We start from the raw sequence: 106,918 nt of genomic DNA, 5'->3' as shown, positions 1-106,918 counted from the left end.
CAAAGCTCCCTTCCTCGTCGTTACTAGAGAAAGGAGAGAGGAGGGTCATGGCAGCTGAGGGAGGGTCTGGTTACAGAGACAATGGTAAATGCCTGGCCTGTTAAATAAGAACCAGGGCAGTGGTGTGCTGCAACAAAGTCAGAACAAGGCATGTGGCAATGGAGGTGAGCACATCATCATCTCATGTGGATACAGGGCATGATGGGGTACAGAGAGTTGTGTTGAGTTGAGCATGAGCTCTTGGTTTGATGTTGCCAAAAGGTCAGATATTTCCAGATCTCAAGAATGAAGCATGGCTGGGCCCCATCACTAATTGAATAGAAGACATACAGGTAAAGCCTAGCTGTTTCAGTCTGTCATGACATAAGTAGGTTATCTTCCTTCAAAGTTGATCCTGAACAGTTTGTTTAGTCTGGTGCTAGTCATTGCTGAGAAGCTGGAGTTATGTGGGAGCAGTCCTGCTGCTTGGAATCGGTATGCCAATGACTTAGCATGGCAGCAGGCAGGGTAGTGAGCCTTTGTTTAGCTTCTCTCATATGACAGGAAAGATCCTGATGCTCTACAGTAGCCATTACATAGGCCTTCAACAGGCATGGTCATTGACCAGTCATTGTACCAAATTGCATCTTTGGGAAGTGCTAGAGCTAGAAAAGCATTCTTTCTTCTGAGAGAACACACAAGTTTGACATAGACAGTATTACTAAAAGAAAAAGTTCCATCTTTCATGGGACATTCCCTCCTCAACCCCAGACCATAAACCAATGAAAATTAAAGTATTTTCTTCAAACTAAGATGTTTTGATTAAGGTATGCCATCTTGATGGCTTAATAGAGTTGTACGTTAGTATTCTTCTGCCCCTATTCTTCTCAGTGGGTTGGGCTGTCTATGTTTCCTATGATGCACCATGGCTACAGTCTTCTGTTATGTTATTGCTTTCTTTTTCCATGAGGAGAGATGATGTCAGACTTTGGAAGATATAACCCAACTAGGGAGAACAGCTGATGGATAAGAATGAGGGCACAAAGCACCCAAACTACAATTACCAAGTGGCAGCATGACAACATTTTCAGATGGAAATGTTTTGGCTTTGGATTTTTGCCAGAAAGTCTAAATTTGCAATGAAATAAACTTGCCCAAGTATAAAACCCTATTCTTCCTTAAGGAAATTCCCATCTTTAGTTTTCATTGCTTTTCATTGTAGATATTATTATTAACTTCTGCTGCCAAGAGTGTGTTTTACCGCTAGTAGAAAGCTGACACATTGCACCTCAGAGCTTCCTGAACTGTGTACGTTCTTATGGAAACCTCTGACTCCCTTCTTATGACAGGCTCTACAGAATTGCTAATCTCATTTCTGGCAGAGGAGCTGTCTCCAGCCCTGACTTACGAGCTCAGGTAGACGGAGAAGAGGTCCTGGGACACCAAATTTTGGCTCATCATGTTGTCAAAGACGGGGGTGGCTCCAGAGGAAGAAATGCTGGGGAAGGCCAGACCCAGGATCCCATCGAAGGGTGAATATTCAAGGAAGGTGCCAGGCTCAGTCTCACTCAAGCCAAAGATCTGGTTGACCACCTGAATGCCTCCGACCTTGTGGGAGAGATGGGGAGGATAAGACACAAGCCATGTCCTGGGAAGAGCTGTCCATGTCCAGTCTATAGCTTAGGCTCCAGAACCAAGAAAGCGTGCCACACTACTACGATACTACCTGTCCTGGGTGTCCACAGCAGTAGAGGGCCTCAGACACAAGTTGTAGGGGTTTTACATGTTAAGGATTTCCATAGTGCTAATGGGTTCATGGGCTGGCTTGACATTTTCCTGGGGAACTTGTAGGACATGGCTGTGAGCGCTGGAGGGACATATGCTCAGCTTCCTGTGCTTCTCAAAGCTACTGTAAGCAACATGGCATATAACTCTTGGGATATGGCTTAGTCACCATATCTGTGTTTTCTTTCATGGGCCATTCACCACAACTCCCTGCTTCTAATGTGCCCTGTGCTTATAAGAGGGAAAAGGGAGCTAAGCAGGCAAAAGCGGGCAAAACACAATGATCCCTGGCTCCCTTTCTCCAACACTCATTCTCTGGCTTCATCCTCTTCTTACCCTTCTCACTCGCTCTCTGCCATTCTTTTTGTTCCACACCTCAGGTGCTCCTCACCTATCCCTATCCTTGGGCAAGGAGCATAAATCCTTCCTTGCAATTTACCTCAACCGTATCGTAGGCCAGGAAGCCGGTCATGCTGCCAGTACCATATTGGATGGAGACACTCTCACTGGTGGCCTGGTAGGTGGAGGAATTCTGTGGGTTGAATTGGTTGTGGTTGCCTGCAAGAAGAGTTGGATGATTATAAACTGGTCCCTCCTGGAACATGTGTTTAGGACAAGGCAGTACTAACTACAGGAAGAACTGGGTGATGAAGGTGTTTCATATTTTCCCACCAAAGGTAGACATGAAAACTTGTGCTCATGATCACACTCTGCTGAATGCTTCTCTGAAATTAGTGAGCTGCCAGCACATTCCACAAGGAGGGAGCCTTCCCTACTGGGCTTTTTGATCTGGATTGGGCCTCTCACTCCTTGCTCTGCTGGGAGGAAGTTTCATCCTCACTACCACATGAGGGAGGTTAATAAATGATGCCTTTTTACCCGCGCCACATAGGAGAGATCACCATGTGTGTGAGTTGCCAGACACCCTCATCTTTACACAAGGACTGACAAAGCCAACACTGCTGCACAGCCTCCCTGTATCACTACCAAATCATCTGATTAAGCTGCAGGCCTCCACCAGGATCTCACACCCTTCACAAAGCAGACAGCCCTGACCCAGGATACATTAGCACTCCCCACATGCTGGCTCACAGAAGTGGGCTTCCCAACATGCCTGGAATGCCCATGGAGAATGCCACATTGGTCTCTCCATCTCACTCATCCTGAAGGACCTTTTTCTTGGGGGGGGGGGGGGGGGGGGGAAGCTGATATCAGTAGTGACAAGTGGGACTCCTCCGACCAGTCATAGTACTGGTCACCCACCTGTCTTTGGGCATGCTGCCTGCCTTACTCTCCTGCCACACCTTATTGGTAAATAATTATGATGTTAATTAAGCAGGAGGCTGCTCTTCAAGCGCCCAGCTGTAATGGGCGGTACATACACGCTTCAACCTCCCCTATGCATGTCCCATGCCTCGCAGATGTTCCCCTGAGTTGTGCTATGCTCCAACTTGAGGCTGAGCCCAACTCAGCTCAGTGTTAAGTCTCTCTCATACACTCCTGTATCAGGCCACACACATACCGCCCCCTCTCAGTGCAGCCTCTTATACTCCCCCTGCTCTCACCACACACACCCCTTCTGAGCCTCTTTCTCCCTGCCCTGCACCCATGAGTGACCCCGGAGGGCCATCAGGCTTAGCTCTTCACTCCTTGGCTAGCCCTGGTGCAGCCTTTTGTGCCTCTCCCGTGACGCTAATCTGAGCGTTGGCTGGGCGATTAGCAGAACAGTGGGCCAACTCCACCCCTATCTCTTACCGGGTAACACACCCCAGCTGATCTCAATATTGGGCTGGTTACTTACCCCTTCATACTTGTGGCCTCCACTCTGCTGCCCCCAATTGGCCTCAGGGCCACTTATGGCCTCAGGCGCCCAAAAGCTTACCTGGACCTTATTGCCCCTTTCTGCCAGGGCCTTGACTCTCACCCCCTACTCTCAGGGCCTTGACTCTCGCTGTGCTTCTCGACCCTTCTTTAAGCTGACTGGGTCTTTCACTCTAACTGGCTCGGGTGTCGTTTGTATGAGTGTGTGTGGCTCCGCTGCTCTCCAGGGTCTTACACCCAAGAGGCTCAGGTGCCTCTTATGGGTGTGCCTGGCCCTACTCTCTTCCAATGTTACTATAACCCACTGGATGGTGGAGGCTGGGGTTTAGGCACCCCAACCCACCTTTCATTGGGGTGGTACTTGGCGTGGCATTTCTTGGGGACTCCCTCACCACAGGGAGTCGCTCCAGGCCACCTTTCCCTTGCAGGGTGCAGTTTACAGTCATGCTCAGGACCAGGAGCCTCCAGCCAAGCCCCATAGCTCCTGCCCTTACCTCCAAGATGTTCCTTGAGCAGCAGCACAGCCGGGTGTTGTTGCTCCCTCAGCCCTGAGAACTGGGCTCTAAAATGGCCACCCTAATAAACCAGCTGGCAGCTCCCTGCTCAAGCTCTTAAAGTGTCAGGCACCTAAGATGCACTGCCATCCACATTCCCCTTTAACATGGTTTCTAAAGAAGGGGGGTTTCCCTGCTGCTTATCCAGCAGGGTCTCTCAGGGCCTGCTACAGCCCTTAAGTGACGAGGACCTCTATGGTGGTCCACCACACCAGTCATAGGCACATAGTCTGGGAGTGAGGCAATCTCTAGACAGACAGGGCAAAACTGCGCTCATTTTCAAAGGATTCCCAGCCTCACTTGGGGATTACACCTGTTTCTGATCTCCACAGGAAACTCTCTTCTAGCTTGTTTCTGGAAAGCCGGCACCCTACTTGTGGGATACCATAATATGGACATGCTTGGGTGGGGAAAAGTCCCACCACTGACCACCTTGACCACCTTGGGCTGAGTTTCTGAAACGGCACCTTGGGTTTCTGATATGGCAAAACCTGTGGGATCACAGTAGAAAGAAACAGCTCTCCAATGGTCTGAGGCAAGAGGCTTTGCAAGTGACTTACTGCAGGCCGGACTGGAGCAGTATACAGAGGGCACCCACAGGTTGGAGGAGCCAGTGTCAAAGAGGACGGAGAACTGCTGGGGTGGGGTGCCGATGGAGATGGTCCCATAGTACTCAATCTGTAAAAGCGGGAGAGGAATATGTTAGTAGGAGGAAAACATTGCCATCCAGGAGTCAGCACCTCATTAGGGATAACCAGGAGTTTCTTCACCACCTGATTTACACTGTCTGGGGGTCTGGGGCAAGAAGCTCTTGCTATGGACAAAGTATATGCTGGCATTTCTCTGGCACTGCAATGTCCAGATCTGTTTCTAGTACTTGGTGACAGTCCAACACCGAGAACCTTAGTCCCCATCAGGCTTCGCCTGTGTGAGTTCATGCTGAGAGTAGGTAAACCCAGCAAACTTGTGGTGTTCTATGCTGAGTGCCTTACTTCTTCCCTTTCTAAATACCATGGGGCACATAGTGCAGGACTGGGCTTGTCCCTGGCTTGGTTGGAAGCACTCTGGTGAGGAAATGGGCTGCAGTAATTTCAGGAGAAGAGGAAGAGATGAAGGGTTTTCAGAAGATTGGGGAGGCTGTACAGAGCAGAGGGATAGCTGAGCAGTTGCAAAGGGGCTTGGGGCATTTTGGAGCTGGACACCAGCAGGCTCAGCGGTTCACAGGAATGGATGGGAGTGAGGTGAATATACCACAGTTTGTCTCCCAAGATGAGAAGTAGACTTATTAAAGCAACTTCCCTGCCAACATGGGGCACTGCCCTAGCCTCCCAGGTGGTGCCTATGGCCAGCAAGAGGGGCTGAATAGTGCAGCCATGCAGCCCTGCCATACTCACGTCCATGTTGTTTGTCATGGGCTCGGTGGCATCCTCACTAATGATGTTGGGAAAGTACTTCGAGGCCAGGTTGCGTGGATGCTTCTTCAGATAATCTTGAAGCTTGCCATGCTCCTTAAGGTTCTGCCTCATGGTTTTCCCTTTCTTCAGGGGGACCCTTAAGATAAAGAACAAGGGAACAGAGAGAAACTGTTCAGTCCCTGACATCCCACTTACCTAGAGAGGACAGAAGGACAGTGACTTGTACAAAGATATACCAAAAGCCTCTGGGGAGTAAGGATCAGAGTCCCCAGTGTCTGGGCCACAACACCATCCTTCCTATAGTACAGTGCTTTGCAAGGCCAAGGGAAATTTCCCAGAGAGAGAGAGGAAGACAGAGAAAAGGTGTTTTATGAGCTCCTGTCTGTATTCCTGCAGAGCTAGGCAGAGAGCTGAGCTCAGCAGCCTACAGGGGGGCTTCCCCATACTCACTTTGTCACCAGACATTGGGACAGTGCCACCAAGCTCAGAAGCAGGAGCCACTTCATGATAAGTCCTTCTGCTCAAACTTCTGGTGAAAGCAAGAAGTGAGTACACTGACCTGCATGCTGCTCCTTATATACCAGTAGGGCAGAGCCTTTCGTATCTCATTAATAGCCATGATAAGATATGCAAACCTTCCCCATAGTTGCTATCTGAAAGTCCTGAAGGGAAAGATTGGGAGAAACAATGAAGTTTATCAGTTTCTATATTCACAGAAATATGATGGCCTTAAAAATGTGACATTGTCCAGTGAGGATTGAGGGGACTTCAAGGGCATTTCCTGCCTAAGCTTAATAAAACTTTTAATAACAACGCGGGAAGCTATTTAAATTATATACCCGTATATACAGGCAGAGCAGAGAATTTGGCATAGAGAATAGAGACAGTCACTTCTCACTCACTGGTGATGAATATAATATAATATGGGGGTCGCCAACCTGTTAGCAACAGCATGCCAAATTAATGTAGCTTGGTCTGATGGTAGGCTATCAGCTTTAACCCTGCCCCTGGCCCTGTTTTTCTTACTGCTCATTGCTGTTGACTGCTGCCCTTCTTCCCCACTACCAATTGCAAGCATTGTCTTCGCTAGATGGGCCAGTTAAAATCTTGTCATAGACCAGATTTGGTCTGCAGGGGTAGTTTGCCATCCCCTGATATAAAATGCATCATTGCTTGTAGGAGCCCTGGTTCTGGGTCACCCCCTATGGTGCAGGGAACTCTACACACAAAGAATAAAAAGATGATTCATGAGCATACAAAAAATCTTGCTTTTACATCTACAGAGGATACCTCAGTGGGTAGAAGAACTGGACCTGGGCCTTTCACAGTGTTCATTAACCTGAGTCCAGCTGTGGAGTGAGGAATGGATTTCATGATGGGTATTGGAACTGGGCTATCAAGATTTTCATCTCTAGATAACTGATCTTAAACTGATCTCTGATCTAGTGAGAAATGAAGGCAGAGAAGGAAGCAGGCCTCCCTTGGTCACAGCAATTGGTTTTTCAAGGAAGGAGACGACAGTGATCTCCACCTGTTTTGCAGTGGCCCAAAGTCACCCAGGTCAAATCTTTTGCCACTAGCTACTTTTTGGAAGCATTGTGCTGGTGGTCCCCACCCTGTTGCTAGTGGGACCATTAAGGATAGGGATGGATGGTGCATTTGAGGAGTGACAAATTGTGACTGCACATGGCAAGTCTGGGAATAAATGACAAAGTGTGATTGGGAGTGAAAAGGTGAAGGTTTGGTTAGCTATGGATGTCATTGCTGAAGGGGAAGGGTGAGGGGCAGTAAAGAAGCTTGCAATAGTGTAAGATTTAATGGGGGAAAAAAGGATGTGGCCCTGGATGGCCCCAATCTGTAGAGTGATTACCTGGACCTGGAGCAGACCATGAGTTCACATTTAAGTGGTATGAACATGTAAGGAGACCTCACAGCTAAGCCCTCATCCCAAAGCCACCATATTCCTGGCAGCCCAGACTCTGCCTGAAATCACAAGGAGAATCATATGAGATTAGATAACAGCATTTAATTTCCATTTAGCTCTATCAGGCTCCTGACCCCATTGTGAAGGGTAAACACTAGCCTTGCAATTTTCTACAAGGCTACAAATGATGTTGTATAAAGTAAAAAAACAACCTTAACAAAGGGGCCTGACACTAGGAGGTTTGACCTTGCTGTGTGATATTGTATGAAAACCTATCTGTTCCAAGAAATTTATCAAATCTGAGCTGGCACCAAGCTATAGAGCCAGCTCTAAATACCACCTTATTTAGCCTACCCTGGTGCCCCCCACATCTCCAGCTGTATGCCTTTACTGTTAGATTTGCTTATGGTAGAATTTATTTTCCATTTCTTATTCATGGTCCCTCAAAAGAATAGGCAAAACTGGTTGCACATTTGAGATGTCTGGGGTCAAGGATATAATTCTGACATTCCTGAGCACCTGGCAGCAGCATAAACTGCAGCACTGTCAGCATTTCTCACAGCTGATCTCTGAATTGCTCTGCCAGTGCCCCTCAGTCTTCACCAACAGCAGGGCTGTCCAACCAGGGTTGCATGCAGCCTACGAGGGTTTAATTTTTTGTCCCCAGACTCCAACTCATCTGCTGCTGCTCCTATTGCTCTGGATGCAACAGCAGCTGGTGTGTCCAGGCTCTCCCCACCCTCCTTCCACTCTGAATTCCTTCTCCTAGCCCCAGGGACAGGGTGGTGCAGCACAGTGCAGTCCACGGTGACAAGGGAGCCTGGAGCTGGGGAGCTGATGGGGAGCCAAGGCATCCACATGAGTAATGCAGCAGATAAGGAAGGAGGGTGGAAGGGAGTGGGGGTGTAGGAGGAGTGCATGCACAGCCTGTGGGGTGTACAGACTCCACCACTTAGAAGTTGAGCAGCCCTGATCTAGAGGATGCCAGATGTACCTCAGCTGTGACCAGCAGCTCCCCTGCTACTCCATTACTCAAGTTTCTCCTAAACAAAGCTAGCAGATCACGATGACTTGTTTTACCCTCTGCAGTGAATTCTGTGCTAGATATAAGCAGTGGTGCTGTGGTGAAGAGATCAAGCCAAAGACCAAATGGGCCATGAAGACCGAACCCCTTTTTTCAGTACCACCCCTTCTAGATCAAAGCAGGAACAGATAGGGAGGTGGTAGGGCTGAAGGACTTCTATGTCCTGGGACCTTACCCTGGTGCTGAATCTACTGAGAGAGCTGTGTCCCTGATGTGTCCCTGATGTGCCCATGTCTAGTTGATGTTATCCACACTATAATTGCCATCTCCACTGTGAACCTGTTAAGACTGAAGATATGAAAATCTGGAGATTCAAATCCCCTTAATTCATGCATTTCATAGTTTGAATATTTGGTTAATTTGCTTGACCCATTTTTGTGACAGGTGGCCAATATCTTCATTGGCAGACCTTAAATCTGACAAGGTTATGCATTCATTAGGAACGCAAGAACTTCCATGCTTTTGGCTAACTCTAATTTGATGTCTCAATAGCTCTTCCAGCTTGCTAGGTCTCCCTCTGTGGTGCCTCCTTCTGGACTGAGTGGCTGAGCAGTGTTGAGCTGGGGAGCCACCTTGCATTTGAGATGCTTGCAGGAAAGCTTTCCATTCTTTCTGGTGTTTCTGTATTCCTTAGGGCCCATTATGTTAAACTGTTAAGCTGTTTCCGGAGACATTATCTCCTTTCTAGAAGTTGGAGAAAGTGTTGCCTCTGCCTCTTCTCTGTCCTTCTATCTGGGATGAAAGTCTCATAAGAGTTTAAGGCCACGTTATATGTTTGGCACCACTACTCTGTGACCATTGATTTCCATAGTTGCTCTGTACTATCTTATGACCATGAGGGGCTGTTAAATTTTATCCATCTTTTTATTTTCCTGCACATCTCTTTGACTTTGGGATCTATCATTACAGGCATTCTGGTTCTCATTTTTTGGATATACACAGCGTTTGCAGGTGACAAATGTTAAACCAAAAGAATGGGAATTTAGCTAGTACACTTTGGGATTGACACAACAACACGGTTGATAAAAACAGAAAGGCAAAAGGCTTTATTTATTACAATATATAATGAGCCCCACCCCATTGTCCAGTATCATTTCACTGTGGAAGCAATAGTATCTCACCCCACAGGCAAAGAGATGGTTCATCCTTACAGCTTCCTCCAAGGCTGGGCACTTAGTTGCAGCTGTTGTGTTCTTGAGTGATTTCTTTTCTCTTACAGCACACATTGTTAGCTATCCTGCTCCCTGTTTTATACCTTTAACTCAAGGCATTCTTTGTTAATCATTTGCTAAATTTAAGTCCAGGGACAAAAGACTTGCATGTCCTTTTCTTCTTAGAAGAAGGCGTTGGCTACCTGGCCCTGGCTTAATCAATGGTCCACCTTTTGTTATTAAAAAGTCCTGGCGGCTGGGGATGGATCTGGAGCAATACTGGAGCTGAAGCCCATCAGGGCTTCTCTGATTTAAAAAAAAATCCCAAATTTTCTGATTTAAAAAAGTAACCCAAAAATCCATATTTTTCCATGATTAAAATGAAACACACGTGTGTGTGTGTGTGTGTGTGTGTGTGTGTGTGTATGCATGTATGTATTAGTGGTGTTTCATTAAAATGTGGATTTTGGTTACTTTTTAAAATCAGAAAATGTGTGATTCTTTTTAATCAGAGAAAACCAGGATCCCTGATGCTAAGAATGCACCACTGATTAAAATCACCACAATGGGGTGCAGGGCTATAATCAGAATGCCAGTAGCAGTTGGAGACCACACAAAAAGAGTTTCTCACCGACAGTGTAGTGTGGCATCTTTTGCTCTATCTAGTAAATGAATGATGGCTTTTACCCACACATTGTACTGTAACAAGAGTGTGTTTTGCAGAAGCTTCAACTTCCTGGACATCTTTACACAGGTCCAGATGACAAATTAACTTTTGTAGCTCATCTGAAGACATCCCTAACTGGGTATCATTTAAATCAGTTTTTACTGAAAATATGAAAACCCTATGTAAAAGATTGTCACTCTAGTGTTTGTCTACCAAAATTAAAATCACAACTATGATTTATACAATGTTACAAAAGTAATTGGAACCCTCATTAAAAAAACAAAACATTTTGTGCATTAAACACCTTACACACAGTTCAAATATATACACACCCTTCCCCAATATCAACAACGGTACTTTGATTAGATTAGTCTCTGTACATGGAACATAGACACTCTGCTTGATCATTGCTCAAGCATACATCTTTATAATAAAAAACATTACCAGGGCATACATAGGCATATTGATCAATTTTTTTCACAGGACTGGAAATTGTTTTATTTCCAGCAGTCCTGTACTTTGATTGCCCATTGAGAGGATATAATAACCATGAGGAAAGTTTGGCTGAGGGTAAGACCTAGGGGCATCAGTGGACTGGCTTTTAGAACTTGCTGTGGCTGATATTTCATAAAGGAAAGACTGAGTGTATTTGTGGTGATGTTAAGTGTTGATGTAATTAACTTTGCCCAGGCAGCAGTTATGTGATTTTTTGATGATTTGGGGTATGTCTTCTTTTAAGGTCTGATTGATCACATCTTTGGCAATAACATATTGCCAGATCTGTGCCTGCACACGTGTACGGGCGGTTGACATGTTTGCCTTCAGCCATAAGATTTCTTTTGCCAGACCAGCACTGTCAGCAGTTAGGGTATTACTTAGGGTGCAGACAGAAGTGACAATTTTCACCTGATCTGGCCACAGAAAGCAGTTTATAGCTGTGACCAAACACAAGTGCACAGCTGCAAACAGCTTTAAAATGGCCAATTGGATGAAAAATCTGACCCTTCATTGCATGAGGTGTCAGATAAAGATGTTTAAAAATTTAGCATCTTTGTAAGCCTGTCACTGTTTTCAGAATGGGAGGGGAGAAAGGGAACAGAGGGAGTTCAGTCTGGGGTTTTTTCAGCCTCGCCTGGAGGATGGGTTAGGTGTATTGGAGCCCTGAGGGTGGGGGGTGGTTTCTAGTTCACCCACCCCACCCTTCAGCACTGGCTGGGGAGTCCCAAGAATGAGCTCTCTCCATTGCCTTTCCCCACTCCCATTCTGAAAACTATGAGCACGGGGAGAGAGCCTGGCTGTTGCTATGGGAATCTGGCTGCAGGCTCCCACCTAGCAGCTATATTCGCCTGCCCCTTGGAACCAACAATGAACTTCTGTTTGGCCTGAGGGACCGTTGTAACTCAGAACGCTTTTCAGCAATCATTCTGAGTTACAGCTGGGAGCCGCACTTCTGTCTGTACCCTCATCAGGCTTTAACTAAGATCTGCCATCTGTAGCTGTAGCTGACTGACTACCTGCTGATCTTCATATAAAGGGATACCAATTTTATACATATGGAGCCCAAAATTCTGAGCGTATTAGCTATTGTTTCAGAGTTAATGGAGCTAAGCACTCCTAAACCAGTCCCTGCAGCTCCAAGAACTGTGTTCAATGATCTTTTCTTTCTTTGCCCTGTGCTAATGAGGACTTTTCCTTTTAACCATTTTCCATCCCTTTTGTAGGGGTCGTGTGAGGCTTAAGCACTGAGACTTTTCTCGTTGAATGATGGCTGAGGACAAGTTCATTGAAATATTAATTACACAAACTATGGGTTGGATCCCCGCATTTTACTGCACATTTTTTTAACCACCACAGGACCCACTGCTATCTTGTGTGCCATCCCTATATTTTAACTAATTGTATTTTTGTCACCCCATTTGGACCCCACAGTTTCCAGATCCCACTATCAGGGCTATTTACTGTAAAAGCTTGTATAATGGTGATGTTGCTCACACTGTAGGTTGCAATATGCCTAGCCCATAGGGTATCAATTCTCCACATCAGGTAAGACTGAGAGGAATTTGTACTTATTATTAGGAACACATTAACCTGACCAGCTGGAATTAAGCTGGGAATTGTGGACTAATTTAGCTTTTAATAATCCAGACATTTTGGAACTGGAAGTAGAGAGAGGTCAAATTTGAATCTCAAGGCTACTATGAGATCAGATGTGTTTCTTGAAGAGTATTCATCTTTTGTGAGGTCTGACATCCAGGACAATGTACTGTATCCATTGCAGAGACCATTTTGGTGGCCATATAAGTGGGCTCCCTCTTTAGCACTCTATCATACACTCCGAAGTCAATGCCTGGAAAATAATTGATAAGCATTAACTTGGAATGGCTGCAGTCTTTATTACATTGTACCATCATTCCTAGGCACCCGGTGTCATTCTATTTGATTATTTAATCAGTGGGCACATCTACACATGTACGTGATCTGGGAGCAGCTTACTCATGAGTAAACTGCTTGAGAGTGTGGTATAAAAAAAAGCAAAGGCCTTAAACTTTGATCGAAAAAAGGTTATAAAGATAAAACAAAAGGCGTTGTGTAAAAGTGTGGGCTGGGAAAAGAGGAAGAATGTCTGGCCTTGTGGTAATCAGTGGTTACTGAGACAGCAAGAAAAGAGTGTTTTGTAATAAAGAAATGAAAATAATGTTTTGTAACTGTTACCGCAACTAGGTTTCTAAAAAATTTCACTGTATGTTCACGTGAATTGTAGGTGGCTGCTAAAAAGGTATATAAGCCTTTTGCTTTAACATTTAGGGAGGGAGCCCCCTCCAAGTGCATGGTGAATCCATGTCACTTTGGGCCCCCCCTACAGCTGTAGCTCTATCCAAATAAAGCTTCTGCTGACCTGATCCAAAAGTTTGCTGCATGTGTTTTCCACGACAAGAGTAAAAGCTCCCGGGCATGCATCTACACACTCAGGGAAGTGGGAGCAGATTTGCTGCTCCTAGCTTCCTGTGGCCCTGCACTGCCTGTGGCCAGCAGCCATCTTCAAAAGGCAGACTCACTCACTGCTCCCTGGCCAGCCACCTTTCTGGCCAGGAGCAGCAGGCAGAACCTAGGAGCAGTATGCAGCAGCCCTCTCACCACAGCCCCTGCCTCCCTGCACCATGGCTGCTTCAGCCCCTGTCTCTGGCAGTGATGCCCAGTGCCCCAGGCTCCTGCTGACCACAGTGCTGGCCCTAGTGGGCCCACACCCACTGAGGCCCTGGGTGAGCTGCACACCTGCCAGTAGGGGCCAGAGCACTGGGTGCAAAAGGCACTGACCAACCACCTCCTCCTGCACTCTCTGCTGTAGCCCACCTGGACAGCCTCCCACAGATTTCCATCCCACCATGCTCCATGCTCACTGTGGCTAGTTCTCCAAAAAACACTTTATTGCCCTCACAGAAAGAGAACCACCCCTTCCCTTTCCCCAAAAAGAGCCTGTCCCCTTCCCTCCCCAGCACCAGAGCCCCTCCACCACCCACCCCACCCACCACCAATAAAACACCCTCTTCCCTGTGTGAACTGTTTACACTGGTGTGCTTGCTTGTGTGCGCCCTGGAGGGGTGAGGGGCCATGGAGTGGGGGCACCTAGGGAGTGAAGCCCAGGGACAGGTAGCCAGCACCCTGGCCTTTAGCCATTTCCCCATGCATATGTATGCTGTCCCAGTGGGTGGGGAGGTTACCCAGGGGCAATGGCAGCTTCTGGTCTCCCAGCACGCACATCTCCCCCTCTGGCAGCCTGTGGCCAGGGCTAGCAGGGCCCATGTACAGTCCTGGTCCTGCTGCAGGCAGGTCCTGCTCTGTGGCAGGGTGAGTGGTGGGGTTGGGACCAGGTGTGGGGGCCTGCTGCTGGGTGGCAGGTGGCTGCCTGAGGGTAGACAGAGCTGTGATTGGAGGTAGTGCAGTGGGTGGCACAAAGGCAACTTCTAGGGCCAGGACAGTGTCCATCACCTGGCAGTCCTCCCCCGTCACTGTTGCAGGGCACTAAGGCGTGCCTGCTCCTTTAAGGGCAGAGGCAGCCTAGGCTGGGGGGCAGGGGGTGCGCTGTAGGCTAGGCAAAGCTCCACAGCTGCAGGTTGCCTGATGGGGTAATTAGCCTGCTCCTGCCAGCGGTCAGCTGACCAGAAGGAGGCAGGGTCTTGGGTACATATAAGCCCAGGGCAGAGGCTGGCAGGGTTCATTCTCTCTGGCAACTGCAAAGAGAAGAAGCTACTGCACAAGAGAGCTATCTGAGACATTTTGCTGCCTGCTTTGCTACCTAAGTGCTGTAAGGCTAAAGGAGTCCATAAGGTACCCAAGGCTAGAAGGCATGCTATACAAGAGGAGAGGTTTGCCTTCTTAAAGGGGCAGAGCATGGTCTCTTTTGGTTATAGTTATGTTTTAGCCCAGTGGCTTATGTTTGTGATATTGTTTGAACTGGTGGTTTGAGATGAGGCTATAAGGGGAGGTGGAGACCCCATTAGTGCCCAGAGTGAGGACACACAATTGCAGAGGATCCAGCACCAGAGGGGTGCAGCTACAGGAGACCAAGAGCCCAGCACTAGAGGGGCACAGCAGACAAAGACCAGGGGCCCGGTGATGAGAGGAGATTGATTAGAGCTAGTGCCTCAAAGCCAGGCCTGACAGAGTGGGTCTAGGCTAGAAGGACTAGCTACATAAAAGGGGCAGAGGCTGAGTAGGCTGAGAACCCAAGAGAGAGAACAATATTCATGTAACACCTGTGAGGCACAGGGCATGATAAAGGGGAGGTTTTGGAGCCATTGAGCCAGTGAGTACTGGTGACATCCAGCAGACTGAGGCCATGCAAAGGCCTGTGGGCAACCTCCCAATTTACTTTATGAGGAAGACGTGGCAGGTGAGACAAAAGGGCACCTTCAGGGCAGAGCTAAGATGTTCTGTACTAGGGGGCTCTGCATTGTCCACCCTCAAATTGGGTGTCATGCATGCACGGGTGCCCATGGACCATAGTAAGTCGGCTGGGCCTGGTAAATTGGCCTGAGCCCCCTGTCCCCACTCACTCCTTAGGAATGAGTTGACCGCTAGGTACTGGCTGGGTGCTGGCTGTAGGCAGCCTGTTTCCCCGACCCTGTTACCAGGCTGGGATAAGCCAAGCTCATCTGGGTTCTTTGCAATACAAGGTAAACCATTATAGATAAAATGTTCTCCTCTCTCACACTGGGCCACCATCCTGCTGCTTCGAGTTGCTCTAGTGTCTTTTCAACCCCAAACTGCCCTTCCCTGTGAGCCATTTCAAGAAACATGAGATATACTAAACGTGCTCCGTTTTGCTTTGCAATCTGTGGACAGCAAGCCTGACTCTACACATCATACCCTTATTGGAGAGCCAGAACTCCCCTTCCTGTATCCCCTCCATAAATCCTGTCTCATCTTTAATTTTCTTTCATAATTAAGCCTGATTGTGGAACTCTGCTTTCTTCTTCTGCTGGTGAGTATGGTTCTCTCCAAGATCCACCTGCTTAACATGCAGAGTGATTCTCATGATCATTCAGCAATCTGTAAATTGGGGGTAGGGGGCTTCTACACATTGCTCTTTACAGAGCTCTACAGACACAGCTACTCCTAGGTCATCCCATACCAATGCTTATCCAACCTCTTGTTCAACATGTCCCATATTGGAAGTTCTACAACTTCCCTAGGCAGTCTATTTCACAGTCTTGCCATTATAACAGTGCAGAGGCTTTTTCTCATATCAGATCTAAACCTATGTTGCTGAAGCTTTTTCTGGCTGATGCCCCACCCCGGATTCACCACTGGATGCATAGGTGGTGCAACCAGCAATGCAACAGGAGTGACAGGCACTGATCAACAAACCCATCTCCCCTTGGGAAGCCCAAATGGCTCCAGACAGAGGAGTGCCTAAGGGTGGGGTAGTGGAACCCCCTTGGTGAAGGGAATGTCCCCAGAAATGCAGATGAGCCAGAATTATGTTGGCCCATGGCATTAAAGGATTGCTACAGCACAATCAACCTGGAGTTTAACACGGAATATGCCTCACACCATTCAATTTAACTAACATACACCAAGGCTAAAGCCCTTGACTTCAGAAGGGCCAACTTCAATGAGCTTAGGAGACTAGTGCGGGAGGCACTGAGGGCCCAGAAGGTAGAGGAGATGGGAGTGCACGAGGGATGGTTGTACCTTAAGGGGGCGATCCTCCAGGCCCAAAGGATAACAGTCCCTGAGAGAAGCAAGTGGGGTAAGAGTGCTCAGAAACCCCCTTGGCTCAGCAAAGGCATTCAGCAATGCCTGAGGACTAAAAGGGTGGCATACAACCAGTGGAAGGGAGGAGCTATCACCAAGGAGGAGTACTTCTCCTCGGCCCGGGAGTGTAGGAGGGCTATTAGGAGGGCCAAGGCAGAGATGGAACTCAGGCTAGCATCCAGGATTAGGGACAACAAAAAGTCCTTTTTCAAGTACATTGGGAGCAAGAAGAGGGCACCAGGCAATGTAGGGCCCCTGCAAGATGCAGATGGTAATCTTGTGGCTACACCAGACAAGAAAGCTGATATTTTTAACAGTTTCTTTGCTTCTGTTTTCTTGAACAGGGGCTGGGATATCCTACCTACCAGAGGTAGGGACAATCTTGGGGATAGCTCTGTCAGGCCTTCAGTCAGTACAGATGTAGTTAGGGATCTTTTGGAAGGCCTAGACATTTTTAAATCTGCAGGTTCAGATGCCCTCCACCCAAGGGTGTTGAGGGAGCTGGCAGGGGTCATCGCGGAGCCCTTGGCCTGGCTGTATGAGCATTCATGGTCATCTGGCCAGGTGCCGGGGGATTGGAAACTGGCTAATGTGGTCCCAATTTTCAAGAAAGGGAGGAAGGAGGACCCAAGTAACTACAGGCCTGTAAGCCTCACCTTGGTGCTTGGGAAGATCTTGGAGAGAATCATCAAGGAGCACATCTGTGGGGGGGCCAGTGGGGGAGATCATGCTCAGGGGCAATCAGCATGGGTTCATCAAAGGCAGGTCCTGCCTGACCAACCTGATTGCCTTTTATGACCAAGTAACTAAATCCTTGGATGATGGTGTCGCCATGGGCGTAGTCTTTCTGGACTTTAAGAAGGCCTTTGACCCTGTCGCTCACCCCATCCTCATCAATAAATTAAGCGACTGTGGCATTGATGCCTACGCAGTTGAATGGGTAAAAAATTGGCTGATGGGGTGCACCCAGAGAGTAGTGGTGGATGGGTTCATAGATTCATAGATTCATAGATGTTAGGGTCAGAAGGGACCTCAATAGATCATCGAGTCCGACCCCCTGCACAAGCAGGAAAGAGTGCTGGGTCTAGATGACCCCAGCTAGATACTCATCCAACCTCCTCTTGAAGACCCCCAGGGTAGGGGAGAGCACCACCTCCCTTGGGAGCCCATTCCAGACCTTGGCCACTCTAACTGTGAAGAAGTTCTTCCTAATGTCCAATCTAAATCTGCTCTCTGCTAGCTTGTGGCCATTGTTTCTTGTAACCCCCGGGGGCACCTTGGTGAATAAATACTCACCAATTCCCTTCTGTGCCCCCGTGATGAACTTATCGGCAGCCACAAGGTCACCTCTCAACCTTCTCTTGCGGAGGCTGAAAAGGTCCAGTTTCTCTAGTCTCTCCTCGTAGGGCTTGGTCTGTAGGCCCTTAACCATATGAGTGGCCCTTCTCTGGACCCTCTCCAGGTTATCCGCATCCTTCTTGAAGTGTGGCGCCCAGAATTGCACGCAGTACTCCAACTGCGGTCTGACCAGCGCCCGATAGAGGGGAAGTATCACCTCCTTGGACCTATTCGTCATGCATCTGCTGATGCACGATAAAGTGCCATTGGCTTTTCTGATGGCTTTATCACACTGCAGACTCATGTTCATCTTGGAGTCCACTAGGACTCCAAGATCCCTTTCCAACTCCAAGATCCCTTTCCTTTACGGTTTGAGTACAACCTTGGGTTGTACTCAAACTGTCAAGATGCGAGCAGTGGGTACCCCAGGGCACGGTCCTTGGGCCCACACTGTTTAACATCTTCATCAGCGACTTGGATGAGGGGGTGGAAAGCACACTGTCCAAATTTGCTGATGACACTAAGATGTGGGGCAAGGTGGACACACTTGAAGGGAGAGAGAGGCTGCAACTAGATTTAGACAGACTACAAAAGTGGGCAGACGAGAATAGGATGGGGTTCAACGTAGACAAATGCAGGGTGCTGCACCTTGGGAGAAGGAATCCACAGCATACATACAGGCTGGGGAGTTCCCCCCTTGAAAGCACAGAGGCGGAAAGGGATCTTGGAGTCATTATTGACTCCAAGATGAACATGAGCCGCCAATGCCAGACCGCAGCCAGCAAGGGCAGCCATACCTTGTCATGCATCCAAAGGTGCATCTCAAGCTGGTCCAGAGAGGTGATACTCCCCCTCTATGAGACTTTGGTCAGACCGCATTTGGAGTACTGCGTCCAGTACTGGGCCCTGCACTTCAAAAGGGATGTGGCCAGCCTGGAGAGGGTTCAGAGGAGGGCCACCCGCTTGGTGAGGGGGCAGCAGGACAGGCCCTATGAGGAGAGACTGAAGGACCTGAACCTGTTCAGCCTCAGCAAGAGGAGGCTGAGGGGAGACCTGGTCGCTCCCTACAAACTCATCAGGGGCGATCAACAGCAAATAGGTAGAGCCCTTTTCTCCCCAGCACCACCTGGGGTGACAAGGAAAAATGGTAATAAGCTGATGGAGAATAGGTTTAGGTCAGAGATCAGAAGGCAATATTTTACAGTTAGGGTGGCCAAAATCTGGAACCAACTTCCCAGGGAAGTGGTCCTCACCCCTACCTTGGGCAAATTGAAGAGGAGGTTGGATGATCACCTGCCTGGAGTCTTGTGAACCCAGCATTGATTCCTGCCTGTGGCAGGGGGTCAGGCTAGAGTATCTGTTCAGATCCCTCCTGACCCTAGCTACTATGAAACTATGAAACATCTAACTTTTATTAATACATTAACTGTTAACTTGATAATATATATATAGAGAGAGAGAGAGAGGAGAGAGAGAGAGAGAGAGAGAGAGAAACACACTTAGTCCAGTGGTCTTACCCAATACCAGATGTTACTCCACCATACAGTCTGATGGCCGGTTAGCTTTCCTGCAAGTAGAGAGTCGTCATCTGTAGGAAGTCTTTTTGGCTGTTGTTCAGTCCAGATGTTATTGGATGACGACACACCCTTAACTTCATTGTTGTCCCCCTTTTATGCTTTTTCTTTAACTTCACTCCTCTCCTAACTCTTCATTTCCAGGTACCATTGACTGGTTTCCCTGTAATCATTATGCTGTTCATGTTTTTATTCTGTCAGCATATTCCTTTGTTCCAACAAACCCATCAAATGCACACATCTTAATTTGGTCATTTACCGGTGTCTTAATTTGGGCATACCCCAGACTCCTAATTTGGTATATTGATCAAAACTGGAAATTCCAAGGGCTCTGCAGTTGGGCATTGTCCAATTGGTCCCCTTTTCTCACCTTTCATTAACATATCCAATCATGTCATCCCTCTGATTTAGTCAGTTACTGCCAAGTTCAGGTAATTTGAGCTAGTAACAAGGCTGATATTTTGATAATGCCAGAACATAAGCTTCCTGTGAAAGCAAACTCAAGACTATAGCTGATAGTGCAGATACAAAATGCAAAAGAAAAGTTCAAATAATAATAATGTAGCAGAAAGTCCCCTTTTCCTCTTGCCTGCATTTGCTTTCCCCTCTTTGGATATGTTTCTCCTCTTTTACCTTTTCTTCCTTCCTCTTTTTTTCACTATAAGATAAGGAATTGTGTTTTAAAGTTTGTATGTGTGTATTTTGTATCTCCCCTTGTATTTTGAAATTTTTATCTATTTGTGTGCCATGGCATTACTCTTGTAGCTTATATTTTATACTATTCACCTTTTAACTAAATGTGTTTAGTTTCAGAAGTAAGTTATACATTGTAACAATGTTAACAAGGGCAGGAATCAAACTGCCACTTCCCTGTATCAGGCAGGCCCCTGAAAGAGTGAGTGAATCAGTGATTGAATGTGTAACACAGTAGCAGGCTTCAGTAACAAGGGTCAGTTAACACCTATGAAAACCACAGATCAACTAAGGGAAGAAATCAATAGGAGACAATGTAGGAACCGGGAATTCTCTAAACTTCACTGATCAAGGGCTAGAAGCCCCGGTCTGAGTTAATCAATGCCGGGGACCAACTTTTGGGGCTGAATATCTCCAGATCGATCGCTCCCAGAGCCCTATTCAAAATTCATCAACGGACTCCCAAACCTGCATGTACATGCAGATGACCCCTGGGGCTGACAGATGCCCTCCAGTAGCCACCGAGGGAGAAGTCCCACGAGGGTCAATGACCCTTGGATTGGGCAAACCTGAAAACTGGGGAGTCACCAAAGTCTGCCAAGGACAGATAAAAAGCAGTGAAAAGTGACCCTCAGTGGCACCCTCTTCTCTTGATCTCCAACTTGACCAGCACACGACCTGTCCAGCCAGAAGGACCAGCCTGCAACCCCTTTCTGGAGGATAACACCACGCTGGAAGACACCTCAACTGGCCATCGACAGCAGACTCCAGCGCCTGTGGGATAGGTATACCCGACTCTTGTAACTCGCTACTGTGTGTGTGCATGTGTGTGTGTGTATGTGTGTGTGTATGGGGACCAGCCCCAAGGTTTATGATATGACTTCATTACAGTGTTTCAATCCACCTAATAAACCAGAATTTTAAGGATCCCATGTTGGACATTTGTAGACAACAATAAGGCTATACAAAAGCTTAAGCAATGGTTAAATAAGGCTGAATATAAAATAAAAGTTCAAATAATACTATAATGCACCACTCAAGCAGGTGCAACTAAAGCTAAATGTGACAAGCTACCCTAACACAATGGCACCCACACTATTGCAATCACACCCATTCAGAAAAGGTGCAGTTATGGACGCAATAAGGCAGGCGCTTCCTTCAACTCAGAGTGGTGTTCTGGTTAGAAGCTGCAGCAGATCTATACCAATCATCTTGACCTTCATATTGCCATTGGAGTCCTATAGTCCCTGCTGAGAGAGAAGGTAGAGGCCCCATGGCAACCCCTTCCTTCTTTGTTTTGCCTAGGCGTATGCATCAAAGGTCTGTGCTCAATGGTTGATCATCCTGGTGAAGGACCTAAGCGTTGGGCAGAGGCTCAGATGTCCAAGCAGCCCTATTTGAAATAATCATTGCTTATTGGAATGTTTGTATTATGTTAACTGGACGTAAACTGAATGAATTTTGGAAAACAGCCATAACTGACAGAAAACTACATCAACTGGGCATTGATATTGCAGTCCTCAATGAGATGAGACTTTCAGAAACTGGATCACTAGATGAAGTAAACTACCACTTCTGCTAGTTTGGGAAACCTGACAATAAACCAAAGATACATAGTGTCAGATTTACTGTTAAGAAGTCTGTTTTCAGTGCATTTACCCCACTGGTATCTATTAATGAGAGGATCATGTGGCAAGATGTGAACATGAACTCAGCAACCCTGACTCTTCTGTCCAACTATGGACCAAAACTTGACTACTCCAAACAGCAAAAAGCTGAGTTCTATTCTCAACTGGAATAAATGATCAAGAATGTCCTTATAAGGAACAGCCTTACTGTTCTCAGTGATTTCAACACCTGTGTGGGAAAGGACTGGGTGCACTGGGGACACATCATTGGCCAACACAGCACAGGTAGCCTCAACAAAAATGGCCAGTCTTTGAGCTTTGTGCCTCTTGTGAGCTGATAGTCTTGAACACCTATTTTGCTGGCAGCAGTTGCAGCAAGGTCACATGGAAGCACCCCCCTGAGGACACTTGCATCAGCTTGACCTCACTTTGATCCATTTCAGAAACATTCACAATGTACTGTATTTTTGATGAATGTATAGTCCTGATTGTGACACTGACCATGCCCCTGTCAGGGCCAAGCTCCAATTATACCCTAAAAAGATCCATAATGCAAAGCAAAAAAGCAAACCTCACCCCAACATCACTAACATGAAGAATGCTGACACTTGTGCAAAGTTTCAAAGTGCTCTTGAGCAGGTTTCTGAAAATGATCAACTTGATTCCCCTGATTCTGACACCTTGTGGGAAAATTTCAAGAACAAGATACTGGCTACTGCCAAGAATGTCTTTGGAACAACAAGGGAAAAACAACCTGCCTGGCTTCGAGTGTCTGAACATCTGCTGCTCCCACTCATAGAAAAGAAAAAGAAAGCTCACCTAACTCTACTTAAACAGCTAACTAAGTCCAGAAATCTCAAGTTCAGAGAGGCTAAGACTGAGGTCCAGAAAGCCACCAGAGAATGTACCCAGAAGTACTAGCAAGACCTGTGCAAAAAGATTCAGGTTTGCTTTGAAAGAGAGGACATTCATGGTAACTTTGATGGAATCAAAGAGGCACTTTGTCTAACTTGTAAAAAGACTGCAAACCTGAAAGTGAAAGATGGTACCATACAGAGTGACAGGCAAGAACAACTTGACTAATGGACTGAGCATTACGAAGAACTCTACTCAAAGGATGCCATTATCTGTGATACAGCCTTAGCTGCCATTTCCCAGCTTTCAGCAATGCAGGAGCTGGACCAAACACCAACTCTCGAAGATATAGGGGAAGTTATCAAAGAGATCGCACCTGGGAAAGCAGCAGGCAAGGCTTAGATACCCCCGGAGCTCCTAAATTCAGGGTGGAGAAAGCTTGTGAGCAACATCTGCACACTTCTCTGTGCCTGCTGGGAAGAAAGCCACATACTCTAGGATTTAAAAGATGCAAAGATAATTACTCTGTGCAAAACCAAAGGGAACAGAGCAGATTGCAACAACTACCGAAGGATATCTGTGCTCAACATGGTCAGCAAGGTGCTTGCAAGGGTCCTGCTGAAAAGTCCTTGCTGAGAGTCTACCCTGAGAGCCAATGTGGATTCAGAGTTGAACACTCCACAACTGACATTTCCTTCACATTGCGTTTGATACAAGAAAAAAGCCATGAACAACAGGCACCTCTGTGTAGCATTTGTTGACCTATAAAAAGCCTTTGACACAATAAGCAGGAATGGCATCTACAAGATCCTGTTGAAAACTGTCTGTCCACAAAAGGTGCTCTCCCTTTTCAAGTAGTTCCATGAGGGAATGAAGGCAACCATCCAGTATGAAAATGAAACATCATCTGAGTTTAGTATCAATACTGGCATGAAGCAAGGCTGTGTTTTAGCACCTACCAGCTTTGGAATTTTTTTCTCTTCCTTCTCAAGTACATGTTTGAAAATGATCAATTTGCTGTACTAATTGAATCAAGGATGGACAGCAGCTTGTACAACATCAGATGATTTCAGAGCAAAAGACATGTCATCCAGCTCACTATTTGAGATCAGCTTTTTGTAGATGACACTGCATTTGTCTCCAACTCCCCTAATGAATTGTAGATCATGATGAACAAGTTCTCTGATGCATGCACCAAGTTTGGCATGGCAATCAGTATCAAGAAAACAGCTGTCATGTCACAGGGCACTAACATTCTACCCAAAATCTACATCAATAATAGATCTCTGGATAGCATAGAACAGTTCTGCCTATCTTGGCTCAATTCTTACCAGTTCACTTAGCCTTGATAGAGAATTTGATGGAAGAATCAGGAAAGCCTCTGTCACCTTTGGCAAATTTAGATCACATGTCTGGAACAACAAGCTGCTAACCCTAACTACAAAGGTGTCCATCTATCAGGCTTGTATCCTCAGTACCCTACTTTATGGCTGCGAAAGCTGGGTCATGTACTCGAAGCAGGAGGGGAGATTGAACAGCTTCCACCTTCACTGTCTCAGAAAAATCTTTGGAGTCATTTGGGACCAACGGACCACCAACAATGAGATCCTTGGGAGGACCTACCTATAGTCTATGCAGACTATACTGGATACTTGCAGGCTTCACTGGCTGGGACATGAGTGCATGTGTCAAGATCATTTACCAAAGGCTGTGTTCTACGGCCAATTCAAGAACTGACCATGATGCAGAGGAAGGCCAAAGCTCCAATGACATGATAAAGCCAAGCAAGGTTTCAAGAAATTCAGCATTCCCACTGACAACTGGGAGAACCTTGCCCACAACCACTCAGTCTGGAAAAGCCAGGTCAAGGCTGGTGTGGTCACCATGGAGAGCCATCAGAGACCCCAGGATGAGGCCTGCAGGTGAGCCAGGAAGCAGAATGTACATCAATCTCCATCAGACAAGTGGACCTGTAGCTTCTGTAGGAAGGCTTGCTGCTTGCACATTGGGCTCTTCTCCTACACCACTGCTAAGCAAACTGACTGACTGTCTTTGCTGTGTTCCCTTTCATCTGTCAAGATGTTGGGTGGCTGTATAGTTGCTTCAAACCACTGTAGCAAGAAAGGAAAGATCTTCTCCCTCTTCTTTATGTTATGGCAGTGTAACAGGGTGATCTGTCCCTTTAAGAGGGATCAGGCAGACTTGTTGAGAGAACTCAGCTGCAGGACATTTGGATAGATAGGGGATGTCAGGCTAGGAGCTATGGAAAGCTCTCAGAAGGGGAAGCAGGTGGAGGAAGAAGCAATGGTGATTTCAACTGCTTGCTGCCAGGAGCCAGAGCCAAAGGGTTCCTCCTTGAATTCCTGGGGTTTGATTTTGTTTGCTGGTGCGTAACTTAAGGACTGTGTTATTTGAAGGACTGGCTGAGGAGCTACTCAGGGACAAAGCCTGCCTGCAAAATCCAGCACACTAGATAATCCACTTATAGCTTACAGGCAGCCCTTCAGATATTTGAATACGGGTATCATGTCCCCTCATAATCACATTTTCTGCAAGCTGAACATGCCAGTTTCCTTCAGCCTCTTCTCATATGGCCCTTAATAATTTCTGTCACCCAACTCTGGACCCTTCCCCACTTCTCCATATCCTTTTTAAAATGTGGAGCCCAAAACTGCACATAATAGATGGGGCCAAACCAGTGCCAAAAGGGGAACTATTGCCTCCCTTGTCTTGTACTTAATGCTTCTGTTGAGGCAGGCCAAAACCATATTCACCTTTTGTGTGGCTGTATCATACTGCAGACTCCTGTTGAGTCTGTGGTCTTTCAAGAGTCCTAGTTCCTTCTCCCTAGTGCTGCCATCCAGCCAGGTGCCACATTTGTCAGCACTGAACTTCATTCTCTTAGCTCCAGCCCAGTTTTCCAATCTGTTGATATCCTTATGAATTGGGCTCTTTTCCTCCAGTATGTATAAGAGAGTGCTTACCTCCAAGGGTGGCCATGGTGCCCCTTCATGGCCATGCTACACCCACCTTTGTACTCTGGCTCCCCAATTTGGTCTTGCCCTCTTGTCTGCCACACTTTGATGTTTAAATTAACATATTATTTTAGGAGGCTGCCTTCAGAGAACTGAAGTTTGAGTCTTCGTGCTTTACTCCACCTTGTTTATTATCAGGCTGCCAGCCTGCTTGATTCTTACACCCTATCCTGAGTTGGACATGGTCTCGTTCTTCTCTGGGGCTGCCTGGCCCTTGCAGGCTTCAGCCCTTCTCCCTAGGCTTTGGCCCCAAGCAGCCAACTAGGCTTGGAACCCTGGTAAGGCCCTGCCTGGGCCTTGGCCCCTTACAACACAGAGTGTCTCCTACGTGCTCCATCTGTGACCTCCTTTAGTTTTGATCACCTTGCACAGGTATTGACCTCCTTGGCCTCAGCCCTGCCTGTGCCTGGTTGTCAGTGCCCTTGGCCTCAGCCTCACCTTTACTACTTTTTTGGATCACTTGTCCCGCTAGACCTTCTCCTTTTGCCAGTTCCAGGTTGCCTTTTGGGGTACCTACCCCTGGCTCAATGATCTGGGCTGCAGCCCAGGTTGGGCATGTCAGGCCCTAGTCCGTAGCCCAAGACACTGGCACGTGCCTTTGGCTTATGCCCCTCTCCTTTTTGCTGGGCCCCCAGGCCGGCCTCACTACAATGGACCCTTGGAACACAGTGAAGAATCCCCAAACTCTAGAGGTACTTTCCTGGCACCCTTTGTAATGGTAGATTCCCTCAGGCATCCATTTGTGGCCTTCTTCTCCCCTTTAAGTCACCCCAAACCTCACAGTAAGCAAACTCAAAACCAAAACATGTAACCTCTCCCCCTGTTCTCTGTTTACAGCTCCCCGCAGAGCTCCTGCACTTGTGGGGAACTGAGTCAAATTGGTCTTCTAGCCTTTGGCTGGTTAGGATATATGTATGGAGCAAGACAAGGGCTATGATGGCATGTGCATTAAAGGGCAGAGGAGTTGTAGTGTGTGGAGGAAGTAGAAAAGGGAATTCTGTTTGCATGAGTGTTGGGAGGGCACACTATAAAATGGCAGGGCTCTAGGCTGCACATGAATAAATGTGTGAAAGGCTGGGGCCACATGCATAGTGTGTGTGTGGGAGTTTATAAGGATAGGAGCCTTGGGATATGTATGTAAAGGCCAGGGTACGTGCGTGTGTGTGTGTGAATGGGCAAGGGCACTCTCTAGTGGTGTTAATGAGATATAAGGAAAGAGGGCTCTGATCTGTGTGGCTGTGTGGGTGATAGGGGTGGACTGTATGTATGCATGTATATGTGTGTAAGAACATTGGGTTCCTGTGTAGAATTGTGTAAGGCCAGGGGGGTCTTCTGTGTGTGTAAGCTCAGGGCCCCAGGGACCTGGGGGAACTCAGCTGATAGGGCTCACACATGGGCGGGGAACTCAGGCAGCCTTGGCTTGGAGACAGGGACTGTACCTGGCCTTCAGCCAGGGACAGCCCAGAGGCCTTTTGCTCCCCAGCCCACCAGCTGTGCTGTGAGAGTTACCTTGCTGAGAACACTGCACAGCATCTCTTAATGCTGGGAAAATGCTGTCAGTGCAGCCAGTTTGTCTTGCTGCTGAGGGGATGAGCAGTCCTGCTTAGCCCTGCAGCCAAAGCTCAGATTTATCAGACCTGACTGCCACTCCCCTGCAACTTCCTGACTGCCACTTCCATCCCAGGAACCCCTGACCCCAGCTCCTTTATAGCAGTGTGCTCCTGGAGACTTTTCCCAATGTGCATCAGTACAAGCGGCAGCTGTTCATTTGAAAGAGTAAGGTTGGTTTTCTGTTTCTATCTTCAAAGATTGCTGTACTATTCCCTGCTCTGGGTAGAAGAGTAGGTAGAATTCCCAACACCACAGGATACCACCTGCATTGACTGCTGCCTGTCTTGGGCTGGGAGAGGCATATAGCTATAGGCATATAGCTGACCCTTCAGTGGGACATGCTTTCCATGGACTCTGTGAATATGTCTACATACCTACTGCCTGGGAAATGACCTGCTTGGTGGCACGGAAGTGGAAAGGGATCTTGGAGTCCTAGTGGACTCCAAGATGAACATGAGTCGTCAGTGTGACGCAGTCATCAGAAAAGCTAATGGCACTTTATCGTGCATCAGCAGATGCATGACGAACAGATCCAAGGAGGTGATACTTCCCCTCTATCGGGCACTGGTCAGATCGCAGTTGGAGTACTGCGTGCAGTTTTGGGCGCCGCACTTCAAGAGGGATGTAGATAACCTGGAGAAGGTCCAGAGAAGGGCCACCTGTATGGTTAAGGGCTTGCAGGCCAAGCCCTATGAGGAGAGACTGGGGCACCTGGACCTCTTCAGCCTCTGCAAGAGAAGGTTGAGAGGCAACCTTGTGGCTCCCTATAAGTTCATCATGGGGGCACAGAAGGGAATTGGTGAGGTTTTACTCACCAAGGCGCCCCTGGGGGTCACAAGAAATAATGGCCACAAGCTAGCAGAGAGCAGATTTAGATTGGACATTAGGAAGAACTTCTTCACAGTTAGAGTGGCCAAGGTCTGGAACGGGCTCCCAAGGGAGGTGGTGCTCTCCCCTACCCTGGGGGTCTTCAAGGGGAGGTTAGATAGGCATCTAGCTGGGGTCATCTAAACCCAGCACTCTTTCCTGCCTATGCAGGGGGTCGGACTTGATGATCTATTGAGGTCCCTTCCGACCCTAACATCTATGAATCTACGAATGTACATTTGATCCAGGACCAGTTTACTGGTCCTAGACAGGCATCTACACATGCAGGGATGTGGCGGCAGATTTGGTGCTCTTAGCAGCAAACTGTTCCCACTTCCTACAGCCTGCAATGGGCTCCTGCTGCCACAAGAGGGAGCTCCAGGCTCTGGATGGGCTGCTAGCAGTTGGCAGCCACCTTTTCAAGGCAGCCCTGCTCTCTGCTCCCTGGCCTGCTGCTTTTCTGGCCAGGAGCAGTGCACAGAGGCCAGGGCCAGCACACAGTGGTCCTCTTGCAATGGCTCTCCAGTGGTCCTCTGTGCCATGGCTGCTCCAGCCCCTGCCTCTGGAAATGATGCTGAGTACCCCAGGCTTCTGCTGACCAAGGTGCTGGCCCTGCTGGCCCCCACTACTGAGGTCGCAGGTGAGTTGCACACCTATCACTGGGGGCCAGGGCACCAGATGCAAGAGGCACTAGCCGACAACCTCCTCCTGCATTCCCCACTGTAGCCCGCTTGGACAGCTGCCCCCAGAACCGCCCCCACCACCCACCCCCAGCACCACGCTCACTGCAGACGGTTCTCTGCAAACCACTCCACTGCCCTCACAACAAGCAGACTCCCTCTCGCCACTCCCTGCCCAACACGAGAGCCCCTCCACCACCCACCCCATCCACCACCCACGAAACACCTTCTTCCCTATGCAAACTACTTACAAGTGAAACATTGTGGTTGTATGCATGCCCTCCCAGGGTGTGTGGCCATGGGATGGTGATGCCTAGGGGGTGGAGCCTGGGGACAGGTGGCCAGCGCCCCAGTACAGTGGTGCGCATACCACAGTGAGCTTGACAGGGGGCGGGATGGGGCTTTCCCATGGGTGACAGTGGCTGCTTCTTCCCTGGAATGGGCGGCTCCCTCTCTGGCAGCTGGTGGCCAGGACCAGCAGGGCTGGCATGGGGTCCTGGTTCTGCTGCAGGCAGTGCCAGCTTCATGAAGCCAAGGTGAACAGCAGATCTGGGCCCAGGTGGGGGACCCGGGGAGGGAGTCAGGGCTATGGAGGTGTCTGCTGCTGGGCAGCAGGAGGCTGTCACGGGGCAGGCTGGACTAGGCAGTGGGCAGTGCAAAGCACAAAGGTGAGTGCCAAGGCCAGGATGGTGTCTAGCACCTGGTGGTCCTCTTTCATAGCTTCCACTTCTCTGGCTATGAGTGCGCCCTGCTCCTGCAGGGCCTCCATGTGCTCCCACTCCAGGGCCAGGAGCTGTTGTCTGAATTCCTGGTCCCACATGTCCTTGGCAGTCATGTTCTTTGCCCACCGTGCATCCTGGCAGGCAATGTCCTCCACCCACCACATCTGTGCATCTGCTGTACAGTCCTTTGTGGCCATTACCAACCAGATCAGGAGAAGGGTCTGGAGCCAGGGAGGGCCCTCCCCACAGTGCAGGGCTTACCATGTAGGTGGGGCTGGTGTGCCTGGTGGCTTTGGTTGGTTCCAGCTGGCGGCGATGGCATGTGGCTCCTGGTGGACTTATTGGATGGTAGGGCACAGTGTGCAGGTGCCCAGGCAGGGCCCACTCCTGGGGAGGAGCTGGCGCTGCTGGTAGCTGGCAGTGACATGGTTGGCTGTGCCTCATGGCTGGGGCTGTGATTGTGCAGCTGTCAGGGCAGGCAGTGGCCTGGGCTCCCCGAGCTGCTGGTGGAGGCTGGGAGCAGGGAGCTCAGTGGGATGGGCTGCTGGTGCCCTGAGGGGCCTTCCCCCAGCAACACTTCACTGCGGTAGTGGTAGGGCTGACTGGGAGCAAATTTGCTCCTGGTTAGCTTCTACATATGTGCTACTGTGCAGTTACTACTTATGAGTAAATTTGCTACTTGAATTTGCAGGTAGCAAATTTTCTCACAAGTAGCAAAGTTTACTGTGCAGTAAGCATGTGCACATGTAGATGTCAACGCTTACTGTGCAGTAAATTACACTGCTTCACATAAAGTGTCTCATGTAGGCTCACCCTGTGAGTTGTTATTTGTGCTATGGATGTACCCAGTGTTCCCACTACATCCCTTGTGCCAGAAGAGATCACCTTGCTGCTAAGAGCCCTTGATCAAAACAGGAAGAAGTGTGGAGGATAAGGGTTATTATCTGTCCCTATTCCACGAATGCACAGGCAGGCTAGAGACACAAGCAGGTGCAGTGAGGTGCTCAAGGCCACCAGAAGAGTTTGTAATAGAGTCAAGACCTGAACCAAGGTGTCTTAAGACTCAGTCCAGTGTCATAGCCCAGGACCAGGAGTGTAAAGACCCCTCCTTCCACAGAAATGTATAATTACGCTTCCAGGCACAGAAAGCCTCATCAGATGAAGGATTTCACTGAGTTTTGGATGCTTTAAGACCGTTAGTATTGGGGTTTTCTCAATGCAGCAGGGACCAGTCATGGGAGACCTTGGCCACCCTGCACTCCATGTCTGATGGGGTGTGGTAATTAGTCTGTAAAGTGACATGAAAATTAAGTCCCAAATTTGTTTCCCAGCTCTAGCAGCCCCTAGTAGCATCAGCTCAAACTGCACTGAATCCACCTCCCACGCCAACCCCCTGATCCAGCTTGTGCCCACCTGTGCACTAGGAGGGGCAATAAAGAATGTATCCTCTCCTAGCCTCAGAGCACCTTCCAGCCCCTTGAGTGCTAGACAGCTGGATGAAGACATGTAAGAATATGTAGATCACTGGAGCCAGGGAGCATCCAATGGGCCCTGGGCTGGTGAGCTGGGAAACTATGTAGCTCAAACCAGAAGCAACTGGCAAGACACTGCACATGTCCTGTTCATGATGAATGGGGCCTTCTGTAGTACAGGGCCATATGGCAAATCTACAACTGTCCTGTGCTTGTTGGATTGTGTTGTGTCAGGAACTAACCCCACCCACAGAATATGGCTGAGAGGCACTGGCAGAGGCCACTGGGGTACAGCAAGACAGGAATAAAAAAGGTAAAGCTACAAGATGGGACTGAGGAGCATAGACAGAACTGTGCATGCATGGAGCCTGGGCTGAAATAACAGAGGAGGATCAATTAAGAAGTAATCCTCACACTGGAAGACAAGGACGTGTATCCCATACTTCTTCAGTAGAGTGCAGGCAGGGACTATATGCAATCTGTTAGAGACCAAAGAGGCATGCCAATGATTTTATACTGCTTTATTCTGTTGCTGTCATTGTTACAGGAGGAAAGGGTGAGTCAGGGGTGTAGAAAAGCTTGGAGACATTGAACTAGCAATAAGGTGCGGGATAGCCTGACTGATAGACTGTGTTGAGGCTCCAGAGAAGTGGAAACTGTACAGGGTCAATACTCTGGCACTTTTCCAAAGGAAAGAATTGTGTGCTCAGGCTATGGGAGCCAAGCCTATCTGGTTGTTAGCTCTGTCGAAGACAGCGTAGTACAGGCGGATGAAGACATCGCCAAGGATCCAGAGCTCTCCAGAATTGGTGGGGATGTCAATACCTTCAAAGCCACTTGCGCAACTGCCTTGTGACTGCATCAGAAAAAAATGCAAGGTGAGCATCGAGCTTGAGATCCACCAACCCCCTGATTTAGCACTCCAGGTGAACTGGATGTGTCTGCACTTGTGCTGTTTCATAAGACATCCATTGGGACTGGGCAATGGCATGGATGGGGGATGTCTAAGGTGAGGCTGGAGGGTGAAGACAATGGTGCTGGTCGGTACAGCCTTTCCTCACCCAACCAGATAGTGTTCCTGGGAGCTGTTACAATAGTTCCATTCTTTCATTACAGTGGGGAGAATGCTTTTATTATGGAGAAGGCATCTCCAGCCTTTCCCAATATACACTTGTGGAGCACAAGGGGGTGACAATGCTTAATCTAGTTTTCCAGCTGGGGTAGTTGTTTGTTTAACACCTATAACATCCCACTAAGCCCTCCACCTTGGTGATGTCATGAGAAAAGAAGCTCTAGGGGCTGACTCTGTCAGCTTCTTTGACATCACCTTCATTCTGGGCTTCCTTGCTTCTGACCCTTTCTCCTTACAAACCCCTCTGTGGGAAAGGCTCAGTGTATCCCTGGCACTTAGGGCAGACCCTGAACTGTATCTCAGTGCTGCTCCTGAAGCCCTATGATATATATTTCCAGGGGGCAGGTACCTGTGTGCTCAGCACAACCATCTGAAGCACAAACCCTCATGAGGAAACCGCAAGGTGGCTTTCTGCATAGGAAACTCACCTCAATGATGTAGGCACTGGCAGGCACAGAGAGCTCAATGCCATTGATGGTGAAGATGATGCTGGGCAGGCTGTCAATGGCACTGCAGCTAATGACGTACTGCAGGGAGGAAGACAATGAACAGAGAAAAGGATAAGTCAATAAAATCCCCTGTGAGTGCCATCAGGCCGAGGGAGGAGGCACAAGGCTAGAAATAGGGTGTGGGTGAGATAGAAGGATCATGGATAATGACCAGATGAAATCACTTCTAAGGAGTGATCCTGGCACCAGAGTCTAAAACCCTCTGTGGCCAGAGCTAATGGACTGGCTTTGTCAGCTCAGAGACAGGAGACTTGTGAGCCACTGACCATGACCTGGCTTTCATCAGAGATGCAGAAGCTTGTCCTCTGCTCACATGGGTGACTCACACAGGATGCTGGAAATGTCAGAGTAAGTGATGAAGGGATGGCATCCTGTGGTCAGGTGCACAGGGAAGCAAATTCCCATAGATCCAGGGGGCTCAGTTACATCTGTGCATAGCAAAGCCCTCTGTCTATATCCACCCCTCCCCACTGCACTAACCTGGCCATTGGAGTCCTGGGTGGCACCGATGGTGCTCTGGATGTTAGAAATGGCACTAGGGGGCCCAGCCAGCAGAGAGGTGCCAGTGTCAATAATAGCCTGGCAGCCAGAGGTACAAGCGACGGCCTGGCCGCCCATGGTGATGCTGCAAGAAAAGAAGTCAGGTGAACACCCCCCACAAGACTTCTGATCTCATGCCCCCTCAGCCTTTAATGAGTCCAGTTGGAGGGAGCTGTCCCTTGGCTCTGTCTGCAAGAACTTTCTCTTGCTTTCTCATCCTAGACTTCTTGCTTTGCTTTTGGCTCTTGCTCCTTGTCCTTCCACATTCTGAGACTGAAAAGGGGTTGCAAGCAGGTGTAGGTGGATTCTGTAACTAGCCTGGACTCTGTCTATTGCTACAGAAATTTGGGCAAATCAGAGTGGGCTCCTTGCGTGAACGAGGTTTGGGTCACTGGCCTACCCTTCTAGCTGGACAGCCTTCTGCCCAGAGACCTTTGCTGCTATGCTTTTTCTGTCTCTCCCCTTGTTTGAGCTCCATACATGGAGCTCCCTCTGTCTCCCAGAAGCAACTCATGCCTATTTACTTGTTGTTTCCAAAAACCCCAGGGGACTCAGTGAGTGGGAAGGACCAAGCGGTGGGAGTTACCTGTCCACAGTGATTTGCCAATAGGTTTCAGCAGACAGAGGAATCCAGTTCAGGCTCCCAGAGTAGTAAGATTGGTCGATGCCTCCGAACATGACAAAGCTCCCTTCCTCATCATTACTAGAGAAAGGTTAGGGGAGAGTCATGCAGTTAAGGGAGGGTCTGGTTACAGAGACAATGGCAAATGCCTGGCCTGTTAAAGAAGAACCAGGGCAGTGGAGTGCTGCAACAAAGTCAGAATAGGGCACTTGACAGTGGAGGTGAGCACATCATCATCTCATGTGAAAACAGGGCATGATGGTAGGGGACAGGGGTGCTGCAGTTGAGGATACATTCTTGCTTTGAGTCATAAAGGAGTAGAGCTAGTAGAGACCGCAAAAGGTCACCTAGTCCACTCCCCTGCCCGAGGCAGGATCATCTGTATTCAAACCATTCTATACAATCCATAATTAAACTCTATATATGATGACTGCCAACCTTGGCACAACACAGACCTAACACCCTAACCTGCCAGGGTTAAAGGAGGGAAATCATGGCAGCCAAAGTCTTGTTTCTATAAAATGTTGTCGTTATGCACTCAAGAGGTCCCAGGCAGAGGGCCACAACCTCACTATAGAGCAGGACAATAACCCCCACAGTTTTTACAAATCTGAGTATGGGGTAAAATTTCTTCCTGACCCCAGATATGGCTATCAATCTGCCTCTGAGCAGACAGGCAAGACCCTTTAGCCAAGAATCTGCAGCTTTGCTCCTAGTAGGAACACTAATGTTGCCCTAAAGTGAGATCTTTCCAGATCTCAAGAGAAAAAGTTGTTGGGCCCCACCACTGATTGAATGGAAGACATGCAACTTTTACAGCCTGTGGTGCTGGTGATATAGTATGTGATCTCCCTCAAAGTTAATCCTGACCAGATGGCTAAGTTTGGTGTTAACCGCTGCAGAGATGCTGGGTTTGATATGGGAGTACTTCTGCCTCTCAGAGTCAGTACATCAGTGACTTAGGATAGCATCAGGCAAGCCTGTGAGGCTTTTCTTTACTGTGGTCACATAAAAGAAATAGACCATGATGCTCTGAATTAACTATTGCATAGACCTTCCACAGGCATGGGGGAATGACCAGTATACTGACCAAATTCCATCCTGGGGAACTGCTAGAGCTAGGGAAGCACTTTCCATGTACATTGTTCTTCTGAGATAACACAGAGTTTTGACATGAACAGTATTACTAGAAGGAAAATGTCCATCTTTCATAGGGCATTCCCTCACCAGCCCCAAATAATAAACCATGGAAAACTATTTTGTCACCAACCTAAGGTGTTTTGATTCAGATATGCCACAATGATGGCTCATTAGAGTTGTATATTCGTTTTTTTCTTCCCCTACCCTTTTCAGTAGGTGGGGCTGACTATTTCCCATTCTGCACCTTAACTACAGTCTCCCATTATGCTATTGCCTTATTTTTCCACGAGGGGAAGTAATGTCACACTTTGGAAGATTTAACCCAACAATGGAGAGCAACTGATACACAAAAATGAGGGTACAAGGCATCCAAACTACAATTACTATGCAGCAGTATGACAGCATTTTCAAATGAAAATGTTTTGGTTTGGAATTTTTTGCCAGAAAGTCTAAATTTGCCACGAAACAAAACTGGCCAGGTCTAAAACTAGATTCTTCCTTAAGGAAACTCCCATCTTTGCTTTTCATTGTAAATATTATTAGTTTGTCATTGTAGGCATTAACTTCCACTGCCAACAGTGTGCTTTGCCCCTATGAGAGGAACTGACACATTCCACCTCAGAGCTGCTTGCATTGTGTACTTTCTGAAGGAAACCTCTGACTTCCTTTTTCTGACAGGATCTACACAATTACAAATCTCACTTCTGGCAGAGAAGCTATCTCCAGTCCTGACTTACGAGCTCAGGTAGACAGAGAAGAGGTCCTGGGACACCAAGTTTTGGCTCATCACGTTGTCAAAGACGGGGGTGGCTCCAGAGGAAGAAATGCTGGGGAAGGCTAGACCCAGGATCCCATCAAAGGGTGCATATTCAAGGAAGGTGCCGGGCTCAGTCTCGCTCACACCGAAGATCTGGTTGACCACCTGAATGCTTCCGACCTTGTGGGAGAGATGGGGAGGATAAGACACAAACCACCTCCTGGGAAGAGCTGTCCATTCCTTATGGGGCCTTGCAAGATGGGGAGTTCTCTGCCTTATCTCAGAAGCTACTATTTCCTCCATTCTGCTCTCCACAAAATAAGTATTTACTGTTTCTTGTTAAGGCAGAGAAGACCTTTCTGTTGTGTGGGTAACTTAAGTGCTCTAATATTCATGCACTTACTTGGATTCTCTTTAATTTGCTTTGGGGGGTGCTCCATGGGCTGTGATCCAAATTTTGGGTCCTTCTGAGCAAGAGACCCCAAGACACAGCTCTGTGAGAATGCAGCTTCAAAAGATTGTGCACCCCTTTCTAATCCTCCCTCAGGTGCTCCCTGTCAGTAGAGTTTATCTCAGCTGGTGTGTGGGACTCACTGCCTCTTTTGTGCTGGAGGCAGAATACCAAAAGCCATATTGGAGGAAAAAGTTAGCACTAGACTGAAATGTGCTAAACATACATGCCCCAGTGTGATTGTAGGATACAGTATCTGCATAAAGCAAATGTTGCAGATGTATAAAGCTGTTTCAGATAAGAACCAGGAGGCTATATAGTGTTGCAGGTTGGAAGAGGACAGGGAACAGAGGGAGGATAGTTAGCAGGGGCTTCAAAACAATGACAAGGACATGGTTCAAAGAACAGTATTCCTGGGAATGGGTGGCAGGGGAGGAGAAAGGAGTTTGAGGCTGTAGAAATGAAAGCAATAGGACACTAGAGCATGACAGCGAGTGGCAGAGACAGAGGGGAGAGACAGCTGATCCCCTGTGTCTGGGAGAATCAGAAGGGGAACTCTATTAACGGCTCTCTTCACTTCATCATATGAGTCTGGATCTGCAAGAGCCCTGAAGGGATCTTGACTTTAAACTTCTTAAAACCAGGAAATATAAATGAAGGTTCAATCCTTAGAAGGAAGAATGAGGGTCTAGTGGGAACTAGGTGGCTTGAGGCACAGTTGGGGAAGCCTCCAGGGGTACAGGATTCTATTTTGCAGCATGGGGCCTGGCCCAGTCTATAGCTCAGGCTCCAGAATCAAGAAAGTGCCAGAGTCTACTAGGATACTGCCTGTGATGGGTGTCCACAGCAGTAGAGGGCACTAGAAATAAGGAGTAGGGGTTTTACATGCTAAGGGGTTTCATAGTCCTAATGGTTTTATGGGCTGGCTTGACATTTTTCTGGGGAACTTGCAGAACATGGGGGCTGCAAAAGCTGGAGGGAAGTGTGCCCATCTTCCTGTATCTTTAAATTTACTGTAACCAACATGGCACACAACTCTTGGGATATGGAATAGTTGCCATGTCTGTGATTTCTTTCCTGGCCCAGTCACCACAACTCCCTGCTCCTAATATGCCCTGTGCTTATGAGGGAAAAGGTAACTAAGTGGGCAAAAGTAGGCAAAACACAATGATCCCTGGCTCTCTTTCTCCAACACTCATTCTCTGGCTTCATCCTGTCCCTACCCTCCCTCTCTCTCTCTGCCATTCTTTTGGTTCCACACCTCAGGTGCTCCTCACCAATCCCTATCCTTGGCTGAGGTACTTAAACCCTTCCTTATCATTTACCTCAACAGTGTCATAGGCCAGGAAACCAGTCATGCTGCCAGTGCCATACTGGATGGAGATGCTTTGGCTGGTGGCCTGGTATGTAGAGGAATCCTGTGGGTTGAATTGATTGTGATTGCCTGCAAGGAGAGAAGAATTGGATGATTACACACTGGTCCCTCCTGGAGCTAAGGACAAGGCAGTGTTAACTGCTGGAAGAACTGGGCGATGAGGGTGTTTAATATTTTGCCACCCAAGGCAGGCATGAAAACGTGTGCTCATGGTTACAGTCTCTGCTGAATGCTGTTCTGGGCACAATACACTGCCAGCACATTCTACAAGAAGGAAGTCTTTTCTATCGGGCTCTTTGATCTGGATTGGGCTTCTCACTCCTTGCTCTGCTGGGAGGAAGTTTCATCCTTGGCACCAAATGAGGCAGGTTTTCTAGTGTTACTGAATGGGGCCTTGTTACCTGCTTCATGTAGGTTGCAGATGGCCCTGTTTTGAGCAGGAGATTGGACTAGATGACCTCCTGAGGTTCCTTCCAACCCTAATTTTCTATGATTCTGTAATTCTATGTCAGAGAGATCACCACATGTGTGAGTTGCCAGGCACCCTCACCATTGCACAAGGGCTGACAAAGTCTAAACTGCTTCACAGGCCCCCTCCATCACTACCAAATCAACTGATCAAGCTGCAGGCCTCCACCAGGATCTCACACCCTTCACAAAGCAGACAGCCCTGACCCAGGATACATCAGCACTCCCCACATGCTGGCTCAAAGAAGTGGGCTTCCCAGCATGCCTGGAATGCCCATGGAGAATGTCATATTGGTCTCTCCCCATCTTACTCATCCTGATGGATCTTTTTTTGGGGGGGTCCAGCTGATATCAGTCATAGGCGCATAGCCTGGGGGTGATCTAGACAGACAGGACAAAACTGCAGCTCATCATCAAAGGATGCCTAGTTTTACTTGAGGATGACACCTGTTTCTGATCTCCACAGGAAACTCTCTTCTAGCTTGTTTCTGGAAAGTCCATGCCCTATAGGATACTGTAATATGGAACATGCTTGCATGGGGAAATGTCCCAGCACGGACCACCTTGGGCTGAGTTGATCTTTGACGTGGCACAGCCTGTGGGAGCACAGTAGAGACAGACAGTTCTCCAGAGGTTTTGCAAGTGACTTACTGCAGGCCGGGCTGGAGCAGTACACAGAGGGCACCCACAGGTTGGAGGAGCCAGTGTCAAAGAGGACGGTGAACTGCTGGGCTGGGGTGCCAATAGAGATGGTCCCATAATACTCCATCTGTAAAAGCAAGAGAGGCATATGTTAGTAGGAGGAAAACATTGCCATCCAGGAGTCATAGCCTCTACAGGGACAACCAGGAGTTTCTTCCCTATCTGATTTCTGCAGAGGCAGAAGAAGATCTTGGAGTCATTATTGATGCCAAAATGAACATGGGCTGACAGTGTGCAGACGCGGTCAGGAAGGCTAACCGTACCTTGTCATGCATCCACAGATGCATCTCGAGCAGGTCCAAGGAGGTGATCCTCCCCCTCTATGCGACACTGGTTAGGCTACAGTTGGAGTACTGCGTCCAGTTCTGGGCGCCGCACTTCAGGAGGGATGTGGACAACATGGAGAGGGTCCAGACGAGGGCCACCTGCATGATCAGGAGTCAGCAGGGCAGGCCATACGAGGAGAGGCTAAGGGACCTGAACCTGTTCAGCCTCCACAAGAGAAGGCTGAGGGGTGGATCTAGTGGCCATTTACAAACTAGTCACGAGGGACCAGCAGGCACTGGGAGAGTCCCTGTTCCCCTGAGCACTACCAGGAGTGACTAGAAATAACGGTCACAAGCTGGCAGAAGGTAGATTTAGACTAAGCATCAGGAGGCGCTACTTTACAGTCAGGGCAGCTAGGATCTGGAACCAACTTCCAAGGGAAGTGGTGATGGCTCCTACCCTGGGGGTCTTTAAGAGGAGGCTAGATGAACACCTTGCTGGGGTCATTTGACCCCAGTACTCTTTCCTGCCATGGCAGGGGGTCAGACTAGATGATCTGCTCAGGTCCCTCCCAGCCCTACCAACTATGAAACTATGATTTACACTGTCTGGGGGTCTAAGGTAAGGAGTTTTTGAAACGGACAAAGTCTGAGCTGCCATTTCTCTGGCACTGCATTGTCCAGATCTGTTTCTAGTAGTTGCTGACAGTCCAACACTGAGAACCTTAGTCCCCATCAGGCTCTGCCTGTGTGAGTGCATGCTGAGAGTAGGTAAACCCAGCAAACTTGTGGGTGTTCTATGCTGAGTGCCTTACTTCTTCCCTTTCTAAATACCATGGGGCACATAGTGCAGGACTGGGCTTGTCCCTGGATTGGTTGGAAGCACTCAGGTGAGGAAATGGGTTAAGGCAACTTCAGAAGTCAAAGAGATGAGGGGTTATCAGAAGATTGGAGAGGCTATACAGAGTCAGGGAGAACTGAACAGTTGCAGGAAGGCTTGTGGCATTTTGGAGTCTGGAGCTGGGCACCAGCAGGCTCAGCGGTTCACAGGAATGGGTGGGAGTAAAGGTGAATGTACCAGAATTTGTCTTCTGAGAAGAGAAGTTGACTGATTCAAGCAACTTCCATGCCAACATGGGATGCTGTCCTAGTCTGCCACTTGCTGCCTATAGCTGGCAAGAGGGGCTGAATAGTGCAGCCATACAGCTTTGCCATACTCACATCCATGTAGTTTGTCATGGGCTCAGTGGCATCCTCACTGATGATGTTGGGAAAATACTTGGAGCCCAGGTTGCGTGGATGATTCTTCAGATAATCTTGAAGCTTGCCATGTTCCTTAAGACTCTGCCTCATGGATTTCCCTTTCCTCAGGGGGACCCTAAAGAACAAGGGAACAGAGAGAAACTGCTCAGTCCCTAACATCCCACTTACCTAGAGAGGACAGAGGGGCAGTGACTTGTACAAAGATATACCAAGAGCCTCTGGGGAGTTGGGATCAGAGTCCCCAGTGTCTGGGGCACAACCTCATCCTTCCTCAAGTACAGTGCTTTGCAAGGCTAAAGGATAATGTCCCATCTACTACCCATTCAAGGATGGATAATAGATCAGAGGGAGAGAGAAGATGTTTTATGAGTTCCTATATTCCTGTAGTGCTGGGCAGAGAGCTGAGCCAGCAGCCCACAGTCACTTCCCCAATACTCACTTTGTCACCAGGCATTGGGACAGCGCCACCAAGCTCAGGAGTAGAAGCCACTTCATGATGCGTCTTCCTGTCCAACCCACTGGTAAAGCAAGGAGTGAGTGCACTGACTTGTGTGCTGCTCCTTATATACCATTATGGCAGAGCCTTTCTTATCTTATTAATAGCTCCGATAAGAAATGAAAACCTTCCCCATAGTTGCTATCAGAAAGTCCGGAAGGGAAACATTGGGAGAAATAATGAAAGTTATCAATTTTCAGCTTCACAGGGCCTGAAAAAAATGGGACACCAGTCAGTGAGGAGGAGGTCAATTTCCTGGATGTTTTCTGTGTATGCTTCATAAAATAAAGCCTCTGCTTAGCTTTAAATAAGAACATGGAAGGCACATAGGTTCTGGAATGGGAGATGGAAATGTTTATATCTCAGTCATTTGTTTTGATTATTTTATTGTATATCATAGAGCATAGGAGCCATACTCTTGTACCAGCACCTGTGGTACAAGGTACTGCACAAACAAGAAATAAAAAGATTATTCACATGCATACAACAAAAATGACATTTATATGTAGAGAGATACCTCAGTGGGATTGGGGAATTGTATCAGGACCCTCCACAATTTCAATACTAATTTCAGTGCAGCTGTGGATTGAAGAATGTGTTTCATGATGGGCATTGGAACTGGACTATCTAGGTTTTCCCTGGTGTTACACTGGACCCAAGTCAGGAGATGTATGAAGGCATAGGACTGGGAATAGAAAGCAGGGTATCCTTTAGTCATAGTAACTGTTTTTTTGAAGTGCAGTAGCTATAATTTTCCCAATTAAATGAAGAAGTCTCTCTCATCTGGCAGTTCCTGGAGTGAATATGTGGGCTGCCTCTTCCCACTCCAAATGAGGGTTAGGGAGGATGATGCTTGAGGACTTGTTTTGGGAGTTATGGTGGATGAGTGAAATGAGACTGCCCTCAATGTTTGAGAGCAGATCATAAGTTTTGGTTTTGAGTGAGAAATCTAAAGGGTTGGTGAGTTATGGAGGTCAGATCTGGAGGGGAAAAGAGATGGAGATTTCCAGCCCTCCTTGGAGAGAGGGGAAGTCATTAGCAATGCGTAGGGGGTGCACACAGGTGCATGTCCACCCCCTGGAAACCCAACACTGCTGGGGGACCCCCCCCCCAGTTGGTGATCTGGTACCCCATCCCAGACTCAGGAGGCACCATTCACCCATGGGGGAAGGTCACCATAAGAAATACTGCATGGACACAAAATGGGCTTGGAATAGATTATGGATTCATATTCCAATGCCATAATTATATGGGGAGGCCCTGATGCTAAACCCTGACCTTGAAGCAATCAAAGTCCTGGCAGGAGATCATCCAATGGATTGGGGCAGTCCAGGTTCAGGCCTGTGTTTGAGAAGCAGCCATTCTGTCTGAAATCACAGGGAGAATCTCATGAGATTAGACAACAGCATTTACTTTCCATTTGGCCAGATCAGATTCCTGACCCCACTAGGATGAGATTTTCTACAAGGCTAAGTATGATGTTATATAAAGTCAAAAACAACCATTATAAAGGGGTCTGGCACTGACCTTGTTATGCTGTGTATTAAAAACTCTTTATTCCTTGAAGTTTATCTGAGCAAAGTGAGCACAGTCATATCTCATCCTGAAAATCACCTTAGTTAGATGTCCTGATACCAAAAATAAATGGATACAGGCATTTGCTGTTAGATTTGAAATGGACAAAGTGTATTTTCCATTCCTTGTTCCAGGTCCTTCAACTGAAAGGGAAGACAAGGTCACGGTTTTGGAGGAGAAAACCCTCAGCTCCCTGCCATTCCAAAATGTAACCTCTTTTTACAAAGTTAGCTGAACATAACTAGTCAAGTTATTCTCTGCAGAGAAATTTGTAGTGGGTATTAGTAATGGTACAATGATAAAACCCCCTACCTGAGAGAAACTCAAGGAGCATCTTGGGGTTGGACTGCAGGGCCCTAGCAGTCAGAGGGTATTATAAAAACTTGTGCTTTTGCTACTACAGCCAGGGGCCTCACATTATCCAACCAGCAATTAGTCTAATAATTTGAATCTGCATTTCAGAATTACTGGCTTGACACAAAGAGCCTTGAAAAGCGTTGTAACCAAGGGAAGTGGCCTGACCTGGCAAGGTTCAGGAACAGGAAGTGGAGTCATTCAGATATTAATTTTATTAATTTCCATCTTGCCATAAGCTGGGGAAAAGGCTGGCTCAAGAACAATGGGATTTCCACAGAGAATCTTCTACCTCTACGCCCTTGGGTTTCATTTAATTCCAGGACACTTCATAGAAAATTAGAGCTGGAAGGGACCTCAGGTCATCTAGTCCAACCCCCTGATTTAAAAAAAAACACCTACCGCCACCCCACAAACCACAACCCAAATTGGGACTAATTATTTCTGAATCTTGAACAGGGTTGACAACTACTTGTACATTTACAAACACTTAAAATGCTTGTCCATAAAAATAATTAAACTGTCTATAAAAAACTAAGAAATCATGAACTTGATTGAAGATCCTTTGTCAGAAGGAGGCTGGATATGAATGCTGATGGACAGATGTAGCAGAGCACTGCTACCTTGTATCTGATCAGAAGTACCGGTTGGCATTCTGCAGGGAGCGCTTCATCAGGACTTCGTGGCCATTGGGAGCCTCCCCTAATTTCTTGGCAGGAGCAGGATATTTTCCCCTAATTTCCCTGAAATTCTTGGCAGGAGCAGGATAAAAAGTTGCAGGGCTGGCTGGCTCTGATAAGCGGCAGGGGGGAAAGCAGCAGCGGGAAAAAGGCCAGCCAGAAGTAAAATGCATGAGAAAACGGGGAACTTTATTTTTTTAAATTGTATTTTTCATTACAATCTGAAATAATCAATAAAAATGTGCCAGATTAGCATCTGGTGTCTTGTTGAATCATTGCAAGAGAAATTCCATGGATTTTCATGGATTTAAGAGTGAACCCAACTGTCACCTGGTGGTGAAATTGTTGGAAAGCAGGGAAAATCCCATTTTCGGCCATAAGTCAGATACATGTTGAAAAATTAATACAATATAAAGACTGTTGTGGAAGAAATTCAGGAGCTAAAAATAAAACATTGGAGGTGATTTAAATGATCATGATAAAAAACCCTAAAGTGATAAAATCAGCTGACAACATGGATCTGCAGATGCGATTTAGCTAGCTTAATGATGATTTTTGTCACATGGACACAAGAAAAGCGCAACATGGACAAGTGCCCTACATACCTCCCCCCACCATCCATATGCTGCCACTGTACCCTACCACCATTGCCTGCCCGTAATGGCTGCTCACTTCCGAAGTAGGCAGGGCTGCTCAACCCTTGGTAGTCTCAGGCACTAGGCAAGACAGGGATGGAGGAGGAAAAAAATTCATTTTCCTAGGTTTCTGGATGGGGCCTCAAGTCAGATTTAGAAAGTTGCTATTAAAAATGTATGAATCCATCCTCTCTTACTAGCATGCAGGGCCTGGCAAAAGGGTTACATTTACATTGTGTAAAACATTTGTCAGTACAAAAAAAAAATCCTTGGGTTGGCAATACTGATCTTGGATATTTTTGTTCTTGTTACTAATTTTTATACTAACTTCCTTTTGCTGTGGCCAGTTCAGCTACTGAGGTAGAGCTGCACTTTGGCATCTGGATTTGCTGCTTCTGATGTTTCTCATTCTCAGCAATAGGATGAAGGTGTGTTGTTTTTGTCCAGCCAGCAGCATCCTGGATGACATTTAAATAACAGATGTTGCTTTGCCTCCTTTGGGACTTAACTTGCTTTCTTTTTGGAACATGATATTTGCTCCTATTGCAATGTGAGAAGCAGTTTGACATTTTACCATTCTGCTTGTTTTATTTTTCTAGCTCTTCTGTCACTGTTTCAAAACTAACTGTTTTGCATCAAGAAGCTGTTAGATATTTGAATTCTTTCTCATGAGTCCCTGAACTGGGGATTCTAGTGAAGCCATTGTGATAGTTTAACAATGCTAAGCATTGTTTGAATACAGTAGGATTTTTTAATTAAATACTTCGTCAGTAACTGAAAATGACATTTTTTCCCTCAAAATGATTGCTTTCAAAGTGACACCACATCACTGTTCTGGATACCTTTGCATTATGATTGTCTCTTTTTTCACGGACAGATCTGGTACCATGTTTATTCTTGCAATCTGTCTTTATCCTAGGAGTACATAATTAGATGAGGTTCAGCCCTCCGGTCATTTATAAAGCAATTTTCACTGGTCTTGAAAACATGCTCTGTTCTTTGGAAAGTCAAGTTCATTTTTTGAACTAACATTGCTTTGCCCTGATTGTCAGCCATACCACAGATAATTCAGTCTCTGAGTGATAAGTTAATGTGGTAACTGTCCACATGTATGTGATCTCATGTTACATAATAGTCAATGGTGTCACATGATGACTTGTTTCTTATAGAGAAAAACATGCCTTTCCCAGGTAACACAGATGCGTGGATCACAATACATTTGTAATAGCTAAATGGCTGTCCAGCAGTTTGCAGGCTCCTTTATACTCCCTCAGTGTAAATCAGGGCTGTCCAACTTGTGACCTGAAAACCACATCTGGCCCACAGGCTCCTGCCTGGCCACCGCTCTCTCCATTGTTCCTGCTGCTGCATTGGCCATGGTGGGTGACTGCCCACTGGTGGTGGTAGGGCATACTCATGCTGCTTGGATGGTACCAGCAGCAGGTGTTGGCATGCCAGTAGTGGTAGATTGGTTCTAGCTGCTTGTGCAGCAACAAAGTAGGGGCTCACACTGCTAGTAGGGTGGCAGGGACAGGTTACTTGCACAGCACTGGAGGGCTTTGGCAGCAGTGAAGAAGGTGCTTATGTTGCCCATGTGTTGGCAAGAGGGGCCTTGCATTGCCTACATGGAAGAGGTCCCAAGAAGCCTGGGCATCATGCAGCCCCCCATGGCACGTGGCCTGCAGTGTGTGGCCCCAAGCCTGAAGTCAAACAGCCCTGATGTGGGTTTTTAGTGTTGCTGGGTCTGGTGCATGCAGCAAGATGGAGTATTTTAAGCTCTGAGCATTTTCACAGTAACATTTGTTTCCACAATAATTTGGAAGGAATGGCAGAAGACGAGACAACAAAACTTTCCTTGGAGACTGACAGTCAAGGACTCCAATTTTTTTATTTCTGCCAGAGCTAATTCCTAACTCAGCATAATAAAGATCCAATAGTTATTCTGAGAATATGTTTCCTGACTCCCATCATATAGACTGGATTGAAGATTATACATATTTTTGTCATACAGCAGAAATTGCCAGGAAGGAGGAAAGGACCTTGGACCCAGTTGTGGGCCAGCTTGCCATTGAGAAAAGAACACCACACTCATCCCTCATCATTCCTATTTTCCCTCCTCTCTCCTATCACACCACCATGTATGCCAGCCCTTTAAAAAAAATTTTGCTCCCCAAATGCATTCTCCTCATGGTCACTTTGCCTGAAGCCCTTTGCCTCAAAAGTGAACTTTCTTGCTGGTTACTTTAATTGATGATAGGACTGGAGCTGCCAGGAAAAAGTCCAGTTGAAGTTGGTTTTACTGTATAATGGCCATGTCTACACAAGACGCTTTAAAGCATCACCATCTAGACTTGCAGGCGCTTACTGCACAGTAGATTAGTCTTCTGTGTAGTAAAGCCAAATAGCATTAATTGCACGTGTAGAGCCTAGAGGTGTGCAGAGAAGCCTGACAAAACAAATGTAAGTCAGCGCAAAACAACTTTTTAGGGTAATCTAGCTTTACAGGGAATCTCTACTCTGGGACCTCTCTAAAAAAAACCCAACAAGAAATGCTGTAAGAGGAGGCTGGTCTCATGGAAGATGCTAGTTGGGAGGTCATCATCCAGCTTTTTAGAAATAGTGGCAAAAGGGTTTAGGCAGGAAAATGGTAGTATGGGGGCAGGGCAAAATTGAAGGTCTCAAGTTTGGGGAATCCTATCTGTGAGTTATTTGTCAGTTGACTGTAACAAAGGGCTCAGTATCCGCTGAGCCCTTTGGATAGGGCAGGATATAAATCTAAGCAATAAATAAATAATGGTCGTCTGTATTTGCCAATTGCTGCCACCAGTGTTTGCTGCAGCTGCACAAACCTCTGATCATAGAGTCAGAGAATTTATGGCTGATGTAATGCTACTGTAAATGATAAACAGTGAAATTTCATCCACGTACCCCTGCATTGATCCTATATTTTGTGTCTGACTAATGCATATATTTCAGAAAGGCACTCAATCTCAACATGAAGACATGCACCACCACTACCTACCTTCCCCTTGCGAGTTCATTCCAGTGGTTTATCACATTCACTGTTGAAAATATCTGCACCTTCTAATCTGAGTTGATCTCATTTCAGGTCCCAGTCATTGGTTTTTGTACTGCCTTTCTCTGCTAAAAAGCCATTTATAGATTCATAGATGAAAGGGGGTAGAAGAAATCTCTCGAGATCATGTCCAGCCTCCCTGCACTTGGGCAGGAAAGACTGCTGGGGTCAGATGACCCCAGCAAGGTGTGTGGCCAGATGTTTTTTGAAGATACCCAGAGTAGGTGATTATACCACCTTCGGGGGGAGTCTATTCCAGACCCTGGACACTCAAGTTGTAAAGAAGTTTTTCCTTATTTTTAATCTAAAGCAATCTTCTAGCAATTTATGACTGTTAGTCCTAGTGTGGCTGAGCCCTGGTGAAGAGATGTTTTCCCAGTTCCTGACGTGGGCCCCTTATATACTTATAGGCTGCCACTAAGTCCCCTCTGAGTCTTCTCTTCTCCAGGCTGAACAGACCCAAGACTCTCAACCTCTCATTGTATGGCCAGTTCTCCATACCTCTAATCATATGCGTGGCCCTCCTTTGGACTCTCTCAATCCTCTCCATTTCCTTCTTGAAGTGTGTTTTGTTTTTATTTATTTTTTTTTTATGTAGCATGCCATATCCCCTTTACCCTTCCTAACCCAGATGCAACAAGTGATTGTAACACTCTAATCATGCAAAACATCCCACCATGTTCCAGGAAGGCTATTATAAAAACATTTCTGTTTATTAATGAGAATTTCCAATTCCTCCTCTTTGGTTACCCAGACTCCTAATGTTAGCAGATAAGCAGCTGACGTTTCTTCTCAAGCTCCGACACTTCACTGCAATTTGTTTATGATGTGCTAGGTTTGAGTTTACCTCCTTGATTTCCTGCCCTTGCATTGCTGAACGCTTTCCTTTTTGACCTATCTTATCTCCAATGAAGATTAGTTCTTTCCCAGTCTCCTGTTATGGCCTTTCATTCTCCCTACTCTCTGGCTGTGCTCCAGGAAGGGCAGGGAAAGATGCTGTTGTAGAGTGAAGCTGATGGAGGAGAGCCTGAGTCAATGTAGAGCTGGCCCAATGTAGGCTGCCCATCCTAAATGTTGTGAGAGTCCCTCATGAATCTCAGTCTTTTCATCTCCTTGCATAAAGGACAGGAAGCACGCCATATATTTACTGGTAGTAAACAGAAGGAAGAGACAGCCCTCAGCCTGACAGTCAGTATTCACAAGCCGTTGATATTAATGAAAATGACAGAACTACTATTTTCACTGAGGAAGCAGCCTTGGTTTCAGACCACAGAAGAGCCACCAGGTCCACCGATGGTAGCACCTGGGAAAATCCCCAGTACAGTATATAATCATAGACTGAAGAAAGCAGCAGATAAGCAACAGCTGTTGATATCATTCAACAGTAAAATCAGTTATCTTTGAAGCAATTATACTAAAAATCAATGGTTCTCAACCAGGGTACTAAGGTACCTTAGGGTAGTCAGATCCTTTGAAGGGTGCCACAAGGCTTGAAAGTGTAAAGAGATAAGTAGATAAGTGCAAGCTTGTCACTGACTAGCCAACCTCTCACCCCCACAGCCTGGCCTCTTCGCAAGGAAGTAATCCAACTTACATTTTAAAAAACTCAGATGCTATTCAAGTCACAAAAGTTATGGAGGGGTGCTTTGCGTTCAAAAAGGTTGTGAACTGCTACTATAAATCAATCATGACCTGCAGCAGGGATTAATAACATGGAACAGCTACCGATGGAATCTATTAAGACTCAATTACAGGGTGAATCAATTATGCCAAAGGCAGTCCAGGGAAATGGAGCTGCCAGCTATCAGCAGAGCCCATCGTACCAAACAGATTGGGAACGGATAAGCCATATCAACAGCCAATTACACAAGTTGCAAATGCAGACTCGGGGGCCGTTTGGGCTCCCAGGGCTTGCAGCCTAGAAAGCAGGGAAAAGACGTCGGCGGTTCAGCACGGCCACAGACAAACGGGCATCCAGGCAGCGCCCGGGGGGGGGGGGAGGGGGCGCTGAGGAGAAGCTGAGCCCATTCACTACTAGAGCGTTACATGCCCCGGCTGCCACCGAGCGCATACACCTGCTCTACAGCCGGCAGGGCCTAGGAAGACACAACGACGTAACTGCTCCAGGGACACATACAGCCTCTCCCCTGCGCGTAATCACGGGGGCAGACAGCCAGGCTCGGGTCGAGAAGGGGCTGCAGCGCAGCATAGCACATAGCCACGCGGCAGGGGCCCGGTGTGGCGGTCTACTGACCCGCCGGGAAGGAGTCCGTGGCGCCTCTCGCCCCCCCACCCCCCGCGGCGAGCGCAAGAGCAGAGCCTGAACAGCCCGCGGCCGCCATCCCACCACGCATGCGCACTCTGTTTGGCAACAACCCCCTCAAGCGCGTTCCGGCGCGACTGAGCTGCCGCTCCCCCCACCCCCGAGACCGCTGGCAGGTACCATCCTGAGCCTCAGCATCATTCCTGCTTCCTTCCCTTCTCCCTTCACGCCCCCCCATCTCCCACACAATGGTAGAGCCGTGCTTCCGGCCAGGGACCGGAACCCGGAAGCGTGGGCGGGAGCGCGGAGCAGCTGCGGAGGTGAGTTTTGGGTGGTGTTTTGATTATCGAGCCGCTATCGTTTAACCCCTTCTCGCGCGGAGTCTCGCGAGAAAAGGGGGGAGGGGGCCGGGCCGCGCCACTCCGGCCCTCTCCTGGCGCTTGGGCGCGGGGTCGCGAGCGACCCGCCCCCGGTGTGCCATGCGCTCCCTCCAGCCCCCCCTCCCGCGTGCTCAGTCCCCCAGGGCGACTCGTGCCAGTGTAGCCGTGGGAGAGCAGGAGCAGTGTGGACAGCCCCCCAGGAATGCCTCCTAAACCAGTGGTTTTCAACCTTTGTTGTACCAGGACCCATTTGTAAACATTGATGGCCAATCCAGGCCCCCTTACTCCCGGCCCACTGCCCCCCGCCAGTGTGTGGAGCGTGGGGACTGTAAGCAGCCCCTGGCAAGCTGGGACTCTGCCAGTCTGTGAGGGAACCTCCCCCACCCCTGGTTTCCCATGTTTTTCTCCTTTAAAAGAAAATCCAGGTTTAAAGTTTATTCCTGACCCTTTTATATATTCTTGTGACCCACTTTTGGGTCACCACCCACGGGTTGAGAAATGCTGCCCGAGACAGGCTTGTAGCGAGTCACGGTGTTGGAGAGTGTGAGTCACACATGTTGGTGCACCCTGTGCTGCCCCTTTCTGGCTGATGCTTGGCAGTCCACGAAGAGCTGTCCTGTGGGTGGGTGACCGGTGTCTGAGCAGCCAGCACAGTTCCTGCGGGTTATTCGTGCCAACACCAGGCAGCATGGGTAACTTGTGCTGGTGTGGCCAGCGCTGGAGACTTGCCCCTATATATCCGTCACAAGCTAATTTGGGTAAATTGGGCAGTGTTGTGCCCCAAGTGTTTGCTGGTATCTAGGGCCTGCAAATGTGGGTGAATTTTGCCACTGTTGTCCCCTTGTGTGGGGAATTTTGCCACCGCTGCCCCTGGTGAGTGTCTAAGGCTAACACAGGGGTGGGTATAATGGCAGATCTGGCAGGTGGTTGGACTCCATCTCCCAGCAGCCCCTGCCCGTGTTGCTGTGGCTGTTTTCTGTGGAGACCCCAGGAGGGGCAGCGCCATGACAACATGGGGCCAGGGTTTCCAAGGAGACCAGCCCCAGCAGCACTGGCAGGGTGCCTGGCTGGGTGGGAAGGTGCTCCTGGACTGGGAGCAGGATCTTACGGCAGTGACTGCATGGTCCGGACTGTGATCCACTGCTTGTGCACCCCTGGCATGTGGGCAGCAGATTGCAGCTCTGCCTCAGCTCTGGACCATGCTGTCACTGCTGCAAGATCTTGGCCCTGGAGCAGGTCCCTGATCAGGTGTGCACCCTGCCAGTGCTGCTGGGGCCGGTCTCCATGGAAACCTTGGCTCTGCACTGCCATATCACCACCCCTCCTTGGGTTTTAATGGAAACTGACTGAAGCATCCTGGGTAGGGGCTGCTGGGAAATGGAGTCCTCCATGGGCCCAATCTGGCCTGTGGGCTGGGCTTTGCCCTGCCCTGGCCCAACAGAACTAATACCACCTCTAAATTAAGACTCACAGCTGTTGCCATGCAGCGCATTGTGCCAGCTTGCCTAGAACCAGCTGTGAGCAAGTTACTCCTAATACACCCATGAGCAGGGGTGACTGGTGTCTCCTAAATTGGCAGGGGGGCACAATTTGTGGGCAGGCCCAGGGGCGGGCTAAAAGCCCCATATCTACTCCTATACTTCTGTGCCATGGCAACACACCGCTGGCCCACGTGGCAAAAAAACTGCCCCGGCCTGAGCGGTGCTGAGTCAGGGGCCAATCTCAGGGGGACACGTGCCCCCCTGTGCCCCCCCTACCAGTTGCCTGTGCCCATGAGTGGGTGACTTGTGCCAGTTCACTTAGTACCATTGAAGACCTGGCTTGTATGTGATCCATGCCAATGTGGATAGTACTGCCTGTATATGCGTGTTCCATGCCAATATGCTTTGTGGGCCTGCCTGCACAGGAAGCCCCGTAATCTCCTTGGTGGTGCCACTGTTACTACTGAATGATTCTCATCAGTCAACAAATAATATCAAAAACCAGTAAAGCTTCTTAGAAGTCAGTTGCACCAGTGAACATCCTTTCAAAACTATCCTGATGTTAGAGTAGCCAGGTTATTGGAATTGCTTCCTTTGCATTAGAGATTGTATTTCCAGCTACCTCAGTTCCCAGTGTTCATTTTGTGAGTCTACCTTATACGGTAAAAAGAGAACTGTGAGTTTATTGCAGAATTTGTGGTATGTTGAAAGCTGGGAGTGAGTGGGGGGAATTTGTCTTCTGGTTTAGCATGGTGATTAACAGATGGATTTGGCTGTGCCCTAGGTGGAGGACAATTATGCAATTATGAACTTTGGCTTGACCTAATATGCTGTTTGCAGAGACCAGTGCAACATCCTCAGTGCCACATCTATGAGATGTTTTATTTGTATCAGATGTAGAAGAGCCAGCAGCAGTTAGGACTTGGTTTAAATCCACATCAGTTATCTTTTTTGGTGTGCGTCTTTTGTCCCACTTTTGGAATGTATCACTCTCTTCTTTCCTGTTTCATTCTTATTCTGCTCACGGGTATTATATATAGTATCTGTCTGACAAAGTGTGACCTTCATACCTAAGAATTGCCAAAAGGTACAAGATAACCAGAGAGAATATTGAATGAGTGATGGAAAACAGAGCTGCAAATGCACTATACCCTGACTTCAGTGGGATCAGTCTTTATTTAGAAAGTTGTCAGTGTTGACTCAAGCTCCTTACATAGAAAAAACTACATGACAGCCTTCATTCATAAAGGCTGTAGCAAAAGATGAAAGAAACTTAGCTACGGCATAAGTAGGAAGAAACTGTATATTGTGAAACTTGATTTATAGAGTTGGAGAGTCAAGGCAGAAAGATATAGAAAGGCTGTTCTAGATGGCAGGAATAGCAGAGAGTGCTCTGCCAATTCATGTATTATCCCAATGCTAGCCGAGTAGAGATATGATCTATTAGATTTTTACAAAGCAGGAATACTGAGCAGGTGTCACAAAAAGGATCTCCAGCCCTCCAGAGCTTGTCATGGGGCACTGCCTCAGCAGGCCCCATGGTGCTACCCACTGCACCATCTCAGCAAATTGGGGGATACCAAACTGGTCTGCCTTCAAACAGCCCATTGCTGCCAGCTCTACATGCTTATGCTCCTCATGCTTCATCATCTCATCCTCATGTTTTGCCCAGATACCAGGTAGTGAGACACCCTCAGCAAGGGTGGGATGAGGGTCCTTGGTTCATAGATTCATAGATGTTAGCGTCAGAAGGGACCTCAATAGATCATCGAGTCCAACCCCCTGCATAGGCAGGAAAGAGTGCTGGGTCTAGATGACCCCAGCTAGATGCGTATCCAGCCTCCTCTTGAAGACCCCCAGGGTAGGGGAGAGCACCACCTCCCTTGGGAGCCCATTCCAGACTTTGGCCACTCTAACTGTGAAGAAGTTCTTCCTAATGTCCAATCTAAATCTGCTCTCTGCTAGCTTGTGGCCATTGTTTCTTGTAACCCCCGGGGGCACCTTGGTAAATAAATACTCACCAATTCCCTTCTGTGCCCCCGTGATGAACTTATAGGCAGCCACAAGGTCGCCTCTCAACCTTCTCTTGCGGAGGCTGAAAAGGTCCAGTTTCTCTAGTCTCTCCTCGTAGGGCTTGGTCTGCAGGCCCTTAACCATACGAGTGGCCCTTCTCTGGACCCTCTCCAGGTTATCCGCATCCCTCTTGAAGTGCGGTGCCCAGAATTGCACACAGTATTCCAACTGCGGTCTGACCAGCGCCCAATAGAGGGGAAGTATCACCTCTTTGGATCTATTCGTCATGCATCTGCTGATGCACGATAAAGTGCCATTAGCTTTTCTGATGGCTTCGTCACACTACCGACTCATGTTCATCTTGGAGTCCACTAGGACTCCAAGATCCCTTTCTGCTTCCGTGCCACCAAGGAGGTCATTTCCTGGGCAGTAGGTATGCTGGACATTTTTCGTCCCTAGGTGCAGCACTTTGCATTTCTCCTTGTTGATGGTGGACAAGTCTTTACTCCACCCTGATCCCACAAGCCACCAAGGACCTCAGCTGGCAGCTCCTGCTTTATGGACACCTCTGACATATGGCCCTTCTGCCAACAGAGGGAGACCCTGGTGCAAACCTGCCTCAAGTGTGCCAGGTTGCAGCCCCTTTTCTGCCTCCTCCAGAACCTCCCACTGAGGTTCTGGCTGCAGTGCTCCCAGCTCCTTTTCTTTCATGCACTCCCTCCCTGTCCATGGCCCCATCAAGCCCTGGGACCTCCTGGTCAGCCTCCTCCTGGCTCTTGCCAAGCTGACCATCTACCAGACCAGGAAGGAGTTTCTGGCTGGGGGGAACCTGGGTGAGTGTGGCACTGTCTTTCTTTCACTCCTTTGCTCACATCTCTGGGTGGAGTTTTACTGGATGGAGTCTACAGTCTCCCTTGGCTTGTTCAGGGAGCAGTGGGTGCTGGCCAGTGTGCTCTGCTCAGTGTGTCCTTTTGGCTCCCTTGTTATTAACCTGTGACCTTATTCCCTTCCCTGTTTTCTTTTTATCTGTCCCCCATATTTAGTTATGTCTTCAGAGGTCTCCCTTTTTAAGGGGGGCTTATAGTGTTTCCTTGTGGGCATAAGGCCAGGCTTTCCTGTGGCATAACAAATAGTCCTGTCTGACAGTGGCAGAAGTTGATACTATAGAGGGAGAGTGCTAAACTGGATATCTCTAAAGTAATCTATTCCCTGTGCCATACCTTCCCTGGCACCCACTATTTATTGGTTTAGAGATGCTAGAGGAAACGTCTCCAGCCATTCACTTCAAGCCCAGTCAACCACGTGTAAAACAGTTACAAAACTATAGTCTTAGGGGGAGCGCTCACTCAATCCAATGAAACATTATGTAATGGGGAACCAGTCAGAGAGCAGTCTCCAGGCCCAATTGCCATCTGCCCCTGGGGTAAAAAGGGCATCTAGACATCCTACTTAGGGAACTATTTACAAGAATTGTTTACAGTAGAGCCTGCCTATACAGTAGAGCCCCCAAAAGTGCATGCAGCAGTCCAGCTTGCCAAACCTTCACTACAGCAGGATCTTGAAGTATGCACGAGAAAGGTGTTTTTTCCCGCTTATAAATGCTTTTGTCCTGACATAGAAAAGTAAGCTCCTTCCATGTATTGTCTCTGAAGTTTGTTGTCAAAAGACGAGTGGCTAGACGCACCCGTTTTGCTTTTCACTTTGTCCTCTCTCCATCTGTATTTGGTTGTCTGAAGTATGACTGAATCCCCCTCACCATCTGGCAGTTTAGTAAAGCCATGTCTTTTAAGTCTGATATGGGATTAATCAATATTACTTTGCTGTGGTCATTTTGCTGCTAGCTTTGGGAACCTTATATTTGCCTGCTTCCTGTCTCCATCCTTAGGAAGTTACATTCCTCAGAGAGAATGGAGTCACTAAGGGATCGGTCTGTGGAAGAGCTCCAGGCGCTGCAGGAGAATTCAGAGGAGACAGAGCGTCTGGCATTGGAGTCGCATGAGGTACACATTGATGTGTGTGTTGGAGCAGGAAATGTGTGTGAATGCAGTTGGGAGGTAGCACCATGCATAAGCTATGGGCTTGGGTCTCCTCTCTCAGGTCCAGGAACTTCAACTGGAAAGGGAAATGGCCCTTGCCACAAACCGGAGCTTGGCAGAGCAGAATCTGGAGTTCCAGCAGCCCCTGGAAACTGGACGTGCAAACCTTTCCGACAGATACCAAGAACTGCAGAAGTTGACTGAAAGGTGCCAAGAAAAAAAGGCACAACTGGGTATGGTTTTTTTTCAGATTTGCATGCATCTGTGTGGCCCAACAGGCTGTAATCAAGACATCTTTCTATTGTCTTGCTTCTCCCCAGGGCTGGGTGTACTGATCAGATTGAGGCACTCTCTGGGAAAGATAAGTGGGCAGTGGGAGGGTGTATTTTCATCTGTGTTCTCCTCCTTGTTTGTGTCCTGGCTGGACCAGAGGTGGTGCTTTTCAAAAGGGTGGAACACAGTGATAGTTAGGGTCTCCCCATGGGTTTCCAGGTTATATGTTCTGAGTTAGGGAAGGTTCCCACCAGGAAGAGAAGGGATTGAACAGAATCACGTGGGAAGGTAACATAGTTTCTACTTCTCTATCTTTCATGTGTCTTGAGTTAAGTCCAGAGCCTGGGGACAGATGACAGGTACCGTTTTTGAAGGAAGTGAAGACATGTAGTGATCTTGTCTAGGTCTGTATGTCACTTTGTGACCATTGCTTCCATTTCTTCCCAGATAAATTCTCGGCAACAATGCAGCCTCAGATTTTATTAGATCTTCTCCAGGTAGAGAGCCAGAAAATCGAAGAGGAGTCTGAGGTGAGCTTAAGAATTAAATATAGTTGACGTGTGGCAGTCCCTTGGAATCTTGAAATCACGCTCCTACCCCTGACCCCTAAGCTAGGGAGCTTCCCCATAGATTCACACCATTGTCCAAACGAGTGGGATTGTACTTCATTTGTTGTTGTCTAGTTTAATAGTTTCCTATGTGATCTAAGCCATGGCTGAGGACATGGGGTCTAAATTTGGGTTGGGGGAGAAGATTGGAAAAGGCAGCACAGGTTTCAAGAGTGTCTTGTGTTCCAGTATGTGGCCGAGAAGTTCCTGGCGGGTGAAGTGCCACTGGAGACATTTCTTGAGCAGTTTTCCTCCATGAGGAAGTTATCACACATGCGCCGTGTCAGAGTGGAAAAACTTCAGGAGATATTGAAGAAGTCAGAAACTTCACAGCCACCATCCAGAGACTCTCAGTTCAACCAGCAGCAGCCTCCTTGTGTAACTTCTGTGCCCGAAAACCAGCAGCAGCCACTACCCTTCCCATCAGGAGCACCATCCTTCCCTTTACCTTATAGTCCAACCCCATGCATGCCTATAGGCCCAACAGCTCATGGAGCTCTCCCTCCTGCTCCTTTCCCTAAGGCACCAGTTTCAGTGGGACTTGTCAGCTCCTCTCAGCCAAGCGCCCAGCCTACATTTCCCTATAAAGCACCTCCAGTTTCTGGTTACCCACCACCTCAGCCTGGAGACTCAGCACCAGGATATTCCAGGCCTCAGACAGGAGACTCCTCTTCAGTTCCAGGATATTCTTGGTCTGCATCCAGAGGTCCACCCCCTACTCCAGTATTCCATCAACCTCAGGCTGGATCAGGGTACCCCCAGTCGCAGTCTCCATATTTTCCATCAGGAGGAGGGAGACCACAGTGCCCATACCCAAACCAGCCACCATTACCTGCTTTTCCAATTTCCACCCAGCCCCCATATCCTGCAGGTCCAAACCCTTCCTTTGGGTACCCACCACCTTCACACCCTCAACATCCTGCTTGGCGTGGATACTAATCAGGACTTGAGGAGAGTTGGCTTTGTCATCCTCTTCTGTGTCACAGACAAAGAAATTGGTCCTTGCTGAGAAACAGGCCCAAGAAGAAAGATCTGTGAATGTCACCCTTAGACCTGTATGTGTGAGTTTTATATGCAGAGGAAGGTGTATTTCTGATGTAATCCCTGCATTAGGCATGAGGTATAAGGCAGAGACACCATAACTTCATCCACAGGCTGCACTTTTTTAGGTTTTGGCTAATGAAATGAAAACCAGCATGTGATGAATGCTCGCTGTCTTTAATGGCCATATATTGATGAGTCAATCCAAGCCATGTTATAAAATACACAGTGGGCCAGATTCTCAGATGGTTTAAGTGAGTAAAACATGCACTGATTTGTACCAGCTGAGGACCTGACCCTGCATACTTTATGCTTGTGTGTGTATGTGTGAGAGAACTTTTTATACCTGTGTGTATAATTTTCTATATATAGAAATATGTAGCAGAGGAATTCTAAAGTTTTACACAGGTGTGTGAGATACAGAGTGAGAACCTCTGACAGTATTTCTGACATGAAACCCTCATTTGTTCCCAGGGCCCTTTCCTGGAAAATAGAACGGCAGTGCCATCCAGGCTCATAAACTGATACATAATTTATCTTTGTCAATGAGAAGCCATTAGCTAGCCTGTTGTGGCAGGTCAGGCCTTAATGTGACCCAGGATTTTTATGTCATTGTAACATAACTCCAAATCTGATTCCACTCAAGCTACTCCCAAACCACTGCAGGACTAAGTTTTCCTTGTTATTGTCTCCATCTGTCTTACTGTATTGGATGTTGCCAGGTTTGTGTAAAACAAAGGGATCTCCAGAGCTTACCATGCTCATCTGATTCAGCTGTGCTTGGCTTATTAATAGGGGAAGGCCTCTCTAGTACTGGCTTCTTTTGCATAGTGTATGAGGCATTCTTAGCACACCACTGTGGGATGTGGATTATTGCATACAGAACAGGAGGGCCCTGCAATATCTCTGGAAACATAACATGTTGAATACTTTTTCTGCCTTGGAGATAAACCAGGATGGCATGATACCTCTGGAGCAGCTGTTAATTTGGAGATGAGGCAGCATGTTCCTTCACCTATGGAAAACTGGGTGATTACTCGTTTTTTGTTGGGAAATATTAGAACACAATACTGTCATCCATTTTTTCCAATTAGCCTTTGATAGGATTCAGTAAAACACCAAGATACACAAGGTTTCCTATATTATCCCTTTTTTTCATTGGTAGTGAACTGCAGGAAGGGGAGCATAGACTGGATAAAGAAGAATCCAGTATTCCTCACACCCCCTTCCCTTCAATATTGACCTGAGGAAACACTGGGCACCAACAGAGAAACTGAAAGATTCTTAATGTAAATGGGTTTTTCTTTGCTCAGCACTTTATCTACCAAATTCTGCTTGGGTGCCTGTAAGTTATTTATAAAGATAGATTACTAATGGACTAGTCCAGGTTGAATGCTCTTGGAATTTGATGGACACAGTTCCATACTTGTGATTAATTATGGTAATAAAACTTGATGAATTGCTTGTGGGGTCATGGCTGTGATTGTTTTGGGAAATGAAATGGCGTATGGTTGATATTTTTATTGATCATGTTTTTGTCAACTCAGCATCTTTACATTTACTTTCCCCTTGACCATGTCAATAAAACCTCTCACATAACCCATCTCACACAACCGTGTTCTCTTTATCATCCTTCCTACCCTTCGGTTTGCATCCTGCCCAAGGGGCCCATTTGTGCAATCCTCTTCCCCATCCTTCAGTATCATCACAGTTATCTTCCCCTTCACTGTGCTGTAATTTCTTTCCTTCGTTTTTCCTTCCTTACAGTCTTCTCACTGCTTGTCTTTTTGTAAGTGACTTGTTCTGATGATAATAGTATTCCCTTCTCTGTTAAATTAGTTTTATCCTCTAAATCTCAATTCCTGTTTTGAGAATCTCAAACCTGCCCTGTATTGAGTCTCTTCTTCAGCTTGAAGGAGTGCATAAATCACTTGCTTTTGTGGAAATGTTGCCTTATACACAAAAAATTGGCTCCCATCACCTCTGTGGTGTTTTGGTCTGTGGTGTTTGGTCTGTTCCATCTGTAGCACAAGCTGTTCTCTTCTATTGCTGCTATGCTGCAGGATATAATCTGATTTTGGTATTGAAAAGTTTTTCTCATGACAATTTCCAGACAGAAAAAGTTCTCCTTATATTTCCCCATTGCTCACTGCTTCTTTAACTTCTGGAAAGAAGCGTCAAATATAGCACGGACTTGTATCTTGTGTCTAAAACAATTTCTATTTAACAAGGGGGGTGGTCTTTATTTCATCATTGTGAGAAGAGAATATCTGGTTATTGCCATTCATTCTGCATATGATATCATAATCCTGCTTGTGGTATGGTCATTATAGACATTTACTGGTGTTACCAGGTAGGGATTATGACTTTAAAAAGTATGCTTGCATTAACTGTGTTTTTTCACACAATGGTTCATTTAATCAGAGGGATGAAAGAAACAGAAGCATCTCTAAAAAAAAAAAAAGAGTTAGTTTTTACGTTAAAGAAAAAATTCTGCAGGGTATCAGTGTATCTTCAGTAGCACCACACTTTGGTGCAGGCATTGAAGTGTGTTGCAACAGGAACTCAAGAGAGGCTCTTAAGCAAATAACATATTTTATCCTTATGGGACCTTGTGTTGTACTCATCACAGTGGTATCCAAATTGAGTAACAATCTCTTTTAGATTAGTAATATTAAAACATGTTTCTGCCCTGAGAACTGAATTTGTAAAAATGATATCTCTAGGAAAGATATGAAATAAGAGAAATAAGCATGGCATTCAACAATACCCTTTTTATAGTCACTTCAGAACCGTGTTATGAGTAAGCTACTTTGCAGTGTGGTCTAAATGCCTCCATCAACACTGGAGATGGGCAAAGCAAGAAATACTGCATATATAGACAAGAGAAGTATTGTTATCTTCATTTTAGAGATGGGGAAACCAAGGTATAAGGAGACTGTGATTCCATAAATCAGAAGAGAGTCATGAACTTGAAGCCAGATATCCTGAATCTCAGTGTCATGCTTTACCAGAAAGCTACACTTTCTCCATTTTTCATAGAGCTGTGTCAATCCTGTTCTGCACTTAGGCACTGTACTTATGAGTGGAAAAAAGGAAACATAACTACTAGGAAAATATTTTATTACAGCTGTTATTATTGCTTATTAAATATCTCAGTCACATTTGTGTTGAACATTATTATCTCCTTGCCACTCTCAACGTATAGCTGCTATATCTCAGTCTTACTTGCGTCTTTACAAACCTGTCTCCTCACCCCCACACATGTTCACTCAAGCTCCATTCATGCACGTTACCACAGGAAAACCACACTCCTGGGCTTCTTCAACCAACCAGACATCTACAGAGTGACAAACACAGCCAACATTCATCATTGCAGCTTCCTAAGTAACACAGTAGACAGTTTATAATTTTTTTCCATGATGCTCATCATCCTGGTATCTGTACCTCACAGACTTTAACACATTTAGCCTCACAACTCCAGGGTGATGGATGTATTATCCTTATTTTAGGGATGGGGAAACACAGAGTCTAAGCAAATCATTCTTGCAGGGGACAGTACTGCTTTCCAACTCAAGTGGAATACCCAGCTCCTCTATCTACCTGCTTGCCTTTAAGCACATCAGCTTAAAATACATACATGTGTATGCCAGTAAGGAAAAAGGAAATGAAACTTTAAGCGATGGATGCTAGATGAATTTGTCACAGGAAGGTGTTCAGATACCATGATAATGGTGGGGTAGTAAAATCTTAAAAGAACTGTATGACCCATTTTTAAAAAGGTATCCATTGTTCCTGAATGCCTCACATTCTGAATGTCTAGCAGGAGCCGCACAGACCTGATTTTCAGAAGTGCTCAGCAACTACCGTACACATATGCTTCAGCTGGCACTGTGAATAAGCAATGTAGTTCAAAGCCAGGCTGCCGGGGTCTTCACCTAGGGCACCCAGAAACAGAGACATGCAAATCTGAGGTCACTATTGGAATGCTGGGTCTAAGTGACTTGCTAAAGGCTACCTGGGAAGTAGTAGGTATCTTGATTCTCCTTGCCCCATCTAGAAAAATGGGGGTGATACTGGGGTCCATATAGATTCCCTCATCTTTTGCCTCTGTGAGTGTAGCAAAAGCCATTATATTTGCATGTAGTAACATGGAAATATTTCCAAGGTGATGAGTGCAGAATTATTTCAGGTATTGTTCTTCTCTTCTCTCAGTTTTTCCATATGCTGGATCCTGCCTCTGTCTACAGGGCAAGAAAATGAATGACAGAAAATCACTCGATATTTTGCCAGAGCTCAAGGAAGTCAGAAAAAGGTGAATACAGCAATTGGCTAAGCCTCTGTGATGTGTTTCACTTCTCACCCTTAGATTACACAGTAACAGGATCAGGGATTGCCCCCATCTGGGGATACAGCATGTGGGCAAGGGAACAGCTTACCTCTCAGAAGGGGGCTATACTCTCCGAGCTGAGTGCAAGTCATAGTCACTGTCAGAGGAGTTGTCTGGAGGGTTGGAAGATCGGATTGCTCCTTCCAGAGCTACAGAAGAAAGAAACTGTCACTTTTTGCTACACAAAATGATGTGTTGCAGGGGGACAGAGTACCCAGCATATAGGACTATACCAGGGCTTCCCAACCCCAGCACATCCGGTCATACAAAATCATAGTAGGTAATAGCTACGTCTTGTGATGAGGTGTTTTTCTCCAATCTTATAACTTTAGTTATTCCACCTTTACAGATGGAAGAAACGGATGGATGCCCAGGGAAGTTAACTGACCTGCCTGAGGCTGCACAACAAGTCAGTGGAAACAGAACACCTGGATAAAGAATTGCTCTATAGACTGATTCCTACTCTGCTGTCTGAGTTATCTAGTCTATTGTTGCAAAGCAGGTGTGACCACCTTCCTTCAGTGGACAGCCACTTCACCCACTGGGGTCCATTTCTCCACCATTCACTGTGGTTGTGTTTCCTTGGCTGGGCCAAGCCCAGTTAGTTGCTTACCTGGATAGGCTGAAAGGTAGGAGTTTTTCTTGGGAGTATGAGAATAGTCATTTTCTTCCCCCTGAGCTCTTTGACCTTCAGACCTCGGCCGGAGGGTGACAGTGCTATTGCGATGGAACGACACTAGATGGCAGCACAACGGAGAATCGTTAATCACGCTACCACAACCGAAACACTTTCAACCACCCCAAAGCATGGAAATAAACTCCTCACCCTTATATGTCAGCCACCTCTACCACTACCTATATACAAACAGGCCAGCCTTTGTGAGTCAACAGTGGGGTTAGTAAGAATTGAACCCAGCCCATACCATGGTAGCAGGCTGCTCTGTACCACCGAAAATAGCACTTGCAACTCAACTTTCCTATCTGAGTCAATAGTGAGCGAGTGATTCCGCATGGTCCTGGGTGGGTTACGGCACCGCAGGAAGTGATAGTGGTGACTCAGTACACATCCCACACCCCAGCATGGAAGTAATATAGCCAAATAGGAAATGATCAGTAGGGGGCATACCCCCCTCTGCATGAAAGCATGAGGGGTGTTTGTTAGGCTGGAATTGCCATCTTTTGGATGAATTATAAAACATCATATGGAGCCCCTAAAATTCCCACACCATTTTATTTGGGGAACAGCTTTCTTCCTGCCCAGACTCCCTGCAGTTACAAGCAGAGAGATCTTTCCCAGCCCCTCCTACAACCTGTTGTGTCATGCTCCTGCTTTCCATTCCAGAGGTGGCTGTTTCAGGGGCTGGTGAATGGCTTTTGGTTGTCCAGTGCTCTGGGAGCCCAGCAGCCTTTTGAAGGGTGACTTCAAAAACATCTTTTGGCCCAGAGCTGTCATTCTTGAGGCCTCAGGCTTACTCTCAGCCTCAAATGCATCTTGTGCCTGGGCTGCTTTTTCACCTTGTAGTCAGTGACACCACCTGAATGAAGGTGATGTGATGGTAGGGCTGAAGGGAAACCTCAGCCTCTGAAGTGGTAACAGGTTGTAAACCACTTCCTATAACCATCAGGCTGCAACTAGCCATTCTGTGACAGAGAGCAGGAGCCATAAGGTCCCATGCACTTGAGATCAAACTGACCGCAGCACCACAGCTACTGTCTTCAGAGGAAGCTGGAGAGGGCGAGGGGGGGATGGAAATGACCGGCTTCCCCTTGCCTCAGGCCTGTGCTTGCTGCTTACCATTTTGGTTTAATCCAGTTGGTCCAATCCATTGGCGCTGCTGTTTCTTGGAGACTGCAAGGAGAAAGGTGGAGAGAAACACTGTAGTTAAATGGACACGGGCCTGTCTATCGTGTTGTAAACACGCCATGGAAGGACACTGTGGGGTTGCAGGGAAGGCCCAGCAGGTCATTGTGTCCCAGGAGTGACCCTACTATGTATTTTCTTCTAGTGCTTTGTTCATTTGATTTCAAATGACTGAAACCAGCAAAATTCCCTTGGGAGACCTTTTCATGGCCTGACAGATCTCTCTCTGTCAAGAAGTCTTCAACCTCAATTTCCCTTTGTTCTGTTATGTGCCCAGTGTTCCTAACGCACAGGCACATGTGCCACACCAACCAAGCCCTCTGTTGCCTCCTGATTAGATGCATCAGGTGCTGGAGATAGTTTGCAGAACAGAGCCTGCCTGGTTCTTTGCATCTTTTCACTGGTTAATCCTCTCAGCAGCAGGATACTGCTGTGCATGACATTGCCCAAGCCAACAGGTCTTCCCCTCTGATTTCCTTTCTTATTCTGCCTGCACCATATGGGCTTACATGATTAGCAATAATTGCTTGTGGTGCCACTGAAGAAAAGAGAAAGGACCAGCTACAATTTCTTCTGAAATACAAAGCCATGGCTGCCAGGAACTGCTGCAAGGGGTCAGTAGGAGAAGAGGGTGTGCATTTCCTGAATCCTCAAAGGAGACACCGTGCAAAACAACAAAGCATCAGCTGCCACCGCCCTTGAAGTGACCAGCCCAGAAGTGAGGGAGTGGGAAAGAGGCAGACAGGAGGAAATGAAAGGGGAAAAGAGTGGCATTATAGGAGGAAGAAAGCATGAGAGAACAGGAGAAAATGGGCAAGATAAAATGAGATCACAATAGAAACTGAGGCTGAAGCTGTTAGGTGGGCTCAGATGTAAGGTAAACAGGCTCTTGGATCTCACAGCCACAGGGACAGTTTGTTACTTACATTTCTTCACTAGTTTCTTGTAGATGAGGGGTCCGCAGATGATCAGGAAGACTACAAAGAGGACCAGAGCCAGCAGGATGCTCATGATGGTTCCTGCTCCCACATCAACTGAAACTGGCTTGAAATCCTGGCCTGAGGAAAAGAAGATGGAGTTACTGTTGATTCTCACCAGTGCATAGAGGAAGTCAATCCACTGCAGGAGGACAGAATCCAGCTCAAACTCCAACCTCTTCTACACCTGGCCCCAAACTCCCTATCTCTATCCACACTCCACATGCCAAGGCTTTTTCCATCTTCTAGTCTTTACCCCAGCATCCACTCAACTAACATCTCCAACCTGCGTTGGATGCAGATCCCACCCGCACCCATCGTGGCTCAGTCAAATTTCTACTCTCCGTCTCCTCAGTACCTTAAGCACCTATGGGTTTTTATCCCATTTGAGTAGCTGGGCCATAGAAAGGGCGTAGTGTGCTGCTGCTTCCAGGCTAACTGGAGTGGCTGTTTTGCATAAGAGGTAGTAGATCCTGGTACCATGTGTTCAACCCCTGTGGACAGCCTGACCACCAAGTCAGAACTAGGGACGTGAAATGTTAAATAGTTAAACTATAATTATACCATTAATGCATTATGGGTAATGTTTAAAACAGACTATGTTGTATGAATTACCGTGTGGTTTACTGGCACTACTTTTCCAGACTACCCTTCCCGGAGGCAGCGTAGCCCGCTTTTGCACACCACCCACCCCTTCCACCAGCAGTTCATGCTGCATAAATCAAAGTGCTGTGGCTGGGGTGCAGGGAGGAGGTGGTGGACCTGAGCTGAGCTAGCCTTCTCCCTGGAGGAGGAGAGGCAGGGAAAGAGAAGTAGGACAGGACACAATGGCTGGCAGAAGGAGATCCGCTTGTTGCCTGCATGTGTCTCACCCTGTGGCAAGCAGAGCTGGCTACTCTGTAGGTATGCGTTATTGGTTAAACAGTTAACTGATATAATTAGAAGAGTTTAAATGACTAATTTTTAAAATGATATTTACATCCCTAGTCAAAATCCTGTTTTCTGATGCAAAGCAGCAAGTGCCGTTCTAAAACGTTTGGCTATCTGTGGGCTTACACACGATTCTGGTTCTGAAGCAGTTCTTGGTCTTTCTTTGGAAGGTGTGACACAGATGGAAGCTCCCCTCCTGACAGTATATTCCCTCCACTTTGTGGTCCTTGACTTCAGCGCTGGATGAGAGGTTCCCACACTGCAGCTCCTTGCAGATCTGTTCTCCTCTACGTTGCCTGTGTTCACTCTTATCACAAAGGACTTCCCACTTCCCCTCATGGAAGACTTCGATGTTCCCATCACAGGGGCTCTGGCCATCTACAAGCCTTTCCATTGCCTTTGGCTGGGAGCCTGAAAAAAAGACAACAGGGACTGGTGAGACCTCATGGTGGGATGATTTCTGAATGACTGTCTAAAGGCAGCCTGGTTCAGTGGGTGTGTCACGCTTTTGCTAATGCCCATTAAATTTAGTACCTCCATTGTGAGGTACTAGAAAAAGGCACATTAGCCTATTTTTATGCACATTAGCAAAAGTGCATGGTTTTTTTATGATGCTTTAATGTTCATTAAAATAAGCTAATGTGCATTCAAGTGTGCATGTAGACACGCCCAGTGTGTATAGGACTCAGGAGACTCAAGTCCAATCCCTATTTATTTTCAGGCAATTCACTTGACCTATTTCACCTGTTATCCTTAGTCTGTCCTGCCTATTTAGGCATAAGCTGTTGGGGGCAGAATTTGTCTCCCACTCAAGAGTCTATACAGTGCCTAGCACAACTGAGCCCTCATATAATCTGTGCTCTTTAGGTGCTACTTTAATACAAATAATAGGAATGGGCAGCCTAATGTTTCATCCTTTTTAGTTAATGTTTTAAATATTACAGCCATGATACCACCCCAGGGACTGCTGCCTTTCACAGGCTTTGGGATCAACTGGCTTTATTCTGCAGCCTTCTATTCTTTTACCCATTCCAGTGACTTTATGGCCTGCTGCTTCCATTGCAGGCTGGGGAACCAGGAGAGCTGGGTTTTAATCTTAACTTACTGCATGACTTGGGGCACCTCACTTTCCAGTTCTGTTCTGTATAACAACGGGAATCATCCTGCCTCACAGAGAAATTATAAGTATTCTTCAAAAACTGCTTGGAGATAATCCACGTAAAGGTATTAGTGACATATAGGGCACATCTACACATGCAATTAATGTGAAGCAATAAACTCTGACACTTATTGCACCAGAGTTTATTGCTCCTGGGCATACAGTTTGAACGTGTGCCTGGGACTGCAGCATGAGCTGGGTTGGAGCAGCCCCAGCTGGGGGGGGGCCCTGGGGGATCAGTTTGTCAGCCCAGGGCTGCTCTACCCTGCTCAACGTGCTGCAGAGTGGATGGCTGGGGCACCAGGATGCTCCAGTGTGGGGCTAGTTGGCAGGCAGCCCCTGCACTAAAGCACCCTCATGCCCCAGCCAACTGCGTCAGTGTCTACACACACACTGCTGTGAAGTAAAAAAGTCTGCAGCAGGATAGTACTTGTATTTAAAGGTACTGTCCTGCTGTGGAGCTAATTAATTTATTCCAGCCTAATAGAGGTGCTCATGTAAATGCATGAAATGTTTACTGCAGAACTAATTAGTCTATTCTGCAGTCAGGGTCTCATGTAGACACACCCACAGAGTATGATTATTAAAGCTGTGCTGTATTATATTGTACTGTATCACAGGAGATGGCAATTCTATGGAACATCATATGGCATTGTATTGCAGAGGATTTGCACTACACTGCATTTCGTCCTGAAGCATATTTCTACAGGATTGCCCTACACTATTTGCAGTGCCAAAGCAGGAAATTTCTCAGGATAAGGAGTGGTTATTACCAAAAATAAAGCATGAAATGTATTTTTTTTTTAAGTTTGAACATAAGCCTAATGTGGGAGGATGCCATTGTACTGAAAAGTAATGGCAATCATGGCACTTTCAGATTGGCAGGAATGAAGGATGAAGGAGAAAATGAAAAGATCAAGGTTAAAACCGATGGCAAGCCAAGGACAGAGGTAAGCATGGACAAAGGAAATAGGATCGTTTTTGAAGGGTTTAATTCAGTTCCTTCCATAATTTACATTCACTCTGTACATACTCTTTACATATATAACTCTGTTCACTATAGCAATAACTGAGCTGCCAGGATGGTTCAGCCTTTCTGGACTAAAGGTTAAAGAAGGAAGAGGAAAGAAGGGAGGAGGGATGTGGGCAGTGGAGTTCCCCAGGGCTCAGTCCTCAGTCCTGTGCTATTCAACTTCTGTATCAGTGACTTGGATGTGGGTGTGGAAAGCACGCTGTCCAAATTCGCTGATGACACCAAGTTGTGGGATGAGGTGAGCATGCTGGAGGGGAGGGACAGAATCTAGCTAGATCTAGACAGGTTACAGAGGTGGGTGGATGAGAATAGGATGGAATTCAGCGCAGACAAGTGCAAGGTGCTGCATCTAGGGAGAAGGAACCAGCAACACACCTATAGGCTGGGGAACACCCTTCTCAACAACACAGTGGCTGAAAGGGATCTTGGAGTCATTGTTGACTTCAGGATGGACATGAGCCACCAATGCGAAGAAGCGGTCAGTAAGGCTAACCACACCTTCTCATGCATCACAAGCAGATCCAGGGAGGTGATCCTTCCCCTCTATGCAGTGCTGGTCAGGCTGCATTTGGAGTACTGCATCCAGTTCTGGGCACTGCACTTCAAGAGAGATGTGACTAACCTTGAGAGGGTCCAGAGGAGGGCCACTCGCATGGTCAGGAGGCAGCAGACCAGGCCCTACAAAGATAGACTAAAGGGCCTGAATCTATTCAGCCTCCACAAGAGAAGACTGAGAGGGGATCTGGTGGCTGTCTATAAACTCACCAGGGGAGACCAGCAGAAAATAGGTGAGGTGTTCTGTTCCCCTGGGCACCACCTGAGATAACAAGGAATAATGGCCACAAATTGATTGAGAGCAGGTTCAGGCTTGATATCAAGAGGCATTACTTTATGGTTAGGGCTGCCAGACTCTGGAATGGGCTCCTAAGGGAGGTGGTGCTCTCCACTATGTTGGGGTTCTTCAAGAGGAGGTTGGATAGATATTTGGCTGGGGTATTATAATCCCAGCACTCGTTCCTACCCAGGGCAGGGGGTCAGACTTGATGATCTGTTCAGGTCCCGTACAACCCTAGAAACTATGAAACTATGAAAGCAAAAGGAACATTACTCCACTGTCCTGAGATCATCTCACTCACCAGAGCAAAAGACGGAGGCTGGCTTTTTGTTCAAAGAGGGTCTGGTTCTGTTGAAACACTCCCAAATAGTGTCCACACTGCAAGGTGTCACCATAGTCCAATGCACAGGTAAATGCTGGCCTCCCGCTTTCAATTCTTCACCTTCATTTAAGGGATCTCTACAGCCCAATTTTGAGCAGATGATCCTGGCTAGCTCTTTCTGGTCTTCTGGACGTGACTCCACTGTTCCCCAGTGACCTTCCTTGTACAGCTCCACAATCCCTGAGCAGGTGAACTTACCCTCTGCCAGCCGCAGTTTGGGAGCGCCTGGAGAAGAACAGAGATGGAAGAGTAACCACAGCATGTAACTTACTAACACCATCGTCATGCCTTTCCACTGCTGTCTTCAGACCCCAGCTGTCAATTGAGAGAAGAAGCCCGGCAGACCCCAGCTGTGCAGATTTGCATGAAGACCTTAGGAGAGGACAAAATCTGGGTTTGCAGTGCAGTGAATCTGCACTGAGAGCAGATTTCCTCCCCACCACCTTCCTCATTACAACATCTCAGCTACACACGACCCATTGGGGATATCAGCTGGGTATGTTCTCCACCTATCATCTGGAGGTGCTGCTCTGTCCCTGTCGAGTAATATAGCTGTCAACCAGAATTTTCATATGTAATTAAAGTGTACATTTAATTGAAAATATCTATCTGTCTGTCTGTCCATTTTATTGGGCATCATTGCAGATATAAGGAGTGACCATAAGACCATCCATTCCTCTTAAAAATCCTGCCACATTGTTTGACTCCATGGCCTCCTGCACTAGCGAGTTTCACTGGTTGTCATCTTTCTTTACAAAGTGTTTGCTTTGATCTGATTCATGTTAATTTCACTCAGGGCTCATCTGATTTCCTGCAGCTTCTTGCCTAACAATCAGCTTCAATTGTGGTAAATTAAAACCGACTCTCTCTGTAGAATGGATGTGAATCCAAACAGGTCATAGGAAACTGGACATATGGAGTTTCTTACCTGTGGGTTCTGGCGTGGGTAGTGATGGAGTTGGTGGTGAAGTATTGATTTTTTCTGGTCCTAAAATGATAAGGATTCACAGAATATTTTAGCAGGGAGAATACCCAGTCTTAGGCAAAAGTTCTAAGTGATAAGGATGGGTCATACTTACTATTGCAAATAACAAACACATACTGATGTTGAGTGCAGTTGGATTTCTGTGGTTTGCAATCTTTCAGAGCATTCGCATTATATGGGCAGGACACAGTAATCGCTGGTCCTGTTCCAGAAACTGAAACATAAACTTTTGAGAACTCATGAGAAGGGAAGCCACAGCCCAGCTGCCTGCAGACCAGTTCATTATTTTTCCTATTCCACAGGCTGGCACAAACTCTCTCCCAGCTGCTTGTATTTTTAAACTCCAGCAGCCCCGAACAATTGTCACCAGTGCCGATGAGTCTCACATCCAGTGCTACTGAGAAAACAAAGATGCGTTAGCCAAAAGCACACTTGTTGGTATCTATCTCTCGTACACACACTCCTTGTTGTCTGCTTCACTTTTTTTGACTTCATCTTCACTGCCAAAAAAGGCATGTTTTTGTACATGTGGATAATGTCCACCAACACCAAGAGTGAAACGTTGACCTTATTTAACTACTCTATGGCAAAAGTGACAGAGCTGTTTTTCCCCTAGGATTTTAGAATAGGATTTTTATTACAGTATGGTTAACACACTGTGACTAAGATGTATTTTGTGCAGTGAGGACAGCCTGTGTGCTCACTCTGTCTCCTTTCTGGCCCTTTTGCTCCAGCCCTATCTGAAATGTCAGAGGTTGTTTTGTGAAATAAAGCAGGAAGGAAATGGAGCTCATTGTGTTTGTTTGTTAGAAATGTGTAGAAGTCAATGAGTGTCTGAGTGTGTATGCACACTTGTGTGGATAGAAGTGTGTCCGTGTGAGTCGAGCCTTGTCCACACTAAGGAAATATTGCTAATTCTCTTTCAGCTCCATGAAATTAGTGACATTGAGAGCCCCAGGGTAAATGGCTTGCCCCACTGCTGCTGGTGTTTGAAGCACCGTGTCCATTACAACTGCCTGTCAAGACATGATGCTAAAAGCCCCCAGAGCAGCTAGCAGTACCAGCAACTTAATAAAAGGGTGGGGTGCAGCTAGGGTAGGAAAATAGCTGCTGCCATAGTGGCAGCTGACTACACTATCACCCTTGCCCCTCTGCCCTCTCAAATAGCCTGTGTTGCTCCATGTGTCCCAACTCCCCCTGGGCACAGGGCTGCCTCACTACACCTCTAAGTGGTATATCTGTGTTAAGGCTCCCAAAACTGCTAACCTCAGTGTAACTGAATTAATAATTGCAAAGGTGGGGAACTTTGGCAAAACTTCCCTTACATAGGCAAAATGTGTGTGCTGTGGGTGGTGCAGGGTGTGTATAGTCATCAGATTCCAGACTCCTTGGCCAATCCCCCACCCCCAAAGATTTCCCAAGTACAAGGAGGCCCTGGGCCCTTTGAGGGCCATGAGTAGGGGTGGATAGACTGGCTAGCTAGGCCTTATTGCAAAATAATCCTGCAGACATCAACATGCCAGGGCCAGGAATCAAACACAAGTCTCCCATATGGTAGCCAAAAGCATTAAGCCTGTTATGTCTGGTGCTGACAAACTAATTAAACTGACGGCTGCCTAATTGGATTTTATTCCACACCAGAGATCAACATGGCCTAAAAGAAGCTTTGACAGATGCACTGACCTGTGGGGATCTTGCCTTCTCCACCATGACCAAAAAGCACTGCAAAGAGAAGAGAACAATGAGGTGGGCAACCATGGCTTTGTATTAAACCTGCTTCTCTCCAGGCAGCTACTGTTGCCCTCTTCCCCCTTGGCATCTGGTTCTCAGTGCTGTTCATGCTGAGATCTGTTTTCTTCCAGAAGTACCTCCACTACACATTCTGTTTTCCTTCTCTGTAACATTTTTAGGGGAGCCTCTATTATTCTCTGATGACAATGTCCGAATGAAGAGTGCACTCTCCAAACAGAGCTGGTTGAGAATCCACGTGACTCAGAAACAAAGGGACTCTAATAGGTCACACCATATCCCTTCTCTTTATTAAGATCAGCACAACTTCATTCCTTACCAGGCCCATGTCAGTTGTCCTAAATGCTGAAGCTGGCAATGATGCCATTTAGCCCTCTGCTCCACTATTATTATTATTTACTGTGATCTTATTACTTAGCAGAATGGTAGGGTGATAGAAGAGTGGTGAAAGCATCTTGCTACATCTACAGAGCTGTGAGCTCAAGCTGTGAGTTGGATGTGTGCCAAGGGCTACCCCCAGCTGACAGCCATACATAGGTACCTGGTCATTCAGGTTGGGAAGTCAAAAGTGGTGGATGTGGTGCCGACCAAGTCACTCCCCTGACTGCCCCTGGCTACAGAAACTGCTGTGCCCTAGCCATACTAGCCTAAGGCTGTTAGGCACAGATGGATCTTTAGATCAATTATTTGTGTGAAAAAAACACCTGGATGCCCCCATAGAGATACATCTTTTAATAGCCTTTGCATACAAGAATAGGTATAAGTATCTGTACATCACAATGATTATTTAGTCTCTGCTAGTGGAGTTGTGCTGTTTCACCTATACCAGTATAGTTCAAATGATGACTCTATTTCACTGAGTACCGTATGGGCATGTCCAGACGAATGCGCACGTGCTTGTTGTGGCGTCTCAAACCAGTTTGAGATGCTGCAAGAGGCACACTAAGAACAAAAAAATGTTCCCTGCACTGCATAATTGCAGCATGGGCTCTAAATTTGATACCTGGATTTCCAGGTATCAAAAAAAAAAACACCCAGAAAAAAGCGGTGCAGGGCATGGTCCTGTAGTGTGTCCTGAGGCAACCGGAGACTGAGTCCACCAGAGACACTCTGGCATCTGACCAGAGCATCTCTATGGTACCCGTGCTGCCCCAGCACTCTGCCTCAGTGTGCTGGGGCAAACAGGAGCAGGGCAAGGCTGTGGGGTGTATGGGTGAGTGTATGGGGGGAGAGGTTGGGTGTGTGTGGAAGTTGGGTGTGTAGGGCTTGTCAGGAGGCTCCCACATGCCTGCCCCCCCCCCCCCCCCCCCGCAACGCACAGGCCCAACCTTCCCCGACCTGGCCTGCCCCACTAGTGTGCCTTTGGACAGGACTGGGATGGCTCCTGCCACCACCTGCAGCTGCTGTCCAAAGATGCGTGCTAGCAGGGCAGGCCAGGCTGGGTTGGGTTGGGCTAGGCCCATTCTCCTTGAGGGTCAGGCTGTGATGCACAGCCACAGGGCTGTGCCTACGGTGGGCCATGACCGCCCTGATGCCCTGATGGCCTGGTTGGCTGCTGCTGCCAGCGCTGGAGGCTGTGCATCGTGGTGGGGGGGAGAGGGCGGGCATGTGGTGGCCCCCCCTTGAATCCCCTCACAAACCCCACATTCCCCCACACGTACCCACATACCCCATACCACCCTCCCACACCCCACATCCCCCCCACACCCACCCACACCCCTTCCCATCCCACTCCTGCAAACCCCACATCCCCCGATGACACCCAGTTTGCCCAGCTGCCAGACAGGATAAGACCTGATGGCAGGAGCTGTGGCTGCAGGGGCAGCTGTCCCCACATCCTAGTTAGTGAAGGGGTCAGGGGAGCTCTGATTTTTCTATGATAAGAAAACCAAAAACAAACATCAAAGCACATAGATATTTAGAATTTATTTTATTAGATAGAGGCACTGGTAGGCTTCCAAATGTTTTAAAATTGTAAATATATCAATAAAACATTACCCAACTGATCTCTCTCTCTCTCTCTCTGTCTCTCTCTGTATGGTTATATATAGATATAGATATATAGAGAGAGAGAGAGAGTGAGTGGTCTTTTGTTTTAATTGTGGAAGAACATGGATTTTGCGGGTTTTTAAAGAGTGAATTTGGGATTTTTTTTATCAGAGAATTTGCAGGTTTAAATAGGGAACACCAGGATTCCTGCTAGTGAGGCAAGTGGCAGGATCCAGGCAGAGGAGCCTGCTCAGGGCCAGGAGGACATGCTTTGACAGTTCAAAGCAGGCCACCACACTGCGGACATCTTCCAGGTGATAGTTGCCCAGATGGCAGGGTGGGGGTATACATGGCAGCAGTGCCACACAAAGGCCAACTGCGCAGCCATGGTCCACTAGCAGCTGGCTCAGAGGTGCAGATGGCTCTGCTACAGTGCCCATGCCACAGCCCAGGTGGCTGTGCGGTCCCCATCCAGGTCTGGCAGGTGTGCGGATATGGGGCTGCAGCGCCAAGGGGGCAGATGCTGTCACAGGTGGCAGCAGGCTGCAGCCAGGCAGCAGCCCCCACTGCCATACTGCTGCAGTGGGTAGAGGGTACAGGGGCCACTGTAGGTCAAGGCTGCTGCTGCAGTCCAGCTGGCATGGGCAGGCTAGTGTCCTCATATGTCAACTGGCTGGGTCTCAGAAGCTCCCAAGAGCAACTAGCCCTGAGCTGCTAGCCAGGGCAGCTTTTTATACTGCTGGAGCCAGCACAGGTACTGGCCCCAGCCCTCAGGTCCCCCTGGCTGCAGATGTGGGAGGAGCTGGGAAGGGTCAGTTTGCCCCAAGTGGCACAACTTGCCCCACAGTGCATGTTCAGGCACGTGTGCTGAGGCAAAAATCTCTGGCACAAATTTGTGCTGCTCCTATTCGAGCTGCTGCAAGCGCACATGCATGGACATTTGGTTCCCTGAGGACAAGTAGCAGCAGTGCACCTTGTGCCGCTGCTACTTTTCCCTGGGGAATGCCCATGCCATGCGCACTTTGGCATGCAGCAAGTTACTCTGGGTGAGGTAACAGAGGCTGGGGCCAGCACTGTGCTGGCCCTAGCAGCCTTACCTGGGGTCCTGCAGCCATGGCGATCTTGCTGGGCACAGCCCGGCTGGCAGCTGCAGCATGGCTCTGCTCCACTTTTCAGCAGTGCATGATGCCTGAGCGTGTGCTACTCCATTTGTAAATTTTTTCTGTGTTTTTTATTTTTACCCCTGGATATCCAGGGGTCAAAAAACACTGCAGAAAAAAATATGGAGCACTGCATGCTTGGGCAGCCGGCTCTTGCAGCACAGAGAACACTGGACCATGCGGTCTATGGTGCTGCCGCATACCGCACAACCACACTTGTCTGGATGTGCTCTATGAGCGCATGGCAAGAGACTGGTTCTGTTCCAAAGAGCCCTCACTATAAACAGACAAGGCAGACAGAGATAGAAGCACAGAGAGTTGACGTGACTGTCAGAGTTGGCAGAGGTAGCTGCTCATATTCTTAGGGCTGAAGATCCTAAGTTCAAATCTCCCTGTTTTCTCCCCACGTGGACCCAGAGATATTAACACCAAAGCAAAATTCCCATTAAAAGGTGAACTTAACTGTAGCTTGCTCAAAAACATTAAATGTGAGATGGCAGCAACATGAGTGCTTTCAGCATATGCTGTCTTGTGGTCAACTGAAAGTAGACCAGGGTACAGAGAAGTTAATTTCCTTCTTAGAGTCGTTCTGTGCTAATTAAGATGGATGGCAGGGCATACAGCGAAGGGCAGGGGAGGGAGGGAGAGGGATTCCTATCTTCAGGGCTTTTAATGGGAAATTATGGGGCTGTCCAGAGGGAGTGGGCAGCAAGACAAAGGAATGGCTTGAAGCCAGTTTGAAGAAAGTCAGCAGGGGCAGGAAAGGGCCTCCAGAAGGCTCTACACCGCTTTGGAGGAGATTGGACTGGCAGAGAAGGACACTGATCCTGATCAATGCATGCTACAAGGAGTGTTCCAAGCATCTCACATGGTCTGATTCACCTGCTGATCAGAGGCTATTTTGATCAAGGGTCAGCAAAAGGCCTATCAAATAGTTTCCTGTTGAAGTCACTAGGGGGATCTACACATGTTGCAGTGCTGGGCCCCTGACTCCAAGTGGGATTGGCTTTTCCAGCCTTCAGTGTAGTTGCTGTCACCAGGCATCAGGATTATAGAGCTAGAAAGGAGTTGGCAATTGTGTTTGTAATGGGGGAATCAGAACAGAACTATGGCCAGCCTGCATCTGGCTGTGCAGGGCCTAGAGGACAAGACCAATGCAAAGACGTGAGGAAGGGGCCACTTTCCCATGCACTTTTCAGATCATGTCACACTTGAGCACTAAACTCTTAGATTTTTTTTAAATGACAGATGAACGAAGTGGCACAGCTCCATCCTAGTCAAGGGACCAGACCCCTAGCTAGAGTGAACCATTATAGCTCCCTTAGAATAGCTGAGGCTATGCTGATTTGTATCAGGTGAAGATCTGGACTATAATCCTTAACATGGGTTTTAAAGAGGTTGTAGCACCTTGGGCTAGCTCTTTGCAATAGTGTGACTTACTATAGAAGAGCTCTGTGAATGGATCTATTTCAAGGAGTAGCAATGATGAAATGATTTGCTTCTTTAGACTTGCTGGCAAAGATTTTCAGTAAGGCTAGTGATTTGGGTTTCTTACAGGAGATGACTTCAAGGGGCTTAATTTTCAGAAAAGTCTGAGAATTTATTGTTTGGAAACCTGATCCCTTTTAAAGTTTTCAGGTTGGTCAACCAAAGATCAAGGCATGCAAAACCACTTCGGGAATCTTGTCCAGTGTGTCCTCTTTGGTAAACTATAAGTCAAGGTACTACCTCAGGGTGGAAATGGCCTTGGTGTCTTCTGCCAAATCAGCCTGGTCTGAGTTAATTAGTCTGACATGCTTGATACTCTGTCTGTGTCAAAACAATACAAAAAAATGGACGCTTTGTCGAAAGTCGAGGGAGAGAGATGAAGACAAAACACATTAGAAGGACCAAATATCAGAACAAGACCTGGAGCACAACATCCAAATTTGATTGTCTTGCTGCAAGAAAGACAGTGCTGAGATAGGAAACATTCAGGAGAACGCAACAAAGATGAGTTAGTTTGTGCGGTACTTCAGATACATAGAGTTCTAAGTAGTTACGTCATTATCTCCATTACCTATAGCAACAACAATGATAATAATATTTATTATTATTACTATACTTCCAAGGGTGGATTCAAAGGGGATGTGGCAATGTGGCCACACCCCCTTTGAATCCACCCTTGGAAGTATAGTAATAATACCTGTGCTGCACATGAGCTCTCGGCATGAGGTCTGGCCACAGCTTCTGTTTTCACAAAACTTTGAAGCCCGGGAGCACTGCTGCTATCGTGCATTTCTTTTTTTCCCCTGCTGCTGAATTCAGTGGGGAGCGAGAGCAAGAAGCAGGGAGAACAGCAGCAGCTTTCACTCCCTGGGCTCCGAAAGCAGGGGCTCCAGCCAGATCCAACCCCATCAACTGGTCAGTTCAGAGCTCACTGTTCATGAGGGGCGCTTGTACACGTGACAATGTCATGATGTACACATGATGAAAATTTCCCTTTGTGTATCTTAATGGCATCGCACATTACATGTACCCGAGTTTTGGGGGTTTAAAATGAGTTTGCATTGTTGAGTTTGCAATGTTGCAGTTGGAATGTTGCAGCCATTCGTCAGCTTGTCCCCCAGCCGCAGGAGAGGTAGGTAGGCTCTGCAGAAAAAAGGATTGGGCCCCTTGCCGTTTCTGCCTTCAGCAGGCTTCTGCGGCTGGTAGCATGCCTGGGGCTGCCAAGGAATGGGCTGGTTTGCCCCTGGGGAAGCGTGGGGATGCAACAGGAGGGTGGCTGGGTTTGTTGGTGGCCAGAGAAGGTGGCTGGGATGGTGCGCATGGCATGGGGCTGCCCAGGCAGGGTACTAGCTGGCCGGGTGCTGCCCCAGCTTGGAGGCACATGATCCAATGCTTCCTCAAGCCCAACTGGGCTTCCAGCACCCCATGCTCTGTCCTCACCACCTTCTCCAGCTGCCAGCACACCCAGCTTGCCCGTGAAACAGTGTAGGGAGGTGGCAGGAGGGTGGCTAGGTGTGCTGGTGGCTGGAGAAGGTAGCAGGGACAGTGCATGGGGCACTGGAAGCCTGTGCAGGCTCAGGGAAGTGTTGTATCGGGTGCCTCCGAGCTGGGGCAGCACCTGGCTAGCTAGCAGCCTGCCCAGGAGGCCCCACACCCTGTGTACTATCCCCACCACTTTCTCCAGCTGCCAGCAAACCCAGATGACCTCCTGCAACCTCTTTGCACTGCCTCAAGGGCAAGCCAGCCTGCTCCTGGGTGGCCCCAGACATCTTACTAGCTGTAGGAACCTGCTGAAGCAGAAGCAGCAAGCGGCCCGATCCTTTTGTTTTTTTTCAACAGAGCCTGTTTACCTCTCCTGCAGCCAGGGGCCAAGATGACAGATTAATAGTGCAGATTAATGGCCTCCTGGCTGCGGGAGAGGTGGGTAGGCTCTGCCAAAAAAAAAAAAAAAAGGATCGGGCCCCTCACCGTTTCTGCCTTCAGCAGGCACCTGCGGCCACCAGGACAATCATGGATATACAGCAATGGGGTAGGTTTCAATTAAAAACTCACCGTTTCAATTTAGGGAGCATATAATGCAGCCTGAAGGATTAAACCTCCATTGCATGTACAAGTGCCCATGGAGGACAGAAGCCCATGCTGATCAGGCAGTGAGTGCAGAGTTCACTGTGCATGGGCAGCACAGCCAAAATGTGTCTAGGGGGGTGGGGAGCCTCCTTACTCCATTCTTGGATCTGCTACTGGTGATTTCAGGAGGAATACAGTCATGAATGCATGTCTAGCTAAGCAAAAACATCCATGAATTTAAAATGTTACCATCTTCCTCAGGAAGTTAGAGGTGTCTATAAATGCTGCTTTCTGGAGGACCCAGGGTCTGATAATAGATCCAATTCCTATTTACACATTACTTTTTTGATATCTCCAGTGCACCACACACTGTTGGTATTATGCTTAGGCTTTTCATGCCACAGGTTTTCTTTAATTTCTGCCCTTACTGATCGTATCTGTCAGTCTTTTCTTGTATTTCCAACAGAACATTCTTATCGAATGGCTAAGTGGTGTTCATAACAAAACACTCTCCCCTCCTGCTTTTTACAATCACGGTACTGGTCTTCCAGAACATGGTTCATGAACACCAATGTCTAAAAAAGTCCCATTATGCGTTCATTCGTTGTAATTTTGTCTGGCTTACGATAGTAATGCTTCCTTCCTATTCACACTCTGTACTTCCTGCAGAGCACCCAACACACAATGCTACCAGCTTTGTTATATTGTACTTTATGCTCATCTCTGATCAAGTTGATAAATCTCCTTATGATATGACTGAGTCTCTGGGCCCTGGCCACCCATCCTGCATTCTGAACTTACATTTTCCTTCAATCTGTCCTTGCTGGAATGTATTTTGTGTGAATAACCTGATCCTGCCTGACTGTAGCTAGATCCTCAGTTTCTCTTTTCAGTCCTCCTTTAGCAAACCACTTAGAATCGGCTACGTTTCCTGAGTTTTTCTACAAAGGTCTCTGGGGAGTTATTTTTACACCCATTGCTGCCTAAGTGTCTCTTGTTGCTGTCTGTCCAGTGACTTACACTCAGTTACAGTTGATTCCTTATTTAGTTTGGAAGCTGATCCAAGATCCAGAGAGTCCATTTTTAGTCTCTCATGTAGTTTGCTGTTGTCTCACACACCCAGTCCATAACATCCTTGAATGCTCTCAGTCCTTTTCTTCCACCCTTCCTGTCAAGCTAGGGATTTTCCACTTTTGAGTTTGTTCTTTACTTTACACTGTGCTACCTTCCTCTTTGTTCTCCTGCTCACTTTCAATTGAAGTGAATCCTTGCCCAATTTAGTACAGCAGCAGAATGATAATAGAGGGAATGGCATGTGTGTTTCTGCCTTAACTATATTTTGTTTATTGAACTTTGCTTTAAAAACTGTTGTTAACCCCAAAGCGCTCTTTCTTCAACGTTTTGCTCAGTTCTTCATCACATACGTTTTCCTTTTGAAGAATTCCTAAATACCTGTAATATCCAATGCTGTTACCTTCTATCACACTGTTTTCCAATTCCGTCCCCTGTGACATTTTATAGTGCCTTCTAGCATCTAAGCTGTGCACACATTTACACCTAATCCTATTCCTTTAACCTTCCCCTCCACGAATTTCTATAGTTTAAAGAAGTTAGTTTTCTGTGATCAGTGCCATAGCAAGGGGGGGTGAGGGGCATCAGGGAGACCGCCCCAGGTGCTGAAGTGAAGGGGCGCCAACAGGCGCTGCCCAATTAGGGTGGGGTGTGGGATGGAGTCGCAAACAGCTTGTCTGGTGAGGGTGTGGGGACAGGGGGAGGGGGACTCCTGCCGCTGTGTGCACTCCTGGGCAAGCATGGGGGGGGAGTGCCCCCCAGATCTGTGTGCAGGGCAAGGGTGGGCTGCTGCTGTGGGTTTTGTCCCAGGTGCCAAACTTCCTTGTCATGGTACTGTCTGTGATTCATGTCATGGTCTGCCGGGCTAGTATGAGGGTTTATGAGCTGGCAATATTTCACCCTAAAGTTGGAGTCAGCTGGATTCTTGGAGGTCTAGTTGGTGTCTCAATATGCAAGATGGTTTCAAGATAACCTTTCTGGAGATAACGGTTACTTTTAGGTTCACGGCATGTACTGGTGCATGTGCAGAACATGGCGGTCCATAAACAGCCAAATCCTGTCTGTTATACCTGATCACTCACAGAGTGATGATCGTGACGATGATTGTCTTTCAAGCCAGACAGGAGTACCAAGACCATCTAATGTAACAGAGGCCATTAAATTTCACCCGAGTTCTGCATTAAGTCCGTATCTTGTGGCTGAACTATCATGCATTTTTAAACCATTCTGGGCCTATTCTATTACTGTTGCTGTTGGGCTTAAAGATACCATGTAGAGATTGAGACCGCATTATGCTATGCATTTTATTCATGCCACATGAGTAGCTATTGCCTCAGAGATTGCCCAACGTGCCTAGAAGATAATTACCCCGTCAACCCACAAAAGCTGTCACTTTATTTATGTTGGTGTAGTCAAAGCAGCACATCCCAACTAGTGTAAACACTGTCATGTCAATATAAAGACACTAATAGCTATATGACTATAATATATAATGATAGTTATATAGATATATATGTATAATAGCCATACTAGTATAGCTATTCCTGTAGGGAGAGTGTAATAACATATATTGATAAGGGGCAGATCTGTGTACTTTGAGATCTACACTGTGTAAAGGCTAGATATTTATGATGTTGCTGATGACGATAAGGCTTCTCTTTCCATCACCCGTGAAATGTATTAGTATTAATGTTAGCATTAACATTGCTATTAGTGTTACTACTGTGTTTAATTGAATACAAGATGACCCCCCAATTAGATTCTATATACGGAAAAAATACATTTGTTATAATTGTTCAGGTATAGAATCTAATTTTTGGAGGTTTGCCTTGAATTTGTCCCTCCCAGTCACTGCTAGAGCAGGGAAAATAAAGTGGGGACAGAGGGGGCAGTCAGGTAGCCCCCTTGCCTTCTGCCCCCCAACTTCTTCTCCCTACAGTCCCTCCCCCCCATATTGTCAGAACCTGCTCTCCCAAAACACATGGAAATGAAGGACAAATTTCAAAATACTGATTTTGAAATAAACATACCTTTACTAATTTGCATATAGACAAATTATGGGAGGCACTCATAGAGTTAGTTCATAAAGAACTGATGCACTTATTGCGCCAGAGTTTATTGCCCTTGGGCATGCCGTTTAAATGTGTGCCCGGGACCGAAGCACATTGAGCCGTATTGGAGCAGCCCCGCCTAGCAGGGGGCCCCAGAGCTCAGCCTGCCAGCCCTAGGCTGCTCCAACCTGGCTCAGCGTGCTGCAGAGAGGATGGGTAGGACATGAGGGAGCTTCAGTGCGGGGCTGCCTGCTTACTGCGGGGCTAGCCATCAGGCAGCCCTTCAATGAAGCACCCTCGTACCCCAGCATCTACATGTGTGCTGCTGTAAAATAAAAAACTCTGTGGCAGGATAGTACTTGTATTTACAAGTACTACCCTCCTTCAGAGTTTATTAGTTTACTCCAGTCCAGTATCATAGCAAGGGGAGGGCAAGTGGAGTGACCACCTCGGGCACCAAAGCGAAGGGGTGACAACAGGCGCTGCCCAGCTGCAGCAGTGTTCAGGATGGAACTGCGAGCGGCTCATTTTGGGGGGCAGGGGGATGGGGAGAGGGTGGCTCCCATCACTGTGTACACTCGTGGGCAAGCATGGGGGGTGTGCCCCCCGGATCTGTGTGTGGGGAGAGAGCAGGCTGCCACTGCGGGCTTTGCCCTGGGCGCCAAACTTCCTTGCCACGGTACTGCTCCAGCTTAATAGCTCTGCACGTATAGACACAAGATGTTTACTGCAGAGCTAATTAGTCAACTCTACAGTAAACGTCTTGTGTAGACATGCCCATTTAAAACTTGTGAAGAAACAGGAATCACTGGAAATGAGAAAGAAAAGCACAGCTCATCTGTGGGACTAAAGAGGAAATCAAAATACATGGGGACTGAGCACAATGAGCATTTTATCTTGTTTAGATGGGTTGTAGTGACCTATCCTTGTGGTAGATTCCCATGAGCATGTTTGCTACCGGGGAGGGTGTTGGAGCTTGCTCCAGCCTTTCCAAGCATTGTCCTGGTATTACAGTACCTCCATGCCCAGTGCTTGTTCCCTCCTAGGGGAGCAATTGCTATTTTTTTTAGGGACACACACACACACACACACACACACACACACGGTTTTCATCAGCATATTTACTGAATATGGCCCATGCATTTTACAGACATGCTTAGTGTTGGCTGCATCTAATCAACTTTATAGTTGGTTTCTGTTACTGAGCACACGTTGCTTCTGGCAGCAGTTTTATGATAGATGATATATTGAATGATGTTTTCTTGTATGCAATTATAAGATGAAGGGCTTTTCCCCCCATGCTGCTGGTGGGGGGGACCTCATCTTAGACTTGATTAAACACAGTAATATTATTACCATATATTATTCTGTAATAACTTTTTACACAACTTCGCTGCATTGGTTAAGATGACTTGGGTATGTGGGGTTACCACTCCCTGAAGATAAAAGCCTTGTTGCATTGTTATTTTTACTGCGTCCATACTTGAGATTGTACTGGTACAGCAATATTGGTAAAAAAAATCACTCCTAACTGCCATAGCTCTGCTTGTTTGCAGCGCAGACATAAACTAGTAAGTTCTTAGGGTAGGGACCATCTCTTTTTTAAGTGAGTGTGTGTACGATGCCTCACACAATACGGCTGTAATCTCCTCTACACAACAGAAGAATCAACAGACAAACAGGTGACCTCGCATGGCAGTGATCATTACTATTCTTATTTATTCTATTAATGCAGCTGTGAAGATTTTGGCGCCTCTTAGGACAGCAATTTTGCTTTGCTTTGTTTGGAGGGGAGGAACGCAATATAATCGCTATTTTCCTTTCGTTAGAATCTGCGAAGGCAACGAGCAGATTTGGTGCCTGGTCTAGAAAATCTTCCTGGTGGGTTTTGCAAGGCTGGCTTAAGGGCATGTTAGAATTAGGCATTAAGAGCTGCTTGCATCACTCATACAAGGAGAGCGCTATAGACTCCCTTGGACACTTCTCGGGGGGACGGCAGAATCTGATCCTAGGCTGAATGACTGCAGCAACAGGATTATTTTTTTAGCCCCGGTGGATAAAAAGCTTGTGCAGGGTGATGCTGAAGCAGTGACCTGTCCCATCCCTCCTCTGTGCCCAGGCCTGCATGGGTTTGATCCCACTTTCTGAGACAGTCTATCCTGGGCCATAAGGAGATTAGAGCTCTAATTGTGTGTTTAAGTATTATGAGGATGGCAAATGGAGGAACATCGTATGGGAAAGTGGCTTGCCTTCCTTAGAGGCCTTGGTTACTGGCTGAGAGTGGGTGGACCAAGGGGCTGCTTGAGTTCAGTTATTTTTATCTAGTCGTACGTCTCCCACCCAAGCCTGCCTTGTCTGCATCAGACAAAATATTTCTTCTATCTTCTCCAGCTGAGGTGTAGCTGGGAGAAGTTTTTTGATTGCCCTGAAATCCTTACTCCATTCCTACTCTGGAAAAATTCCCACTGAAGTCTGTTGGCTACCTCCTGACTAGTGCGGAGCTACAATATTCTGATTCACACTCAATCAATGGAGATTCTACTTCTGCAGGGACTGAATAATGACATATGCGTAACAAGGGTGGGGTGAGCGGGGCAACCCCCCTCGGGTGCTGAAGTGAAAGGGCGCCAACAGGTGCTGCCCAGCCGGGGCAGGGTGCGGGACAGAGCCACATGTGGCTCATTTTTTGTGGGGGGCACAGGGAGGGGGAAAGGGTGGCTCCCGCCGCTGCGCGCACTCCTCGGCAAGCTTGGGAGGATGGTGTACCCCCTGGATCTGTGCATGGGGCGAGGGCGAGCTGCTGCTGTGGGCTTTGCCCCAGGTGCCCAACTTAGTTGTTACAGCACTGTATGTGTTGGTTCTGGAGGGAAGAGATGGAAAAGACTTATTTGTTCACCTCTTGTCCAAGCACCCTTTGGTCTACCTTCTGGGGGCAGGGTAGGATTCATTTCCCAGGTACTACTTTCAGTGATGCCATTCATTAGGCGTATATTAAGCCCTGGCAGCACAATCGGCCCTACCCAAAGAATACAGTAATATGTGCTCCCTTGCCTAAGGCATTTATTATTTGAATTAGACTGGTGGTTGGGACACAATACATTGGTGATGTGAGGAAGAGGAAAGCCAATTTACCTATGGTGCTGTTGTGGACATGGAGTGCCTTGGAGCACTTCATTGATGGAAAGGAATAAGGTGTCTCCCAAAAGCTCTTGAGAAGCATGTTCAAACCTTGCTCTCATTTTATGCCAAAGACAGGTACGTGTGCACCTGGACATTGAGGCTGAGGAGTCAAAGGTAGCTGGACATGACACCGGCCACATCACTGCCCTGCCTGCCACTGGCGACAGAAACTGGCCCATCTTAACTACACTAGCCAGACGGACCCTTAGGCTTGCGACAACCTTTGACCTTACATTGTACTTTGTTAATACTGTGTGTTGGCCTGGCTATGGGGATGGCATTGTCTGTATGAATGTTCAGCCTTATCTGCGTCTCACCAAGGTTAGGCTGGAAGGAGGAGGTGGTTCAAGATGGTTACTTATCAGCCTCCATTTAAGAGCCATGAAGGGTCAAATCCCAGAATAAGAAGTTCAGAAGACAGACTGTCTCCAAGCGTGTGGGACAAGTTTAGCTAGAAGGGGCTGATGTCCGTGCCCCCCACCTCCCCGGTTTCAGCCTCCTAGAAGAACCCTGGCATGACATGGAAAGGATTGCTTTGGGGATGCAGCAACAAATCAGACCAACGCAAGCTCAGACCAACGATCTGTGCGGGAGGCAGGGGGACCCAGGTCTGCCTGGCCAGTCATTATGGGACAGCAGGACTTCAGAAGGAGTTGGTTTCTAACTGTCCTTCAAAGAGGGCCAACATGTTGCTTTATTCAGGAATTCAGCTTTAAATAATTATAGCTGTTCCGGAATAAATCCAGGCATACACAAACCCCAAAGCAGACATACTCAGAGCCTGTTGATCCAAAATCCCTTTCTTTGAGTAGTTCGTTCTAACTGCTAAATAAAATACGCTATGCTACGGCAACAGTCCCCAATCAGGAAGTGACACAGGTGCCTCGAGGTCCTGAGGTATGGCCCTCATGGCAATAAGCAGGGTGGTTTAATTGTGCCCTCCTTTAAGTTGGGGGGGGGAATAATCACGATCCCACCCCGAGACACAAAGGGCAAGAGGTACAAACCCTGATGGATGCACTCAGAGCCCAGAAAGCTGGCCAAGTCACAAAACCCATGCCGAGGGGTTTCTCCTCTCTCATTAGTATGTTCCAAACAGTCTTGTCCTATCCAGTATAAAACAAATCTAGAGAAACTCATTTCACTTTTCCATATCTCAAATTTGGCTTCTGCCCGCTTTCCAAGGCTCACAACATACTGTATAATACTATATTAAACCTTTGTGTTGCAGCGGTTCTGGTTTTGCACTGTGATTGTCTATGTCCCTTCTCTTTACTCAAATGCTGGCCTAAACTGTAACTGTAATACAACAGGGACTCTTGTCCAGCTCAGGGCCCCTGCGATAGGAGCTATAAGGCCTGGTCATTGATTAAGGCCTGTTGTGTTAAGCGCTGTGCAAATAAGAGTTGCTGCCCCAGAGACTCCCAATCTAGGATTTTAAAAGGGTGAAACAGGTCGATAAACAGAGGGACACAGGGAGAAAAGGACAAGGTCTCAGGGAGGATGGGGGCATGGGATAAATCTGCTTCTTGCACCTGCTTCTCAACTGATCTAAATTTGTCGAGTGCCAGTGAAATCAGTGCCAATTTAAATCTGCCCATCAACATTATTACTTCAAAAGTCTATGAACCCAATTATTTCAAAAGGTGCATTGCCGGATAACAGGTTGGTTTCACTGACAGTGCTACACTCATTTTAAAGGCTGCTGTTCTTAACCTATATGGTTTCTTTTGTCCTGGTCTTTTAATCTTTATCTATCTACTGGTAAATCACAAAGCTTATCTGGTTGGCCTATAAATAAGACGTATCATCGCTATCATGGCACGCAACAAAGCAAAGGAGTTGATCGAGTCAATGATTGTTAAGAAGCAGCAAACGTTCTTTAGGCCTAATCCTTAGCAGCAAACAACATGTATGGAGCCAGACAGATTTTTCCCATCTGGGTATCCAGCCCTTTTTCTGGTAGAGCAAAAGCTGCTTTACACCAGCTGGGGAGATCTGCTTTGTTTTTTAATTTTAATTGCTGAACACCAAAGCTATGACAAGGTAGACCTTTTCACTGCCCAGCAGGCAGCTCCATGCCTGTGTCCCACTTCAGAAGAGCATGAAGCCTTGGAGATGAGCGAGTCCTGCACAGGCCCTGTGCAGCATTGCTGAGGGAACTCCAGTAACGAAGTGTGGCTCAGTTCAAGTACTCACCCTGCAACCCCACCAAGACCAATGGGGCGAAGGCCGGATGCTGGACTCCCATCAGGACCGGTCGCTTCCTCTTCCACCCTGGTCTTGAGCCGTGAGTGAGAGGCTGAATGAGAGGGCGTTTGTGGAACGGGAAGGGAAGAGAAGGCCAGGGGGGAGGAGGTAAGGCTAGGAGGAACAGACTGTTTTTCCTCCCTCTGTGGTTTTCTGCGTCATTGTCTCACTCGTTTGAAGCCCAACCTGCTAGCTTCCTCACCGGATCATGTAGACTGTGAGAGCAGTTCAGAGAGCTCACTGTATAATTCGTGCTCATGTCTCTTTGCAGTCAGGGGGTCCCAAGCCCCAGCAAGTGCATTCCTGTAACAGGGACAGAGGGGTGGGGGTGATCACTGGGGGTACTGTAGGATTGGGGGAAGCTTGCTAGGGAGACTAAACTCCCCTCCAAGCTCTGAGGAAGGGTGCCCTTATCAGAGGACTGGGATCAGAGAAGAAGGAGCAGGGCATAATGCAGTCCAAGACTGAATAAATATGGAGGCAGGACCTTCCACTAGGAGACTGCCCCCTTCCCCCCCAGGGCAGGAGCTAAGGTGATCAATGCATACAATGCACAAAGTGAACCTCCACCTGAGACTAACTCCCTCTCAGATCTGAGAGAGGATGGATCTGTGCCCAGCCAGAGTTAGAATCCTATTGAGCCAGGTGTGCCTGTGGGCTCCTATACACGTGCAGCAAGGCTGCTCCAACATACTGGCATTACAGTGCATCTGAGCAGGCTCGATTAATCAAGTGTGCTGGAGTGTGGTAATTACTGGGCTCCAGCAGATTCCAGCATCACGTGTATTAGGGTCATGTGTGATGCTGGAGTAGGGAAGGGCCAGGGGAGATTAAAGAATTAAATAGCCAAGTCTCTGGCTAGTGTAAATCAGCCATGAGTCCTTGGGGGTAGGGTAGAGGGCAGGATGCCCAGCAGGGGTCACTCCACTGGAGCTAATCAACCAGATCCCCAGTAGGGGTAAATCAGGGTCACTCAGTGGGAACCCAGGGGCCGTACACCCAGCTGGTATAAACTGATGTATCCCCAGCCATGGGTCTTGCCCTAGTTGTCAGGGAAGGAGCAGCTGCTGCAGGGATATGATGTGGCTGTTACGTAATGCCTGTCCCTGACAGAAATAGCCCAACATGTTTCAATAATAACCTCCTTTTTACTCTTGTGTGTGCACTTGTGTGTTTTTTTTCTCCCCTTCTATATTTACTCTCTTATCTTTTCCTGTGGTCGCTGTTTGAGGTGAGAAAGTTTTCTGCTTAGTGGCAGGAAATTTGCAACCAAGTGCTCTGTGCAGCAAAAAGCCTTCTGACAAGTGAAGCGTGAGCTGCACCACTGGCTGCATTGCACCCGCGAGCAGCAGAGACTCTCAGCCGGAGGAGGACCCCACAGGTGCGCACAGGAACACCAGCACTGTTATCAGAGCACAGCCGTGCGTCAAGCATGGGCCACGTGCAGCAGCAGTTTAGTTTCATCTAGATAATGGCGCGTCGATCCCCTGCCCTGTGCCTATCAAAATGTCACCGATGCAACACTTTGATTGGCTCCAGGAACCAGCTTTCATGTCATTGTTATACTGAGAAACAAACGTTTCCTGTCTTCCATTCAAGGAAAAAGCTCCCCCTCCCCTCCAACACCCCTCAGTTGAGGGAGTGGGCAGCTCCTGAAAACATTTAAGAAAAACCACATGGAGTCAGGGGGTTGCGTGCACCTGATCTCGGCTATTTGTCTCTAGACAGCTTTTCTGCTGGCATGGATCAGCTCGGGCCCCAAGAAGGAACAAGCTAATTTACACCAGCCAAGGCTTTGGCCCATTGGCTCCAATAAAGCGATGCCCCCTTAACCTCAGCTAGGGACTTGACCCGCTGACGCCCATGAAGCTCTGCTGATTTACAGCCACTGCATGTTCTGGCCTCTGCTTATTTGAATGGATCGATGCTCATCGACACCAGCAGGGGATTTGGCTCCAAGAGCACACTAATGAAGTGCAGCTGGTGGGGAATTGGCTCACAGGCCTTGATGGAGATCAATGCCCATTGACACCCACTGGAGATCTGACCTGGGGGCTCCAATAACATGCTGCCCATTGACACCCCTTGGAAGCCTGGCCCATTGTTTGCAGTGGACAGAAGCTGACTTGCACCAGCTGATGATGTGTCCTCAGTGCCACGCTGGAGAGACCTCCTGGAATGAGGGGAGTGAGTTCACTGTCCATGGCCAGTTCAGCCCTTGGTCACCCTGGGAGAGCTGTCAGCCCCACTGCACAACCAAAGCCCCCTGGGCCCAGTGCTGTTCTTCTCATGGACTTCAGTAGCACGTGGGTCTGCCTCTTCATGCCAGTCAGGGCAACACAGCAGGACTGGGCCTGGAACTGATTCTCCCACCCCAGAGACCTCCGCCTCCATATGTTACACTCCCAGAGGGGCTCTCATAGCTCTGATCTGCACAGAAATGAATAGAAGAGGCTAGTTAATGGGTCCTAATTAATTTGTCAGTAGATTTAGCTCAAGCTAAGGTTGTTTTCTGTCCACCTGGCAGCGCTTCCATGAAGGGGAGAGTTCCCAGTTTATTTCTGGGTGCAAAAGCCCCTGGGAGGGGGTTTCAGCTTCTCTGAGGAACCCTCCCACTGTCTGGAGTGGCAGGAACCTGCACCTCAAATGGGTAAGGGCAGATTTTGATCTTTGGCTGTTTGTGAGTTAACACCCATTTGCTTTCAGCTCTCTCTCCTCACCTCCCTTCACCCTGCTCCTGCTCCTGCCAGTGTCCGCAAGGGCTTTTGAGCTCTTAGCCCTTTATCCTCTCCCCCGTGACATGGGAATTTGGTCATGACAAGCCAGGCTGATTTCATTTGCAGGATCTGGTCCAGTTCCACTTACACGGGCAGGACCTGATTCTGAACTTGGACCTGCTTTTTGTTTCCAAGTGGGATAATATGACAGGGTTTCCTACTCTAGCAGAGGACTGAATCCCATGGCCTAGGGGCCTCCCTCCAGTCTCAGGCTCCTATGAGTTCAGGGGATTAATTTGCACTGACAAAACTGAGAATAAGAAGCAGGCACCTGGGGCCAGACCCTCAGGTAAGGCAGGTCTGCATAACTCCACTAGCTTCATTGCAGCTGCCTTGATTTACTCCAGTGTAATGCCTGGCCCAGGTGGCTGGCATCCAAGGGCAGAGCTCAGCCCCATGCCCTCGAACGCCCTCCCACATTGCTTCATCGTGGTCGCCTTATGTGTCCTGACCTCACCTCGTGCTCCATTCCATTCTGGGAGTTTCCTGCAGTCACAACTATTGACAGGCTAAAGATTTTCCGTGACACAAGAGGAAGTTTTATTTGCAAGGGCCGCGGGTGTGTTGTTGCATGAGTGTCAGTTGGCAAGGTCACGGGCTGGGCTAGGGTGGGGAGCACGGAGAGGGCTCAGTGCGTGGCTGTGCCTGTTGGTTTGAGAGGCACAGCTTCAGGCTCCCGGTGCCCAAGGAGATGGGAAGTGTCCTCCCCCTGGATGGGCTCCAGTGAGGTAAATACCATGGTGAGCTTGTGCTTCTTTGCTCCTTTCTTTTCTTTTTCATCCCTGAGCAAAACAGACCAGGGCTTTGCTGTGCTCCCTTACCTGGGCAAAGCTGGCAGGATGGGGTCTGGCTCTTTGGAGGACTGGTTGGCTTGGCATCTGAGTAGGCTGCGAGGCCTGATCCTGTTGGGGGTGGCAAGAGGTACAATGTGTGCCTGTCTTTCCACACTACAGCCCCACGAGGGAAATCTCAGGTGACCTGGTTTTGGGGTCATCTGCATAGATGCTGGAACAGAGATGCTGAGGGACTGTCCCCATCTAGCACTTCTGACGCCCATTAACCTTTCCTCCCTGCTGGAGAGCAGGCTTTGCTGGATGGGGCTAACTGGGGCTGGGCCGAGGTTTGTCCATGATCTGGCTATTCCCAGCTCCCCTGATGTCTTGCAGGGATGAGGGCAATAGGGAGTACATCACAGCAACCAGGGTGATGCCCAGCCAACTGTGAGGGCTTTGTGGAACTGAAGTGATAGGCTTCACATGCCAGAAGGCCTCTCACCTTTGCTGCAGGGGCCTCAATTCTGCAGAACCTGACTGTGCCTAAGCTTCTCAAGAAGCACAGGGTTTAGTGTGGGGGGATTGAAAAAGCCTCCCCAGCCTGCCTGAGAAAAAAAACTTATTTTGGGTTGCAGCCCTTCAACCACTAGCTCCTACATGTAACCCAGAGAGAGAGTGGCTTCAAGTAGTGAGTACAGCCAAATGAGGAACGTGGGTGGGATTCTGGGGTGCTAGCTGTTGAGCTATTGGTTTCAAAAGTGCTGGCTGGTATCGTAAGGCTGCAGCAGACTCTGTTGTTAGAGTGAAAGGCTGGGGTTTCTTATGCAGCCAGGTGCCTCTTCAGATTTTCAGAAGCCCCCTAAGCAAGTTACGTACCTCACTGCAATGGAGATCGAAACAAGTCACCTTTGTGATTCCCAGCAGTGCACTGTAAATCACCATGGCTGTGGGCAGGGATTTAGAGAGAGCCCTGTGATTCCAAGGTGCAGGACCACAATGGGGCAGGATTAACAGTGATCCAGGAGAACACCATGTATCTGGGTCCATGAAGGCAGTTTTCCTTAAGCCCCCAGGGGATAACTGTTCTTCTGGCGTGGTTTAGTTCACCCGCCGAGGTGTTGGGGCTTAAAGCCCACTTGATGGAAATGGGAGGCTCCTCCCTAGCTTGCTCCTGTGGCCACATGGCTGAGGGCAGGTGAAAATTGGGGTCATCTTGGGCCCAATTTGGATGCTTGGGCCTGCATATAGGATGCCTGCCAAAAGACCTCGGAAATATCTGAAGCCCCTGGTGGGGGTGGAGGATGTTTGCTGGTTGTAGGGCCGCTGATGGTTCTGGACTGACTCATGGATTTGGACTTGATTTAGCTGGGAGCACGAAACATTTCTTTAAAAAAAAAAATCTCTGAGTTCACTGTATCCTTTCTCTTCACCCCAGATAGGTTGTTTCTGCATGGAACTGGCTTAGTTTTAAAAACAAGTAAGCCTAGATGCAAGGCAGGAGCTTTCCTCTATAGAGGCTGGGCTGCCTGGCAGAGACCTGACCGCTACCCAGGGAAGTTCAGCAGAGAGGAAGCCCCTCTTTTCTAAGCCTGAGCAGAAGGAGGTTCCCTCCTGATAAACCTACTGAGTATATTGGGAGCAACCTCTGCCTCTCTCTGACTGGACAGGTCAACGATTGCATGTTCCTTTTGTGCAGTATGCACAACACATGCACCTGTGTGTGAGACAGGACCACCCTGAGCAATGCAGTGCAAACCCCAATCCTCCATAAAATGCATGACATGAGCTCCTGCTCTTGCAGGAGAGCAAAGAAGCCTAGCTGCAAGGTATTATCCCAGGCCAGGAGCTGGGATTTCCTGGATGATGAGACCCTCAAAGACCAACCCTTGAAACCAGAGGTTGGGTCAGATATTTAAAGTGAATTTGGTGCTTTAGGGTGCTGGAAGGAGCCTGATCAGATTTTCAAAAGCTACTGAGCAGTTTAAGCTCCATAGGGAACCAGTGGCTTCTCTGAAATTGGAACCAGTGGCCGCTGTGGTCTTCACCCATTCTCAAGTGCACTTTAAACCTACCACTGCCCTCAGATCTGTTTCTGTAGCTCAACCATATCTGAAAACCCAGACCTGTATCACAGTGCCTCTAGCATACCAGTCAGAGGAAGGCTGCTGTCATGGGTGGCCAGGAGGCTACAAAGTGCTGTGCTCTCCAACACTTACCTTTAGTCCCTCTACATTAAGGAAGTAGCCTTGCAGTCAAATCCATGCCCCTACCTGCCTGCCCTCCCTCCCTCCACCTTCACCTCCACCTCTGTGGTGGCCTGTAATCAGCCTCTACTGCGATAAAAACCCGTAATCCACTTGCAGAAGTAATAGGCAAGAGCGGGGTGGGGAGTAAGTCCAGTTTTGTTGCAGCTATTAAGATCCTTCTTGACCCAGTGGCTAAGTACATACAGTCAAAAAGCCCAAGGCTAAATCGATTCAGTCTTTGCAGGTTAGTCTAAACTGCAGAGATTAAACTGAGAAACAACTGGACATACATTCACTTTTGATTCAGGCAATGCAGCCACATGCCTGCAGTGGCTCAGGCCAGAAGCTGGGGGGGGGAAGGGGGGGTGAGAAGGGTGCTACAGCACAGCTCTCTGGCGCACAGCCAACATGGGTTGTGTGTTCACTTTGTCTTCCTGCTGCCCCTGAGGTCTCTGGGATTTGCAGTCCAGAATCACAACAGCAGGACTCGGCAGGACTGCTCATCACTTCTTCCTGCTTCCATGTGCTTCTGGGATTTGTAGTCCTTAGTCACAGCCATCAGTAAGTTTTTAGCAGGGCAGAGCAGCTCTGTACTCAGGGGAAGGAAAGTTTAACCCACCTCCTGGGCCCCAGATCCCAGTCAGGGTTTGCCTGGGGGGGAGGGGGGGAAGTCCTTGCTCCTCTCCCCACTACCCTCCAGCCCTTCTCTTCTGGAGCAGACAGCACAGTACAGCCCAGGGCTGGAAAGTAGGCTGGGGGACTGTGATTTAACTTGAACCAGGAAGGGGTCTGGGACTAAATTTCATAAACCAGTTTGACCCAAATCGGTTAAGTCTAATAATACATTCAATCAGGTTTATCTTAAACCAGTTTCAGGCATTTTGAAACTGTTTTATGTGCACTGAACTTCTGTTCTGTTACAGATTTAAACCAGGTTCTGATGACTTAAACAAGTTTATGTATAACTTCTGTCCCTAGCCAATGAGACTACAGTGGGGCTGGGAAGGGGGGAGCCATATTTCAAGGGAGTATAAATTGCATGCCAAGGAAATGGGCAAAAATTGAAGGTAAAAGTGAAGAGAGGGCTTCTATGACTACCCCCTTCTCAGACACTTCTGAGCACTGCCTCCCCAGCTGCTGGCTTCTCTCTCAGCCCATTGGCACAGGCATTACACAAGCCTAGAAACCTTCCACTCTCCTGGCCTCGACTAGACTGAGTGGGGTGGGGTCCCAGGCAACACTGTTCAATTTACATCTTGCTAAACCTGATGGAATTAAATCTGTCCCTCAGTGAGCTTGTCTACATGTGAGGTTTAATGTACGTTAGCCTATTTTAATGAGTATTAAAGCATCATAAAAATGCTCTTTAGCCATTGTGCATTAAAATAGACTAATGCACCTTTTTCCAGTATTTCACAGTGGAGGGCACCTATATACGAGCACAGAGGCTGCTCTGATGCACCGGAATTAAAGAGCGTTGAAGCAGACTTGGTTAATTGAGTCTGCTGGAGTGTGGCAATTACCATGTTCCAGCAGCCTCCTGTGTCTCGTGTATCAGCATCCCCACGCTTAAAAATGGAGTTTGACGAGCTTTAGTTCAAGTGCCCCTGCCACCATTTTTTAAGTATGGAGATGCTGATACATGAGATGCAGCGGTGCTTTAATTAGAGCGGCTCTTGGAGCTGCTCTAATTAAAACAGCCCCCCTCCTCCCCCAGAGCACATGTAAAAACACCTGGAGGTACTAAATTGAATGTGCATTACCTAATGCACACTAATGAACATGTAGAAACACCACGTGTGACTTCACTGGTATCAATGACATTACACCAGGGAGCAATTTGGCCTGGGGAACCTAGTGGTGTTTTAATTGTGTTGTTGTTACTATTATTATCATTTGCAGTAGTGTTTAAACAGCTCCAAGCAAATGAGTGCCGTGTGGTGTGGGGCACTGCACATGCACGCACACACAGAGGAGATAAAGGGGGTGTTGAAGAGGTGAAACGACTTGCCCAAGGTCAGCAGGGGTTTCTAGCAGAGCTGGGAAGACCCCTGTCCCACCAGCTCTTGCTCTCTGTAGGCTGAGGCGATTTTTTTGATTCATCTCAGAAAATGAGCTCAGATGTTTTTTGCTCGTGCATGTTGCTCTTGATATACTCTGTCACACACATGCAAACTCCTCATGTACAATCACAAGTGCACACAAAAATGTTGAACGTGCACACATATCCATGCAAAAATTCCTGAAGCGCACACATTCATGCCAACAAGCTCTTCACATGCAAACATAATCATGCATATGAACGCTTTAAGATATATACACTTTTACATGCATGCACTTCTGCACACAGATTCCCCACATATGGTTGTATTCAAATGCACAGGTTCCTCACATGCACATTTATACACACAGACTCATGTACACATATGCACACAAACTCCTCTTTCTCATAGTCACTCCCAAATTTCATAGATACTTATGCACATACATATACACATGCACACATACAGGGACAGATCCTGCTCACACTAGGGTAACTTCACTGACGCTGGTACAATTACTCTTGTTTTGCACCAGTTCAACTGACACCATGATCTCCTCCCTCCTGCGTCTTCTCTACCTCTCTGAAGTTGAAGGAAAATCTTAAAAGTATTTAAATCTTGGGGAAAGAAACAATCTACTAGTTTTCCCCCAGTTTCTGCCTAGAGGTCCAGTGAAGCATTGCTCCCCATTGTAAGCTAGAACTTTAGCTGCAGTAGGATGACAATGTGACTGATGCCACTGTAATGTGCCCTAGTGACTGAACTTTTCTTGGGTTCCTTAGAGGTGGCCTTTCCAGGACAGGGTTGAGACCTAATGGTGCCTTGCACAGACTAGCCGTACCCTGAAGCTGCCCCTTTGCTATACGCAGACAATCCTAGGAAGTTTTGATCCCACACCCTGCAACAGCTTGCAGTCACTGACATTTTTCTTTTTCAATAGGAACCTTTTTTTTGCACAGCATTAAAACTTGCCTGACTCCTGTGGGGCTACATCTCACCCTGCCTGGTTAACCGTGAGGCATATGGCCTCAAAACCCAATGGAACAGATCCTGGTCTAGTGGGAAATGACAGAACTCTTCCAGTTTCATGGAAGCCTCATCAATTTCCATCAAGAGATCTAGCGATCAAGTGGGGCTTGAAAGTAACCTACAGTGGTTATTAAGGTTAGAATAATTGTCTCCCTTTCCTTTACCTCCCTATATTATCTATCAGTCAGTGTAGTGTGTCTGTCTATCTGTCTATCTAGGTTGAATTTATACATAGCCACCCATCCATCCATAACAGCTGGTGAAACCTTCATATTACCAACCCAGATTGCTAGTCTCATCCTTGTTGGTTTGGATAGGGGAATGCCATCAAGAGTATTCCAGGCAGACTGTGCTGCCCAGCAAGTAGAACAAGGACCTGAATAGCAGGATTCTTGGGTTCATTTCCCAGATTTTTCCAGAGATCTATGAGGACTTGGTCCCTGCTCTGAGGAGCTTACAGCCTCAGGAGTAAGAAGTGGACAAGGGGCTGGGGAGAAGGGTCTTGTAAGAATGTCTGCCCATCCATTTAATCTTAGCATGTCCTTGCTAGTCCATCCTTCTTTCCTTCCTCCCTTTCTCATTTTATTCACAAGAAATGTCACCTACCACAGCATCAAAGTAAAACACAAACACAGAACCACAGGCCAGACTCAGCCCAGCCACAAGTGGCAGTATCCCCATGGAAGCCCAGGGGATGGCACGAAAAGGGGAACAAGTCTGCTGGGGGTGGAGATGGAGGCTGTTTGTGCAAATCAATGTAGCTCTGTTGATTTCAGCTGAACTACTGGCATCCATGCCAGCTGAAGGGCTAGCTCATTGACCCCAGTGAAGCAACACGAGTGTAGATCACCATGGGTGTCTCCCACTGACCCCAGCAAAACCATGTCAGTTTACACCAGCTGGGGGATCTATCTCTGCAGACTGGGCCCCACTCCCTCCCCTTGGGAGCTGGGACCCAGCTCAGATCCCTAGCTTGGAGGCCAGGCCCCTGTCCTGCCTCCATCCTGGTGCTCTCATTCAACTGCTCTTATCTCTGTCATCAGTTTCTGTTCTCACAATCAAACACAACACAGCAAACTGAGATGGTTGTGATCCAAACCTCCCCACCTCCCCAGGCACCGTTGGCACCACTGCTCACCTGCTCTGTTATTCCTGTCCTCTGTGCACTTCCCTTTCCCCAGCACTTTCCTCACAGGAGGGAAATATTTAGCAGCAACCCCCGCACCCGCCAAAAAAAAAATCCCTCCAATGAGTCCCCACTCCCTCTGCTGCCTCGAAATTTAGCAGCTGCTGCTGCAGCTAATAAGATCCAGTGGGGTCACCAGGGTGACAGCTGCTCATCAGTCACCCTAGCAACAAATCCTGTCAGCAAAAATCCAGAAGGGCAAAGCAGGTGGCCTGATCCTGCAGGCTAAAGCCCCCTTGGCTGCAGTGAGAGGAACTCGGGGTCTGGTCTCACAGTCCAGATCCCTCTAGTCCTTCCAGTCAGTAGCCTAACTGGGGGTGGGCAAGAGGGGCACATGTCCTGGGCACCAAGTTAAGAGGGGCGCTGCAACTGCCCTCACCCCTGCAGAGGCCATGGCCCAGAAGCAAGAGCAGCCCCATGGCATAGCCATGCTGGGAGCTCCAAAATAGTCCTGGGTGCCATTTCTCCTTGTTATGCCTCTGATCCAGTTCTGCAGACAAGGTGCTCCCGAAGGCCATGACATGGAAAGCTCAGGGCCACCCCACTGGGCTGCCGCTCTCTTGGAGTCAACCCCAGTTTTCCCCAGATGAAGATCAGCCCCTCAAAGCCCAGGGGTTCCCCAGAGAGTGTCTGAGAAGACTTTCTGTCCTCATTCTCCCCGCCGTGACCTCAGCCTTGAGCAAACACCCCCGGGCCTGCTCAGACGCTGCTAGCCATGTAGCCACAGCATTGCAGAACTCGGAGCACTGCAGGGGTTTGTGGGTACATGCTTCGGTCCTGAGCACCCTAGCTAGCTGGTTTAATGATGGCTCTGGAGGATGTTCATGAGCTGCAGCCACTGCTGTAATGGCAGTGTGGACACACCCTGAATCTCACTATCTTGGATTGCCCTTCACCTCCCACCTACAGCTCCAGTACCAAGGACGCGTGCCACTTAAGTCACAAAGCCTTTGCACCCACAAAAATCCCTCTTGACTTGAATGGTGCGTGCAGGCGCCCAGCTCATGCCAGGAAAGGGGCCTTAGGGTGTTATGGTGTTAGAGCACTCTATCCCAGTTCTGGCCTGAGAGCTGCATCTAAGGCTATCACCCAGGGACTGACAAGTGTGTCAGTGATACCTTCCATCCCCCCCACCCCCAAGATTTTTCAGCTGCTTCATGCAGAAGGGGATGCTCCTGTTTTTGCACTCTTTGCAGCAGCAACAGCATTGCCGGAGGAAGTGGCTGGTGACAAACCCAGTCTGCAAAAGGTTCACATAGTGCAGAAGGCTGCAGAAGTGGGGACAGATTTCACCCCCCTCTTCCACCCACCCACCCACTCACTGCTGCTCCCCCCTCCCAGGAGCTCTCTGTGCTGCTCGCAAAAAGTGCTGCTGAGCAGGAGGGCAACGGGACTCAAAGAGATGGGGGAAAACTGAGAGGAGCCTCCTGTCAGTCTCTTAGAGGTGGGGTGGTTCCTGTTCACCTAGCACTTGGTCCACTTAGGGTTAAATTATTTTAGTAGGAGGCAGGGGAGGGGGTGGGGGGGGGATGTATTTGCTGGTGAAAGAAAAAGAGCCAGATCCTTTGCTGGTATGAAGTGGCAAAGCGATGGTGGAGTTGATAGGGTGGGGCTGACAGGCAGTTGTATGCCTGGCAAGGTCCATTTAACACATGACTCCAGTTTTACACCCTAAGCAATGCCCCTGTACACCCACTGACTCCTGCGGGGGTGGGCGCGTTCACACCAGCTGGAAATCTATAAACTGGGCGTTTATAAACTCTTTTGGAAGAAAGATATTACTTCAAGTACTGTCGCTGTGCCCAAACATTTCAAAACACACAGCTGCCTAGTCATGGTGGACCTCTGATACTTCTCTTGCCTGCTGTGGTGTAAATCAGAAGTAGCTGTGTAGTAAATCAGGAGGAGCTCCAACTCCATGTAAAGATGATAAAGCCGGTCTAATCCCAGTGGCCACTTGTGCTTTGGAGGCAACTCCAGTGTAACTCAGGGTAACCTGGAGGATTGCAGTGATTCCAGCTCAGCAGATGAGGGTATGCTCTTGTCAGAGTGTCTTATACCAAGGTAGATCAGACATAAATCCACTTAATGGATCTGATTTTGGACTGAAGCACATTGCGGGAAAGTCAGATTGGTATTACTAAACCTGTTTCAAGTCAGAGGAACTGAAATTACATGCACAAGTAAGGATGTAGGCACACGCTCCTGGAGCAATACAAATTTACCCCAGGCGGAGACTTGATCTGTTGACTTCAGTCTAGATTTATGTCCCTGTAACTGAGATTGTGCCCCAGCTCAAGGGTAAACAATAAGCCACTTGGGCCCACTGATTTCATCTGCATACAGGACCAGGACTTTATATTTAATTTAATGTTGCCTGATTTTCAGGCAGCCTGGTGTGAGCTGTCCACAAGCTGCATGGGTAGGTGATTCTCACTGCTGCTTTCTGGATTTTTGCTGGATTTGGATCCGTTGATCCTACCACTCTGCTGCTGAAACTTTTTGAATTGCTACCAGCAACATTTTGCATTTACTTTGGTTCCAGCTCAGTGGTAAAAATCCCATTAAAGTGGATGGCTATTTTGCCTGAAAGAAAGGGAGGGAGCCTTTTAAAATTAATTTGCTTATTTAGATATTGAAGCTATTGGTCCAGATTAGTAGCAGATGATTTCTTTCTAACAACCTCTTCCGTCATTTTTTTTACCTCTTCTCCTGTTCATTAATTTTCTGCAGACAGATGGTGAAGTTCTCAGAGGTGCCTGTTATTTGGAATCTCATTCAAAAATGTCTTCAGCAATAATTCTCAGCCCGTCAGTCCCTGGTGAAATCTGCATTGCAGCAATTCAAAATGAGTGAAATTTACACTACAAGGCGGCAGCACCTAGGTGAGGGAAATGTATTCCTTTAGTACAATTCTTATACTTCACTTATCGGCTACTTCAACCCTGCAGAAGAATTGTCACAGGGTTTAGTTAGCAATGACATTTTTCACCTGAAAAATTTTCCCAGCGGAAAGTACAGTTTTGCCGGAATCAACATTTTCCGTGGGGAAAAAAAATGTCTGTTTTGAAACAATTTTCATGTGGGAAAATTAAAATCAAAAGATTCATTTTGAATCACCATTTTGAAATGAAGTTAATTGTGCTAATGCAATTCAAACTGAAATTTTTAATTCTGAAATGTTGATTCAACTCAAATTTTGTTTTGACTTAATGTGAAGAATTTTGCTTCAATTTTGCTTCATTTAGTAGGAACAATAAAATTCGGGGAGGTTATTTTCAGTTTGGAGATTTTAGGCCTACACCCTCTTTTCTCTCTCCCTCTCCCCTCCACTCCCACCTTTTTATTTAATTGTTTTTATAATCTCTGATCCCTTTTATTCACTGGGAAGAAAAGCAGGAGGAAAAGGTAACAGTGTAAATGAAAGTGGGGAAAACGCATGTTTTTAAACTTCTCTACACTTCTTTCTTTATTGTTTTCCACCTAAAAATAAATTTGAAAACAAAAATGTGTGAAAATTGTTTTCTTTTCTTAATGTTCACAATATTACAGTTTTTCTTTTTCTTTTTGCAGTGGAAAAATGGTGCAAAAATGAAAAAGGCAAGGACAAAAAAAGAAAATATACCTCAACTTTCAAAACTCAAATGGAACCTAAAATCTTTCAGTGTCCAAAAAATGACATTTTCAGTCAAAATGAACTGAATTGTTTTGATTCAAAAGGTAAATTCCTGCATTAAAACTCTATTTCCCCCAAGAAATTTAAGTGTTTTATTTTTCCTTTGGAACTTTCTGCTTGAAAATTGTTTGGTTTTCTATATAATTACATCCCAACTCAGTCTTTTTAAAAATCTTTTCTAATTGCTAATCTGTCTGTTCAGAATGCATTCTTAACTTCAAACTCCAGAAAGCTTATTTGAGCTATTCGCTGTTTGCATTATTGTTAAGTTGAATATACCATGTAAATATTAGCCCGTTTATAAATATTCACACACCCAAGGTCTAACACTGGAACCTTTGATCACACATTCTAGTTAATGTACATTTATAAATAGTTTATAAAGGGAAATTACATTATTAATAGGTGTAATGAACACGTTACTGATAAGAGAAGCAAGATATAGATGGTTACAAATACATCGTTCCTCTCAATATTGAGGTGATAAGCAGGTCAGTAAGTTATTGTGAGTGAAAGTTTGCATTTAGGGGTCACATTGACATTTGTTTTCAAAGTCACACACAATTTTCATGTTGTTCACATAGATCATGTCCTTATCAAGAGTGTCCCTCTGATCTGCATTTTTCTTTTGCCCCTTGTCTCTGTCACTTGCTGCTGAGTTACTGCTTTCCCCTAATTAGGCTTTAGAAAGATCTGAAGCAAAAGCTCTCTATATTTCTGGCGGGTAATTATGGTGTGGGCTATTTACTGCTAACCCAAGAACTGGATTTGTTACAGTTTTTTAATTAACATTGGAAAGCTGCTAGCTCACTGCTGCTGCTAATGTGGTTTTAAAAAAAATTGTTCTGTAAAAGCTGGTGCTAATCACAATATTTTCATGAGCAACAAAGAAACCCCCATTCCCCATGCAATCAAACCATTCCTATTAAAAAAGGATTTTTGTGTAGATTCTTCTCCTTGCAGCCTGATGCTGCTGTATACCAAATACACAGTGAGACTGACAAGAAGCTGGAGAGCCCACTCTTTATAGCCCAAACTGAGTGAAAGGTTTAAGTTAAACCGATGCACAATATGCAGTTGAATGGACTGAATGTTGTAGTAGCAGCATTGTTGCAGCGATGATGGTTCAGGGCCACAAGAGAAGCAAGATCTATGAGATGAGGCAATACCTAAAAGCTCGTCTGACATCTCTCCCGACTACACACATTGATTCAATAAGAGAACTGAGTATTTTAGATTCTTGTTCTTGAAATGGACTAAAATTTTAATATGAAAAAGGGGGCAGAGACTGATATGAGGGGTCTATTTAAACAGCGGCACTGATTTACATTAGCTGAAGATCTGTCCCCTTGACTCTAAAGAGATGCAGATGATTTACAGAAGCTGGGAATCTGGCCCCAAATTTTGAGAGGTCCCTTCTACAGCATCTAAAACCTTGGAATATCTGAAGCTCAGAGGAGCACAATTCACTTTCAGTATGAATTGCAGAGCTGGAGAAATGATACACATTTGAGATGATCTGAAATGCAGCTAACCAGATTCTGGATAATTGAGGCTTGCCTTATATGGTTTTGAATGTTACCCGTCTCTCTCAATTGTGTTTGGCATACAGATCAGCCCAGCCTTTCATTCCTCTCTGTCAGATGGTGTAGCTGTGCATTTTGATACATTATTATAATATCTTTACTGGGCCTGAATCTTATTAACTCTAATGTCATTTACACCACTCTGCCCTGGCAAAGGAAGCCTTAAAGTGATTAAAAAGCAACTACAGTTTGACTAAAAATCAGCCCATCAATTGTTATCACAGTATTAATGTATTAATAATATCTGCATTAGCTATATTTTTCCTGGTGACTGGAACCAAAATGTCAATAGATTAATAGTCCTAAAGATTTTTGCAGGAGGGCAGCTGTCAGAAAGATTTTGGCCTTCTTGTCTCTCTTTCAGAACCTGAAATAATTTGTATTCACAGATGGAGGAAGCCTGTCACTTAATTCCAAACTCATTATAATTCAGATTTTTTCTGTAAAGAACATCATAAGGGCAAATCCTCAGTGGGTGTAAAATGGTGTCACTGTAAAAGTCAATGGACTGGGTCTAATTTATGCCAGCTGAGGATCTGGACTGATATATATTTTCTCTCAGAAGATACATTTGTGAGTAGAAGAATTTTAAGGGTGCTTTCAGTGTTTCCTGGACAGGGACAATCAGTTTATATTGGCTCTAGTAGATGTGTGTAGTGGTTATTTTCAGTATTCTGTATGGCAGGGTCATTGAGGTATTTTGCTTTGGTTCCAAAGCCTTGAGTTGAAGCTCTGCTCTCAGCTTATGCCAAAGGTTGTCCCCCAACTGATCCAGCTGTACGTGATTATGTAGTCATTTGGGTACATGCAGGCTGGAGAATCAAAGGTGGCTGATGTAATGCTGGACATATCACTCCCTTGTGTGCTGTTGGCTACAGAAATGAGGGATGCCTCAGTTATGCTTGGCTTTTCGGCTCGGGAGGATTTTTTACTCTGTAGTAATAATGCTATTTATTTATGCATTTTTCTCTTGCCTGGGATAAGTGAGAGAAGAATCAGGTCTATGGTTGTGGTGAGGCTGAGGGTCTAGGGTTAGGGTAGAGAGCTGACCACTTGTTAGATAGCAAGAGAAATGTTTCATGTGTCTATCTCTGCCTGTGTAGTGTCAACACCCATCAAGTAACAAGCCAAAGAAATGTGCTGATGCTTACAGAAAGGAAGCTCTAGCCTGTCCAGGGGGTAGGAGTTTGCCTCTTATGTTGCTGGACAGGTAACTGTCTGGAATGGTTTAAGAACAACACAGCCTGCCTTTGTGCCAGGCAGTGGACTAGATGCCCTCTGATGTGCGTTCTAACCCTAGGATTCTGTTATAAATGGGTGGCAGGTTACTTGATACACATTTATTCTCTTTTTATCACTGAGATGTCAGCCCCTCCTCTCCTTTTTCACAAGTAAAGTACAGAATTTTGAGAGGTCTGAATACGTTTACTGAGAGTGTTAATCTGAATGACACCTATCTGTCTGTGTATCCATCCACCCAGTCACCCTCCCATTTCATTCCATCCATCCATCCATCCATCCATCCATCCATCCATCCATCCATCCATCCATCTCATACCAGATGATCTATCTATCCATTCATCCATTTTTTTGAGTTCTTGCTTGCTTGCTTTAATTTGTTCTTTTGTTCATTCTTTCATTCTTTCTTTGTCTCAGCTACAGGCTGCCTTGGCTTTGTTGCTATTTTGGTGCTTCATTCAGCCTTCCTGTGGCATAGGGCAAAGCCTTCTTTGTTCTGGGGCTGCGAGAACTTCTCCGAGTCAGTAAACAGCTGAAGGATGTGGCAGGGAGTGAATTTTCCACTGAGGCTGGTTTGAACTAGTCCCTCCTAGGTAGGTCTCTCCTCACCAGTACCTCCACCCTCCCCATGGTCTGCAGAGCAACCACAGTGAACATCAATGCTTCATAGCAGCTTGATGGTGAGGAAATGAACTCCTTTCCAGCACACGTAACAGGAGATAATGGTACCTGGGGAGGGAAATGGAAACCCACAGATGGAACAGATAAAGGAGCAGAAGGGATGGGGAAGGAGATACATTTCCGGGTTTAGGTTTCCAGTGGAAACAGCCACCTTGCCCTATTTTCCTGTGATGTGTTTTACTGTGTAGTATAGTAGAATGTGCTCAGAAGCCATGGGGATGGGCATGATGGGCAGAAGAGAGAAGTCGCTGATTCTGTTGCATTGCATGCTATTTTGCTGTACTGTGCAGACGATAATCTAGTAGATCAGAATGTGGCATACTCAGGTGGTATCTAATATTATCATCAGTGGACCCTGGTTGCTACTCGCTATAAAATGTGTGGATAGTCAACATAAAACTCTAACCAGGGGTAACCTTGCCCAGTCTGGTAGACAATTATCTTTGGTAGAATCAAGGGTAAGAGCCTATCAGCATAAGGTACACCATTTTAGATTTCATCTCAGTCCATCCCAGGTAAAACTCTGGTCACGACAAACAGGCTATTACTTACTCCCCTGTTTCCTGCAACTGAGGCACAGACATAGCCACCTACTGTACACAGCACTATGTCTGTCCACTCCAAATCCTGGAGTAATTGACATCAGTATACAAAACTGATGTAAATTATACCATGCTATGTGATCACCTGTCTCTGCTCTTAGATAGTTTTTTTCTTCTAATATCCAACATAAATCTTATTTGCTGCAAAGTAAGCTGATTTCATGTTGCCCTTCCCTATTAGCAATGGAGAGCAGTTGATCGCTATCCTCTTCTTAGCACTATTGCAAGACCTTTTTCGTGTCCCCACTAAACACTTCACATTCCTCCAACTTCTCCTTCTAGGCAACGTTTTCTGAATTTCTGATCTTTGTTGTCACCACCCCCTGGACTCATTCCAGTTTGTCTACAACTTTCTTAACATGCAAAATGTTCCCAAAATGTGGATGGTAAAGGTGCCCAAAACGTGGATGGATAAGGTTTCCCAATGGTTCCCATTCTAATTAATCCTGGCTACACATATGCCCTATGGTTTCCAGGGCTCCCCTGACTGTAATGGACTTTGGATATAACTGGATACTTGTGAAGGAATTTGTCAATAATACCTCTCCCCCTTAACTCAGTGCTAACTCCTGCAGCCTGCTGCAAGACTCTGAGCTGCCTAGGGCAGCTTTCCTCAGGGATTCCCTCCACCAGACTAATGATCCTGCCCTATTCCTCAACATAACCATCCTGGGAGACAGGGGCTGTTCCATATACTCTGTTGCATTATCTCCATGCTCCTAACATTGCAGTTTGAACTGCAGTGTGGCAGGTACATGGGGAGGCAGAGTCACTGTCACGCTCTTAGCCTCAGAACTTGGCATTTGAGTGCAAAATGTTCTCCACCGGATGTTATATTGCCAAAACAGTATCTTGCCCTTTGGATGGCGTGTGTGACAGCCTCTCTCGGATTAGAGCCACGCAAAGTATAACTTTCCTGTGCCCTTAATTAGTGCATTATACTATGGGATTGTGTATTGCTGGGCTTTCAGTCAGATTCCCTTGTAGGCTTGCATTAAGGTTTACTGTTGCATGCTAAAGGCCACAACACTAGATTAGAGCTCTAGGATGCCTTAGACGTATGGGAACACTGCTCTGATGCACTGTAATTACAGCGTGTCAGAGCAGATTCAATTAATCGAGTCTGCTATGGCGTGCTAGTTAGCGTGCTCCAGCAACCTCTGCATCTGGTGCATTCAGCATCCCTGCACTTCAAAATGGCAGCAGGAGCACTTTAATTAAAGCTCATTGCACCAGCTTTAGTTAAAGTACCCCTGCTGCCATTTTGAAGTGTGGGATGCTGAATACATGAGATGCTGCAGGCGCCTTAATTAGAGTGGCTCTCTCCCACTCCCGGAGCACATGTAAAGACACCCCTATATTTTCTCCCTGTCCTAATAAAGTTTGGCAAAGTATGAAAACACCTTCTGAGACAGGTCTGGCAGGTTTTAACAACAAAGCGGTTCCCATGTGGTTGTGTTTGCACTGCCATTTGCTTTACAACTTCCCATGGCTTTGTGAGCATGAGTTCAGCGGTATTGCAAATGCTCATGTAGACAGCTGGTGGCACTTTTACCTCCACCTTCTCTGACCTAGCAGAGCAGATCTTTGCCAGTGACACTGGTATCATCATCACCTGGGAAAGGTGCAGAGGGTGGGAGATGGAAGGAAAATACCCTAGCTAAACCAATCAGGACTCATAGTAGAGATGATATCTTTTATTAGACCAACAAGATTTTTGCAAAAAAATTCAGTTGCAAGCTTTCAGGCACAAACACCCTAGCTAAACCAGGCTATGAGTGGATGGAATAAGACGGGCATTGCTTTTTCTTACCTTTGTCACTAGATGGCAGTAATGGCTGAAGGAACTCCTGCACATTTCAGAAGCAGAAGCCATTTTCTTGTGGGTGGGGTGGGGTCGGGGAGGAAATATCTTTTGAGCAGCATTTTTGAGATCTGGCCCTGAATTGCTAAGGGGTCCAGGACCACATTGGGCAGTGAGATCCCCTCAGAGCTATGAGGAAGGGAAGCCTCCCTTTCCCTCCAGGGTAGAATTAGCTGTACATCCTCTTAGCACAACCAGAAGGACACTAACGAGTTCATCCTGTTGATGCACAAAGACCTGTGCTTTCCACTTCCGCGTGGGCCATGCACCTGAAGCCTGGAGAGCCCTTGGGATCTCTCAGTTACTTGGTCCCTGAGTCTAGCCTTTCTGCCTCTCCCACATAACCTAAACCTGAATTAGCCTAGCGTTGGCCAGGCCCATGCATGGCAGGGAGCAGCTCTGGCCCAGGCC

The 106,918-nt window shown here is 47.3% G+C and overlaps 4 protein-coding genes and 1 long non-coding RNA gene across 9 annotated transcripts in view; 2 read left to right on the top strand and 3 right to left on the bottom strand.

Moving 5' to 3' along the window:
- Positions 1-6,087, bottom strand: part of LOC102563099 (pepsin A) — an 8,440-nt gene extending 2,353 nt beyond the window's left edge. The window contains exons 1-6 of the mRNA XM_059721380.1: positions 6,005-6,087; positions 5,534-5,690; positions 4,700-4,817; positions 2,204-2,322; positions 1,388-1,587; positions 1-23 (exon numbers count right to left, since the gene is read on the bottom strand). The exon at positions 1-23 is cut by the window's left edge and continues 94 nt beyond it. Of these exons, the coding sequence (XP_059577363.1) occupies positions 1-23; positions 1,388-1,587; positions 2,204-2,322; positions 4,700-4,817; positions 5,534-5,690; positions 6,005-6,060 (673 nt within the window). The 5' untranslated portion in view covers positions 6,061-6,087. The remainder of the gene's footprint in view (positions 24-1,387; positions 1,588-2,203; positions 2,323-4,699; positions 4,818-5,533; positions 5,691-6,004) is intronic.
- A 25,532-nt stretch (positions 6,088-31,619) lies between these two features.
- On the bottom strand, positions 31,620-49,515 carry LOC102563341 (pepsin A). 3 transcript variants are annotated; one of them, XM_019485282.2, is made up of 11 exons: positions 42,362-49,515; positions 42,113-42,201; positions 40,778-41,045; positions 40,297-40,453; positions 38,759-38,876; positions 37,590-37,708; positions 35,794-35,993; positions 33,881-33,997; positions 33,235-33,379; positions 32,674-32,772; positions 31,620-31,969 (listed from the first exon to the last, which is right to left on the bottom strand). In XM_019485282.2, the coding sequence occupies exons 3-11, from the start codon at positions 40,831-40,833 to the stop codon at positions 31,820-31,822; spliced, it is 1,161 nt and encodes a 386-aa protein (XP_019340827.1). In that variant the 5' UTR covers positions 40,834-41,045; positions 42,113-42,201; positions 42,362-49,515; the 3' UTR covers positions 31,620-31,819. The 3 variants fall into 3 exon arrangements, with proteins under 3 accessions (XP_019340827.1, XP_019340829.1, XP_019340828.1); XM_019485284.2 differs by lacking the exon at positions 40,778-41,045 and having other exon boundaries at positions 42,113-49,515; XM_019485283.2 differs by lacking the exons at positions 42,113-42,201; positions 42,362-49,515 and having other exon boundaries at positions 40,778-42,083.
- A 149-nt stretch (positions 49,516-49,664) lies between these two features.
- VPS37C (VPS37C subunit of ESCRT-I) lies at positions 49,665-62,477 on the top strand. Of its 2 annotated transcripts, XM_006264590.4 has the most exons (6): positions 49,665-49,737; positions 55,177-55,291; positions 55,389-55,560; positions 56,048-56,130; positions 61,465-61,564; positions 61,989-62,477. In XM_006264590.4, exons 2-5 carry the CDS (start codon positions 55,199-55,201, stop codon positions 61,510-61,512), a joined length of 396 nt encoding a protein of 131 aa, XP_006264652.1. In that variant the 5' UTR covers positions 49,665-49,737; positions 55,177-55,198; the 3' UTR covers positions 61,513-61,564; positions 61,989-62,477. The 2 variants fall into 2 exon arrangements, with proteins under 2 accessions (XP_006264652.1, XP_014448953.1); XM_014593467.3 differs by lacking the exons at positions 61,465-61,564; positions 61,989-62,477 and adding an exon at positions 56,398-58,713.
- CD5 (CD5 molecule) lies at positions 60,036-86,897 on the bottom strand. The gene is made up of 11 exons (XM_019485281.2): positions 86,756-86,897; positions 71,485-71,523; positions 69,896-70,195; positions 69,745-69,804; positions 68,736-69,041; positions 65,534-65,818; positions 64,427-64,558; positions 63,435-63,488; positions 62,253-62,375; positions 61,689-61,788; positions 60,036-61,493 (listed from the first exon to the last, which is right to left on the bottom strand). Exons 1-10 carry the CDS (start codon positions 86,805-86,807, stop codon positions 61,703-61,705), a joined length of 1,437 nt encoding a protein of 478 aa, XP_019340826.1. The 5' UTR covers positions 86,808-86,897; the 3' UTR covers positions 60,036-61,493; positions 61,689-61,702.
- Positions 86,898-90,172: 3,275 nt separating this feature from the next.
- Positions 90,173-100,617, top strand: LOC106738201 (uncharacterized). Of its 2 annotated transcripts, none has more exons than XR_001371477.2 (3): positions 90,173-90,311; positions 99,593-99,744; positions 100,433-100,617. It is a non-coding gene; the product is annotated as an uncharacterized LOC106738201 (long non-coding RNA). The 2 variants fall into 2 exon arrangements; XR_001371476.2 differs by having other exon boundaries at positions 90,173-90,323.
- The last annotated feature ends 6,301 nt before the right edge of the window (positions 100,618-106,918 follow it).

The sequence above is a fragment of the Alligator mississippiensis genome, chromosome 2, assembly GCF_030867095.1.
Source record: "Alligator mississippiensis isolate rAllMis1 chromosome 2, rAllMis1, whole genome shotgun sequence".
Lineage (NCBI taxonomy): Eukaryota > Metazoa > Chordata > Crocodylia > Alligatoridae > Alligator > Alligator mississippiensis.
Note: the sequence above shows the minus strand (reverse complement) of the source record. Positions and strands in the feature narration are given on the sequence as shown.

What these genes read in the sequence shown, in the direction of transcription:
- LOC102563341 (XM_019485282.2), bottom strand. Translation starts at nt 40,833, where the DNA reads ATGAAGTGGCTTCTACTCCTGAGCTTGGTGGCGCTGTCCCAATGCCTG. An exon ending in TGGCAAATCACTGTGGACAG is followed by an intron (nt 33,380 to 33,880) that starts GTAACTCCCACC and finishes CTTTTCTTGCAG; the next exon opens with CATCACCATGGGCGGCCAGG. An exon ending in CCCAGGACTCCAATGGCCAG is followed by an intron (nt 32,773 to 33,234) that starts GTTAGTGCAGTG and finishes TCCTCCCTGCAG; the next exon opens with TACGTCATTAGCTGCAGTGC.
- VPS37C (XM_014593467.3), top strand. Translation starts at nt 55,199, where the DNA reads ATGGAGTCACTAAGGGATCGGTCTGTGGAAGAGCTCCAGGCGCTGCAG. An exon ending in TGGCATTGGAGTCGCATGAG is followed by an intron (nt 55,292 to 55,388) that starts GTACACATTGAT and finishes CTCCTCTCTCAG; the next exon opens with GTCCAGGAACTTCAACTGGA. An exon ending in AGAAAAAAAGGCACAACTGG is followed by an intron (nt 55,561 to 56,047) that starts GTATGGTTTTTT and finishes ATTTCTTCCCAG; the next exon opens with ATAAATTCTCGGCAACAATG.
- CD5 (XM_019485281.2), bottom strand. Translation starts at nt 86,807, where the DNA reads ATGGGAGTCCAGCATCCGGCCTTCGCCCCATTGGTCTTGGTGGGGTTG. An exon ending in CTTCAGAACCAGAATCGTGT is followed by an intron (nt 64,559 to 65,533) that starts GTAAGCCCACAG and finishes TCTTTTCCTCAG; the next exon opens with GCCAGGATTTCAAGCCAGTT. An exon ending in CTACCTTTCAGCCTATCCAG is followed by an intron (nt 61,789 to 62,252) that starts GTAAGCAACTAA and finishes TTTCTTCTGTAG; the next exon opens with CTCTGGAAGGAGCAATCCGA.